At 37.1% G+C, this 125,360-nt stretch overlaps 12 protein-coding genes, 3 long non-coding RNA genes, 1 other non-coding gene and 1 pseudogene across 37 annotated transcripts in view; 9 read left to right on the top strand and 8 right to left on the bottom strand.

The window, feature by feature from the left end:
• The window catches only part of LOC137722140 (uncharacterized), an 11,016-nt pseudogene extending 9,532 nt beyond the window's left edge, over positions 1-1,484 (top strand). Inside the window, exon 7 of the transcript XR_015961187.1 lies at positions 378-1,484. The product of XR_015961187.1 is annotated as an uncharacterized LOC137722140 (transcript). The remainder of the gene's footprint in view (positions 1-377) is intronic.
• A 403-nt stretch (positions 1,485-1,887) lies between these two features.
• Positions 1,888-4,588, bottom strand: LOC137723507 (shikimate O-hydroxycinnamoyltransferase). Its single transcript, XM_088692950.1, is given in 2 exon segments — positions 1,888-3,002; positions 4,394-4,588. A coding segment is annotated over 1 exon segment (795 nt). The 5' UTR covers positions 2,901-3,002; positions 4,394-4,588; the 3' UTR covers positions 1,888-2,105.
• Positions 4,589-31,012: 26,424 nt separating this feature from the next.
• On the top strand, positions 31,013-35,441 carry LOC137722777 (uncharacterized). 2 transcript variants are annotated; one of them, XM_068461864.2, is made up of 8 exons: positions 31,013-31,270; positions 31,918-32,102; positions 32,304-32,606; positions 32,845-33,053; positions 33,135-33,183; positions 33,280-33,369; positions 33,463-33,525; positions 33,621-35,441. In XM_068461864.2, exons 2-8 carry the CDS (start codon positions 31,935-31,937, stop codon positions 35,169-35,171), a joined length of 2,433 nt encoding a protein of 810 aa, XP_068317965.2. In that variant the 5' UTR covers positions 31,013-31,270; positions 31,918-31,934; the 3' UTR covers positions 35,172-35,441. The 2 variants fall into 2 exon arrangements, with proteins under 2 accessions (XP_068317965.2, XP_088549075.1); XM_088692949.1 differs by having other exon boundaries at positions 31,070-31,270; positions 32,344-32,606.
• A 241-nt stretch (positions 35,442-35,682) lies between these two features.
• Positions 35,683-35,755, top strand: TRNAF-GAA (transfer RNA phenylalanine (anticodon GAA)). The gene has a single exon. It is a non-coding gene; the product is annotated as a tRNA-Phe (tRNA).
• Positions 35,756-37,743: 1,988 nt separating this feature from the next.
• Positions 37,744-40,040, top strand: LOC137722438 (S-adenosylmethionine synthase 5-like). Its single transcript, XM_068461443.2, has 2 exons — positions 37,744-37,898; positions 38,582-40,040. Exon 2 carries the CDS (start codon positions 38,591-38,593, stop codon positions 39,773-39,775), a length of 1,185 nt encoding a protein of 394 aa, XP_068317544.2. The 5' UTR covers positions 37,744-37,898; positions 38,582-38,590; the 3' UTR covers positions 39,776-40,040.
• A 181-nt stretch (positions 40,041-40,221) lies between these two features.
• On the bottom strand, positions 40,222-47,048 carry LOC137722437 (pleiotropic drug resistance protein 3). The gene is made up of 24 exons (XM_068461442.2): positions 46,603-47,048; positions 46,407-46,530; positions 46,224-46,309; positions 46,053-46,137; positions 45,690-45,849; positions 45,519-45,595; positions 45,332-45,385; positions 45,158-45,248; positions 44,754-45,055; positions 44,397-44,675; positions 43,999-44,312; positions 43,753-43,913; positions 43,562-43,665; positions 43,308-43,467; positions 43,089-43,217; positions 42,935-43,005; positions 42,501-42,833; positions 42,128-42,418; positions 41,957-42,040; positions 41,717-41,850; positions 41,381-41,608; positions 41,107-41,278; positions 40,747-41,001; positions 40,222-40,650 (listed from the first exon to the last, which is right to left on the bottom strand). Exons 1-24 carry the CDS (start codon positions 47,040-47,042, stop codon positions 40,384-40,386), a joined length of 4,401 nt encoding a protein of 1,466 aa, XP_068317543.2. The 5' UTR covers positions 47,043-47,048; the 3' UTR covers positions 40,222-40,383.
• A 1,286-nt stretch (positions 47,049-48,334) lies between these two features.
• Positions 48,335-52,568, bottom strand: LOC137722343 (putative receptor-like protein kinase At5g18500). 2 transcript variants are annotated; one of them, XM_068461320.2, is made up of 8 exons: positions 51,895-52,568; positions 50,914-51,660; positions 50,711-50,815; positions 50,457-50,579; positions 50,208-50,378; positions 49,931-50,060; positions 49,248-49,460; positions 48,335-48,800 (listed from the first exon to the last, which is right to left on the bottom strand). In XM_068461320.2, exons 2-8 carry the CDS (start codon positions 51,579-51,581, stop codon positions 48,675-48,677), a joined length of 1,536 nt encoding a protein of 511 aa, XP_068317421.2. In that variant the 5' UTR covers positions 51,582-51,660; positions 51,895-52,568; the 3' UTR covers positions 48,335-48,674. The 2 variants fall into 2 exon arrangements, with proteins under 2 accessions (XP_068317421.2, XP_068317422.2); XM_068461321.2 differs by having other exon boundaries at positions 50,914-51,602; positions 51,895-52,565.
• A 3,719-nt stretch (positions 52,569-56,287) lies between these two features.
• LOC148697618 (uncharacterized) lies at positions 56,288-57,325 on the top strand. Its single transcript, XR_015961261.1, has 2 exons — positions 56,288-56,527; positions 57,064-57,325. It is a non-coding gene; the product is annotated as an uncharacterized LOC148697618 (long non-coding RNA).
• On the bottom strand, positions 56,430-60,585 carry LOC148697617 (uncharacterized). The gene is made up of 3 exons (XR_015961259.1): positions 60,368-60,585; positions 59,785-60,257; positions 56,430-59,664 (listed from the first exon to the last, which is right to left on the bottom strand). It is a non-coding gene; the product is annotated as an uncharacterized LOC148697617 (long non-coding RNA).
• A 3,699-nt stretch (positions 60,586-64,284) lies between these two features.
• Positions 64,285-69,078, top strand: LOC137722139 (serine/threonine-protein kinase haspin homolog). 2 transcript variants are annotated; one of them, XM_068461115.2, is made up of 15 exons: positions 64,285-64,357; positions 64,442-64,529; positions 64,621-64,731; positions 65,556-65,658; positions 65,804-66,369; positions 66,482-66,605; positions 66,689-66,798; positions 67,067-67,178; positions 67,429-67,521; positions 67,605-67,666; positions 67,744-67,874; positions 67,969-68,039; positions 68,117-68,169; positions 68,431-68,497; positions 68,619-69,078. In XM_068461115.2, exons 1-15 carry the CDS (start codon positions 64,342-64,344, stop codon positions 68,745-68,747), a joined length of 1,836 nt encoding a protein of 611 aa, XP_068317216.2. In that variant the 5' UTR covers positions 64,285-64,341; the 3' UTR covers positions 68,748-69,078. The 2 variants fall into 2 exon arrangements, with proteins under 2 accessions (XP_068317216.2, XP_088549074.1); XM_088692948.1 differs by lacking the exons at positions 64,285-64,357; positions 64,442-64,529 and adding an exon at positions 64,932-65,157.
• Positions 69,079-72,412: 3,334 nt separating this feature from the next.
• LOC137723387 (uncharacterized) lies at positions 72,413-75,949 on the top strand. Its single transcript, XM_068462578.2, has 4 exons — positions 72,413-72,783; positions 73,072-74,502; positions 74,977-75,340; positions 75,422-75,949. Exons 1-4 carry the CDS (start codon positions 72,717-72,719, stop codon positions 75,609-75,611), a joined length of 2,052 nt encoding a protein of 683 aa, XP_068318679.2. The 5' UTR covers positions 72,413-72,716; the 3' UTR covers positions 75,612-75,949.
• A 180-nt stretch (positions 75,950-76,129) lies between these two features.
• Positions 76,130-80,476, bottom strand: LOC137723388 (nuclear envelope-associated protein 2). Of its 10 annotated transcripts, none has more exons than XM_088692943.1 (7): positions 80,335-80,476; positions 79,194-79,534; positions 78,754-78,861; positions 78,521-78,598; positions 76,828-77,289; positions 76,635-76,736; positions 76,130-76,510 (listed from the first exon to the last, which is right to left on the bottom strand). In XM_088692943.1, the coding sequence occupies exons 2-7, from the start codon at positions 79,413-79,415 to the stop codon at positions 76,346-76,348; spliced, it is 1,137 nt and encodes a 378-aa protein (XP_088549069.1). In that variant the 5' UTR covers positions 79,416-79,534; positions 80,335-80,476; the 3' UTR covers positions 76,130-76,345. The 10 variants fall into 10 exon arrangements, with proteins under 10 accessions (XP_088549069.1, XP_068318680.2, XP_088549067.1 ...); XM_068462579.2 differs by having other exon boundaries at positions 78,754-78,857; positions 79,190-79,534; positions 80,335-80,475; XM_088692941.1 differs by lacking the exon at positions 80,335-80,476 and adding an exon at positions 80,185-80,317 and having other exon boundaries at positions 78,754-78,857; positions 79,190-79,534.
• Positions 80,477-82,577: 2,101 nt separating this feature from the next.
• LOC137723480 (uncharacterized) lies at positions 82,578-86,167 on the top strand. The gene is made up of 2 exons (XM_068462675.2): positions 82,578-85,222; positions 85,348-86,167. Exon 1 carries the CDS (start codon positions 82,767-82,769, stop codon positions 84,951-84,953), a length of 2,187 nt encoding a protein of 728 aa, XP_068318776.2. The 5' UTR covers positions 82,578-82,766; the 3' UTR covers positions 84,954-85,222; positions 85,348-86,167.
• A 5,755-nt stretch (positions 86,168-91,922) lies between these two features.
• Positions 91,923-95,802, bottom strand: LOC137722859 (uncharacterized). Of its 4 annotated transcripts, none has more exons than XM_068461959.2 (4): positions 95,587-95,802; positions 94,494-94,840; positions 92,434-94,399; positions 91,923-92,133 (listed from the first exon to the last, which is right to left on the bottom strand). In XM_068461959.2, exons 2-3 carry the CDS (start codon positions 94,835-94,837, stop codon positions 92,455-92,457), a joined length of 2,289 nt encoding a protein of 762 aa, XP_068318060.2. In that variant the 5' UTR covers positions 94,838-94,840; positions 95,587-95,802; the 3' UTR covers positions 91,923-92,133; positions 92,434-92,454. The 4 variants fall into 4 exon arrangements, with proteins under 4 accessions (XP_068318060.2, XP_068318061.2, XP_088549063.1 ...); XM_068461960.2 differs by having other exon boundaries at positions 94,478-94,840; positions 95,587-95,765; XM_088692937.1 differs by having other exon boundaries at positions 94,494-95,006; positions 95,587-95,745.
• Positions 95,803-98,211: 2,409 nt separating this feature from the next.
• On the bottom strand, positions 98,212-100,518 carry LOC137722981 (putative L-cysteine desulfhydrase, chloroplastic). 2 transcript variants are annotated; one of them, XM_068462120.2, is made up of 2 exons: positions 98,913-100,518; positions 98,212-98,480 (listed from the first exon to the last, which is right to left on the bottom strand). In XM_068462120.2, exon 1 carries the CDS (start codon positions 100,255-100,257, stop codon positions 98,917-98,919), a length of 1,341 nt encoding a protein of 446 aa, XP_068318221.2. In that variant the 5' UTR covers positions 100,258-100,518; the 3' UTR covers positions 98,212-98,480; positions 98,913-98,916. The 2 variants fall into 2 exon arrangements, with proteins under 2 accessions (XP_068318221.2, XP_068318222.2); XM_068462121.2 differs by lacking the exon at positions 98,212-98,480 and adding an exon at positions 98,541-98,818 and having other exon boundaries at positions 98,913-100,408.
• An 8,040-nt stretch (positions 100,519-108,558) lies between these two features.
• Positions 108,559-113,044, top strand: LOC137722289 (aspartic proteinase). 5 transcript variants are annotated; one of them, XM_088692933.1, is made up of 15 exons: positions 108,559-108,585; positions 109,062-109,236; positions 109,950-110,286; positions 110,369-110,429; positions 110,508-110,602; positions 110,711-110,823; positions 110,924-111,092; positions 111,191-111,230; positions 111,355-111,419; positions 111,506-111,619; positions 111,711-111,775; positions 112,113-112,269; positions 112,363-112,482; positions 112,623-112,711; positions 112,797-113,044. In XM_088692933.1, exons 3-15 carry the CDS (start codon positions 109,963-109,965, stop codon positions 112,879-112,881), a joined length of 1,497 nt encoding a protein of 498 aa, XP_088549059.1. In that variant the 5' UTR covers positions 108,559-108,585; positions 109,062-109,236; positions 109,950-109,962; the 3' UTR covers positions 112,882-113,044. The 5 variants fall into 5 exon arrangements, with proteins under 5 accessions (XP_088549059.1, XP_088549058.1, XP_088549060.1 ...); XM_088692935.1 differs by lacking the exons at positions 108,559-108,585; positions 109,062-109,236 and adding exons at positions 109,455-109,610; positions 109,697-109,774 and having other exon boundaries at positions 109,954-110,286; XM_088692932.1 differs by lacking the exon at positions 108,559-108,585 and having other exon boundaries at positions 108,681-109,236.
• Positions 113,045-124,904: 11,860 nt separating this feature from the next.
• The window catches only part of LOC148697616 (uncharacterized), a 1,392-nt gene continuing 936 nt past the window's right edge, over positions 124,905-125,360 (bottom strand). The window contains exon 2 of the long non-coding RNA XR_015961806.1: positions 124,905-125,360. This exon is cut by the window's right edge and continues 137 nt beyond it. This is a non-coding gene — a long non-coding RNA (uncharacterized LOC148697616).

The following is a 125,360-nucleotide window of genomic DNA, read 5'->3' as shown; positions in this document are numbered from 1 at the left end:
TGCTTACAATTGCAAAGTTAGGTAAGGTTGTGTGGAAGACAACATAATTAGGTGCAATTAATGTGTTTTGTGTGGTAGCAAATAAACTTAGTTTAATTAAGTGTGTGGTGTAGCTTTCATTTGGTTTGCTATAAATACCCAAGTCCCCAAGCATTGTATATCATCCAAGGAAAAACAAAGCCTAGAGCTAAATGAGAAAAGCTTTGCTAATTAGTTTGTTTTGTGAGCTTTCTTTAAGAGTGTGCTCTATTTTCTTCTTCTTGGGATCATTAGAGTTATCTTGGATACTCTTCTTATTCAACAAAAACTTATGCGACAGTTATAGCGGATAGGTTTATCATTCCATCTTGCTTTCTTTGTTTTGTCCACTCAAGCAGATACCAGTGAGCTTCCAGTGTAGGAGAAGTAACGAGGCAGATCTTCATGGACATTATGTTAGAGGACGTGGTTTTCATTTTAGTTCTGCAGACAATCAACTTTCCGTGGCATTTCAAGCTAGCCATGATACAGCCACTGCAGAAAGGTGCCGTAATGCATCCTCTAGTACACAACAAGCTTCTATTCACAAAGAAACAAGTGAACTTGAAACTGTTGCTGGCCGTTTTGAGGCGTTAGCTACTGCCGAATTTGAGTCTTCTTCTAGAGAAAATCCCCGGATTGAACTACAAGAAGCATCATCCTTCCCTCCACTTCCAGTGGCTCAAAGAGACAGGCAACAGAAATTAAGAAATGGTTCAGCAGGATCGGGTGGTAGTTCAATGGCTTCTTGCATTTGTCGCCTTAACAAAGTAACTGTCCTTAATACTTCTCCAGTTTGGCCTGCAACAAATCGTCAAACTAAATCATCTGCCAGTAGTTGTCACCAGAAAAAGCCCTCTTCAGGCTCTGGGCACATATCATCATCTAGTTCTCCTGTATTTTCCCCGAGCGGTCCCCCTAAGCAAGCTGCAGCCACTGGGTTTGTTTCATCTAATTTTGCCAGTCCAAAGAATTCGACTGGAACCAGTAAGGTCGCCCAATCTGCTTCAGGTCCAAAAATTATCAATACCGGTTCTTTGGACTCCGATTTTCCTTCTGTTTCTGCTAATCAAACAAATAAAGAACCTGGTACTGCAAGTATTCAGAGAGTGCCAAAGGTTGGAGATGTTCATGCTGTCAACAATTCTCTTGTGGAAAAAATCCGCGATGCTTTGGAATGTGATGACAACAAATTCTCCGCATTTAAAGAAATATCTTCAGACTACCGCAAGGATATAATCAATACAGAGGAATATCTTGCTTATGTCTACCAGTTCGGCCTATCACATTTGCTTCTCGAGCTAGCTAGACTCTGTCCTGATGCTGAGAAACAAAGAGAACTTGTCGAGACTTACAATTTGAGCATAATGATATTCGATTCAGCTCAGCTCGTTTACAGCCTAAGAGGTGGTGTCGTTGGTGGCAATAATGACAGTAGTGTTGGGAACTGGTTCAGAAGATCTTGATTTTTGATCCAACATCATGCATGTGAAAAACAAAAGAGAAGGTTGCAAATATTTGTTATTTTCAAATTTTCAAGTTTAAATTCTATATAAATATTTGTCATTTTTAAATTTTCAAAACAACCACTCTCATAATATGACAACAACAATTGTGAAGGGCGGACCTGCTCTCATATCATAACAAGCACTCATGATAAACAAAAAGCACATCTTACATGTGTAAGAGCGCGAGTAGAAAGTCTAGTAACCAATTACCGAGTATGATGATGATATCACCAAATTATTTATAACTAATTTCCTTTGTTCAATCGAAAAACTTAAATCAAAGATTCAAAACTTCATCCAACAGCAACTTTAAGGTGCAAACGAAATATAATGAGAATACTATATATGGACAAGATCGAAGTCAACTGCAACAAACCTTACAATAAATACAGCAAAATACATAAACATAACACTGATCATGATAGCAGTCATAACAAACAAAACATTCAACAACCAATACAAAGATATAACATGGCCAACAAAAAATATTACTGCAACACACATAAAAACCACACAACAAATCTTCAGATCCAGCATCTTCAAAATCGCAAGTCCCCTGCTAAATTATCATTTTCTTGTTTATATGTCATAGAACAACTTTGAAAATGATTTCATACGCGCGGATTGCAGACAAATGGCGACTGATAAACTCCCATCATTAGTTGCACTTCCTAATACGAAAGCCTTCCCCTCAAATGGAATTCCACAAGGTCCCACAAAAATAGGTCGACCCCATCCGAAATCAGCGTCGTAAGATGGCAACCTAACCCAACTAGTTATTCCAAGATTAGGGGACCAAAGAGAATCAGCCCCGACAACAAGGGCTGAAGGATCAGGCTGAAGCTCAAGGAAGTCAATTGCTGATCTAAAATAATTGTCGTTAATCTGCGATATAGCATTGTGAATACAACTTGAAGCATTCCATGTTGGTTTTGATTGGAGATCCCCCACCGTGGAAATACTGGTAGCTGTGACAATCACATTGCCAAAGAAACCAAGTGGGAGTGGGGGTTGCAGTCGGGAACGTCCCTCAACAACAACATGTAGGTTGGTCTTTTGATCAACGGGAAGTTCACGTGCCTTGGATGCACATTTCCAAACATGACCTGCTAATATCTCATATGTGCTATAGTTGATCGTGTTCCCATCTTCCTTAGACTTGGCTTTCAAGATATTGAGTTGGTCCCTCGTCAATCTGAACATTGAGACTGTTGTGCTCTCAACATCACCGTCTTTTGTGCTTCAGAGGGGTTTTTTTAGGGTTGCAAAAGGTTGGTACTCAACGTTAGGCTGAGGCGGGTCTTGGGCACGAAGTAATGTCCTGTCTATGTGTGGTGGAATATTTGTAAGGTCATCAAGATTGCCACGAGCCATTTCCGACCATGTATTTATAAAGTGGAAACCAGAAACTCCATCAGCTACACAATGTGGTATACCAACACCAACTGCCACTCCACCGCATTTGAAGTGTGTGACCTGAACATACAGAATAAAGCCATATTTAGGATCTATAGAGACCGAGTTCTTGTGAGTTCTTACATTTGACTGTTTTCTTTTTCTCTTCATTAATGGCTCTCTCGTCTCGTGTGGTTCTGCAATTCCAGGAAAGTGCGGTTGAATCATATTTAAGATGGAGAGAGACAGATGGGTGTAGTATATTATTTTTTTGGTTGATGGTTTGCTTAGATCCTTTCAAGATATTTAGAAGGAACTAAACTTGTCCTCGACATTTTCATTAAAAAGCGAGTGTGAAAATAAAACAGTGAGAATGGCATCCTTTGGGTAATGTTAGGAAAATTAAATTTGTACATTAAATTTTGTAAACTAAATGACATATATGAAAGTTGATGGTTAAATAATGACTGAAAGTGCTTTTGGTGAAATTGATTTTGGATTCTAAAAACACTTTAAGTGCTTTTTGGAAGAAACATCAAATATGTGCTTCTTGCATGAATCACTTAAAGTGTTTTTCTATGATGCACTTGGATTTTATAAGGTATTAGCTACATTTTCACCAAAAACATTTTCAGTTATTTTAAAAAGCACTTCAAAATGAGCTATTAGTTTACAATTTTAGTCTCCCTAGCATTATCTCATCTCTTTTCTTCGACGTATGCATGTTTCTCTAACATTCAAATATGATATTCTCTCTCGCTTCAATCAAATTAGAATTTGCCAGGATTTTAATGGATTTTAAAATCAGAGTGTAGTCAATTAAGATTTTAGAAGAGGATTTTAAAAGATTTTGAAATTATGGTGTAGTCAAATTAGGATTTAAGAGGTTTTTAAAAATACATCCAAATCTAGAGGTAGTCAAATGAGATTTTAAAAGATATTTTTACAATTATACTAAATCTATGGATATTCAGAAAATAAAAATTTAGTAGGATTTCAAGAAGTTGTGGATTTCATTGGATTTAAGAGCATGAAGTATATATACCCAACACCAAATACAATCCCACCTCAACCCCTAGGATTTCTTTCAACCTATTTCCATTCTCTCTCTTCGGCTTTCACTTCTTAGTTGTAAGCGCAAAACTACTTCTCTAGTCCATGTACTGGTGAACCAACGCTCACTCACACACCTTTGGCCATTTCCACTATTTTTCTTTATATTTTTATGCTTCAATTTGGTAAAAGGTCGGTTAAACTCATTGAATTTACCATGGAAGTGGTTTGTCAACAGAGTTGCAGATTCACTTGAGCGATAGAAATATACCATTTCAAATCAAACCCTGAAGATTGATTACCAATCCAATAAGCAAAGTAAGATCAAAATTCAAAATCCACCATTTATAACGTAAGAACATATCGACCCATTGGTTAAAAATCAAATAAAATCAAAAGAAGAAGAATCTGATTTGCACCCAAAATCCAAGTGCGAATTAAGTTGACAGGCCGGCTTGAAAAGCAAACAACTGCAGAATCATGTTTTAGGGCATGGAGTGAGAATTTTTTTTCTTCTTTTGTTATTAAATAAAAATAAATAAAACAATTAAAGATAAATGAAAAGAAAAGACTATGCAAATCCATCAAAATCCACAAATAAAATCTATACAAATCCATAAAAATTTATAATATAATTAATATAAATATGTCGAAATCCATATAGAATTGTAAGTACATTAAAATCTATGAAATTTGTCACTTAAAAAAAAATATATTAAAATCCTTTGAAATCCAAATTGACTACACCTCCTTAAACTCATGTGTGTTAGCGTGCGTGTAGCTGCTTGTGCTTATTTATTTATATTTTATTCTCATACAAGTGATATTGTACATTTGGTGAAACGAACCACACATCCGCTCTTAACCAATGTAGCTACACTGTAGCTTGGCCGATGTTTACGTCTTATATATGCCTATTTATGTATTCTACATGGTTTGTATTCATAGAATTTACAAGAGTTTGTGTGCGTAGAGAATTTTTGTTTTCCTTAAGGGTTGGTTTGGAATTGTAGTGCTTAAAAAAAGTAGCTTATTAAAAAAAATCAAGAACATTAGATGTGTTTGGGAAAACAATTAAAAACTTAAAAACTGATGTCAATGAAAATAGAAAAACATAGAAAAACCATTAATGCTATTCATACCATGTTCTTGTATCATATTTTCATACCACCTTAGGTGGTATTTGATGTGGACAACCACATCATTTGAATTAATCAGATTTTTAAATTTAGTTCATTATTTAATAAACTAATAATTAAGAAAAACTAGTTAATTAAATGATGTTTGTGGTATATGAGGAGTCTTTCTCCTTCATTTCCTTGAGTTTTGCAAATTTTTCAAATGATGTGGTTGTCCACATCAGATGTCACCTAATGTAGTATAGAAATGTGGTCTAAAAATATTGTATGAATAACATTATTCTAGAAAAGCAGAAGCATGGTCTACCATGCTTGTAAAAAGTGTTTTTTTTTTCTTCAACGCATAATAATCAATGCTCATTTAATTATTATTTTTAAATGGCAAGTATATCCCCATATATTTTACAAAATTACAATATTTGCCCCTACATTATTATTTTTGATAATTATTATATCATATTAAATACTATATCATTTTTAGTCATTTAACATATTCAAAGTAATTTATATAAAAGTTTACCAAACACTTAGACATTGTTTTTATTTTATTAAAAGTACTTTTTTAAAAAAAAAATGTTTATTAAATACTTAATAATCTTATTTTACAGCTGTTTCTTAAACGCCTCCAGACTTTCTTAAAAAACCAGAAAAACACACATAAGGTGGCTGCTACTCATGAATTAGGGATAGCAATCAGTAGCATTTCCACCTAATAAAAATAGGGGTGTGATATTCATACACCATTTTTTACTTCTCACACACCTTTTTAATTTTTGGCCGTCGAATCGGATGAATTGAATAAGATCAAAGGACATAAATTAATACAAAGTGTGTGAGAAATAAAAAAAAGTGCGTGGATAGCACGCTCCTAAAAGTAATGTGCATTTCGTTCACCAAATAAACATGTGATGTCCTTGAAAAAAAAGAATTTTGTGGCTTGTATCTAGTCGTTCACTGAGATCTTCCAAATAATACTATGTACCATAAAAAACTGTCAGATAAAATTGGTACAATTATTGGAGGTAGATTGTTTGCCTTCTTGTTTGGGTGTCATTTCTATCTCCTCTTATTTGTGAGGTTACGGTTAAACCACATTAACATTTTATATTCCTATTGCTTTTTATCTTATTATCTCTATAAAAAATTAATATAAAATGTTGACGTGGTTTAACCGTGACTGCGCAAAATAGGAGGAAATGAGAAGGGCACAGAAACAGGAGGGCAGACAATTTACCTCCACAATTATTAATTGAGAGACAGACCCTTGTATGAATTATCATTTCCATTAAAAAAAATAATGACTACGTACGTACAACGAAGTTCATTTGTCGTTTAACTCCTCAGTCCAGCTTCTATCACTTATGATAATAACTAGCTTTCATGCACGCGCTTGTATTTTTTGAATCACGGCATACTATACACAACTTATACGTTTTAAATATATTTATATGCATAAATTGATAATAGGAAAGTCAAATATTTGAAATAAATAAATAATTTTATATTATGCTAGAAGAAACTACTGATAAACCAATTAAAGTAGCTGAATTCACATAAAAAAATCGGTCTCTATAGAATTTACATTAAGAATAGAAAAAATAATATTTAATAAACAATTGATTGAATCACATTAGCGCCAGCCCATTGTGACGTTAAGTCCACCCCCCATTTCCCCTTAGTGTAGATAATATCATTTGTTAAAAAGAAAAACAATCATTTGACAATTAAGGTAATCACATTATTGCCAGCCTATTGTGAGGCTAAGCCCACCCCCTTCCTCTTAGTGTAGATAATATCGTTTGTTAAAAAAAAAAAAAACAATCATTTGACAATTAATTTAATCACATTATTATCCGTGTGCGAAAGATCTTTTTTATAATCGGCATTACACGACTCTTAAGATGTTTTGAACATTTTTAAAAATAGAGAAAATAATATTTAATAAACAACTGATTGAATCACATTATTGCTAGCCCATTGTAAGGCATTGTGAGGCTAAGCCCACCACCTCCCCCTTAGTGTAGATAATATCGTTTGTCAAAAAAAAAAAAAAAACCAATCATTTGACCACCAATTTAATCACATTATTATCCACGTGCGAATGAATTTTTTTATAATCGGCATTACACGCTTCTTAAGATGTTTTGAACATGTTTAAAAATAGAGAAATTGAATCACATTATTGTTAGCCTATTATGAGGTACTAATTTAAAAAAAAAACCACAAAAAAAATTTACTTATTAAAAAATACTGTTAAAATGATGAAAATGCCCCTGCCTGATTTGATGCATTATTTTGAGATGCCTTTGAAGTTTTTGTCTTGGGGGCATTTTTGTCCAAAAAGTTTTTGTTGAAGCTTGGTGACACCAAAATTACTATTTACCTTTTCCATTGTCTTTATATATAAACTAGCCTCCATGCACGCGCTCACGGGTGTGCATAAGGCATTTTTTGAATCACAGCGTGCTATGCATGATTTATATGTTTTAAATGTATTTATTAAAGTAGATGCAAATGAATAATAAAAACATTTAATAAAAGTCATATTTTAACTAATCAAAGCAGCTGAATCCATATTAATAAAAGCGATCTTTCAATTTTCAACTACATTTTATTGAATTTACATTAAGATTAGAAAAAATAATATTTAATAAACTAATTGCTAGTCCATTTGAAGACTAAGCCTACTCCCTCCCCTTAGTGTAGATAATATCGTTTGTTAAAAAAAAAGATTATTTGACAACTAATTGAATCACATTATTATGCGCGTGCGAGAGACTTTTTTATAACTGGCACTACACACCTCTTATGTATTTAAAATTTGAGAAATAATATTTAATAAACAACCATGTGCAAAAGGCATTTGTTGAATCACAACATGTCACATCCCGACCCGGGACGGATCACTTCCCGGGCCCGCTCCACCACCCTAGCACGATATTGTCCGTTTTAGGCTTATCATTCCCTCACGGTTTTGTTTTTGGGAACTCACAAGCAACTTCCCAGTGGGTCACCCATCATGGGATTGCTCTAACCCTTTTCTCGCTTAACTTCGGAGTTCCTACGGTTAGGCTCTGATACCAAATTCTCACATCCCGGCTCGGGGCGGATCACTTCCCGGACCCGTTCCACCACCGTAACACGATATTGTCCGCTTTAGGCTTACCATTCCCTCACGGTTTTGTTTTTGGGAACTCACAAGCAACTTCCCAGTGGGTCACCCATCATGGGATTGCTCTAACTCTTTTCTTGCTTAACTTCGGAGTTCCTACGGAACCCGAAGCCAGTGAGCTCCCAAAAGGCCTCATGCTAAATAGAGATGAGAATATACATTTAAGGATCACTCTCCTGGGCGATGTGGGATGTCACACAACACGCTACGTTTATCAATGCTTAAGTAATAAATTAATCATCAAATTCGATGTCCATTAGTTTTCAAATGTTTACAAATTTAGTTTCTGTAGTATTACCCTATATTATTTATGGATAATGTTTGGGAGATTAAAATTTTAAACTAAATTTTGCAAACCAAATAATGTGTCACCAATAGAAAATAAGCACGTTAATCAACACTTAAGTAATAATCTAATCATTAACAATCACATCGTTTGGTTTGCAAATTTGGTTTAAAAAATTTGGTCTCCCTATGATGTGATGAGTGTAAAGCCCACCGAAAGGGATTTGGATCCTATCTGGATCCTCTTTGTGAGGATCCTAGGGGTCCTAATATTGTATTCATGCAAAGTCCACCAGAAAGGATTTGAATCTCATACGGATTCTCTTTGTGATGATCGTATTCGTTCATCATACAACGTACGGCTATAAATTATTTTAATTTTTTTGTTTAAAATTAAATATAAATATTAACTGAAAAATGTTAGTTATATAATGTACGATGAACAAATAAAATGTGAGAATCAAGAATCCTCATCCCACGGAAAGAAGAAAGAAGAGCAGAGCAAAACGCCTATGTGAAGAAAGGAGAAAAATGTGGAGAAATGGTGATGGCGTGATGGACAAGGCCCGCAAATTATTTGGGGCCACAACTTTACGTCCCCGGTTAATAATTCAACCGAAAAGATGGTTGCAATAATTCAACAGAAAATGTAGTTTTTGTTTGCAGTCCTATTGGAATAGAAATGTGATTGTATAAATCCTAGTAGATATGAGAATGTATCTTATATTTCTATTAGGAGTAAATTACCTATTAAATATTGTAATTCTAAAGGGTAATGAATAGATTACCTATTAAATATTGTAATCCTAAAGGGTAATGAATTAACCTTCGCTACTACTATAAATAAAGGCACAATGAGGTGAAATAAAGAAAGGAGAAAAATGTGGAGAAATGGTGATGGCATGATGGACAAGGCCTGCAAATTATTTGGGGCCACAACTTTACGTCCCCGCTTAATAATTCAACCGAAAAGGTGGTTGCAATAATTCAACAGAAAATGTAGTTTTTGTTGCATTCCTATTGGAATAGGAATGTGATTGTATAAATCCTAGTAGATATGGGAATGTATCTTATATTCCTATTTAGAGTAGATTACCTATTAAATATTGTAATCCTAAAGGGTAAGGAATTAACCTCCCCTACTACTATAAATAAAGGTACAACGGGGTGAAATAAAGAAAGGAGAAAAATGTGGAGAAATGGTGATGGCATGATGGACAAGGCCTGCAAATTATTTGGGGCCACAACTTTACGTACCTGCTTAATAATTCAACCGAAAAGGTGGTTGCAATAATTCAACAGAAAATGTAGTTTTTGTTGCAGTCCTATTGGAATAGGAATGTGATTGTATAAATCGTAGTAGATATGAGAATGTATTTTATATTCCTATTAAGAGTAGATTACCTATTAAATATTGTAATCCTAAAGGGTAAGGAATTAACCTTCCCTACTACTATAAATAAAGGCACAATGAGATGAAATAAAGAAAGAAGAAAAAAGTGGAGAAATGGTGATGGCATGATGGACAAGGCTTGCAAATTATTTGGGGCCACAATAACACATCTCTCTCCTTCTCTCTCTATGCCGCACCTTCTCTCTCTCTCTCTCTCTCTCTCTCTCTTTCTAGCCTCCATAATTTTGCAGTAAATTATGCCTACAACACGTTATCAGCACGCTCTTGACGCTGCGCTAAAGAAAGTTTTAATAAGCTTATATTTATATATATTTTATATCAAATTCACTTGTCTTTTCTTAGTTAGTTCCTTATGTTTTTGAGTTATTTACTTTGTTTTTTGTGTTTTGTATGATTTGTCAAGTAAAGAAAAGAAAAATAACACAAGTGGAAGCAATTTTCTGCCTGTGCAGATCAACTAACTTTGGAAGCAATTTTCGGACAGATCAGAATGAATTAGAGAATGAGCCTTATATTCTTGGAAAGCTACGGATGTCTATTTTCTGGATCATTTCGCGGATTGTTAATATCATTTTTCTAGAAGAAGTTATGACCGTTTTAACACTGAAAGGTTCCTAAGAGGCTGAGTAGTTTGTAACTGACAAGAAAGCATTGAAAGCAATAAATCCAATAAAACTAGCAGCCAAAACTGATGCAATCAAGAACAAACCAGCTGACACCTATTCAAATATTAGAGGAAATAGAATTAAAGATGAGGATTAAGAAGGAGTTATTGGCATAAAGGCTACCCAAGGAGTTACAATTGTTTCACCATTTCCTCTCATTTATTGTCATCACTAAATGGCTATTAGTGGGTGAGTTAAGGAGAAGAAAATGATGCAGCAATAATTGGTTTAAAAGTAGTGTTAGGGAAGGAAGGAAAGAGGGGAGGCCTCAGTCGATTTCTTTCGATTCTATTTTCTCAAACTCATGTCTATCTTTTGTTTTAACTTAAGGATTGTGTAACTAAATTTTTAGTAGTTAGGGGCTGTTTGAAGCCCCGAATATGATTGCAAGTTTGTTATGACATTTCATTTGAATTACTTTTATGATTGAATGAAAATTAGTTCACTACTTGTCTCATTGATGAATTCTTTATGTGTTTTCTACGGATGCATACTTAGTAAGCATATCTAGGATTCTAATGTTATGAATATGTGTGTGCCTACCCTTGCCAAATGAGGACCTACATATGTTCTAGGGTAGTACTTGTTAATTGCGATTAACATGTGAACCAATTTCTAGGATAAGTAAGACAATGCCAGTACTTACGATGCCTTGTGATGACTCAAACTCTTTTCGTTCTTAATGATTTCTACTTGTTAAATCTATGAACACGTCATTCTAGATTGCATGCTAGGGACTAAGTTAAGTTGAAAACGTCATTCTCTTAACATACTACATAAGAAAGGGTAATAGGTTGAGTTCTAACATTGAGCAAACTTGAGCATCTTCATCCGGGAATAAAAGGAATTTGAATTAAACATAACATGTTTGTATGATTATTTGGTGGTGGATAACAATTCCCCTAACTCGTTTTTCTTAATTTGTGAACTATTTAAAATTTTGTTTTTGTCCTGTTTTTTTCGATTTAATTTAAATAGCAAATTAACTCCAAAAATCTCAAAAATTTGTATGAGTGTAGCTTTGTGTGTCTAGTATCTGCATATAAAATTTAGTAGACTTTAGATAAGTGTAAGTCAGTCTAACAATTATTTTTCGGTGGCTGGCCAGTAGGGACAGCAGCCCAGTTTTTGTGACATTTTAAGTAGTTAGATAAAACAATCTTCTGCGGGAAAGACTCTTATTTTCATATGCTACAATTGATAAATCTTATTGTTAATAAGGAAAATTAATAGGACATTTGTGTGCTACTTTGTGGTGTGCTTTTAATCATATCAAGTTTATTCTTCAATCAGGGAAGTATTATGTTTTAATCATTCTTTTTATGATTAATTTATTATTTTGAATTGATCTACATGCTATTGATTCAATTTAATTTTTCTGTGTTGAACGTGATACAACGCATTGAAGATGCAATTTCGGCTTACAGACAAGTATCTTCTACAAATTCAAAGGCTTTTATTTGTTTTCTGCCAATCAGGTACGCTTAAAATAAAGTAAAATATTTGAAACGACCTTGAAGCATGAAAACATTTCCCATGATGCATGAACCCCCCTATGTTTGTATTTTCATTCCGATATATATATATATATATATATATATATTGTGTATGTTTATACATTTGTCAATATATATATTTGTTTCATGCATTACACATATATGTTATGTGGAATTGTGAGTCAAAGAATCAAAATAAATTAGAAGCAATTAGGGTTTTTCTAACCCTAGAAATTTCTAAAAAGAAAAAACAAGGTTACGAGAATTTTTTGGCTAAGGCCACAGCCTGGGTTTTTGATTGTTGCTGGATCCACATACTTAGGTTCCACACAATTGGGCCAGCAACGTCAATCTATAGCTCGACCCATCTCACCAAAAGCTAGACTTGCTAAGCTTCTTGGCCCAAAAACTCGAAGCCAGCGTGTTGGGCTTCATCCATGTCGAGCCGCACTAAGCCAGCTGTAAACACGAAAATTCCTGACGAAGAACGAGACAAGAACACGTGTACAAAGTCATATTTTGTATTAATGATTTTGGGGTTACAATCTCTTTGTAATTTGGTCTTCTAATTCAATCTCCGTAAGATGTTGGTTTGTTAACGTGTTGTTGATCCAAAGGCTGTCGAGGCTTGATCTTGGATGAACAGTTGGAAGTTTCTTCAAGGGCCATTGAGGCTTGATCTTGAAGAACAGGGATGAACAAATCGTCGAGGGCTTTTGGGCTTGATCTTGAAGTTACTGATCCAAAGAGCCGTTGGGGCTTGATCTTAGGATGAACAGGTGAGAGCTTCTTCAAGGGCCGTCGGGGCTTGATCTTTGAATAATGGTTGTGCGGATTTCTTCAAGGGCCGTTGGGCTTGATCTTGAAGGTTGATGGATTAACGGATCTTCAAGGGCTTTTGAGCTTGATCTTGAAGAACGGTTGGATGTGTGGATTTGTTGATGTTGTTGATCCAAAGAGCCGTTGGGGCTTGATCTTGATGGTTGATGGATGAGCGGATCTTCAAGGACTTTTGGGCTTGATCTTGAAAAACGGTTGGATGTGTGGATTTGTTGATGTTGTTGATCCAAAGGGTCATTGGGGCTTAATCTTAGGATGAACGGATAATGAACGATGAACACTTTCTTCAAGAGCCATCGGGGCTTGATCTTGAAGAATGGTTGTACGGATTTCTTCAAGGGCTTTTGGGCTTGATCTTAAAGGTTGATGGATGAGCGGATCTTCAAGGGCTTTTGGGCTTGATCTTGAAGAATGGTTGGATGTGTGGATTTGTTGATGTTGTTAATCCAAAGGGCTGTTGGGGCTTGATCTTGGGATGAACGGATGATGAACGATAAACACTATCTTCAAGGGCCGTTGGGGCTTGATCTTGAGTTGGTGGAAGTTCTTCAAGGGCCGTCGAGGCTTGATCTTGAAGGAGAATTTGACGAAGAACGAAGAGAGATTTCTTGATCCTTCGGGATTTGCTTGAGAGCTTTAGAGTTTCAAAGCTTCAAGGTTTTGGTGTGATATCAATTCCCCTCATTCATGAATGTCTTGGCTTCCTATTTATAAAATTCCAAAACTTGATTTTTGGATTTAAATAATCAGATGAAATAAATCATTTCTGCCAGGTATTGACACGTGTCATATTTGGTGACTTTTTCGTTGAGTCACACGTTACATGTAAAATTTATGTGACACGTGAGCATTGAAATTTTAATTAGTGGTCAACATTCATTTCACCGAAATTTCGATGTCTACAAATGCCCCAACTTCAAGGTGCGTCGCATACATGTGTTTGTCACGTGTAGGAGATGCGTTCGGAAGTCCCTTAATGTAGATATTGATCCAAGGGCCGTCAAAACTTGATCTTGAATTGGGCTGAAAGTTTTCTTCAAGGGTCATTGAGGCTTGTTCTTGAACTTTGTTTAAAATTTCTTCAAGGACTGTCGAGGCTTGATCTTGAATGAAATTGGACCATAAGGAGCTTCACGTGGTAGATCTTTGCGCTTGTTGACTTTCCACAACTTTGATCTTGAATGGGGTTGGAGGATTTTTTTTGTTTCCTCTAATCGTTAACTTTTCACAGGCTCATTCTTGAACTGGGTTAGGGTGTTTCTTCTGCTAGAGTTGCACCAAATGTTTGAATTTACTCCTTTTATCTGGAGCTGAACTTGATTCAAGGGTGATGGACATTTGATCTTGAACAGGACTTGTGATTTCTTCAAGGGTCGTCGAGGCTTGTTCTTGAATGGAATTGGACCACGAGCGGTCTCACAATTCGGACACATGGAAGGCAAGCGCGAGGTGGAGGTGATGACCTGTTTCTTTGTCTAATCTTTCCAATTCATATTGAAAAGGGTTAGGAGATGAATCGGCACGTGTTTTGTTGTGCTTGTCTCCACATGCTTCAATGTATCATTTTTGCTTGCCTCATTTGTTCTCCAGGCATATGTGGTATCTTTTGCTACCTTGTCTATTTTCCCAGCAGAGCGATGCTAGGTAAGCAATCAGGGAAGGGTTTGAGGCAGTCGGTTCCTGACTGGAAGTTTGACTTCAAGTTCCGAATAATTGCTCTCTTTCTCTTTATCCTGCAGGTAAGAACAAAGACAAAGAAAATGACAGGGAAAAAGTATGATATGAGATACTCTTGCTTCCGAAGAAGTGGGGGTGATTTGACAGCGTTGCACAGTGAGGCTTTGCTCTTCGGCGATGGTGCTAGCGAAAGGTTGTTGAAGCTTTTGAAGCTCTTTGATTAGAGCAACGATGTCGAGCTTGGTTTTGACTTAAACTCCTCCACTTGGATTATGCCATTATGTAGGGAAGGGCATCGTGTTATAGTGATCTGTTCCAGCTCATCATTGATCCTTATGCTTCAATCTTTTGCCGTATTTGTTCCTAATGCAGGAGTTGAATGCAACTTTGCATTTAAATGGTGCTTCAGAACATTACTTCTCAATGACGATGAGTACTCGAGAGCAATGCAAGGTAAGCAACCAGGCAAAGGTTCCAGGCAATTAGTTCCAGGTCGGAAGTTTGATTTCAGGTTCTAACTGATTACTCTTTTTCCCTTTGTCCTATAGGTAAGAGTAAGGGCAAAGGAAAAGACAAGGAAAAAGTATGATATGAGATGTTTTTGCTTTCAACCCTGATGATATGTGATACTTTTGCTTTGGTGTCATTTGTTTGCAAGGGTATTCCCGAAGATGAAGAAAACTGATCATTTCGAGAAGCTCTGCTGGAAGTGTACTCTCAAAGGTGAGGAAGGGTTGAGCATTTTTTTTTTTTTTTGCAAGTCTGCCTTGCTATGAAAGACGAATGTCGACATATATAGGAATTTCCCAACAGCGAGTTGTGGCACTATTCCTTTACTCTTGTTGGCAATCGTTGGGTAATTGAAATAATAAGATTCACGCGTTTGCAACTTTGTTAGAAATCTTTGACAAAGTTGCCTGTGATTTCTGCAAAGCTGAGGTTGTGTGTGAAAGATGATGACAAATCCGGAAAAGCCCGGCTTTTGAAATTCAGAGAATAATGACTCTTTGATCCTTAAACGAGCGGCCCGACTTTTGAGGTTTGGAGGGTGATACTTCTTTGATTTCTGAACAAACGCCTCTTTGATTTTTGAGCAAGCGTCTCTTCGATTTCTGAACAAACGCCTCTTCGATGTCTGAGCAAGCACCTATTCGATTTCTGAATAAACAGCCCTGTTGCCCCTTCTTTTTTTATAGAGGCAACAATTATGTTTCAAAAGCACGCTTGAGAGTTGCTGTCTATAGAAGCTACCCTCTTCGTATTTTTGAGATTTTGATTTACCTGACCTCTTCTTCCTTTCTTATTTCTGCAAATGGCTTGCCCATCTGATCGTCGTCATGATTTGAATGTTGGGGAAGATGTAGACATGCATTCTTAAGACAATATATGACACTCATCCTTCTTATCCTCCAATGGTCCTCTTACAGTTGGGGACTCTGTGATGAAGAACGACATAACCGCTACGGTGGTTGTTAGAAATCTTCTCACCCTCAAGGATAACATGATCATTTCCAAGTCGTCTGATGAGCTGGTTGTTCAAGACTCTTTGGCTTTCAGTGTTCAGTGTGCGAGTTCTGTATCAAACATGGACCAACGTTTTCTTACTCGAACTCGTCAAGTTGAGTCACTTGTGGTTGAGGTGACGAGTCTTAAGCAAGATATTAGAGGGCTTAAGCATGAAAACAGAGACTTGCACATGCTTGCCAATAATTACTCAATGAGCATGAAGAGAAAGCTTGACCAGCTTCAGGAATCCGAAAGTCAGATTCAGAGTGACCATCAGATGTTTGTGGCTTTACTCCAGAGGCACCTATTGCCTTCGACCTCTGGAGTTTTACCAAGTGTTGAGGCTCCAAATAATCAACCTCCGACGCCTCTTCTTCCTGGAGTTCCGCCGAGTGATGAGGCTTCACCTGATCAATGAAGGCTCTTTTCTTTTTTTTCTTTTTCTTTTTTATTATTATTATTATTTTTTTTTTTTTTAACTCATGTACATCCCTATTTCTGTAATTTTTTTCAGATATATCAGTAAATGAGCTTTTATTTGACTCAGTGTACATTTTTTTCTTTATTTATTTATTTTTATTTTCTTTTTATTTTTATTTTTGGTTATGTAAATTCTAGATTTGTTGTGAAAATGAATGGTAAATGGATGGTAAATGAATGCCCACTATGTAGTGGATGTTGTAGGTGAAGTAAGTGGATGATGTAGGCGAAATGAGTGGGGATTGTAGGTGAAGTAAGTGGATGTTGTGGGTGAAATGAGTGGAGATTGTAGGTGATGTAAGTGGATGTTGTAGAGTGGAGGTTGTAGGTGAAGTAAGTGGACGGTGTAGGTGAAATAAGTGGAGATTGTAGGTGAAGTAAGTGGATGATGTAGGTGAAATGAGTAGAGATTGTAGGTGAAGTAAGTGGATGTTGTAGGTGAAATGAGTGGAGGTTGTAGGTGAAGTAAATGGATGATGTATGTGAAATGAGTGGATATTGTAGGTGAAGTAAGTGGATGTTGTAGGTGAAATGAGTGGATGTTTTTTATTTGTCATTTTGCATCTTCATTTTCCTATATAAGAAAGACCAAGTGTAAGAGGAATTGTACATTTTCTACATATATCTCTCTCTTGTCGTGCACATTGTCCTTGTTGCTGCCGCCGTGAGTCTTGGTGCTTGGAGTTTGTTACAGTGCGTCACTTTTACCGTGTGGGGTTGTGCAAAAGACTGCAAAAAGTTTATGTTGTGTAGTGCCTTTTGGTCACAACTTTCCTCGGTGGTGACGTTGCTGTGCCTTTTACCGCTTACCTTGGGCTCTTTGCTGCTGCTGCTTGAAGCTTGTTCCAGTGCGTTACTTTTATCGTGTGGGGTTGTGCAAAAAACTGCAGCAAGTTTATGTTGTGTAGTGCCTTTTGGTCACAACTTTCCTCGGTGGTGACGTTGCCGTGCACATTGACCTTGCTGCTTGTTGTGGGCTCTTTGCCGTTGCTGCTTAGAGCTTGTTCCAGTGCGTCACTTTTACCGTGTGGGGTTGTGCAAAAGACTGCAGTGAGTTTATGCTGTGTAGTCTCTTTTGGTCATAACTTTCCTCGATGGTGACGTTGCTGTGCAAATTGACCTTGCTGCTTGGAGCTTGTTCCAGTGCGTCACTTTTACCGTGTGGGGTTGTGCAAAACACTACAACGAGTTTATTCTATGTAGTGCCTTTTGGTCACAACTTTCCTCGGTGGTGACATTGCTGTGCATATTGACCTTGCTGTTTGTCGTAGGCTCTTTGTCGTTGCTGCTTGGAGTTTGTTCCAGTGCGTCACTTTTACCATGTGGGGTTGTGCAAAAGACTACAGCGAGTTTATGCTATGTAGTGCCTTTTGGTCACAACTTTCCTCGATGGTGACATTTTCTTGCATATTGACCTTGCTGGTGCTTGCTGCACCGCCGTTGCTGTACTTGTTCGCCTTGGTTGAGGAGTGATCAAGTCATGACATAGTTCAAATGAGTGATGGTTTTGATGATGATTTTGCCGTACACAATTTATGCTCTTGTGAGCCAAGAGCGTTTGTTGTCGCCTTTTACGCTCCTGCGGACAAAGAGCTTTTGGTGTCGTTTGCAGTTTCAGTTCTTGCAGGCAAGGAGCTTTTGATGCTGTTTGCAATTTCATCTCGTGCAGGCAATGAGCGTTTGTTATTGCCTTTTAGGCTCGTGTAAACGAGGAGCTTTGTGAATTTGTCAAATGATATTGGAGAGGCATTCCTTGCAATCTTCATAGCAAAGAGTCTTGACCGAGTGATTGAAGAAGTCTTTGGGGAAGAAATCGTGCATCGTGATGGCAACGTGCTTCCCACTTGTGCTCTGACGGTATTGGCAATCATGTCCTGAAGTTGCTAGATGGAAAGAGATCCCATGAGTGCCATTGCTTGGTTTGGCTCCGACTTCTCTACATCTTTCTCCACTAGAGGCTCATCTTCTTCATCGGTTTCTCTCTTAAATGGATCAACCTTTAGGTCGCGATCAACTTTTTCGTCATGTTGCGCCTCCAATCGGTTGATGAGTGCGGTGATTTGTAAGTCTTTCTCCTCCGCGGTCCTTGTGAGCCTTGCAATTGCTTCACTCATCTGAGCCAGTTGTTCTTTAATAGAGGTAACGTCGATGGTCATGACTTGTGCAACCAATAGGCACGACTTTCCTTCAGACATCTAGGGTGCTGACGAAGAACCTCATTGGCCATTTTGGGATGTCATCTTGTGCGCCTCAGCAGCATACTTTGGTGCCCCCAGCAAGATCAGGTTGATGACAGACTCACGCCTTTGATGCTCCCCTTGATTGCTTAGCGGTACCAATTTTGAAACGACATGTTGAGTAGTGGTTGTGGCACCAATGGATGGTGCATTCGTGGCGGAAGTGCTCAGGTTTCTTCCCTTGGTGGTTACAAGAACGGCTTGTCCTTTGCTTGATGCCATTGATTTTGGAGGTGTGCTTTGGTTTTCTTGAACGGAGAAAGAGATGAGAGGTAGAGATTGTCCCACTGGGCGTGCCAAATTTGTAAACATGAAAATTCCTGACGATGAACGAGACAAGAACACGTGTCTAAAGCAATATTTTGTATTAATGATTTTAAGGTTACAATCTCTTTGTAATTTGGTCATCAGATTTAATCTCCGTAAGATGTTGGTTTGTTAACGTGTTGTTGATCCAAGGGCTGTCAATGCTTGATCTTGGATGAACAGTTAGAAGTTTCTTCAAGGGTCGTCGGGGTTTGATCTTAAAGAACATGGCTGAACAAATCGTTGAGGGCTTTTGGGCTTGATTTTGAAGTTATTGATCTAAAGGGCCATTGGGGGTTGATCTTAGGATGAAGAGGTAGGAGCTTCTTTAAGGGCCGTCGGGGCTTAATCTTTGAATAATGGTTGTGCGGATTTCTTCAAGGGCCGTTGGGCTTGATCTTGAAGGTTGATGGATGAGCGGATCTTTAAGGGCTTTTGGGCTTGATCTTGAAGAACGGTTAGATGTGTGGATTTGTTGATGTTGTTGATCCAAAGGGCTGTTGGGGCTTGATCTTGGGATGAACGAATGATGAATGATGAACACTTTCTTTAAGGGCCATCGGGGCTTGATCTTGAAGGTTGATAGATGAGCGGATCTTCAAGGACTTTTGGGCTTGATCTTGAAGAACAGTTGGATGTGTGGATTTGTTGATGTTGTTGATCCAAAGGGCCGTTGGGGCTTGATCTTGGGATGCATAGATGATGAACGATGAACACTTTCTTCAAGGATCGCTGGGGCTTGATCTTGAAGAATGGTTGTGCGGATTTCTTCAAGAGCTTTTGGACTTGATCTTGAAGGTTGATGGATGAGTGGATCTTCAAGGGCTTTTAGGCTTGATCTTGAAGAACGGTTGGATGTGTGGATTTGTTGATGTTGAACGATGAACACTTTTTTCAAGGGCCGTTGGGGCTTGATCTTGAGTTGGTGAAAGTTCTTAAAGGGCCGTCGGGGCTTGATCTTGAAAGAGGATTTGACGAAGAACGAAGAGAGCTTTCTTAATCCTTTGGGATTTGCTTGAGAGCTTTAGAGTTTCAAAGTTTCAAGATTTTGGTGTGATATTAATTCCCCTCATTCATGAATGCCTTGGTTTCCAATTTATAGAATTCCAAAACTTGATTTTTGGATTTAAATAATCAGATGAAATAAATCATTTCTGCCAGGTACTGACACGTGTCCTATTTGATGACTTTTCCGATTTATTTCGATTTTTCGTTGAGTCACACGCTAATGTAAAATTTATGTGACACGCGAGCGTTGAAATTTTAATTATTGGTCAACATTCATTTCATAGAAATTTTGATGTCTACACCAGCAGCTCGTGCCAACGTCATGGACTGGGTTTGTGAAAGTTGCTAGGCTCGCAATCCTTTAAGCAACATACCAGCACGTGATAGGCTCTTCTCATCCCCAAGGCCCAACAAGCCTGCAGCCTTGTCCCATGTACTACAACCAACCTAAATATGTTGGGTTGCATCCCTTTTTTGACCCGATGCCATATTTTGGCATCCCCCGTTTCTTAAGCATACCCAAATATTTTTGGGACGTTTTTGGTTAACGCTAATTAAGTTATAATTCACTTGTCACTTAGCCCACCATCATCTAAAGTGAATATGACCCGAAGTCATTATTTTTGCTTCTACGATCGAACTCGAATGGTCTCAATCTATTGAATTAATTAAAAGTGATATGCAATCCATTAATCTGATAATTAATCCAAAATTATTGGCCTGAAACCCACTTTTGGAAATTAACGATTCAATAATTTATTTTTATACTTTGAACCGTTGACATACTTTCGTAGTCCCGAAGCACTCACACTTGAGCCCCTGAAGCAACTCAAATCTACTACACTTAGTTGTCCATTGCATTCTGTGTTCTTGCAGGAACTTCTCTTTTATGAACTAAACGTTCATAAACTAAATTGAACATGTAGTTTCAAATTTAGTGCATTTGAAACCCGAAGTTTTAGTAAAACAATTCACCCATGAAAACCCAAATTTTTCATGAAAACCATGTCTTAGAATCCGAATGTTCTAACTTTGATGCTTATGGATGATTTATTCCCATAGCACCAATCACAATCTTGTTCCCTCTAATTCAATGGATTGTCGAACCATCACAAGTTCTATTTTCCTAATTTGGACGTTTTCTAATAGAAACCAATTTATGTGGGGTACAAGACGTGAATCTCCACTTGACTATCAAGAAGCTGAAAAACCATTGAAACCAACAATGGCATGGAAGACCTGAATAAGCATCCCCCATGATTTTCATTTGAAGACTTATGCCCGAAGCATTACCAATGGAAGTACCTCATGAACGACAATTCCATGGCTCTTTGGCTCGTTCCTACGGACTATCTAATCATGAAAGACATTGCCTGAAGCACACCATTATTACGTCCATGAATGAGTACAATTATGAAGTTTATAGATTTGATCGAATTTTGACTGGAGAATACTTTTCTCGTTCTTCCATGTTTTTAACTCGCCCCTAAAGTAGTAGTGTAGAAAGCGGAAGTTTAACAAATTCTTGGATCTAATAACTACCACAAACATAGGGTAGAATCAGGGCTTGCAAAGGTGTGGCATCATGCCCAAAGCGTGATCCTTGGTACCTAAGACCTAAAACTTCAAGAATAAGGGATGATATTCCCGAACCTCAACCCTGCAAAATCTACTTCCGTATCGATGGAATAGATCATTGGTTATGCACCTATTCGTGCTCCTACCAATGTTCTTGAGGAGTACCATTCTAGTAGTCAATATGTAAGGCTAATTTTGCTCCACCAAACATCGTTGGAAGAGCATAATTTTGACATGGATGACCTTGTTGGCCGAATCCACCCTAGTAACTTTGGTTTACTTTGTGAACATTTTTCAATGTTCTTGGATTCAAGCTTGGTGTATGTTATACTTATGGATAATCTTATTAAATCATTTTTCTTAATACATGTGACCGATTCAATTAAACACGTGATTATGTAGGAATATGGGAAAGTTAGTTGTCTAGATGAATGCGTAGTACGCACACTAACTTTCCACCTAAATCACATCTCTAACAACGACTTCAGGTCTATCCAACCTGATTAAGAGCATTGGCACGCTCCTCGTTGTAGGAATGGTACTGAATTACCATTTAAGGGACCTTAAATTCTCCCCGACGTTGAGTTTTTAAGGATATTCGAGATGACAATGATCATAAATGAAACCACTAAAGAAAATAGAGTGAAATATTTTTGCACCACCTCTAAAAATGAGCCTGAAGCTTTGATTTGGGGCCAATGGGTTGTCTTCTAACTGGGAATACACCACATGTGGCCGGCCTGGAGCTTGGTGATTAAGCAGTTTACTTGCTTTGCCACGACCTTTTAAGACACTTAGGTCGAACAATGATGCTACAATGCATCTCCTTATCTGAAGTAAGGATATTGTGCCTACAAGCACACTTTGCCAAGCATGCTCATTAAGGAAGTTGATTTTCTATATCATTCCTTGTAAAGATATGACATAACTCTCTTTTCACAGTGGATTCAAGGGAATATACGTGGACTAATCCAACCAAAATGTGGACCACATAAATACTTACGGATTTGGTTGATGAATCGACAAACTGGTCACATGTTTGTCCACACACATTGCTGCTAAACCTCATGGCCGATTAAGGGGTCACCACCCTACTTATCCTTTAAGGTCCGGGAGAGTGGATAATGTTGAAGAGTTTATATCGATGATTTTTCGATAAAGTATTGTATGTTGTTTTGGGTTTATAATTGAACATTAAATTCCTATGTTCACCCCAAATAGCCTCGCCTAGTGATCATAAAGTGCAAATTAAATGATCGCCTGAATTTTGGTAAACGTACCAAGTTTTCGATTTCTGCCTAGAGCTATGCAATCCTTATACGCAGTTATGTTGGTTCGCCTTGAGGCCCATTGCCATCCAATCTATATGACGTTACGGTTGGTTACTAGATATGAACCTGACGATTTCTGTATTTACGTATTTGGGTGAGCATTTCATGTGCCAAGTTGCGCCACTGCAATGTTCCAATATGGGTCCTTAAAGAAAGATGTGTATCTGTTGTCAATCATGATTCTCCTTCACACTAGCTCTCTTCGAGCCCTTGCATGCGATCTCTTTACCGCTCATTTGCAGATTGTCACTTTAATGAGACAGTCTTCCCACCGTTAGGGGGAGATAAGAACGTCAACATTCCTGGAGAACGGCGCGAATTTGCGTGGACGTTACCCACTATGTCTCATCTCGATCCCCATAACCGCACATGTATGATAAGTAAGTGCGATGAATTCTAGCTTTTAGAATGTTGCTCCAAACGCATTCCTCTGATCTAGCTAAAGTGAGGAGATCATATACTAGCTGCAAATATGCATACAAGGATAGACATACTTAACGATCGAGTCAACATCCCTAGAGGGTATGCCGCCCTTGTTAGATAGTTTGGACGCCCATGTTGGACGGTTCGGTACATCGGCAGATAACCAATCAATCTGTCTTGGCCTGGAGCATGACAGATCACTCGGTTTGTAAGATTCACTTCCCTAGAAGAGGAAGACACAACACAATAATGAATCTAAACTCGATCGCTATCTCAAATCATTTGCATCTCATGAGATTAATCCGGATTACTCCCTAGACTTGAAGTTCTTGGTCCAGTATACTAGTTTGAATGAGCTAAATGGAGTTGAAATGAGATTATCATTGATGATGTTTTCACTTATATGGTAGCTACCACCATAAATGAAAAGCGACGATATCGAACCGTGTTCTGTTGATTAAGTGACAATGTAGAACTGATTGGACAACCGAAATTACAATCCAGGTCAAATTCTTTACCAAAGAGTGTATTGGACCCGTCGTTCCTACACTGCGCAAGGTAAACCCGTTGTGTTACAAGTGGGAAAGAAAGCGTTATGAGATGAATGAAATAGTGCGATATGATACACGTTTTACAACATAAGGTTTCGCGCAAATGTTGTGTGATTGATAGCAGCATTATGAAATGTGGTTAGTGTTTTCTCCATGGGGATATAGATACAGAGATTTACATATAAGTTCCTGAAGAATTACATGGATTGGTTAAAATAGTTCCAAAACCACGGAACACCCTCTTAACTCGTTTTGAGGCGTTCACTTACAATCCGACGGATGTGGTATACCCGTCTAAGTGATTATTTGATCAATCAAGGATATGAATTATGCCCTTGCATGTTAAACTATGAAGTCTTATTTTGAATTACTAGAGTTACAGTTTATATCGTTAACATGAATCTCACTAAGGTTCTGGAAGAGTTTGAGAAAACTGCATCGCACATCAAGATGGAATTTGAGATGAATGATCTTGGGAAACTCGTTTATGCCTTGACCTGAAGTTGAAGCATTGTTCTGACGATATTTTGGTCTACCAGTCGAATTACACCTCGAATGTGTTACTTTTGAGTATACCTTTAATCGTCCATACGTTATATGCAAATAAGACCCTTGAAGAGGTTATGGAATTCGAAAATTCCATATCTAAGTTCAACTTTGCGCTTCGTTATACTTAGCTCATTGTATTTAGACAAGACATCTTCCTCGCTGTTGATCTTGGTAAAGATGTAGTACCACACCTACACGCAACCACTGAAATGGTATTAAAGACGTACCCTGAAGGTACTATGAGGGCAAATCCCAACGCATCTCAAGCAGATCCAACCCCCTGATCCTCGAAATGATGCTTGCCTTATTGTTATGCTGATGCAGGTTACTTATCAAACCCGCACAAGGAAAAATTCCTAAATGGTTATGTCTTGACCATTAGGGATATCGCAATATCTTAGAGGTCCATGATATGACCTTAGTAGCGAAATCTTCGAATCATTCCAAGACTCCCCTCATTTCACTACACCACAAGTGAGACATAGTTCGAAGTTCTTGTTGAGCATTACGAAGTACTTGCTATTTTCATCCATTGTTGAGTCTCAACGATGATCCATAAAGACTATGTTGCATGTATCCACCCGACCAAGACATGATATATCAACAAAGTCAACGCCAAGACATATTGCGTCTACATCTACATCAGCAGAGCATCAGGAGATTGAAGTCATGCAAGCCGATCTCAGACAACCTTGCTGACCTTTACACGACGTCACTACAGAAGTCAACCTTCCAGAAACTTGTTCGAGGAATTGGTATGCCTAATTATCATATGTAATGCTTGTAGTTCTCATTTGGAAGTTATGTCAAACTCAGGGGGAGTATCCAGAAGTATACTTAGTTGATCTCAATGTACTATTTTCCCTATAATTAGGAGCATTTTTTTCACTGGGTTTTTGCTACCTAACTAGGTTTTAACGAGACACCCATCCTGGGCTGATCATACCCTTGAGAGTTATTCTATCTGCGTCCAAAAGACGTATAGTTTTGACTTAATGAAACTTCTCACTTTTCTCCTTAGTCTTTAGGTTTTTCTCTCACCTTGGGTTTTACAATAGCAAATGTTTTGTGAGTTTTACTTTTTATGCATTCGTCCGTTGATTTAAGACTCGCATTCGCTCATTATGCCGATGACTTCATCAACTGTACTTACTTCATCACTGAAGACCTAATGCGCCATTTACTTGAGTATTTACACACTCAATGGGGAGTGTTGCGGTCTTATAGGAATATGAATGTGATTGTGTAAATAATTCAACCGAAAAGGCGGTTTTACGTCCCGGCTTGACTATTTGACAAAACACTGGTTTTGGTATTTGCAGTCCAAGCTTCCTCTTGGTTCTTTCCAGCACCAAGTTAAGTTTGAGGGAGTGGAAAAAGTGATCAAATATAAGTGTACTGTTGTTTTCTTCTCTGTATAGCTGTTATACTTGAATATGTAATTGTTAGTATTACTAAGGGTAACTGTGTAAAGTGTTAGTTATGTTAACACTATAAATACCAAGTATATAACTAATTATTTTCAATGAGAAATACAAGTATTTTAGTTAAGAGTTTTCTTCCTCTCTAAGCTTCTTATGTAAGTCTCAATATGGTATCACTTGCCATTTGCCTCCTGACGATTTCGATATGTCCAATTTCTGCTCACACTTTTTGGTTCTCGACAACAATTTCTCTATGTTTCTTTGATTTGTGATCTTGAGAAACTGTATTGTGTGTATCAATGGCTTTTCCGTCAGAATCCTTTCACGAGTTGGTGCCAAATCCAGCCCTAATTTCATCTTCCTCAAACCCTAACTTCTCAAATTCGTATACTTCTCTTACGATTTAGAATATTGGCAATATGGTTCCAATCAAGCTGAAACGCTCTAATTATCTTCCATGGCATGCGTTGTTCGCTCCGATTCTTCGCAGCTACAAACTCCTTGGCGTCATTGATGGCACATAACTATGTCCCTCTCCTCTGCTTCTAGATCGTTCAATCAATCCGGCATTTGAGATTTGGTACGAGAATGATCAAAATCTCCTTATTTGGTTAAATTATACACTTTCTGAAGAAGTTATTCGGTTTATTGTTGGGGTTTCATCATCTCGAGATACGTGGATCAATTGGAATAATGATTTGAGGGTGTTTCTGATGCACACATTCATCAATTGAGATCTCGACTTCAATCTCTTCATCAATTGAGAAGTAAAATGGGGTGTGTGGATAGCACACCCCAAATACTATTGGCCCGATGAAATTTTCATGTTCATCGGCCAAACATTTGAGCAATAGTTTTTGCGCAATGAACTTTGTCTGACATAATATTGTTGGGCAAAATCAGAGGTGACAAAATTGTGATTGCCCGGACAAAGTTATTTCGTCTGAAAAAAGGCTTTTTTGCAGTGTTCATTGTAATTGAACCTTAATCTGTGTATATATTTTTTTTAGCAATGAACGCTACCTGTTGTAAAATAAAAAAAAAACTCGGAGTGTTTATATGCCTAATTAAATGAGACAAAGACTTATCATTTGTTTTATTACGGTGATCAAGAATTTAACAGCTCGGAGTATTCAATGATGCAGTCAAAACACTGTGGATGTAGAAAAAAATGAACACTAATTTCGACTTCATGAAGGACTTGAAACCCTAATAGGCCATTTTTAGTATATATGGTTCTGCTAATGGAAAGTGAGATCGTGCCTCATGTAGAAAAAGTTGATAAATGGAATAAGATTGAACAAAGATTTCAATCCTAAATCAAACTAATAAAATCCAATGGTACGAGAAAAAAACCCAACCGGTAAAAACCTTTAGAAATCCTCTAAGGATGGACTATTATAGGTCTAAAAAAGATAAACCCTAAACAAGAATACTTTTGTCATGTCTTACGCATTCCTTGCTTGAACTCTTTCGAATCGATGATCCTCACGAACAAGCATGTCAGCACACAACTTTCAATATCGATGAAATATAAATACGAATACTAGCCTCTTGTCACACGCCTATGCGTGTGGCAACTGGCTCTTTGATATTTTTTATTTGAAAAAACAAAAACGAAAAAGAAAACAAAATAATAATCTATTAAAAAAAAATAAAGTTAGTTACGGTAGTGGTTTTTTTTTTTTTTTTTTTTTTTTTTTTTTTTGTGAATTTCTTATTTTACTTGAAAATTTAATGGGAGAAGGCAATTTTGGGCTTATGAATGTTTCACCATTTTTGCCTTCTCCCTTTTATAAATATGAATATGAAATATGAATATGGAAACTAGAAATAAAAGACTTCACAAAAATTACTTTATAATTTTATTTTATTTTTGGAAACACTTTATAATTTTAATTCATCATGAACTCACTAGTGCTTTTGTCAATGTAAATTAAAGGCTTTCAAACTTTTTCTTTTTATTACCAAAAAGAGTAAATTGTAGCAATGATCCATCAACTAAATATTCATTATTATTGGTCATTCAACTCATCAAAACGTGCAACTATGGTCATTTTCGTCAACTCTGTTAGATCTTCCTTCAAAATAAGTCACGTATCATATACGTGAGGCTGAATCAGAGGGCAAATATGAAAAATAAAATGAGAAAAATTATATCAATGGTCCCTCAACTTAACCCACTTGTAGCAATGATCCTTCAAACATAACTCATTTTGACAGAATTCTGACGAAGTTGGCGAAAAGGACCATAGCTACATGTTTTAACGAGTTGAGTAACCAATGGTAATAGATTTTTAGTTAGAAGACCATTGCTACAATTTACTTTATCAAAAAATAACGTTCCACCAAGAGTAAGAAATAAGAGAATTGATTTTAACGTGGAAAGAGGAAAACAATTTTCTAATTGATTTTTAAGAATTTCATTCCGAATAAAACTCAATTACAAAAATATATTTTTCATAATATGATATCTAGATGCAAATTACCTTGTAGACATTGTCGATCCTTGATTTGCTCAATCTGAATAATTCTTCTACCCTAAATTAATTTGCCTAAAACTAAGCCTGAATCTAAAAAAACATGGACACAATTACAAGTCTAGGAAATTAGCCAATTCCTAAGTAAATTCATGTTTACAGAAAGAGATAAAATTGAAATTATCGTTCTACCAACGCGTTTTTTGAATTGAAATAGGAAAACCCATAGTGACACTACCAACCTTTTTTTTTTCCTTCTTCTTCTTCTTCCTCTTCTTCTTCTTCTTTTTTTTTTTTTTTTTCCTTTCCTTTTCCTTCTTCTTCTTCTTTCGGGTTGGGTTGGGGTTGGTTTTTTTTTTTCCCTTCTTCTTCTTGTTTTTCTTTTGCAAGGTGGGTTGGGGTTGGTTTTTTTTTTTTTTTCCTTCTTCTTCCTCCTCCTTCTTTCTGGGTTGCGGGGGGTCAGGTTTGTGGTGGGGGGAGGGGGGGGGCGACGAATTGGGTTTGGTTTGGGGATTTTTTTTTTTCTCTCTCTCTCTTCTTCTTCTTCTTCTTCTTCTTCTTCTTCTTCTTCTTCTTCTTCTTCTTCTTCTTCTTCTTCTTCTTCTTCTTCTTCTTCTTCTTCTTCTTCTTTCTGGGTTACAGGAAGATGGGGAAGAGAGAGAGGAGGGAGGGACGAAAGAAGAGGTTTATTTTTTATGTACTTTTTTTTAATTTTTTTAATATTTAAATAAGATTAAATGATTTTTTTGTTTTTAATAATATTTTATTAATTTGTTAATAAAAAATGGGTCCCGGATCAAACTACATCAGCATTTAACTAAGAAATAAACAGCCAAACTAACGGAAGGTATAACATTGACACAATTTCTAAAGATGAGGTATGACATTGTCAATTTTAAAAGATGAGGTATGAAAATGTCGTGACACTATTAGTTGAGGTAGTTTTTTGTACTTTACCCAAATAGTTATCTATTTATTGGATAATCATTAATGATTTAGAATTTGATTGATTTTTGGAAAATTAGATCCTTAAAGTGACAAAAAATGACCGTTTGAATCATTATGCAATATTGCACCACGAAAAAGAAAAAAGAAGATAGAACGAAAATATTCAAACTAGCTAAAAAAGTTACTAAGTTTTTCTTAAGCTTAAAAAAAATAAAATAAAATAAAATGTTACTAAGTTAACTTCAAAACAATCGGCGGTTGATTACCAACCACCATCGGTGATCTATGAATGAAGCAATAAAGCAATAAAGCAATAAAGCTCGCTTGTAACAAATTCAGTGTGTACAGTATCATTTGATGGGACATGTTCAAGATTCAAAGCAAGAGTTCAAAGCTATATATATCTATATGCTCAAGTCACAACTAAGTATCTAAACTCGTTTGAAAGTGTTTTTAAAATAACTAAAAATATTTTTTGTAAAATTATTTTTCAAACCAATCGTTAATAAAAATCCAAGTGGATATTGGAAAAGCATATTGTTTTATGCAAGAAGCACGTATCTTATGCTTATTAAAAGACACTTGAATACTTTTGGAACCCAAAATTATTTTTATAGAAAACGCTTTTAGTCATTTTAAAGTACTTCCAATGAGCCCTCAATCATCCAACACGCTTATAATTTTGTTACCCCGAAAAAAAAAAAAAAAAAAAAAAAACAAGTAGTACTACTATAGGATTGTGGCATTGTGCTGTCAAAACAAGGTGGATGAAATCTGACCCTTAACAAATGGGTAGGTTGGCTTCCTATCTACATAACGCACTAATACAAAGTTTGAACCTTTGTCTCTAACAATTTGGATTTAAGAAAACATAAAAACTGCAGATGTAGGTTGGGTCAATTAGTTGATCAAAGTAGAGCGTTTACCGCCTAAATTCAAGTTCGAATTCCTAATTCTCTTTTAAAATTAAAGTAGTTTAGAGTCAGACTACCTCATTAAGAACCTATGAATTCTCAATGATGTATCCAATGACAAAGTTGAAGCACGTTAAGAACTCGCTTGAAACTATTTTTGTATAAAATACATAAGCGCTATTAATGTAAGCACGTCAAAATTTTTATGAATGGTTCAAGTGCTTCTTAAAACAAACATTTCGAAGCGCTTACGAAGAAACAACACTCTTTCACATTTTCCCCTAAACATGAGAAGGGCTTTTATGTTGGGTTGTTCATCAAATGAGATTGAGTTGGGCTTTTATAAGGAGTTTAAGGGCTGGGTCAGAGGCCAATATTTTGGGTCATTGATTGACCAACAGGCTCTCATGAACAAGAAATTTTTTATTATGATCGGAACATGAGTGATACATTACGCATTTCTATATAAACGGTGGGAAATATTATTTTTTTAAATTATTAACTTTTTAACACAGATGTTCTACAATTTATATAATAACATGTGATGTACTACCTCGTATTCCGATTATACTAAAATATCTCTCCTCATTAACAGGTCACTCTTGGGCATAGAATAATTGAAAAACGTTACTTTATTCTGCTCCAGATACGACGTCGCTTCTGTTGGTCTTCGACTCTTCGGCAATTGTTCCATCGAACCTCCGGTTAATCACATGGATCTGTTTGTTTGCTGAGAAAATCGAAGGAAAGTCGCCAAGAAAGTACTGACTGAGAAATTCTTCTGTATTTGTTTGGTAAAGTGATCAAGTAACTCTAATTTCTTTCTCCAAAACCCTTCGATCGAACCCAAAGAAACCACCAAGGGATCATCAGGTTCTCTCTCTCTAAATTGCTTAGAACTTTTGTGGTAATGTTTGTCATAGATACCACTGTATGTATGATCTGGGTATATAAAGGAGTAAATGCGTTGTAATTTTTCTGGGTTTTGCTTGAAATGAATGACGGGTTGTTTTTTTCGTTAATTTTTTTTCATTAATTTTTTTTCATATTTCTTTATGTTTGTGTTGAAGACTAATTCATTTAATTATCCTGGGGTTTTGGTTGTTATGAATGAGGGACTAATGGGTTTTGTTTTGCTTACTTTTGTATGCGAATGCATTCGTTGTTTCATGAATATCTGTGTGCAAAAAGTAATCTTGAACATGGAAGATGCGCACATTGCGAAGGACGTTTCAATGAATGTGTGTTTCAAAAATGTTGGTTTTGTGTTAATCGCATTTGCGTGTGAATGTATGGATATCAGTATGCAGACACACGAAGTGATTCAATAAGCTTTGTCTGAGCATAGACCATAGTGTAGATGTTTCCTGCTGAGTGGATTTTTGTTCAAGTACTTGAGTTGGGTTGGTTTATACTTCTTGTTTTGTGGAAGCGCGTGATGTTTTTTCGTTGTGGAAAAGTCTGCATTGGTTCAATCATCTTGGTGACTTACTTTCTTCCCGATAAATTCCATTTTGCAGAAAAGAGAAGAGATACCATGGATGATAGCTGCGCTGTTTGTGCGGAGCCGCTTCAATGGGTAGCTTATGGGCCCTGTGGCCATCGCGAGGTCTGCTCCACCTGCACTATTCGGCTCCGTTTCATATGTGAAGATTCCCGTTGCTGCATCTGCAAGAGTGAATCTAAGATCATCTTTGTCACGAAGGTTAGGCATTTCCGTTGCTTACCTAGTTTAAATTGCAAAGTGATATGTTTGCTTTGGTTAAATTACAAGGTCCAAGTCACATGTGTTTTCTAGAGTTGAAACTTTTTATATTATGAGATCCAGTTCAAGTACTTCTACCGTTCTACTTCTCCTGTTTTTTGAAAATCTATCTTGCTCCTATGCTTCTTTTCCCTTTTCCAGGCTTTAGGCGACTATACAACGATGATTAATGACTTTTCAGTTTTCCCAGCCAATCCAGTGGAGGGTCAAGTTGGAAAGTATTGGTATCATGAAGGAACACAAGCATTTTTTGATGATCTTGATCACTACAAGATGATAAAGGCCATGTGCAAGCTATCTTGTGGCGTTTGTGATAAGATAAAAGAACAAAAGAGTGAAGGGTCAAAGAGAAAACAGGAGTTTAAAAATGTCGAGCGGCTGAAAAATCATTTGTTCCATTGTCATGGATTGTTCATGTGCAGTCTGTGTTTGGGCGGTAGGAAGGTGAGCTTTACATTTAGATGACTTAGATGACACTATATACGATGACGAATAATTCATATATCTCATATCAGCATTGTTATACTTCCCATTTTTTGGTTATATATCTATTAGGAGTTTATACACTCGTACTCTGATTTAATGGCTAAATTCTTCTCTGATTTGAAGCATGAAGCATTAACCTTGATGCTGATGCTTATTATTTTCACCCTGATGTATCTGACTGTAAGTTGTAATACAGATCTTTATCTGTGAGCAAAAGTTATATACTAAAGCTCAATTGGGTCGGCATACAGAGACAGGTGATTTAGAGGTAGATGGCAATGAGACTGAAAGATGTGGATTTAATGGACATCCTATGTGTGAGTTTTGCAGCAATCCGTTTTATGGAGATAATGAGTTGTACATGCATATGTCCACTGAGCACTATACTTGCCATATATGCCAAAGGTAACCTGTTTCGAGTATTTGAAGGTAATTATTTACTTTAAAAGTTTTAGCAAACTTATATCCACTGCATCTTCAATGCAGGCAACGTCCAGGACAATATGAATACTACAATATCTATGATGACTTGGAGGTCAGTTGTTTTGCATTTCCAACTGATTATTGTCGATGCTTTGAAAGTTCATCATTGAGACTCGCTTCTTAGTTGACATGATAATCTATTTTGCAGAGTCATTTTTCTCAAGCTCATTTCTTATGCAAAGATGACGACTGCTTAACAAAGAAGTTTGTTGTTTTTGCAACTGAATCTGAACTAAAGGTGATATCTTAGTGCATATTACTTGATCTTTTTCCACCTCTTCTGCTTGCCATGTTATGTTGAGGTTTTGCTCACTTGAGTTTCTATCTGCAGAGGCATAATGCCAAGGAACACGGAGGGAACATGTCTCGCTCTAGGCGTAATATTGCTCTTAAGGTTTGTATGTGATATAATCATAAAACTTATGCGACAGTTATAGCGGATAGGTTTATCATTCCATCTTGCTTTTTTTGTTTTGTCCACTCAAGCAGATACCAGTGAACTTCCAGTGTAGAAGTAATGAGACCGATCTTCATGGACCTTATGTTAGAGGACGTGGTTTTCATTTTAATTATGCGGACAATCAACTTTCCGTGGCACTTCAAGCTAGCCATGATACAGCCACTGCAGAAAGGTGCCGTAATGCATCGTCTAGTACACAACAAGCTTCTATTCACCAAGAAACAAGCGAACTTGAAACTGTTGCTGGCCGTTTTGAGGCATTACCTACTGCCGATTTTGAGTCTTCTTCAAGAGAAAATCCCCGGATTGAACTACAAGAAGCATCATCCTTCCCTCCACTTCCAGTGGCTCAAAGAGACAGACAACAGAAATTAAGAAATGGTTCACAAGGATTGGGTGGTAGTTCAATGGCTTCTCGCATTCGTCGCCTTAACAAAGTAACTGTCCTTAATGCTTCTCCAGTTTGGCCTGCAACAAATCGTCAACCTAAATCATCTGCCAGTAGTTCTCACCAGAAAAAGCCCTCTTCAGGCTCTGGGCACATATCATCATCTAGTTCTCCTGTATTTTCCCCAAGCGGTCCCGTTAAGCAAGCTGCAGCCACTGGGTTTGTTTCATCTAATTTTACTAGTCCAAAGAATTCGACTGGAACCAGTAAGGTCACCCAATCTGCTTCAGGTCCAAAAATTATCAATACTGGTTCTTTGGACTCCGATTTTCCTTCTGTTTCTGGTAATCAAACAAATAAAGAACCTGCTACTGCAAGTATTCAGAGAGTGCCAAAGGTTGGAGATGTTCATGTTGTCAACAAGTCTGTTGTGGAAAAAATCCGTGATGCTTTGGAACGTGATGACAGCAAATTCTCCGCATTTAAAGAAATATCTTCAGACTACCGCAAGGATATAATCAATACAGAGGAATATCTTGCTTATGTCTACCAGTTCGGCCTGTCACATTTGCTTCTGGAGCTGGCTAGACTCTGTCCTGATGCTGAGAAACAAAGAGAACTTGTCGAGACTTACAATTTTAATATGAGGAGCAGCAGTACTCATGAAAACAGTTTGTGTAATGGCAGTAGCAAGTCAAGGAGCAGAAGCTCCAAGAAAGGCAAGGAAAGGTGTGAAGATAATGGAATTAAGAGTTCGAAATATGCTCTGCTAGATTTTCCTGTCATCCCTGTGAGGAATTTGCAGTCGAACCATAAACCTCCAGCGGTCTCATTGAAGGACATCGTTCAGTCAGCCAAAGGAAAGTCGAAGATTTCAGTTGATGATGAACTTCAAGAGAATCAAAGGTTGACAGGTCAAAAAGGTTCTCAGTTATCTGGTAGCACCTCAAATAACAATTTGGGGACCGCAGGAGCTGGTACTAAGCAAGGGAAAAAGACTCCAAAGTTTATCAGAAACCGCCTTGGCAACGATGCTACAAAACTCTCTGAACTTGGTGATCGTCCTGAGCCGATTCAAGAAAAAAATGATGGAAACAAGGATCCACCAGAAGGATTGCTAGTGCGTGGAGTTTGGCAAAATGGAGGTGGTCGTAAGCTCGTGAAGATGACCTCGAGGGATGGTAGAAAGTGATGAGTTGTCTGATCCGAGCGAGGATGCATCCGTTTGTAGTTGCAAGGGTTGCCACCAGATGAACTCTCTTTTGTATGAATGTGTTTCTGTGTCATATGCAGTCTGTATGTTTTCTGTAGCGCTAGAACAAAAAACTTGAAGCCGTTAAGGGTGTCGTGACGGGCGATTGTCATTTGGAAGTAGCCTCGAAACAGACGTTTTTTGGTTTGATGAGATGCAAAGGTCTTCCTTTCTCACCATAATGATAATTTAATTTTGAACGCTCCTAAATTATCTGAGTATCGATGGTCACGTGCCTTCAACCATGTGACTTTGTGGTTACCTTCGATCTCACGCATATGTCGTCTAGGCTGGGTTTGTGTGTCTGACTCCGTGCACTCAAGTTCAAATTTTTCTTGCGTAAATTAGAAACTTTCAAACACCGTCTAATCCAAACAAACGGAGGGTCCCTGGTTGGTGGCCGAAATTCAGATTTTAATAAATAAGACTTGTGTCAGCAATTGACAACCATGCGGGGATAGCTCAGTTGGGAGAGCGTCAGACTGAAGATCTGAAGGTCAGGTGTTCGATCCACCTTCACCGCATAAGATTTTTTTTAATTCTTTTTCACTCCCCCTTGTCGATGCATTGTGCATGGGACCTCATACGACAATATCTTGTGTAGTTTTCTTCAAAGCATTTTTTTTTTTTTTTTTCCCCAATTTAAAAATCCAGAAACCCATTTTCTCAGTTAAAGCAAATTCCTGAACCAACAACAACAATAAAGCTTTATATCACTAAATGAACGGTGGATTTGTGACGTCATGCATGTTAATAGTTTTGCTAAGATTTAAGAAGAATTAGGTTAGTTATTTGTTAATCATCTAAATTAGACCACCCATTATCTAGAAAAAGGATCCGATGAGGATCCTTTTCCCGGAAATTCAAGGGATTCCGTATCGTAACCGTTCATTATACATCATGCGGTTAGAAATTATTTTAAATTTAAAATTCAATATAAATAGTACTTAACAAAAACTTACCGTCCAATGTATGATGAACGATGAGGATCATAGAATCTTTCGAATCCCTAAAAAAAAAATCCGACAGGAATCCTTTTCCGTCCTGCAACACCGGGATCATGGGCTAGGTGGAGATCACTTTTGCATTGCATGACGTGTATACAACGTGGACTCCAATACTTCGACGAATAATGAAAATAAAGCTCAAATAACATAGATTCGGATATATTATTAGTGCCCTTTGTGATTGTGATTAGATGTCTTTTGTTGATTCTTACGCCACTTAGCTAAGTGGTGTGACATTTGGAGGCATTGTTGGTGTGTTTATTAATGCCTCCAAATGTCTTCAAATGTCACACAACACCAACAATGCCTCCAAATATCCACAAATCCTCAATGTCATACTCGTCAAATGTTGTCAAATAAGTGCTTAGTAAGATGTCTCACTAAATTCACTAAATTCAAAAGGGCGAACTGCGACATTTCCTTTAAACAAAAAATTAGAGGTTTTGAGTTCGAAATCCGAAGTTGGTGTGGAAGCCAGACTTGTGGCTAGGGAAAGGCTAAAATGCCTAAGTCTTCCTGGCCCCCGAAAATAGTGAATAACAATACTTTACAACCAATTGTCCCCTTTTTTAAAAAAAAAAAAAAAAAAAAAAAAAAAAAAAAAAAAAAAAAAAAAAAAAAAAAAAAGTCATACTAGAATTTCAGAAGACATGATTCTTAAAACCGCCATAATGCAACGTGAAAAATGCCTGTTGTTAATGGACAAATATAATAAAGTTAAAAACAATAACATATTATCAATCATGCGTTATAAACAATAACATTTTATCAATCATGCACCATGCAAAGGAGTGTGAACAACTTTATATAATTTTTAGTCATCCACATGTGTCTTAGTGTAATTATCTTTCATAGTATGTATGTATTAAGCGGTTCAAAAAATTAATGGTTAGATTTGGCATGTAAAAATATAATAAATATTTTCAACGTTTAGATATTATATATAACTCGTATCACTTTAGTGTTATTTAGCATTACAGCCGAACCGTGCTATGACTTAAAACCCCAAAAATATAGCAGTTGAGCTTAAATTCACATTCTAGAGTTGGTAAAAGTCCATATACTCTACCAAACCCGTAGTGACGGAAAACAGTAATGCATATGTATTTTAGTGATATTTGATTCTCCCTATTCCTCTTCCCCTAACATTGAACAATTTAACACACTGACGTCATCATCGTAAAAAAGAAAATCAATTTACCAAAATAATAATCTAGCAAAAGAAAAGAAAATGGTGATGGATTTCCATAAATTATGTGCAGACAAAAATATACTGCAAATACAAACCTCCACGAATAAAGGAACAAAACCAAATAGGACGGCCTGTCGCTTTACTCCACCGATTCCCTCCAATCCCAGCCCTTAATCCACCCACATCCAACGGCCAGGATCTTCAATCTCCCACGCCATCACCAAAAACAAATCTTAACCGTCAATTCTCATAGATCAAAGAATACGAATAAAAAAAATCAGTAAAAATTGAAAACAAGAGGAATATTATGACTGTAGTCTGTATGTTTAAGCTACCACTACCAGAACACTGTCTATAAATAAAGCCCGGAATTCTCGGATTCAGTGTGGCAAAGATTCGAGCTTTCAAGCACCGAAACACTGGGAACACGCTGAAGCTCAAGACCCAGGACTCAGATTTTCGCTTTTGGTAAGGATGCACTTTTAGAAACCTCAAAAGCTCATGCAAATGCTTTTGCTTTTCTTGTTCTTGAGTAGTATTTTTGCTTGATGATGTAATTCGCTTGCTTTTGTACTGAGTTTGAGTCGTTTGTTGCTTAGTTTGAATCCCGCTTCCCGTAGTTTAGATAAGTTTAAAGTAGAATATCCTTCTTATTTATAGATTTGGAAGTGGGGTTTTCTTTTTCTTGGAATTTGGGTTACTGGGTTTTTCTTATAATTTTCTTTTGTTGGGTACGTTCAATTTGTGTTTGTAATGAAGGTAGTGTTTGGCTAGATTCAATGTATATTGAAGCAAGAAATGAACGTCAACAAATTTACATAAAAAATTACCAAACACTCAACTAGAGTTATCGGACACTGATTTTTCTCTAAAAGCACTTTTACAACTAGAGTTACCAGACACTCAACTGCTTTATTTTACTGTTGTTTATTCTCATGCCACAACACAACAATACTAGTTTCTTCTGTTTTTGTAGCTTTTGCACCGACTTCTTTTACTTGTTACACATTACTGTTAGTATGATTGCTTGGACTGGAAGAATGGTACTTTCAAGCTCTCTGGATCCGAATTCGATCATCCTACAATATGTGGTTAACCGGACAGATTCTCCAATTGATTTAGTTTGATAGCTTTGATTCTTGTTTTTGCAGCTTGTAAGAATGGCAGAGTCAGCAGACACCTTCCTGTTTACTTCCGAGTCTGTGAACGAGGGGCACCCCGATAAGCTCTGTGATCAAATTTCTGATGCAGTGCTAGATGCGTGCCTCGAACAGGATCCCGACAGCAAAGTTGCCTGCGAGTCTTGCACCAAGACGAACATGGTCATGATCTTCGGAGAGATTACAACCAAAGCCAAAGTGGACTACGAAAAGCTTGTGCGCGACACCTGCCGTACAATTGGATTTGTTTCGGACAGTGTTGGTCTTGATGCTGACAACTGCAAGGTCTTGGTTAACATTGAGCAACAGAGCCCTGATATCGCCCAGGGTGTCCATGGCCACCTGACCAAGCGGCCTGAGGAAATTGGCGCAGGAGATCAGGGTCACATGTTTGGTTATGCCACTGATGAGACCACTGAGCTTATGCCTCTGAGCCATGTTCTTGCCACCAACCTTGGTGCCCGTCTCACTGAAGTTCGCAAGAATGGAACCTTGTCGTGGTTGAGACCTGATGGAAAAACACAAGTCACTGTTGAATACTACAATGATAATGGCGCTATGGTTCCAATCCGAGTCCACACGGTTCTCATTTCTACTCAGCATGACGAAACTGTTACCAATTATCAGATTGCTGCTGACCTCAAAGAGCATGTTATCAAGCCTGTTGTTCCTGAGAAGTACCTAGACGACAAGACTATTTTCCATCTTAACCCATCAGGTCGGTTTGTCATTGGTGGACCTCACGGTGATGCTGGCCTCACTGGCCGCAAAATCATCGTTGACACCTACGGTGGCTGGGGAGCCCATGGTGGTGGTGCCTTCTCTGGCAAGGACCCCACCAAGGTAGACAGGAGTGGTGCCTACATTGTTAGACAGGCTGCTAAGAGCATTGTGGCCAATGGTCTTGCTCGCAGGTGCATAGTGCAGGTCTCGTATGCCATTGGTGTTCCCGAGCCATTATCAGTGTTCGTTGACAGTTATGGCACTGGAATGATTCCTGACAAGGAGATTCTTAAACTAGTCAAGGAGAACTTTGATTTCAGGCCGGGAATGATTGCGATTAACCTTGATCTCAAGCGGGGCAGGTATTTGAAAACGGCTGCTTATGGACACTTTGGTAGGGATGACCCTGACTTCTCATGGGAAGTGGTGAAGCCATTGAAGTGGGAAAAGCCCCAAGGGTAGAACAAGTGCTTTTCCTCTCTGCTTGCAGTTTATCAATAATCTGTTTCTTCCAAGCAGCCGAAATCAAGAGTCTTGCTTTTGCTTTTGCTTGTAGACGTCTTTCCCTTAATCTTTCTTTCCACTTCAAATATTTCAATTTGGCATGTTTGTATCAGATTATACAAGATGTTTTGAATTTTGATTCTTGGTGTATGAAAACATGTAGCAAAAAAAGCTGGTTTCTTTTAACGGATTTGGATCATATACGGATTCCATATTTTACTAATTACATCAGATTCGAATTTTTGTTGCTCCCTGTCGCATCGTTTACTCTGTTTTTTCCTCTTTGGCTGTTCTTTTCCTCTGCGAGAATTGGTTACATGGTGTATTTCTCTATTTCTTTCAATACAAATAAGGGAATGGACACCCTAGGCTCTCAGTCGAGAAGCTATCATCGCCTGATCCTCTTTTATTACAAGAAAATTCATATTAGCTTTATAATAAAAATCCGATACATTGACAGCTCTAATTTGTACAGACTGACAGATTTATACATACAAACAGAAGGCATACTAGCTCTACCGATGTGTGACATTTTCAACTGTGGCTAGAGGAGATTCATCACACATTCACCGCCTCTGGAAGTTCAACCGTCCTATGCAGAAGGCGAAAATGGATGCAAAAGCAATCGGAAAAGCAATGAGAACTACCGCCACCAGAGCCAGCTGATCGTGGTGCAACCCGAAGTAATCCTTTAAGAAGGCAGACACAGTTTTGGTTTCGCCAAACACTATAACCTCCTTGTTTATGTCTCCATATTGTGAAGTAAGCAAACCATTCATTGACCAAGATGTAGGAGTCATGTAATACAACCAAATCCACCATTTCGGAATTTGCTGCAGGAAAAACAATTTATCCAAGTCAGCTATTTGGTCGAAAAATATTGAAAAGCAACGTTTATTTTGTATTTGGCGAAGAATGAGTAGGCTTACCGGTTCAGGAATCAGAAAACCAGCAAACAGATTGTACAATGTGTAGAAAACCGAGGAGAGAATTGCAGCTACCAAGTAGTTTGGCGTCAACGACACGAGCATCAATCCCATGTAATTGTAGTACAGGAATGAGCAAAAAATAGCATAAAAGTACCAGAAAACCTTGTATGATGACGCATAGTATCCAATCATTGGATATGTGATGATCGTAAATGTGGCTGCCTGGACAAATAGATAGGGAAATTCAACTGCAACCTGCAATTTTTGAAGACTTGTGTGAACTTGAGGAGTACTACGTTGTACAAACAGTGTTAAGAAAGGTACAAATAAAGTATGTTGTCAGATGTAAGATAAATTCACCTGTGCAAGTGAAAATGCCCACGGAGAATACATCCCTGAAAAATTTTCGCGGTACATGACAGTTCTCTCCGTTGAAACGTGTTGCAAAACGGTTGAGCAGTTATTTATGCCCAAGAATATGACACCGGCGAACATTGAACCAAGTACATTAAACAAGTTTTGCTGGTTGGTTCTAAATGCAGAAATCGAAAATCAAGTAAGAATAAGGTTGGTTAGATATGAGTGAATGAAGGTTCTATACGATTGGACAAAATAACATGATCTGAGGGCTTACAGATTCTGTCCTTGGTTCCAAAACAAGGCCCCGAAAATTAGAGATGTTGCAAGCGTATGCATGATGCGCATCAAGTTGTATGCGGGACTCCTCCAGTAAGTCAAGTTCTGCTTCCAAAGGCAAGACTTGAATTGTCTCCAGCCATTTTGAGAAAATCGGGTAGCGAAATGCAGATCTGTTGAGCCAGGAGGTGGGGTACTCAACTGTCTCACAAGCTCTATATTGTTCCTGCAAATGGGATACTAGGAAATCAGCCGCATTCGAGTTTTCAAAAACAATCACACAAAAATCCGAGTTCAAAAGCCTTGATTTGATCACTCTTTCAAGTGAACTCACTCATGTAAAGAAGATTGTCTGTATATTTGGGCAAAATCAAGTCTAAGTTCAACTTCAGCTGATGTAGAAGTGATATCTAGCATCCATGTTGCTGGATTGTAGTTATCGCGAATCTTTTGAACCCCGGGAATACTCTGCCAGAAGTAATTATATAGAAACAGTTCAGCATACCGAATCTTTGGTATAAGTATTTTGCTTATAGCAACTAGTATTTCAGAAATCAGAGTGCAATTTACGAACCTGAAAATATTCTATAACCCTACTCGAGTGTTGTCCCAACGGTCCAGAGTAGATTATAAGCCCTCCGGTTTTCAATAGAATTAGCTGTATTCAAAGAAAAGAAAACACCGCAACTTATGAAAAAGGTTAAAACCTTATCAAAGAATGATGCTTCTAATATCCAGGTTTTACCTCATCAAATGACTCAAATATATCGATATTCGGTTGGTGGATGGTGCAAACAATTGTTCTTCCTGTATTAGCAACATTCTTCACTGCCCGCATCACTATCGCAGCAGCTCTTGCATCCAAACCAGTCGTAGGTTCATCCATGAAGATTATGGCGGGGTTTGAAACAAGCTCCACAGCAATTGTAAGGCGTTTACGCTGCTCTGTTGACAGACCACTAACACCAGGTATACCAACCAAGGCATCTTTTATTCCATCAAGCTCAATTGTCTCAAGAACTTCATTCACAAACTCCTGTTAGAAATGCCAAAAAAACGTCACACTATTGAAATTAAAACCGAGGATTTGATTTGATATCTAAATGTAATGGCCTTACAGATTTTGTTTTTGAGTCAATCTGCGAAGCCAGACGCAGCCAAGCAGAAAAGATCAAAGATTCTTCTACTGTGATTTGTGGAGAATGTATATCGGTCTGTTCACAGTAACCCAATACCCTAGCAAATGTTTCTTGAACCTTGGGATATCCACCAATCTTTACGTCTCCTTCAATGTAGCCACTAGTCTTTCTGCCTGCAAGAACATCAAGAAGCGTAGTTTTCCCAGCTCCACTCACACCCATCAGTGCTGTAAGGATACCGGGCCTAAACGCTCCTGTAACATCACTCAGAAGCTGGAGCTTTTTCTGATTAAATCCCGGTTCCCTGGTTGTCTGAAACGCAAATACAAGAAAGAAAGAAATTAACGTTAGTAAAAGCTTTTTAATCCTGCAACTATCTGAACCTTGTGCAAATGAACACTTAATATTGTCACCTCAGGAATAACATAGTATTGCACATCTTGGAACACCACCGTCAAGGGAGTGAAAGGTAAGACCATCCTTCCTGTTAATCCCGAAAAAGGCTACTGTAAAAATGTTGTAGAAGTTTCTCTGTAAAATAAGGGAAACAAACACGAATCTGCTAACCGCTCTCAGTTGTTTTAGGAGGATGATTTGTGGACTTCTCCTTCAAATTGGCATCACCAAGGTTGTCATTAGTACTTCGAATTTGAGAGAGCTTTTCGTGTGAAATGATCCCACGAGATGTCCCAGGAGCTGAGTGTGTGCAAAATGGGATGAGTCGAGGTGTTTTTAAGTTCCACTTCTTGCGCTAAAATAGGATAGCGGAAAAATCAAATAACTTACACTTAAAGAAACTCAATGACAAGGTGAATCCGATATTGAAAACTATTGCGAATCCGAACAAGGCACCAAGTGATATCCAGTAGCGATATCCTTCAAAGTTCAGGCCACGGCTTTCAAGTATTTGTCTCCCAATAGTCGTAGTAGAATTTGGGGATAGCATCTGCAGAGGTAAAAAAAACAGAAAGCATCCTGAGGAGCATGAAAATGAGTTAATAGTATTTTTCTTCGATCTTCCATGAAATGAGATGCTCAACCTTTTGCCACCGCGGCGAAAGAAACTCGTTGACAGAGAGGCCTATCTCTCCATATGTCAGGGGAGAAACCCAAAAACCCCACTCTAACCAAACAGGCATGGAAGCTGCAAACAACAATATGACTAATTAAATTTGTTTGTTCAGCTGATTTTTTTCCAAATGAACTGGAGAAACAGGTAAATTAATCTCACGTTTTTGGATAACGAATCCACTAAATAGCATGAGAAACAATAATGCAAAGCTACCGCCTGTCATAGTGGCAACCATAGTCTGAAAGAACGACGCCAGGAAGCGAAACATAGACAATGATGTAAAGTGAACAGCAAAAAGCATCAAGAACTGGCAGAAGAACCTAAAACAAGATCACGTCATCTTAACAACAATCTGAAACCAAACCGAAAACATAAATCAAATAAGCCTTTTAAACTCAAGCTGACCTCTGTGGCTCGGGACTGTATCCAATGACATAATAGGTAAGAGAAGTCCAAACCAGGGATACCACAAGTGAAACAGGAACTTTTAGAAGTGTTGCAGGAACTGCGTAAGCCCAAGCCGGGTAAAAACACAGGTCTCTCTGTTTGTAAAATACTTCTAGTCGCTGAATTGTCATGGACATCTCGGGAATTCCATCAACGACAAGTATTGTGAGAGCATAGAACAAGGACCCCATGTAGTAATTACCATGAGTAACATCAAGACCCATTCTAGTCCTCAAAAACACAGTCATTGTAATAAATGCAATGACGATAAGCTGCAGCGAAAAAATAGTCTTAGCATGTTTTCATAATTCCTAAGTTGAATTGAGAAGTGTAAACGCAAAAGCACAAATGATGACCTGAATTGTTTTGAATATATAGATAAAAGAGTTCCTCCTCATGAGAAGAAGTTCTCTTGATGCGCAAGCTCGAAAGAGTTCCCGTTTTGAAAGAGAATCCACGCTGAAGGAGAGAGCATTCTCATGGTTTTGGGACTTGTCATTTGTCCCTAACAGGTCTTCATCTAGTTTCTTCCCAAAACAAGATGCCTTGAATTTTTCCGAGAACATATCAACGGATACATAGTTGTGAGGTTCGGTGCGGTTCCAATAGTATGACTGATCCTTTTCAGAGATAACCTACAACAGAACCACGATGTTAACTGTTTCTTTAACCTGTAGAAGGATTTCATCATAAGCAAGCTGCAATTCACTTACCTCTTGAATGAAATCCGCAACCCCTTTCCTCTCAGGACACTTAAACCCACAATCCTCAAAAAATTCCAAGACTTGATCGCGTGGACCGTGATAAACAACCTTCCCTTCCGACATTAAAATAAGGTCATCAAAGAGATCAAAGGCCTCCGGTGCTGGCTGAAGAAGCGAAACTAGTAAAGTAGCGTCTGTTATGTGCACCAGCTGCTGAAGACAAGAAACAATCTGGAATGCAGTGGAACTGTCTAGGCCATTTGTTATTTCGTCCATGAACAAAGCTTTTGTGGGACCAATGATCATCTCCGCTACAAAATTAAAATTCACACCCGGTGAGGTAGGTCATCCGAGGCTGGAATTTAGGACATTGCATAATTTTCTAAAACTATCAGTATTTCTATTTGCATTACCTGTTGTGACTCTCTTCTTTTGACCACCAGAGATGCCTTGTCTCATGGCATCTCCAACCAGCGTGTCAGCACATATATCAAGTCCAAGGATCTGAAAAACCACCATGAACATTGTAAGACGCTGGGAAGCATTTGTGCAGACACAAACTATAGGAAACAAGATTTTAACTCTACCTTCAAAATGTAGTCCGTCTGAAGGGTTCGTTTTAGTCCTTGAACAGAAATTGCCTGTCATAGACTCATAAATTATAAAAACGTCATGATAAACAATAGAGTACATAACCTTGACGAAGAACGAAAAGTGCGAGAAATCAATGATCTCATAAACTTGGAATGAAGAATATCAGAAAGGTTGAAGTACCTTCATGTAGGTATCTACATCTGGATCCGGAATTATTCCTGCCTCCTTCTCCTTTTTACTGACTTCCAGCATTACATCTTTGTAGGCGTAAAACCAGATCAACTATCCTTCGTCAATAGGTTGTAGACATTTAACCACATAATAATTATCTTAGGCTCAACAAAATCTTACCAGCTCGGCTTCCAATACCCTGACAGCGGGCTGAAAAATCGAGTGTTTCCCTCACAGTCATTTCAGGAATGTGCACATCGAGTTGGCTTATATAAGCTGATGTTTTCTGGGGGACAAAATCCGATAGTTTGTGTCCATTGTATGTAACTTCGCCTGAGAACTAGCAGGGAAAAAGTCGGACAAAACAAGCAAGTATGAAGTCAGCAAACAAATTTAAGCAGCTCATAACCAAACTCTGAAATTACTGGACTCCATGTTATAATGGTGTCCTGTTGAATCGAATAGTTAAAATAAGAAGATGGCGATTACGAATTCCATATTACAAATTTACAAAGATGCTCCAAGTATAAAAATAAGAGAAACCTTGAGGGATTTGTCCAGATTCCCTGATAGCGCCTTAAGAAGGGAGGTCTTCCCACACCCCGGGGGCCCAAGCAGCAAAGTAAATCTGCAACAGAACCGATTTAGTACGAAGACATGAGAACTTTTGGCTTAGTTGAATTAAATTTAGTAGATGAAAGGATACTAGCTTACCTTCCTGGCTTTATTGTACCACTGATATCTTTAATAATCCTTATCTTGGCCTCGTGTGACTTTGAACCCGGAAACCTGGCAAAGATCTGCACAGAAAAAGTGAGGAAAAAATCGAAAACAGATTCATAAAGTTGACTAGTGAATGGTTAAGTTGTTACTTTTGGACATGATTTAAGTACTTACTGAAAGCATGCTTTTGGCTGAGTTCCAAAGAGTTGGAAGGGGCTTTCCGTGAACCACCTCACACACTGCTTCCACACAAACATTCTTATATCTCACCTCCACGGTAGGCAATTTTACGCCAACCCTACAAAAACAGTTTGGCATGAAGGAAAAATAAACTTCACTTGATCGTCATGCAAAAGAAGAAAAGGCTTACTTGTCAATCCTGTTTCTAATTTTGCTCAAGAGTCGAAGGTTATCATTTTCAATGTGTTTGATGAGCTTCTCAATGAATAGATGCCGTTCCAGAGCTCGAAGCTTGGTAACATCAACAACTCGCTTTCCTTCACCATCAAACTCGTTTCCCTCATCCTTGTCAAACAAAGATGATTTTAACCGTTCGAATGTTGGCAATCTATTAATGGCTGCCCACTGTTCAGCAAATTGAGCATCCTCCGCATCATCTTTGGCAGAACTCAACGCTGAATTGGCTCGGAAACTGGAGGAATGACTCCGAAAGGATGCCCTAAAGCTTCTTCCGAACTCTTCCAGCTCGATTCTTAGTGACTCTATCTGATCTCTGCCAACCATCTGAGCCATAGTTGTTAGCTTAGAGCAAACTTGGAAGAAAAACTGAGTGGAAGTAAATATACACATAATTACACACACACACACACATATATATATATATGTATATTATTGATGTCAATCGTGCTTAAACTATGTTGGTAAGAGTAAGGTGATGCATCATTCTTTTTCTTTCTGTCCAAGGAAGTTGAAATTGCTGTTTTTGAATAAACAACATATTACTCCAGAGAGAGAGAGAAAGAGAGAGAGAGAGAGAGAGAGAGAGAAAGAGAGAGAAAGAGAGAGAGAGAGAGAGAACAAGTTGACTAAATGAGGTTTTTTACAAAAATAATCCAGCGGATTAAGAGTTAATCGATGAGCTTAATATAATGCAAAAAATTTACAGCTACATATGAATTATGTGATAACAATATTGAGCCCGCTGATTAATTGGAGTCTTAGCATGGAAGAATACTTGGGAAATCAGGAAACAGGTCATACATGGGGGCTTTGATCACTACCCGTTTCGCAAGAAATTAAAAAACCGAAAACTCTGACGAATCCGATTTACTTAACTATGTCAGCAGAAATTTGATGAAACAAAGACAAGTTAATTTATATAAAATAAAAACACTGTCTTGCTTGGCAAGAAACACAGCATACAATGTTCTTAACCTTGACGGAGAACACAAAATGTGAGAAATCGATGAGCTCACAACCTTGACGAAGAATCGAACCAGGATGTGCCGTACAAAATACGGACCTGAAATTCAATCTCAATGACTAGACCACTCCGTGATGGTTAGAGACAGTCAGAGTTGAAATACAACTTCTCGGTACCACCAAGAAGAACTCAAGTTTGATACCCATTTTTCCAATATTGATTTAATTTAATTAATGCCAAATTTGGAATTTGCATGTCTTCGAAGAGAATTAATTTTCACTCCCTATCTCTCCTCTTGCACTCCTCCTTATATTTATCTCTCAAATATTCTTTGATTTGTTCAATCCTAAAGCTACGAACAAAGTGAGAAGTGCAGAAGCCAAAAAGGAGAGTGTGAACATCACTTTCAGTCTCCGAACATTATAAACTAATTCAAAGACAATATTTCAAGAGATTACAGATTATTTAGTTATGGTTTTGAGCTTCTCATGGCTGCAATATTCATAACACATTATAAATGGACAGAGATGTTTTATTGATTGTCTGGCGACCACAGAAAGCATGGTCACTCACTGTCGAATTTCATATCAAATGTGGAGGATACATGGACGTGCTTTTAATGTTTAAATCTCACCCCTCGATATCGAATTAAACTGTAAGTGACCGTGTATCGTTAGTCACCAGGTGACCAAGAGAATGACTCAGAAGCCTTGTTGTCTAAACTAAAAGGGAGCAATTTCATCCACCAAATTTGAAGAGCAAATCTCTGTACATAACAAAGCCCCTATTGTTTTGGGTTCTTCACAAACACCACCACTTCCATACACAATACATTTCTCCATCTACAAAAAATAATAAAACCAAAGAGAAAAAAGGAGGGGGGGGAAAGGGAGGATCATCTCTCTTCCCCATCAATCCCTTCTACCACATATGTCCTAACAGCATCAGCTCAGAGTCTCAGACAGACAAACCCAAGAATTTACGTGTAGAGAAAAAAAAAATTAAGAATTACCCTCACTTTCTATATTTCCGACATCCTTAAACGAATCACTGCGTTATTACGTCCGTTGGTAGCCTTTGCTCTCTGATCTTGATCCCGGATAGTCACTCCGATCAGTGTCTGAATTTTCACGCTGGGAATCAATGTCCACACTACCTCCTTCAGTTCTTCGGTGCCTTCGATCCTGAACATTAAGAATAAAAATTGTGTTCAGAAGACAGGTGAAAATCATCTCTTTGTATAAAAGTTAACGAAGCCTGCATCCTGTGAGGACTGAAAACAAAATGGACAAGACGATGGGAGAACAGAATGTAATGCGTGGGGAGGGATTTTGATAGAATATTGAGGGATTAAAACGCACGAGAAGGTTAAATCTTTTGCAGGGGAAAATGTTTTGGTCCTTTGAATCGAAATTCAATTCGGGAGACAGCTAAAAAGCTCTACATTTACAGACGTAACAGGGACATGTAAGAGGCAATGTGGTTAGAAAATGGAATCAGATATTTCCTTCCGGGATTCAAATGCAGTCGAGCCAGACCAGAAGTTGCCGGTTCATTCTCTTTCTAACAGACATAATTTCAAGTTAATATCCAACAGAAATTGTGTTTTAGAGATGGAATGAAAATCCAACCTCTCTTGGTATAGGATATTCCTCGGACTCAAGCATACGGACAACTTGGCTCATCTTGGGTCTTTTTTCAGAATCTGGATCAACACACCTCAAAGCAGTCAAGAGGGCTCGTTTTAGGGCTCTTGTCGATGGTCTCACCTCAATGTTTGGGTCTACCACTTCTTCGGATCTTCTGGTTCCAACCATCATTTTTAGCCAATCAACCAGATTTACCTGTCAAACAAAATTCCAGAAATTCATTCAGCAAAATGAAATGGTGATCAAAGGATGGACATTGCAACATTAAAGTTCTATTGCCATTTCTGTCTGTGGAGTATCGAAGTCCAATGTAAACCCTACCAGATTACTCCTCAGGTAAGCTCAGCAGTTAGTCATATAAGTACATGAAAGCCTTGGTTTTTACAAATCCAGAACCAAGCTAAGTATATTTAGTAGGAAAAAACAGAACCAAAGCGATTCAGAAGGGTAAATTTTAGGGAGGGCCTATGTTGGACTAGACAATCTGCGCACTCCTAAGTATATTTAGACTGTATATTGTCTGTTGACTGTTGTCATTCACTGTGTAATATGTGTTTTCAAAAGACATTCACTACTTAGTACAAGCAATAAATCCAACTTGCATCAAGCACTTATGATTCTACGCTGACAAAAATGTGGTATCTTAGGATGGTTAGAGTGCATACCTCATGAGCAGGGCGACCATAGTCCACAGGGTCTCTTCCAGTAATTGCTTCTAAGAGCAAAACCCCAAAGCTATATACATCGCTCTTTTCATTCAAAAGTCCGGTATTAGCATATTCAGGAGCCACATACCTGAAATTTTTTGGTAACAGGGACAATGATTACACGAGAAATAATTAATCATCAGCATCAGTTATCAATTTATTCTGAACATCTAAAACTGAGAGGCACAACATATTTTAGGGCCAAAACAAACCATGCTCAAGAAAGAATACTAACCCGAAGGTTCCCATAACACGCGTTGTCACATGACTAGTTCCTGCACCCAGCAGCTTGGCCAGCCCAAAATCAGATACCTTGGAATTGAAGTCTTCATCAATCAATATATTGCTTGACTTAATGTCTCGGTGTATCACTTTTGGTTCAATGGCCTCATGTAAATAGGCAAGACTGCAACAAGCATATCTCATTAAGTGACACTAGGAAACCTGGAAAAAAGAAAGTAATTATGTAGGTGATTTGACTTACGCTTTTGCGGTCCCAAGGAGAACCTTTATGCGGGCTTCCCAAGTGAGATATCCATGGTGACGCATTGCTCCGTGAAGCCACTGCTCCAGGTTTCCATTGTTGACATACTCGTAGACCAAAATCCTGAAATTTTGAAATGCAAATGAGACCAGTTATTATAGTTCAGCTGCTAATTCACCCGTACTAGGCTATTATATGCTCATACACTCCTCAAATACCAAAGCCACAAAAAACAATTCAAAAGAAAATGGTACCTATGAGTCCCTTCAACGCAGTATCCCAAGAGGCGAACCAAATTCTTGTGGCGCACATGGCCAATTGCTTCAACTTCCACCCTGAATTCTTTCTCGGCTTGGCCTCTAAAGACAATATAACAGATTCAGAGAAGTTCATGGAACCAAGAAAGAGGAATGGAGAAACCAAAATAGAGTCAAGATACAGTCATATTTAAACTCACAGGTTGTTTAGGATCTTTTTAACGGCCACTGGAGTCCCATTGATGAGATGTCCCCGGTAAACAACTCCATATCCACCCTCACCAAGGACATTATCCTTTGCAAACCGGTTTGTTGCAAGCTCCAGGTCCCTTAATGTAAACCAGTGGCCCCAACCCAAATGTGAGAATTCAGGCAGGCCAACCAGAGGAGACGGTGCAGTTATTGGATACGATGAGGAAGCCTTATACACAGTAACCGTGCTGGAACTCCCTTCTTCTCCAGAATGGGACAGGACACCATCATTTTCTAGACGATTAAACGAACCTGACTGGCTGCTATTTTCTCCATTATTTGATTTTCCCATATCCAAATGGACCATGATCTTATCGGATTCTCTGTCACTAGATTTGTCGTGAATGGTGAGAAGAATTCCATCACGAGGAGCAAACTCCCTAGCAGATACTTGCTCCACCCGCACTTCCTTAATCTCTTTCGAGACAGTTGGGATTTGACTAAGGGGTATCCTGTCACGAGCTTTCCTCGATTTCTTACGCCAAGTAAGACACATTGATAGCACAGTAAGGATAACAACGATAAAAAATGCAACAGCAATTCCAATTACTTCCCAGACTTTTAGATTAAAGATGGGAGTTTCCTTGGATAACTCTGATTTGAGATCAGAGGCCATTCTATCAGCTACCAAACAAGCCTACACATACACAGCAGAATCTCACATTAAAATTTATTCTGATTCATCATTCATATCCCTGTAAAAAAAATTTCAAAATCAGTTCTTTCAATCCATTGCAGCATCCAGAGATTAATAAAATACAAAGCTACTATATTTTTTCACCAATTCCACAAATATATACACACATATGAACACATATATAAACGCAATAAAGTAGAGAACTTTGAAATGCTACCAGCTTAAATTTCACTTCAATCATTTTACCAACATAAACAACAATTCACAAGTAATTGTAAATTCACTCACTTACCACTCTGAGATGGAACTCAAAAGAGCAATCTTGAAAAGCCAGATCTTTGAAACCCCTTCAGCATTCTTTATCCAAAAACAAGGCACAATTCCAGATCTCTAACCAGAATTAAGAAAAACCCAGAAACATACACCAATAAAACCTCTCAAGAAACCCAAAAGATCCCACTTTTCAATAAAATTAATTAAAAAAAACAAATATAAGCAGTAAACTCAAATCCCTTTGTGGGTTTTCACTGTGGGGCAAATGTGTCTCTGAATCTAAGTTGGGATGGAGCTTTCAGGCACCAAAACTAATCCATCTCAAAAACCCTCACCCATAAAAAACCAAAAAACTCCTGTGCCTACCCAAAAATTACAGGGTCATGGAAAAAAAAAGTGATCTCTGTGAGTGGATGGGGATATAAGAAGAAGGGGTGGAGTTGTCAGTGGTAGGTCAGGTGGTGGGTTTTTAAGACCCACTCACTGCTGAGAGTTTCCTTACAAACAGTAAAAGGGATGCATGGAATTCTGTGATGTTTAAAGGTACTGAGATTTTCCTGATTTGTTTGTGAAACATGACTGATTGGAATTTACCAGTCATTTACTTTATTAAATTGTTTTTTTTTTTCATTATTAATGTATTTTTTTAAAATAATTTATTGCTGTATTTGTGTCTGTATTCACACTCACAGCTCTGAAAGTGCTCTGCTTTTTTGTTATATTTATTGTCATTTTGTAATAAAAAAGGTTTTTATTTTTTTTTAATTATAAACTTTATACTGTCGAATCTCAACCGTTTACTTGGTCAAGTCTGAGTTGGTAGGTTACAAACTTTTGTATGGAACTGTTAGGATATCTTACACGCAAGTCTCAGCAATTACTGAATCTTGGAATGTCAAAGCCATCTGTCAACAGTTGTCTTCATCCTTATCACATAAAACCCAGTAGTCTTCATGAACTAATTAGCAGAAAATTGCTATCAGATTAGTCCTATAAACTGTGGATCATTAGTGCAACTACTTGTTTTGTCTCTAATTTTCTATGGATTTTGATTCCCCTAAGAAAGTAATTATAATTATCTAGAACGAGGTTGTATATCTCTTTATGTTTGATTTTCTTCTCACGTGACGAGTCATATGAGGAGACAAACAAACATTAAAAGCATACCACACGTTCCATGTGTTCAATTGACATTTTGATGGTCGAAACTAAACCAAATTGTGTATTACAATTTGTAGTTTAGATAGTTCAGTCGGTTTGATGTCCACCCCTAATAAACGCAATGCAATTGATGGTCTAATATCTTTAATCATAATTTTGAGAAATTCTTGCCAAAAGATTAAGAAAAAGAAAAGGTGCTCATGAAATTTGGGTATAAATCTTGATGTTTGTTAAAAATGGTTCAATGAGCCAGATCACGGACTGAAGTACTAATGTAACACTATGAACCAAGAGAGGAAAGGGATAGGTCACGGGACAGCAAGGCATGTGGTGCCATCACCAGAAAAAATTGGTTCACCAATAAATACTGAATCAAGTGAAGTATAAGAAAGAAAAATGTAATATCCAAAAAGGGTATAATTTGAAGGGAAATGATAAATACACACATTTTTTAGCCGTTTATGCACTTCTGTTAAATCTCGGTCTTTGATTCTGTTTAAATTATTAGTTAGAAATAAAGAGAGATGTGTGAAAATCACTTCCTTTAAACCCAAAACACCAAAATACTATTCTTTTTCCACATGATATGGCAATTTTTTAATTAGAACAGTAGAATACTATTAAAACTAGTATAATATACTATTAAAACGATGGAACTGTTGTTACATCATATGGGTTTTAGTAAAGTCTTCTATATCCAACAAAAAAAGAGAGGGTAAAGTCTTTTATTTGTTTGAAGCTTTTATATATTATAAATTTTGTAGCAATCCTCTCGCCTTTAAAAAAAATTAAATAAATAAACTTTCAAATTGCTCTGAGTAGGAGAAAGGTAAGTTGCTTTGGCAGTTGATGTAGTTTGGCTGCAGTTTTTCTCCCATGTGCACTTGGGTCTTGCGCATGACTCAAATAGCGATGCTAGCAATGCAGACAACGATAGTGCAATTAAATATCAACGTTACAATAACAATGTTTATGGTTAGTACATACTATATCGTATTTGGCAAATATTGTTAACATAACGTTGATCTGTAAACTATTTATTTTTCAAATTTTCTAATTGAGTTTAGATTACCAGAAATAATTTATAAACTGATTTCAGATAAAGAAAAATGAAAATATCTGTGACATATTCAGGTGACATAACTATGAAACATAAAGTATGGGACATGCTATAGATTTAGAAACGATCATTTAGTTAAATACAAAACAAATTCAATGATTTATTGATTTATATTACACAGGTATCCTATCTGGCATAAGCTGTCCACTTATTGGTAGTTTAATTTCCTTCCAACCTGATCTCAGTTTTTATATTAAAACTATACATTAATTTGGGACAATTAGATTTTTTTTCTTTTCTTTTAACATGGCTAGCATAGATCATATTGATATATGTACACCAAATTGTTTTGTTTTTTGTTGTCTTTACACCATAAGGACCATTAGGTATTAATTCATATATGTATTGGGTGGGTTGGTTGGGTTGGATTTCAATCCATGTATAACTCAATAGACTCAGGTTGACGTTATAAAAATTCATTTTCACGTAAGAAAATGGACAAATCAACTCTCCCAAAACATTTTAAGGCGGGTTGGGTTGGGCAGGTTCAACAAGTTGAGATTATTTACTTTCATTCTTATTCCTGAAGTGAGTTTGGGTGACAAATAATCCAAAACACATAATATAAACTTAAATCTTGTGGATTTGGTGTTTTAGAGTCACTATTTGTTACTTAAGTTAAATTTCATCATTTAACTAAAGTATAAATAAACAAGTGTGTACAATAATTATTAAATTTTGTGTATGTGTGTATAGAATTGTTGATATTCGGGTGGCTCGGTTTCAATCGGGTTAATAATATTTTAACCTAACTCAACCCACCTATTGGATGGGTGAGTCGGTTTCAATCAGGTTAATAATGTTTCAACCTAACTCAACCCACCTATTGGACTGATGAATTATTTTCAATCAGGTTAATAATACTTTAACCCAACTTAATTCACCTATTGATCGGGTGGTTGGGTTTCTACTCGAAAACAGATTTTTAAAGTTTACAACCCAATCCAACCTAACTACTTTCAGTTGGATTGGTCCGTAAACCCACTGAATTAATTTAATAATTTGTAACCAAAATTTTGAATCTGTTCACCTCATCTCTCTACATCAAGTTATCAGCTCAACTTCTTTGATATCTCACTTTTGCGATGAAATCCATCACTCTTGCTGAGGCATACTACATTTACATGCATAAGGACTCCCAAATTAATTTCAAATTGATCAATCAAATTTATAAAAATATGTTAATTTCTCTAAATTATTTTTGTGATAGAGAAGCTATATTCTATATTAAATTCATCTAAAATTACGGAAAAAAAAAAAGTTGGAACTCAGGTGCAAAGAGAGAAACACTGCCCTCATCAACTTAATTACATCCTAATCTACATTTTTCTTAATTTATTTTTAAGGACAAGGATCGTCTGCCCTCCCACTTTCGTTGCCCTCCTGTACCCTCTTATTTGTGTGGTCACGGTTAAGCCACGTCAATATTTTATATTATTATTCATTTTTGTCTTATTATTTCTATAAAAAAAACAATATAAAATGTTGATGTGGTTTAACTATGACCATACAAAACAGGAGGACACGGGAGGGCAAACAATCCTTGTCCTATTTTTAATTGCAAATCCGTAGTCGAGCCCTACACGTAGCTACCAAAGTTAGGTCAACATCCACATGTCCACTAATATAAACATAGAAGTAGAATATTGGTACGTGCTTTTATTTAGGCATTATGGTTCCATCAAATTATATGAAGTCTTAATTCATCGAGCTACCATAACATTTCAGTGTCAATCGACATCTCGACCCTGTCTGAATAATTGTTTGTTCCTAACTTGGCAAAAGAAGCCATCTGAAGCGATATATTTGGATTGTGCAGTTGTATACGTATATTTTCATTTGTTAGGTGGATGCATGGTTATGTGTACTTCAGGTTTGCCCCAACTAATATAACGGTGGACAGTGGCGAAGCTACATAGGTGCGAAGGGGGGCGGCCGTCAAACAAAGGTAGGAGTGAGGCTTGAACCGCTCTAGTTCAGCCGGAATCTGGGAACCACGATGGTTCCTGGTTCGAATCTGGGAATTGTGAGCTTGCAGGTTCTTTTTTTTTTTAGTTTTTAAATCCAGGCCAAAACTAAGTCGTTTTGGGCCTGATAAAAAAAAATTAATTTTTGTTTGGTAAACGAAGTCGTTTTGCATTAATCAAATAAAAAATATATAAAGAGGGAGGGACCACTGGTCCCCATCTCAATCCTCCCACCGGTTTCAATTATTACCCCCACCCTTGCCCATAAATTACAAATCCATCCCCCCATCTTTATTCCCAGATTTCAATTTTCAAAATTGTCTCAAATCCCAGAATTGAACACAAGAAAGCCATGTTCCGTTGCCCACCAAGCTCTAGACACCACGCCAGCAACTCTAATTGAGGTAAATTAATTTTTTTTTTTTTTTTAATTTATGGTTATCGATTATAGATTATTCATATGAATACTATGATTATTGATTTTTTTTTTTTTGAAGTACATAAAAGAGGATTCATACATTATATATATTATAGGAACTTGAATCACACATGGTCTAGTAATAAAAATTGATTGCAGTAACCGCTATAAACCCTAATCAACTTACTCAATTTTTAATTGTGGTTTAGAATAAAAATTGAATTCTTGATTATTCATATGATTTTTAGTATTGATTAATTAATTCGTGATTTGATTAGATATTACCCTATAGTCTACTCTAGGATTAAGAGTCTAAGATTTTTTTTTTCTTTCGTTATACAATTACGTCATGGAACGATACTATAAGAAAAAGTGCTTAAATCCTTCTCCAATTATCGTGAAGCAATTCGTAGATACTACCTCCAAAATGATCTGTTAACCTAAATCTCACAAAATGAACCGGGAGGTGTGAAAGTTATATGTTAGTGTATAAGTTTCTTACATTGGCTTTGGTGTTATCAGTTGCAACTGCTTCGGTGAAGAGATTTTTTTCTGCTATGAAGATTGTGAAAACATTATTGTGTAACAAAATGGGAGATCAATGGTTGAGTGATAATATGGTTGTTTACATTGAGAGAGATGTATTTGCTTTTACTGATAAGCCTATTATGCGACGTTTTCATGACATGAAACCTCGCTGACAACAACTATAATTTATTTGTATTGATTAATTGTGGAAGACATTACTATATAAAAAGATTCGCTTGTTGACATTTTTCTTTAACCTTGCACACATATAAATTCGCCCCTCCCTCCGAGAATTCTTGACTTCGCCACTGACGGTGGAATTATATTTACTTACTTTTTTTTTGGCAACATATTTGATTTTATTTGGTTCATTGTCGTGTGGGCATGAATTACATGACATTAACCTAATTAATTAAAGCTAACTGTGTCTGCCGATCGAGCTTCAAATTACTAGGTTTTGTATGAATCTGATCCCTTCCTTGACATGCAAAAGTTCTTATGAGCACAATGGTCATCATGATTCATCACCATATATTATTAATCACCACATATCATTAATCACCACAACATTAGCGTAACGCTTTCGTTTTACGAGCTCGAAGTAGTGGCTTTGGGTGTGCTATACGTAATTTTATCCTACCCTATTCAAGGAAATTTCCATTTTACGTGCCCTAGCCGGCCTCATCGGAACCCTCTCCGTCGTATCTCTTTTCTAATTTTTTTTAGTTTCAAGACTCAGTCGACCCATTTTGAGCCATGACGTTGAACTACTGGCATCGTAATCGGTATTAATCTACATATGTTCTTCAAAATGGGGGTGGACTGAGTTTTGGAATTAATCTACATATGTTCTTCAAGATGTTTTTGAAGAAATAAAAATAATTAATTAACCTTAAAATAAATACTGTTAAAATTAAAAAAAAAAAGGGAAAATTTTACAAAATAAACTTTTAGCAAAGTCGTGAAATAATACACGTACGTATTTATTACGTACTAAACAAGTTCCGATTTTACTTTGTATAGGGTTTCATGATTGCAATCATTTTGACAAGGTTAACCATTTATTATGAAATAGAAAACAGAGTATACGACGTCCGTTGATTAATGAGATATGTTTTTATTATATGTGAATGTGATTGTTTCCATGCACTAGTGTAAGACTGTGAGCGACGTTGATCTCTAAATTTAGTCAGCCACACGCAACCTGTGAAAGTGATTTATTTGTTTTGGTCTGATCTGATGATTGTGAAATTGCTCAGTACTATTCTACGTGTTTACATGCATGCATTGGCTTATATGTTTACACACTCATATATTTACATCAGTATTAGGGTTTAGTTCTGAACTAATTTTTGGCATTTTGTTTCTAATTCCATGCCGTGGATCAGGGATCCAAGCATGACTTTTGAGTCCACCAAAAGGCCTTTTAGTAAATTCAAAAGTTATGATTTTGTATAACCATGCATGTTAACATATTTGTCCACTCCTACATATCATATGAATTGTTGCATATGCGCCATCACACATCAGAAGGATTGTTCTTTTTCTCTTTCCTCCAACCATTGCAAAAAAGTATGCACCTTTTGTCAACCATTTGGTTCATTGCTTGTTTATGAAAATATATGGATTAAAGTTGAATTTGGGATTTTTCTTGGCTTTGATACATTAACAAAATTGGACTTGAAATTTTCCAATTAGGGAGAAATCTTGCGGGATGGTAATATTACAGTTATAAAATGTGAGTAGCTGGTTAACTGATGGTGTATAATAGAATGAGCCGATTTACTGGCTACTCACATTTCACAACTATTTCGTAAGATTTCTTACATTTTAGAAAACCCCTTATATACTCACATTAAGCATAAAGTGGTGGCTTGTGTCCAACCAAAAGCCTTGAGCAGGAGGTGAACTTTTCTTTTGTTGTAATACAAAAGAGACATGATATCCGATGACATTACTACAAAATTACCTATAACTAGCGGTTCTAAAACCAAGAAAACATAATTTCTATCGGATATTAGGTACAAATCCGACATAAACTCATGTAATGTCGGATAACAGAACCGACACCATTGCTAGTGTCACGAAAAGATTTTTGATGTCGGTTAGTCCTCTTAATTCACCACGAAGAAGGAAAGCAATATAAAATAAAATAAAATAAAGGATAGTAGTGTCGCATAAAAATGACATTGAAACTCTCGTCGGATACCGGCCACATTAAAAAATGATAGTAGTGTCGGTCCTAACCGACACCACCTAACTATTTAATAAATAAAATAAACAACTATGCTGTCATCCATAACCGACACCATGCACCATTAATAAAAAAATAAATAAAAGTCTGTCTCAATTCCTCCTCCGTAGACGACTTCCACTACTGTTCCTGACCACCACTCAGTTCCTCCTCCTCCATTTCGTGCTGCCCGTCGATCAACATGACTTAATTAGACCCATTCAACTCACTCCCACCCCATGACTTAATTACATACCATTTCAAAATTCCTAATACATTTTCTATGGTTCGGGGTCTGAGTGCAGAAGGGTCGACATTGCTTAATCAGTTTGGTCCAAGAGTCCATTTCCATTTTTCTTTTACTGGAAACAGGCACATACATTAAGTCACTTTAGCTCAAAGTTCAAAAAAAAAAATTTCACCAGCAGATTCATAAATGTGCAGATGAGTTATTTATAGTGAAGGACAGCGAAATTTTATACCTTGCATGTAGTGGATATGAGCCTCACAACTCAGGTCCGTTTGCCCTTGATGCCTGCTGGAACTGAATATACAATGGGCTTGAAATACAGATATGGTAGATGAGATGCAAACTTCACAGATTCAATTTATTCAAGAATTGAACTGGGGTCTTTAGGGCTCTACAGATTACATATTCAAAGACAGAGACACATATCAAACTCAAGTTTTATACCTTTCAAAAATTATGGATCTACGATTTTCAGTGTCTTTGCTCTTTAGATCTAAAATGAACATGCATGAATTTTTCTATGAATTTTTGAATTGCTGATCTTACTAAACAAGAACATAAAATGGAGCTCAGTGGGTTATAACTTTAAATGACGGATCTAGAACGGAGACAACTTCGTAGTGGTTTTTCCTTGAAATGCGATTTGGGGTTGTACCAGTGGTTCCATCGTCTTTTTTTATTTTTTATTTTACAGGTCTCAGGTCCCTGCAAAAGAAACAACACAAGCATGAGGAGCTGAAGATTTTTTCTTGTATGGTATATTTCAATCTGTGAACCTGAGTGCATGAATTGGCAAGGGAGGGTGAGAAGTTTACCTCTGATTGCGTGGGCACCAAGATCAGTGCTGCTACCCTTCTGATGATGCAGTAAATCCATGGTTGCAAGGTCTTATGGGTTGATGATGAAAGATTAAGGTTTGGTTTGTATAAATGGAGGTCAGGGTTTGAGAAAATGTGGAGAGAGGAGCTGCAGTTTTAGGGTCTGCTTGGAAGAAGGGAGAGAGAAATGAGGGAGGTAAGCCTCTGGGCTTGAGGTGAAGACTTTTGAAAGAGGGAGACAACGATAGAACCGACATCTTATTTTTTGTCTAAAAAATGGCGGGAAATATCCCACCCAAAATTTTGTCACTTGAGATACATATTTAAAAAAATAAAAACACCAACCTGTCGGCTACAACTGACAGGAAGTTTTAAAATATTTAAAAATAATTTTTAGCGTCGGGTAGAAGCGACACAATTCTCTTTTTAACCAATACTAACTTTATGTTAGTTGAAAGAGACACGGTTTTCTGTTTATACGACACCACCATTTAAAAAGATAAAAAGCTATGTCGGTTATTGTAAGATCCCACATCGCTCAGGGGTGAGGATCTTGTAAGCCTTATATGTATATTCTCATCTCTACCTAGCATGAGGCTTTTTGGAAGCTCACTGGTTTCGAGTTCCGTAGGAACTCCGAAGTTAAGCGAGTTCGCGCCAAAGCAATCCCAAAATGGGTGACCCATCAAGAAGTTCTCGTGTGAGTTCCCATAAACAAAACACGTGAGGGCGTGGTCGGGGCCCAAAGCAGACAATATCGTACTACAGTGGAGTCGAGTCGGGGATGTGGTGAGGGGCCGGGGTGGGATGTGACAATCTGGTATCAGAGCCAATCCCTGGCCGAAAGTGTGCCGATGAGGACGTCGGGCCCTTAAGGGGGGTGGATTGTTAGATCCCACATCGCTCAGGGGTGAGGATCCTTTAAGCTTTATATGTATATTCCCATCTTTACCTACCATGAGGCCTTTTGGGGGCTCACTGGCTTCAGTTCTGTAAGAACTCCGAAGTTAAGCGAGTTTGCACGAGAGCAATCCTAAGATAGGTGACCCACTAGGAAATTCTCGTGTGAGTTCCCATAAACAAAATCGTGAGGGCGTGGTCGGGGGCCTAAAGCGAACAATATCGTGCTATGGTGGAGTCGAGCCCGGGATGTGGTGGGGGCTCGGACCGGAATGTGACAGTTATAAACGACATTAACAGTCTATGTCGGTTATAAGCGACATATAAAACCGATATCAACCATCGACACAATAAACCACTTTTGTAGTAGTATGAATTAAGTTATTAAAGGCGCATCAAGACACTACAAATGAGCTATTGATCACAATTAATCATTAGCAACTAAAAAGGGTGGTGATAGCCACACACCACTTTTTATCTCTCCCACATTTCTGTTAATTTATGTTTTATTATCATCTTCAATTTATTTGATCTAACGATTGAAAATTAAGAGTTGTGTGAAAACTAAAAAGAAATATGTGTATAACATCACCCTTAAAAAATTATGAAAGTTAATATAATATAGGTTAGCTAGTCTACATATCCATAAACGTCAAAAAAGAGGGAGAAGGATTATCTCCCCTCTTTTTCTCCCTTTTCTTCCTTCCCATCCTATTTGAACAGTCATGGTTAAGCCACATTAACATCTTATATTAATTTTATTTTTATAGAAAGAGAAAGACAAAATAAAGAGAATGAGAGGACGAAATGGAAAGGGATGGAAATAATATGGGAGAGAATAATAGTGCGAAAAAAAAAAAGCCCTAACAAAAAGTTAAAAACTGATTGGAAAGATATCGTTCGTATCCTGAAATTACAGGTTCATTTAATCATAACACTCATCTCAATTAGTATTTTTAAAGGAAATAATTAGACACCTTGTGCCCTACCCACGCCATATTATTCAATTTCAATAGAAGTGAGTAGGGTTTTATGATAGAGTTAGCTAGCATGGGTGGTTAGCTGGTACCACATGCTGAAATTCTAATAATATAGATATATAATGAACAGCACATATGAATCATACAATGGATGTGAACTGAAATCAAACAAGGACTAAAATTATTAGACGAGTCAAATTACTTATGTATATATAAAGGTTTGGTCTTTGAACTACTTTAAGCCTTGCTCTTTTAATTTAATCTCAAAGCGTTCAGAATCAAAGAATTAAGACTCCATAATTTAGTCATTAATTTTAAATGTAGGTTACTTTCTTTTCAATTAGAGCAATTATAAAAGATTAACTCCCCAAGACTATATTAAAATAATGACAAACATATAAAACGAATCGAACCAAATTGAATAAATATTGATAAATTAGGCGAGTCAAATTACACATAAAAACATTAATAGTGGTTCATAATACTGCATTGTTCAATACGCATACATCATATATGTGGGTTAGATGGTTGCATTGTGTCTAATTGTCCCTAGACCTGGCATTTTGGACCCGACCCGTTAATATTCGTATTTAGGTGGATGCTTAACGGGTGAACCTGTTAAATAACGGGTCATTTTGGGTCAACCTGTTAGACCTGTTAGACCTGTTAGCATCCGTTAGTTGATGATGTTTTAGTAATTTCAGTCAAGTCTTAACAACAAAAAATAAACTCTATGCAAAAAAAATAATAATAATAATTGTTAATGGATGAAACGGGTGACCTGTTAGCTTAACGGGTCGGATTGAACCTGACCCAAATCCAATAAACCCGACCCGTTTACAGGTCTAATTGTCCCTTCCAAGGGATTTGAGTTCTGAATATAAATCTTAATGACAAGTGAACACAAATAAAGATTGGAAGTTGATTAAACATTTGATACAAATAGTGGGACAGACCAATTGTAGATGTAAGTGAAGTTATTGATTGATTGCTTCATCCGATTACCCAAATGATTGAAATTTGCAGGGGCTCTAGATTTCCTCTCGTTTTCTTGATTAAATATCGATATTAATTATGTTCCAAACAACACATAAGAAAACTGCTAGGAAAAAACCCTTGACCTTTTTTACCATTCCATGTCCTCTTCATTGTTTGTTCTACTGCTGAAAATTTCATATCTCCATGAGTTATATGATTATATATATTAAGCACCATACAATCAAACTTAGAAGAAAATAACCAAACAAGAGTGAGAATGGGTAAAAAACAATATCAACGAATAAGTGAATAAGTAGTGGCGGGAGACAATGTGCTCTACAATCGGATATATATTCTCTTGTATTTATGTGACACATGATAAATGTTGTCGATACAAAAAAATTTATTATGATGACACTGTAAATTATTCTATGAAATTATTGAATTATGTTTAACAACAAACGTTGAGACGAAGGCACACAAGATGCCCCTTGAGGGTAGCTAGCACTAACGAGTAAAAATTAAGAAACAAAAAATAGAACGAAGAAATAAGTGAACAAGTAGCGTGAGAGATATATGGTGCAGAAGATATATCTTTTTGGATAGAATGTGCTCCAATACCAAAAGATATATTCTCTTATCTGCAACACTCATTACGTGACATGTGATGAGTGTTGTAGACACAAGAGGATATATTCCAGCTACATAATAGATTATCTTGTGAAATTGTTAAACAATGTTAAAACAACAAATGCCAAGACGAATGCACACATGGCGAGAGTAGCTAACATTAACGGGTGGTTAGTTTACATGACAGAATTTTTTTTTTCTAACAAAGTGAGTAATTTGTTACTAGTACCACTACTACCACAAGGAGAATCGATAAATGGTTTATTGGGCTTCACCAATATTAAAGCCCATTGAAGAGCTAAAGACAACAACAAACGAGGATATTTATGTTGGGCCTTAGAAAAATGGATCTCCTTTACGGGTCAACAATAAAGACGATAAACGCACCGTTTTATCCCTCTCTCTCTCCCCTGTCTCTCTCTGTTTCCCTCCCAAAAGACGAAGCATTTCAAATCTCTCTCTCTCTCTCTCTCTCTCTCTCTCATGGACTTCACTACAGGTACTCAGAGAAAACCCTAATTTCTTCCTTCAATTTTTCTCCATTTCCCTAGTCAATTTCCATTACTAAAGCAATACATTTCAGGTGATGCAGTCGCCGATCGAGAGAAACAAGGTGAAGCGATTTATCGGAGAAGAAAGCCCCCAAAACCACTTCCAGATTTAGAGCCCTCGTAAGTTCAAATCCAATCTCTTTTGGTTTTCGAAATTGAAAAGTTTCTAAATTTGTGCTCTTAATGTGTTTGTGATGTTGTCTGATCACAGAAAGCAGGCGTGTTCGACTCGCTATGTGGGAGGAAGGGCGAGTGTGGCATCTGATGCTGCCGTCGGAGCTCTGGTCAGGAAAACCAGTTGGTCTCGATCCCTTTCGACAAGGTTCGTTTCGAATTCCCCACCTTCTCTCTTCGATTCTCGGCTCAATTCTCTGGTTCGATTCATCCTGGATTGCAATTGAACTTCTTGTGTGTATTGTCTTTGAATTTTGAGCTATTGGGTTTGTGTGTATTATGCATTTATGGTTATCTAGTTTCGATTTGAATGTTTCTGGTATTTGAGACTCTAGCCATCTTTTACAGAATGTTGATACACCGGTTATCTGGTATTTTGGGCTCAAGACCTTTGTGACAGAAAGTGATCAATGGCTGTTAATTGGCCACATCACCCAAGGCTTGGTGGGTTGATTTTAGCCACTTGTTTTGTGGCTTCCATCACACAGTTTCTACTGTTACTCTGGTACTTGAGATTTTGTGTACGAGGGGTCATCTCTCTTCGTTGTTCGTTGCACAGCAGCTCCACTTTTCGGTTGGTTCTCCTCTTTGGTCCGTTCTGTTTGCTAGTATCGATTGCTATGTAATAGCTCTCTTTTGATCACTTTTCTGTATCTGCCTGTGAGCAAGAATCTGAGCATTGTTCTTGGGTCATCTGTGTGAGAGTGGATTTGGGACCTTAGAGGAATTTCTTCGCGGTCTTAGAACTGGTTCCTTGCTTTATTGGGTGACATACCTTTTCTTTTGCTTTTGGGTTATGTGATTTGGGGTTGCTTAGTATGTGGTTAGTGGTGATAGGATGTCTTGGCTGGCACCCATTTGCTGGATTTCTAACAAGCTTGTAACTTTTTCTTAAGTAATATAACTACTATTTCATCCCAGATTTTGATTTAGTTTTTCCATTTTTTTTTTTTTTTTTTTTGTGCATGGTAGAGGGAGGACAAGTATTGCTGTTGGTGCTTTCTTTGAATATCATCCTCCACAGAAGGAGCCCAAAAGAAGAGGAAAAAGAAAGGGAAAGGCTCCTCTTCCCAAAGTATTGACTCTTTTACTCTTAAAGAAAATTTGTGATTTAGTATTACATGCTGTTGTTGGTACTGCAATGCCTCAATTGTATCTACTCTATCAGTGCATTTTCACGTTGATTTGTTTATGCTGTTTTTAATGTTTCGAATGTCTAGGGAAAATACAAATTCGAAGAGGAGAAGGTGTACTTTCAAGAGGTTGATGCCTTTGATTTGTTGGTGGAGAGCCCCTCTCCCAAACCTACTACATGGGTTGCCGGCAACCCAGCAGATGATGCTGCATTACCCAAATTGTGCTCACCATTACATAAATGGTTATTCAAGAAGTTCAATTTCACATTTGTCCCTTCTAGAACATTGTCTAAGATACTGCAAACTTCTGCCATTCGGCCTATGCCTTTGGAAACTGTTGGTGGTAGGAATTTCACATCTTCAAGTTTGAAAACCCCACAAAACTATACTAAATTCAGTTGTCGCTTGCCCTGTACCCAAAGCATTTTGGACTTCAGTTTGGTTGAATTTAGTGTGCGAGAGAGTGGAAGCAAAGAATCAATGGCCGATGCAGGCAATGATGGTTGTGAAGATATAGAAGCTTCTGTAAAGAAACTCTCTCTAGCATCATCTTCATCCGATAGTGAACAGTTAGATCCCTTTGGTGCCCTGTTAAGATTATGTGGCCAGTTGGCTCCCTTAAAATTTGGGGACGTGTTCTCTACATACTGGTAAGTTCCTTAATTGGAATCTGTATGCATTTACAAGTTGAATTTTTGTTAATAATGTTTAATTTGATCCTGCTTTCATAAGTTGACAAAAGATGATCATTTCTTGAAACAGTGACCTAGAAAAAATTAACAAAATTGGTGAAGGAACATTTGGAGAAGCTTTCATGGCTGGTAGCTATGTTTGCAAAATAGTCCCAATTGATGGCAACTTACTTGTGAACGGGGAAGTGCAAAAGGTACTTAGTTCAATAATATGCCTTCTAGTGAAGGGATTTGTCGCTTAGTTGAATGATACTGTAATGTGGTTACTGTGCTCCAGACATCTAAAGAAATGCTAGAAGAGGTTATCCTTTCCCGCACACTTAACTGCTTAAAAGGGCATGATAGTAATGCTGCAAACGCTTGCACCACATTTATCGGAACAATAGAGTACGTATTTACTTCAAAATTCTCTCTTTCCACAACTGCTTAATACTTCATAGAATTGATATTAAGCAGTAATCTCGATTTGGTTAGTTTGCATGTCAGGGTTAGAAACTGAGAACATATACTTCTTTTGAAACGACAAACATAGGAACACGTTGAACACTACAATTTGGTTTGAAATTTTGAAATGTATGTTATTAGATTACTTCAATGATCCATCAGTTGCAAGGTTTTTATTTTGTTGTCTTTCTGAGATCTAAATCCCCTACAGTTTGAGAGTGTGCCAAGGTTCTTACGATGCTGCCTTGATCAAGGCATGGGAGGATTGGGATGAAAAGTGTGGTTCAGAAAACGATCACCCCAAGGCATTTCCAGATAACCAGGTTTTTCCTTCACTACTTTGATTTGTCTAATATCTACAATCTCTTCACTTCCAGTTCCTACATATGCCGCACACATGTCATGTAAACATGATTATCTAATCAAAAGATTCCATTTTGGTATAATCGATAAGTCGTCCGAGTAATTTTTCATAAGTTTTAGTGATCTTCTTGAGTAAAAATAATTTTTGTATTATGAGGTTAATGTTACTTACGTAGGGGTTTATATTGCAACTCACAATTTTGCGTACAGTGCTATGTTGTGTTTGTTTTAGATAATGGGGGCGAAGATCTTGAAAGCTTTGTGCTTATGAACACTGATGAAGCACGGAGTTTATTGGTCCAGGTAAATTATATGTTAAAACAGGATTCTAGAGGTGATTCCTGAAGCTTTGATTTGTTATTAAATGATTGCATTTACCGTTCCAGGTTACAGCTTCCCTTGCCGTGGCTGAAGCTGCATATGAGTTTGAACACCGTGATCTTCACTGGTATGGTTATTTTTTGTGTCTATACTCTATCATAGTGACACTGGAATTGCTGACTGCGGAATATGCATGTGCTGCAGGGGAAACATCCTTCTAAGTCGGAATGATTCTGTTACAATCCAGTTGACTCTTGAGAGAAAACAGATGTTTATTCAAACATTTGGATTGGTGGTATCGATAATAGATTTCAGTCTTTCAAGAATCAGTAATGGTAAATTATTCGATTACTATATAATGTGTTTGATACGGTAGAGGATACATTTACTGTTGGTGTAACATGCTTAACAAACATCAAATATGCGTAGGTGAAGACGTACTCTTTCTAGACCTATCTTCAGATCCTGAACTCTTTAAAGGTCCAAAGGGTGATAGACAAGTAAGGATTGAAACTAAAGTTGCATCAGTAAATATATCTTTTCTTGTATAAAATAATTGATCGTTAATCATTTGCAGTCAGAGACATACCGGAAGATGAAGGAGGTAACAAATGACTGCTGGGAGGGAAGGTATGGTTGATATAGCAGCAAGAACATGGTGCAAATTGAAAAGCGAATTATATTTTGAAATCCGCATGAATATCTTCTTGTGAAGATTGAAATTTGAAAATTCTGTTCTAAAAAGAAACAAAATCATACCATGGAAAGCGGAGAACCACATTTGATCTTCAAAATGTTCTGTAATTTTGACAGACTGATACCTGAGGTAAGAAAACTCGTTTGCTTAAGCGTTTTACTAGTGCTGAATCATTGTTAATTGGCTTTTTACAGCTTCCCCAGAACAAATGTACTGTGGTTGATATACCTCGTGGATATATTACTGCTAAAGAAATCATTTGTAAGTTTCTCTCAATCACTTTCAGGAAACTTCTTACCACTATAGTCAATTTATGTCGTTCCAAAAAACTATGTATCCTGAAAAGAAATGACTTCGGTTTGAATGATTTATCCTGTGACAGGAACGTTCATCAAAGGACGAGAGAGACCTGCGCTCGTTGAAGAAGCGTCTTGACCAGTGTCAGTCAGCCAGAGAAGCACTTCTTGATCCCTCTTTCAGTGATTTGTTTGTTGATCCTCCTGGCATTTAAGTTACAATTAGGAATGACAAGATGCTGTAGTTTAGATTAGAAACTGAATGTTTATGCTTCTAGTGAGTAGAAATGTTGTGAATATGTAGTGAAGCTGTAGGGTTCAGAAAAGAGTAATGCTATAGTTTTTGCAGATGTGGGCGTAGCCGCATTATTTAGAGCGGATGTGCTCCGTTTTGCACCTGAGTTCGAATCGCTCACTTTGTGGTTTAGATTGAATTAAATGTAGAACACCTTCCTTTCAAATTGTGATTGTATTGAGCCAACTTTATGAGCAAACAGACAAGCCCACGAAGCAAATATTCTATATAAACTCCTTTTCCCCTTGAAATCAACACAGGTGTGATTGTATGACTCTCTCTCTCTCCCTGCTTTCGGCTGATGATCGAGTCAAAGAAGCTGCTTTTTGATTCACTACTTTTGAGAATTTAAGTGCTGCCAAGAGAAGCACAATAGAGTATTCCACATGGGTGTTTGTCCCCACTCAGATTGCATATCCATCTTAAATCCGTAGAAAGATGGTGGCTTTAATGGCATATGTTGAATTCAAAACCCTAATTAGCAGCAGCAGAATCATCATGTCATAAAGGCTGTGGCCACTTTTTTACGCTGTACTACTTCGTATGTGTTCTTTAGTTAGTTTTTTTTTTTTTTTATTCAAAATAATCTTTGAGATTGACATAACTCTTTATTTTGATATTTGATAATGAAAATCGATAGACGTGATTCCTAAATTTGTCTACTGTAATACGTCACAATGATCCAAGTAATTTATCATAATGGTCACTTTAGGTATTGTGGTTTAATTATGTAACAAATTTTAGAGCAAATATTTGATTTTTCGTCATTTTTGTAAAGCTTAATGGTCCACGTCTGCCTTTTGCTATAAATGTTTCCGAGTTTTTACAAAGAGTAAATGATAGCAATTGTTTCTCAATTTTAATTAAATTGAAGCAATAATCCTTCAACTAAAAATCCATTACTATTAGTTCCTTAACTTATCAAAACGTGTAGCTATGGTCATTTTCGTCAACTCATGGATTATTGCTCCAATTGGGTTAAAGTTGAGAGAGCATTCCTCCAGTTAGATTAAAGTTGAGGAACTATTGATACAATTTTTCTTATTTGATTTTCTATATTTGCCTCTTGATTCAGCCTCATGTGCATGATACGTAACTCATTTTAACAAAAGTTCTAACAAAGTTGATGAAAATGACTATAGCTACACGTTTTGATGAGATGAGGATCATTGGTAATGGATTTTTAGTTGAAAAATCATTGCTCCAATTCCAATTAAGTGAAAATTGATGAACCATTGCTATAATTACTCTTTTACGAAAGCAGTCTAATTGTCATTAGGGCAAGCTGTTTGACAAGAGTTATGTGAAATGATTGATTAAGGTGCGTGCTTGGACTACATTTTGCCACCGATTGGAAAATTACCTACTTACCTAGACCCACCAGGCGCAAGGTAAATATAACGACCAGGGCTTTTTTTTTGTGACTTTTAATCTAATTCTATGCAGTGCAGTGCATGACCAATAAAAATAAAATCTTTGCAGTGCGTTCTTGTGTCTCTATCGTGCATTTGAGAGTATGGTACTCTGCTTCTTCTTGGTAACTTTCACTTACCATGAACATGCTGTTACAGGCACAACTAGAATTGTGGTCCTGTTGCACCAAACCATACACATTTCTTGACGTCTTGATGTGGAACCGTTAAGTTCTCTGCTAAGAGAAATTCTATTATGTAACCAGTGGTGGATCCAGAAATTAATATTAGGAGGGTCACAAATTTTTTTTTACCAAAAATAACAAGCATATCGTCATTTCATCGAGTCTTGGTAGGCCTGAAGTCATTTGGAAATGCATATTGCACACCTGTTAATGTATGCAAGGGGCAGCACCCAAGGTATCTATGGACATTCATCAAGTCTTGGTAGGCCTGAAGTCAGTTAGAGGGCATGTATGAAGCCAACTCTAATCTTTAAAGGGGTAGCACCTAAGGTATCTATGGACATTCACTAAAGTTCAGAGGGTCAGCACTCAAGATATCAATGGACGTTAACCAAAGCTCGGAAGGTCAGCTGATCCCCCTGCCCCTCGATGCATCCGCCGCTGCATGTAACCGGTGATTTATCACATATTTTTATGATGCGAGAGATAAACAGAGACTTGTGAACTACGACTCCACCCAAGATTTTGGTCTACGGCATGCTCTCTAAACAAATACAATATCACATACAAGAAAGCCACAAACGCTTATCCGAGAAGAAAATGCCAACACCTAAAAGTGGATTTCTATGCCTAATCTCCGGAAGACTTTATTTATGCATTAATTTTTTGTTGTTTAATTTAATTTATGGGTTTCACTTATCAAAGCACAAAAGCTACTTTAACATGATCCAATCAAAACAAATCTAAATTCTTTTACATTCCTTTAGTATAGGCCAGATGTTCATGCTGATCTAGTATGAGTGTTTCCTTTAATTCATAAAATCACATCTTTCAAATTTAGGGACAAATTCCAGACCTGAATTTCACACAGCAAATCCTGAGTTCGATTTATGGTGCTAATGAATTACATGATGGCAATCAAGGGGAGGCTCTAATGCCTTCTATGAGTCTTCACAGGCCCTGAAAAAGTAGATTGTCACGACAAAACCACTCTAGTCTCCTTTTTGAAAGGAAAAAAAAAAAAAAAAGACAATATCAACATGTTGATACTTTTATTCAGGTCATACCAAGACAATTTGGGATTATTTGTTGTTAACATAATGAGACAATAACGAGATAAAATCAATAGAGTGAGACCACTTACTAACACTAATAAAATGTTATTTGATAAGAAAAAGGGTAAACTGCTATTTGACCCCTTGAACTATTATTCCAGTTGAAATTAACCTCTTGAACTATTTTTTTGGTAAATTAACCCCTAAACTATTTGAAATTAGCCAATTAACCCCTTGTTGGTAGATTTCATCCACTATTTCATCAAATTCAAGGGCAAATTAGTCTTTCCATCTTCAATTCTTACTTGTCAACTATAACCACCAATAAATTTATGACATATGAACACAAAATAATGTCTAATGACAATGTGAAATAGTCCTTTATGTAAACGTTCGGGTTTTTTATGTTTTCTTATTATGATATATGTTTTACACATTATTTTGTGTTCATGTGTCATAATTTTAATGGTAGTTATCATTGACAAGTAAGAATTGATAATAAAATGACTAATTTACCCTTGAATTTGACGGAATGGTGGACGGAATCTAACGGCAAGGGGTTAATTAATTGATTTAAATAATTCAAAAGGTTAATTTACCAAAAAAATAATTTAGGGAGTCAATTTCAACTGGAGAAATAGTTAAAGGGTTAAACCGCATTTTACCCTAAGAAAAATGATTTTTACACATCTATTCTCTTCCCCCGTAAACCTCTTTATTCTTATGTCCCTTTTTTTTTCTTTGATTTTATTCAATTTAAAGATCATAAATAAACGGGGAAGTGCATGAAGAGAAAACACTTTGCGGAAATCATTTCTTTATTAGTAACACTGCCGACAGCCTTAATCATCATGGTGATCTTAATTAATCTTATTACTTTTTAGCGCCAACTTTAAATCTTCATCGGCTCCTCATCTCTCTCTTTAGGAAAGATAAAGAAGCACAAAAGCATCATGGTTTGATTCTTTCCAATGTTTCTCATGAACCTTAGTCACAAAGCAAACTTATTTTCTTCATCATTCGACTCATTTTTGTCACTTTTTCTTTTTTGCCACCTTTGTGTTCATACACTTTGCGCTCTCCACTGGTTTAAATTCACTCCATTTCTACGTGCAATGTTATTAAAAGCATCCCCATTCCCCGTTGCTCGTTAGCGCTTTCAGTAAGGACGCTTATGAATCGCATTTAAAATCCGGCTTAGTCTTTCCTTGGAATCCCAGAAACACCTCACAAAATCATGGCCAATGCAGCTTCCAAGTGCCTATTCTTGTTCTTCCTCTCTCTCCTCTTTTTCTGTTCATCAGGTAAGTAATAAGTTTTTACTTTTTGACACGTTAGTTATTTTGTTGAATCATTTCTTCGGACTGGGGAACATTGTGTACACACTTACTCGAAACGTCACCTATGTCAGATTCCATTTCGATGAACACACTGATCAATTTGAAGTTGGATATGCATTTTTCATTTTCTGATCGGTTCTTGTTTATATAAATTTGGGTTATAACTGGTTACAGCTAGAACTATCAGTTAAAGTAATTTAAAGTTTCTGTCATTTTTTTCCTTTTTTTTTTTTTTTTTTTCACATCCAACAGGAACCCTGGTGGGTTTCTCATATCATGCAAGTGGAAACACTGCAGTTTCATCACCTGGAAGGACATTATCATTCCTGAAGCAAAACAAGATCAACCCGTCTCAGATTCGAGTCTCTGTCGAAGATCCTAGGGTTTTAAGTACTCTGTCCAAAAACGGTGTAGCTGTTGATCTCTACTTGAATGAGAGGCAGGTCGAAAACATAATCAGCTCCGAATCTTCCTCAAAATCATGGTTGAAAACGCACATAATGCCTTTTATCTCGCAAGTAGACATCAAAAGCATCGTAGCAATTAGTGGCAATGATGATACAAGAAAATCTAGTCTGCCTAGGGTTTTATCCAGCCTTAAAACCCTACACTCTATCCTCACTAGTCTTCCTTTCGACCGAAGAATTAAGGTGTCAGTAGCATTTTCTTTGTCATTTCTTGAGAATTTGAGAAGAGGAAATGAAAGAGACCTGCATAGTATCTGTAGTTTTATCAATGAAGTGAGATCCGTCGTTATAGAAGCAAACATCGACAAAGAATTGAGCATGGGCGACAAATTTGTTCGGTCATTGATCGAAAAAGCCGGCCTTGCTCATTCCGTTCTGACTTGTAGTGATGTCCCAATGGTTTTGACAATCAAAAGTCCAGCAGTTCCCAATACAACTGAAGTGGCTCAATTCACCGACAAGGTTTCAAAAGCTTTAGAAAACGAAACTCAGATTGCAAGTAGGTTAGTAGGGTTATATGCAGAAGTAGATTGCATGGATCCGGAAGATTTTGCACAGAAAGAGCTCAAAAGAGAAGAGGAACAGATATTTCCTTCTTCCAGCAGAAAAATCCTAAGCGATCTCCACCCGAAAACAACTTCACATGATGCATATGGCTCACCAACAATCTTCCCTACAAATTCAACACCACCACTACCCACAAATTCTCCATACAACTCCCCAAACAATGTCACTGTCCCAGCTACAAACCCGGTAACAATAACTCCAGCTAACCCTGCCACCCCCGTGGAAGTTTCCTCCTCCACACCTCCTCCCTCAAACCCTGTGAGTCCACCATTGCCAGTTACCACAACTCCACCAACTACTAACCCTGCGACAACTTACCCACCGCCACCTGGAGGTGTTCCCTCAACAACACCACCCGTCACGAATCCGGTCACACCTCCCGCAACTTCTAATGCTCCTGCAGTTCCAGGGCAGAGCTGGTGTGTGGCAAAGAGTGGAGCACCACAAGCAGCACTTCAGGCAGCTTTGGATTATGCGTGTGGAATGGGAGGCATAGATTGCTCACAGATCCAGCAGGGTGGGAGCTGTTACGATCCAAATTCTCTACAGAATCATGCCTCTTATGCATTCAACAGCTACTATCAGAAGCATCCTGTGTCAACTAGCTGTGACTTTGGTGGGGTTGCCACAATAGTTTCTGCTAATCCAAGTAAGAAAAATATTTCATTCATCAGTACTTTTTGTTTCTTCCATATGATTTATACTATACATCAACTGAAGGCTGGTTGGAGATTTTGTTTAGGAGAGGGTTTTCCAATGCCGGGCATCCAAGCGGTACTCCGCATGTCATATTACAAGTGGAGGAATGATATATTTTCTCGTGTCCATCCACTTGAATTATGACATGTGAGGTACCTGTTTGAATACCGGCACTTAGAATTTTTTTTCTCCTTGTTTATAATGTGGTTCCACGATTGAGAATCGCTTTTAAGTTTTTTGTGCCAAACATAGTAAGATTCGGTTTTGGTTATCAAAAGCAAGCTCAAAGAGGACTTAGACTTTGGGTTAGGCTAATTGGTCTAGGCACTGTGTCCGATCTCTTGCACCCTAGTTCGAATTTCCCTCCTGCAGCTTAGTGTAGTTTAGAATATGTACATCTGAGACTAATGTAATTTTTGAACAGGCACTGGTTCCTGCATTTATGCATCATCATCATCATCATCATCATCCTCAACCCCAACAACACCAACTTCGAATCAGACAACAACGAATCCACCACCACCATCAACAATTCCACCACCACCATCGACAATTTCACCACCAACATCACCAACTCCGAATCAGACAACTACGAATCCACCACCACCATCAAAAATTCCACCACCAACATCGAAAATTCCACCACCAACGTCAACAACTCCACCACCAACACCAACTCGTAATCAGACAACAACCAATCCACCGCCAACGTCAACAACTCCACCACCAACGTCAACTCCACCGCCAGCAATCACATCATTTCCACCACCAGGGGAAGGTGTATTAGGGTATGTATAGTGTCGTATCTCATGACTTTCATACTCCAACTACATTTCCAAGTCTATCACTAATATCACCTCTACTTGCAGCTTTGGTACTCCGCCTTCGGGTTTGAACTCAAGCAACCCGGCTCCTTCAGGAACCATGCCAGAATTTGAGCCCGACAGCCGTCCCGGTTTCAACACATCAATATCCACTTCAGCAAGCTTGCAACCGTCTTTTGGTTGCATCCTTTTCGGAACAGCCTTGGTTACAAGAAATATTTTTCTCAACATGTGAAAATGGAATTTCTCCATGTAACTCAATGAGTGATCAGATTCGTCATAAACTCGTTTTCTCATCATAATCGCGGTTGTACGTAACTACATATGCATGAAACGACGGTAGAGGACGCATGGTAGGTACTGTCTTGCATTAGGTTGGGGATGCAGAGATGGTTCTGGGTGAAGTGGAGGTAAGCTTTTCGATGTCTAAACCCGGTCTGCTATAGAAACAACAATTTTACTCTTGAGGTGGAGAGTTGCAATAGAGATTTGTGATCTTGTATATCTTTTAGTTGGGTATTCTAGTTCTGTGTACTGAGTTGTTACTAATAGAATTGAAGTTAGATTGCTTCATATATTTAGTAAACTAGCGCGGGAAATTCTGCTATTCATCGAAGTAAATTTCACTCATTTACCTGAATCTTGATCGTAACATCACAGAAAGCTCTGAAGTTTTCGCCTCAAAGATGAATTAAGTGAGAGGGCAGCAACCAAACTGCTACGAACTTCAGAGCACCTGTTGGACTTAGAAGATGAGGAAAACTTGAGGTATTAAAATTCACAGAACCTACCTGCAAATTCGATATTCATACGCTAATGTGGTTTTAACGAGAACAACAACATTGCATTATCTGCTAATGCTACGTAACGAGAACCTCTACAACTGTGGCCTGTGCAGCTACTCCTAATTCTTTGACTAAAACTAAAGTTTCATGCTGTTTATACACAACACTCGACAGTACAATGATTTCATCGCTTTGAGAACACCACCAAGATCAACATGGACATAGACATCATGATTTTAAAACCGGAGGTTTCCCAAAAGTTTTGTCTTTCAGCAGCTGCAGCTCCACAGCCACCCTGCTGTAACTGATCTCTGAGCTCTTTCAGAGCCTTGTCTCTCCGCTCACCCATCTGTCGCAATGAATATGTTTCCAAGGTCATGTTAGTCCCAAATATAATGGCAAGAACAATTTAGCTAGGACTGAGAATTTTATTTTAAGTTGACAAAAACAGTGAAAAGAAAACTAACGATTACCCTTTGCAGCTTTCGTGTTTGAGCACGAGCTTCCTGTAGACAAAACTCTAATTTCAAGACCCTCTTTTTCAGTTCCTGATCAACTCGTCGTTGTTTCTCCAACTGTCCAGAAAATTGTTGAACTTCATTACAGATCTATTAACGAGGACCTTATAAAAAAACTGGAGGAAAAGAAAGCACGTGATGGATGTACCTGTGATTCAAACTCCTTAGTTTTGAGCTTCCAATGAGCAGACATTACCCTGATTTCATCTTTCAGTTTTGCTATTTCTTCATCCTTCACAACTAAAAGCTTATTGATCTTCTCAATATTCTTTGGAGATACCTCATCCAATATTTTCCGCAGCTCACAGTCCTTGTTCAACCCCGCTTTTGCGACAGCTTGCATAATGTCATTCTCCATTCTCAAAACTTCATCTTTCAGTTGCTTCTGGGAACACTCTCTAGCCTTAAGATCCTTCTGCAGATTATCTAATTGCTCTCCTAGCCTAATTACACGATCATCTTGCTCTTTTAACGAGCAGTTCTTTTCATCTAATTCCTTCAAAAGTGCTAAACACTGAAGCTGCGCCGATTGAGCTGATGCAGCACTAATATCCGCAGTTGCTTGAGTGGCTGAAAGTTGTGATCTCAGACCATCCAATTCGGTGAGGTACTGCATTCCATTAATAACATTATAGTCAGGGAAATGTGTGCACCAATAAAGTTCACAACCTTAACTACTGAAAACTATGATATGAAAGTAGTTATCTTGGTAGCTTATAAATTGATGCACTGTTCGGAGACAATAGCCAAGGGATGTTCCAAAATACAAATATGTCGGCTATCGGTTACACAATCATCAAGGTAAACTCATAAATTTACAAAATCCAACTATTTTCCAAATCTGTTTGACAAAGCTCTTTATAGCTAATAAATATGGGAGGTTTAACAAGACACTCCCGGTACTGTTCACTTTTAATGAAAAACCACATTTATACCTTTCCCTGGTACTATTCACTATACCTTTAAAAAGGGCTTTTCATTAAAAGGGAAGTTTTTTTGGACTTTTTGTTAGTTTTCCTAATAAATAATGGTGACAAGCCGACTCAAAACTTCACAATACGAAGACATGCAAAACAAGCTTCAAACTAACAGTTATTTACTTGAGTTATTTAACTTCCACACGTCTTAGGTTGGTACTCTCTACTTCTTAATGTCTAGTTATACATAAAAAGTATGTTATACCTCAGTCAGAAATTAACTAAATAAAGTTGAATTTGGATTTCTGCTTTCAGGACAACAGTTACATGTTATGTCGATGTGTTCTGTTTATAAATGCAAGTACTATGCGCCAGCCTACATGTATATATGCAGAGACTACAAAAATAAATTAGCCAATTTACTAATTAGTTACTAAACGCAATTGTAATGATTTTACGCAGGCTGAATTATTTAACGTGTTGATATGGAAACTGAAACTAATTTGGCTTCTTTGAATTTGAACTTATTAAGACTTCGTCCATTTACAAGGCAAAAATAAAAGACGCTGTGTGTGCGTGAGTGTTATGGGAAGTAGATGCTTATGAGCACAATTTTAATCCCATTGGTTTCTCATTTGTAATGTATCACCGAAGGGAAAACAAATGCAGGCTTATACTGGAAAACAGTAAGCAAGCCAGCTAGAGAAAACTAAAATCTAAAAACGAAATGGCCACCATACATGCTATAAACAAACCATAAGTTTGTACAGTTCAGAAAAGTAAATTATTAGGAGGGCGAACAACCGTTAGTCCTATATTCTAACACTCCCTCACTTTCCTAGCATACTAAGAAAACCTACTTGAATTGTTAAAGCTACCAAGAAAGGGGAAGCAAATTATACAAAAACATAAAGCCAAGGTCACCTTTTCTCCAATGGGCTCCGCCAAAAACAAAGAGGCAAAGCCAAAAGGCATCCTCAACAAGTCCGGCTTATTTGACAACTTCAAAACAATAAGATGCAATGCAAACAAAAATAATCAACTCGGGATAGAAAATCTAACCACCTTAATTAGTCAATCATGTCATTAATTAGCCAAGCAATTAAAAAACTAAATGCAAAGTTATACATAATCAAGAAGCAGGAAGCGAGTGGAACCTTCTCGGCCGCAGATGCTGAGACCTCAAGCTGCTGATTTCTCTGTTCCAATCTCTTCTGCATTATGCTAATGTCCTCTTCCAAGTGTTTGGCTTTTGTCTCTGCTTCCTGTAATTAGTACAAACAAACCCAAATGACCCCACAATTAAAAAACTCCTAAAGAAAAAGAGAAATGATTTCCGCGCTTAAAGTGCTTTCTGAAAACGCTTTTAGAGAAAACACTTTCTGCAAGAAGCACCAGTTATGTGCTTCTTCCAGGAAGCATTTAAGTGTTTTTCATAATTTATTTGCATTTTTCGTAATGATTGATTCCAAAAACATTTTCATCAAAAACGCTTTCATTTTAAAAGAACATCCAAACAAACTCTAAATGATTTCAAGGCTAAAACCATGTCATATAAAACACAAAAAGAATATTGAAATTAACAACCACCACATGCCTGTCTTGTGAGGGTTTCTTTAACAAATGATTGCTCCTGAGACGCTAACCGGCTCCGAACATCTTTCAACTCCGATGCCAACGACACCACATTCCGGCGAAAACTCTGCTTCCTCTCATTCAAATCTTTCAGCAACGGATCAAAATCGTGGACTGACATCGGTGACAGTGATGAGGAAGATGAGGAAGGTGAGCACGGCCTTGATTTCTCCGAAATTGACATCGTAAATTCGAAATCTCTTCAGCTCACGTCAGATTAACGGTGAAGATCCGTGTTGCTTGAAGGACAGAAGATCAGAGGTTTAAAGTCTTTGCAGTGAAAGAAGCTTATCCTCTTCATAGCTGCACGTGAAGAAGTCGTTGTGCATTAAATTTTTATGGCCTCCATGAAATTTAAATTTAAAAAAAAAAATTGAATAAAATAAAAGAAGTTGTAGCTTTGAAAGAATGGTTTCACGGATTTAACCTCAAAAAAACTGAAAATATAATTAAAATTAATAATTCAGAAAGTTCTACAAGCATCGTTTACTTGAGAAAATCCAGTCCAAGAAAACTGCACATATTTTTCTAAAAAAACAAATAATCATGCAAATAAAACACCTCCTCTCACTATCAACCAAATTAATCATGCAAAAGATGTGTCAACTTCAACTAATAAATATCATTGAATTTAAGAGAGAGAAAGAGAGGGGGGGAGAAGGAGGGAGAGAGACAGAGAGAGAGAGAGAAGGAGGCATCAACTGGGTATACTGAATTTAGAGAAATCTGACCTCAAAGTCTCCAATTTGAATACCTTCATCTCTAAATTTCTTCAGAAAAAAAAATTAAATTTATTTATTAAAAAATGAACCCAACACTCAAAAGGTAGAAGCAAATTTAAATTTATGGCTGACCCACAAATTCAATTTCCCCAAAAAAATCAACTTTAAATAAAAACAGTGAAAAAGTTCTAATCTTTTTATAATTAACTAATAATTTGACTACTTCCTAACCTCTGCATGCAAATGGATCCCCAAAAACATCCTAAAAATCCCAAAAAACAGATCCAACAATCTCAGCAAAATATCAACAACACCAACATAAGACCACAAAGAACATGTTTTTCTAGAGCGAGACACAGAGAGACACAGAGAGAGAGATACCAGGTGGTGAGCCAGACCAATTTCGAGTGAAGAGAGCTGCTGAGTCAAAAACCCACTTGGAAATCTCTGTTTTTTATCCAAACAAATGACAGAAAGACAGAGAGACAAGACCTGAGTGCTCTGTTACATCCGATGAACAGAGAAGGTAGATGTAGATCCAACGGATGGTCACGATTCAGTTCTCTTATACCATCCGACGGTTGTAATGGAAGCCTAATTAGGCACCAATAATCCCGCAATATTAGGGTTGCTTAATTACACTTTTTTTTGTCTTTATCCAGCGGGAGTTGCTGCGTTTTGAGCGAAAGGACAGAGGCTGATTTGGTTAAGAGTGTCCGAACCTCGGGTTCGTAAATATGACGATTCCCGAAGCCATCGCTTGGTCCTCGTAGGTTTTGAGTTTTGACGCACTGCGCGGCAAATCCAAATTTTCGCCACGGCGAATGGGTTCTCGCCACGTGGGGGAATCTAGGAACCCTTTCGGATCTTGCTGTTTGTTTTAAATAATGATGGGCTCGGTTCGGATTGCGGCCCATGCTATTGTGGGCTCTATGTCGACTTGTAGGTTGAACAGTCGAAAATTAAAAAGTGTGTGAAAAATAAAAAAATATGCATAGATAGTACTATATTTTATTTAATTTTTAATCAATACAGTTCACTAACATTTGCCTGATAGCTAGGGTGTTACCGTGTTATGTCCGAGGTTCAGAATCGCTTTCTTTCTTTAGTGTGATTTAGAGTAGGATATCGCTTGTATTTTAAAACATGAAGCCAATCTTATATTTATGGTAGTCAATTCGTTTTTGCAATTTAATTTAATTTTTATTTTTATAGTATAAGATTAGATATCTGATAATAAAAAATAAAATAAAAAAGATTAGATAAGTCTTTTTAATATAAAAAAAAATTGCTTTTGAAAAATCTAATTTGATTAGATAAATTGATCCTCATAACACGTATACTATGGATAGAATTATAGCTCTAGTAAATTAAATTATCTTGGTTAGGGAGGAGAACCAAGTTGATGGCAACTAATAAAGTTAGATGTTGATATAAATAAAGGAATCCTAATTCTCGTCGGATCCTCTTTGTGAGTATTTTGGGAATTTGTGAATCATATTCGTTCATCGTACATTATGTGGTCAGAAATCATTTTAAATATTTTTAAAACTGACAATAAAATGTATGATAATTTAACTTTTAAATGTTATTTTAATCTATAAAAATTTTTACCTTTGTTATTAGGACCTTCCGAGTTTAAAATTCTGGATTCGTCACTGACTGTGGTTAGAATTATAGTTGTAGTAAATTAAATTATCTTGGTTAGGGACGAGAACCAAGTTGATGGCAACTAATAAAGTTAGATGTTGATATAAATAAAAGCAAGGTCAACATTTAACATGGAATGATAGGGATCATGAACATGAAGCATGTTTGTGTTAGGTTAACTAGATTTTGATTTCGTTGCACTCAAGTTAGATATTTTTATTAAATTATATTTTTATTTGAAAGTGTTTTTAAAATAATTAAAAATATTTTTAGATTAATAAAGTATTTTTTATTGTGTTTGACCAAAAAATGTGTTTGTGTGTTCAAAAAAGTTCACGAAGTGCAATATCGCTTCTTTCAATAAGCACTTTAAGTGCTTATAAAAGTGCTTCAAGTTTTTGTGCTCAAATTTTTTACTTCTAATAGGAATTCTAGCAAAAACGACTTCTAACAGAAGTACTTTTTATTTTTTTATTTTTATTTTTTTTATGAACAAATGATATTCTCTATGCTAAGGAGGTGGGGAAGGCTAAACCTCACACTAGGTTAACAATAATAATGTGGTTCAAATTCACTTTTGATGAGAATCGAACCTAAATCCTCTTACTTACAAATGAAAAAGAATAATATTAGACTGTAGTACAAAGTCGCGCTAAAGGTGCTTTCTAAAGAAGTATGTTCAACCGACACCAAACTAGTGACTTCTTGAAAAAGAAATTCATAAAATAAAGTTGGGCCTATTCTTTCGGCCGATGTAGGCCCAAGTCAAGTTGTAATTCATCTGCCGGAGGAAGAAGAGCAGAGCTTGACCTGATCCGGGTCCATCTTTTTGAAAAACGGGTTTTCTTTTCCACCCGTTTCTTCGGAGGACTCTTTATTTTTTGTCTCAATCTAATCTTGACCGTCCAATCGAATCCAACGGTCAAAAAGTGAACTCAGAGAGAGAACAAAACTTTCTGCATTTCTTCACGGCAGAACACATTCACATTGGATACAATCTCTGCTTCCAAGTCTTCTCCGAAATCCTAAGGTGTTAATCTACTTCATGTCGCTCTTTCCCCTCAGGTCAGTGATCAATCTTTCCTGAATTGTCGTTTACCATTCGAACAATTTTTACTTTTTTACCGGAGTAAATAGTAAAAACTGTTTCATGAACTCTTGCAATGTTCATAAAGCTCCATCCTTTAACAATTTCCAAGAGAATCCCCACCTGGGTCTGCTCGAATGCATATTTTTCTGCATCTTCCTGCGCAAAAACAATCGAAATTTTCTCGGGAAACAATCAGGACCCAGAATATTCATCCGACTCTGAACAAAATATCCAGTCTTTGAGGAATAAGCTTGTCCCGGATAACTTAATCCGGGTTCTGGATAAGACTGATGATTTGAGCTCAGCAGTGAAGGTGTTCAAGTGGGCTTCCCTGCAAAAACGGTTTAATCACACCGCCGATACGTATTTTCGGATTGTTTTGAAACTGGGTTTGGCTGGAAATGTTGAGGAGATGGAGGGGTTTTGTCAAAATATGGTGAAAGATCGGTGTCCGGGTGCTGAAGAGGCGCTTTTGGCCCTGATTGATATGTTTGTCAGTCATTGCAGGTTAAGTGAGGCAATTAGGGTGCTTGTGAATTTGAAAGCAGGTGGCTTTAGGCCTTCAATACAGATATTTAATGGTCTGTTGGGTGCTCTTGTGAAAGATAAGAGAGATTTTCGAGATGTCTTATTTTTGTATAAGGAGATTGTGACGGCGGGAATCGTGCCAACGGTTGATACTTTGAATTATTTGTTAGAGGCATTGGTGGAGGCCAACCGCATTGAGTCTGCTCTGGATCAGTATAGAAGAATGAAGAAGAAAAGGTGTAGTCCTAATAGTAGGAGTTTTGAGATTCTTATAAAAGGCCTTATTGCGAAAGACCGAGTGGATGAGGCTGTTATTGTTTTGAATGAAATGGTTGATCTTGGTTGTCAGCCTGATTTGAGTTTTTATTCCTTCATTATACCTTTGTTTTGTCAGGAAAATAAACCGGATGAGGGAATTAGATTGTTCGAAATGATGAGAGCTTCAAATTTTACACCGGATTCATTGGTTTATGAGGTTCTGTTGCAGTCTTTATGCAAGAACCTTAGATTAGATGATGCGATAAAGGTTTTAGAAGAAATGATGGAAACTGGATTGACACCACCAACTAATGTCTTTGTGGATGTAGTAAATGTGTTTTGTAAATTAGGGAAGGTAGACAACGCGATGAAATTCTTGGAGGATAAGAAAATCATGGAAACTTCTGCCTGCAATGTCCTGCTTGAAGGTTTCTGCAGTGTTGGTAAATTTCTTGTGGCGGAAGATCTACTAGTGGAAATGTCCGAAAGGAATGTGACTAATTGTAATTCTTGGAATATTGTTATCAGATGGCTCAGCGAGAACAGAAGGATTAGGGAAGTGATGGAACTTCTAGGTAAAATGGTGGCTTCTTCTTCTCTTCCGGACTCTGACACATACTCCGCTCTGGTTGTTTGCCACTGCAAAATGAGCAACTATAGAAATGCTCTGGATATATTTCATCAGACTCGTGCCAAAAGTTGGGTTTTGGATCGTACATCTTACTCTGAGCTTGTCAAAGGCCTTTGCCTAGAAGAAATGACTCATGAGGCTACTGAAGTGTTCTGTTACATGTCTAGTAATAGATGTTTCATCGAGCCTTCCTCATTCAATATGTTGATCAAGGGTTTGTGTGAGACGGGAAAGGTTGAAGAAGCAATAAGGATGCAACAATTGGCCTATTATGCCGGTACTTCTTCTACCAGTTCAACTTACTCAACTATTATGCTTGGATTGTCAAAATTAGACAAGGTAAAAGATCTGTTGGTAGTTTTCTCAAAAATGCTGGTGGAAGGTTGCAATCTTGATTTGGATGCCTTCTGCGTGCTCATACAAACCATGAGCTTGCAGAATCGAGTAAAAGAATGCGTATTGCTTTTTGATATGATGGTCGATGGGGGTCTTATACCTGATTCAGAGAGACTATTAAATCTACTCTCCTGCATAGCCAACCATTCTCAGTTGCACATGATTTCAGGTTCAATAAATAAACTTATTTCTGATAGTGAAGTTCTAAATTCAGCAATTTACAATGTACTGATTAACGGCTTCTGGAAAGAGGGTTATAAATGCGAGGCCTGTCAATTTTTGGATATAATGTTGGAAAGGGGTTGGGTCCCAGATGCTAGGACTCATGGATTGCTGATGGGGTCTGTTGTTGGCAAAGTAGATAGGAACAGGTTGGACTATGATAATTGCACTGTCCAAGATAGTGTTAGCAACATCCTTGCAGAGGGATTAGATGATGTAACATGATAGAAACTTCCATCACAATAATCGTTTTATGACCCGTTGGCCACTCAACTACTTTGGTGAACTGATCTTTTTGCCTCCGATGATCTATGTTGAAAGTTTTTTCTCCATAATCATTCACACTGGGCCCTTTGTAGCTGTGGTGCTTGCATATATTGTGCAATGGATCAGGGGATATGATTGTTGCCTGCCATGTTCAATAGTTTTGTTCACCTTCACCGAGGTTCATGGATCTCTTCTATATATTCAAACCCTTAACCACGCCAAGAAAGGTACTTTCTTACACCATTATGTTTCTATAGATTCAAACGAAATTGTTTCTTATGAAAATTCTGTGGCGGTTATATTCTGAACAGTTAGTATGTTCAGAATTAACTTTAAAAGTGACATGTTTCAGCCAAATTTTTCGAGCAAGAGGAAAGACAGAAGGTAGAGCAGTGATATCCTATTTGAACTAACTCCTGGGGAAGCTCTGTGTAATCAGAAGTTGAAGCCAAATCCCAAGTCAGAACCAGACACCAGTACTGAAGTTTTTCCCTGCGACATCTTCGGACCTGACTTCTGCAGTACTTTTCTTGCGGGAAAACGGTTCAAGGATGTAATGAGAGGCAGAGGGGTGAAGGCTTGGATCGAAGTGGTTGTAGGTACTTTTCCTCCTGTTTTCCTTCCTGTACTACAAATTCAAACTGATGATTTAGCCGGCGGTGTGGAAACTTCAAGCGGCAGGGACATGTTTAAAGAGCCTCTGCTCGGTATAGAGTGCCCCGAAATCTCAGGGAAAGCTTAGCTTTTCCGGGACAAGAACTTGTAGTGTGCGGATACGGTGTTAATGGAACAACCCTATGCTTTTTTGAATGGGGATGCTATGTTGACCGATGGATCTGTTTCTTATATTGATGGCGCAAAGAGTCCAAAATGTATTGTTTCTGCTACTGATGTTGATACATATCTTGGTGTTGAAGTCCAGCCTATGGATGATAGGGATTGCCGGGAAAAGGTTGTTACGGCGGCCTTAGCTAATGACTACAAGGTCACTTATGAAAAGAAGGGTAAACAAGATTATCCTTCTCTCTTTTTTTCTTTTAAAGTAGAATATCGCTTGTTTCAAAGAGAAAAAAGTCAGCTCAATGATTTAAGGGTCAAATATATGTGTTTCATCCTTGCTCGGTTTTCGGTTTGTTGGTTTAGTTAGATGAATTTTGATTAGTTGTTCCCAATAATACCAGTCTTACCAGAGTTTGCTTAGAAATAGCTGACAGGGGAAAGAAGGTTAACACCAAACTAAATGCAGTGAAGTTCACTTATTTTTCTCTTCTTTGTTGTTGAATTGAAAAGAAGAAGAAACCCTAAACAAGACTAAGAAACAAGTTCTAATGTCTAATGGATTCCAATGACGAGAGGGATGAAGTCCTCCGCAACATGATAGTGATCGGAGTCTCCTTCGTGGTTATTGCTGCGGTTGTGGTGATTGTCGTGGGTGGTGTAAAGAACCCCGATGAGGCCACAGCGCTTGATCCAAAGCCAAGGAACAACTCTGGCATTGATCTTAGTTTTGCCACCGTCTGGAAAAACTGATCACGGCCGGGACTTTGCCTGTCTACTCTCGGTCCCATTGGCAACGATTCAGACTCGGGTGCTGTAAACCATTTTACGGCCTCCATCGATGCAACCCTAACGGTAATGAAAAATGTACAAAAGGGTGCAGTTGAAGAGTGCATGGGATTGATAGACTTGGGGATCAATCAACTTGAGTTTTTGCTAGCCGTTCGATCAGAAAACTACTTGTTGGGAAGCAAGTCAGGTGATGTTAGGAATGGTCTGGGTGATCTCGTACCAACAAAAATGCCTTAAGCAGTTGCCTTCTAAAAAATTCAGACGATAGGTTGTTAAGCAAGCTTTGGAGAAGGCCATTGAGGTTGGAAGAAATGCTTGGGGCATAATCTATGAGTACTCTGCAAGGCATAATAGGGCTTCCATCTAACCTTTAGGTTAGACTACGTACGCACCTGAAGACGGGATCCCCCCACCAAGGCACCAACCACTCCACCACCACCGCCACCACCAATTAGGCCTGGCAATTTCTGACACGACCTGATAACCCGACACGACACGACACGAAATTAACAGGTGTTTGGGTCGACACGATAACGAATCGGGTCGTTATCGGGTAACCCGATAAGCGCCTGTTAAGATAACGGGTTGGTTCGGGTATACACGTGAGTAACACGATACACGATAAGCAGAAATTTTTATAATTTTATAACCCTAAAAAAATACTGTAATAATTATACACATTAATTTTACAATTTTATACCCCTAAAAATTATAATAAATATATATATATATATATATATATTAAATTAACTATAAAATTTATAATAATTATAATAATTATATATACTATAATAATTATACCCCCAAAATATTAAGTCTATCTATAATAATTATATATATATATATATATTAAATTTTATAAAAACTATAATAATTATTAATTAATAATTTAATACGCATGATGCATTGCATGATTTTGCATCCATTGAAATTTGATGTGATTTCTTTCCATTCAAATTTCAATAATCAATTTCTTGCCGTTGCCAACTTGCCGCCCTTTTTGAAAAAAAAAATGGAGGGAAAATGAAAATGTTAAGAAAAGTTGAAAATAAAACAAAAAAGTGAGGGAATTAGAAAAAGATATTGAAGGGAAAAGTGAAAATGATAAGAAAAAGTTGAAAAGGAAACAAAAAAGAGAGGGAAAAATGAAAATTAATAGAAGTGGTGAGAAATATTTTTTTTTTTTTTAAGTTATTAAGTTTTTATCACACACATGACTGTCATGATATATCTCACTATTTTTATAATGACACACGTGACAAGTGATGTATGTACTATTCCGTGAACCAGTCAATTATAATTTATACATACAAAATAAATAGATTTAAATCTACTTAATAAATATATATATATACACACACACACACGGAATTTGATTGATGGCATACGAATTCTCCAAAACTAATTTCAACGATCCCAACCGTCAAACTTGTTTGTATATGCTTTGAGATCACATCAACAAAAAATCATAAAAAATAAACATTCAGAGATCAAGTAACGGGACAAAGCTTTTCAACGGTTATAAACGAAAAATCACGATTTAACGGTTATTTTAACTCCGATTTTGATGATTTTTTATAACTACACTCCTTGACCCTATATGAATACAATGAATGAATTCAATCTTCAATTTAAAATATTTACACAAGTGGATACCACAAAATCTTATGTTATACTTAATGAAAGTATAAATAAACTCTAAGTGTTAGTCAATCTATCGTTTTACGAATTCTCCAAAACTAATTTCAACGATCCAAACCGTCAAAATTGTTTGTATATGCTTGGAGATCACATCAGCAAAAAATCACAAAAAAAAAACATTCAGAGATCAAGTAACGGGACAAAACTTTTCAATGGTTATAAACGAAAAATCATGATTTAACGGTTATTTTAACTCCGATTTTGATGATTTTTTATAACTACACTCATTGACCCTATATGAATACAATGAATGAATTCGATCTTCAATTTAAAATATCTACACAAGTGGATACCTCAAAATCTTATATTATACTTAATGAAAGTATAAATAAACTCTAAGTGTTAGTCAATCTATCGTTTTACGAATTCTCCAAAACTAATTTCAACGATCCAAACCATCAAAATTGTTTGTATATGCTTGGAGATCACATCAGCAAAAAATCACAAAAAAAAAAAAACATTCAGAGATCAAATAACGGGACAAAGCTTTTCAACGGTTATAAACGAAAAATCACGATTTAACGGTTATTTTAACTCCGATTTTGATGATTTTTTATAACTACACTCATTGACCCTATATGAATACAATGAATATATTCGATCTTTAATTTAAAATATTTACACAAGTGGATACCACAAAATCTTATGTTATACTTAATGAAAGTATAAATAAACTCTAAGTGTTAGTCAATCTATCGTTTTACGAATTCTCCAAAACTAATTTCAACGATCCAAACCGTCAAAATTGTTTGTATATGCTTGGAGATCACATCAGCAAAAAATCACAAAAAAAAAAAAATTCAAAGATCAAGTAACGGGACAAAGCTTTTCAACAGTTATAAACGAAAAATCACGATTTAACGGTTATTTTAACTCCGATTTTGATGATTTTTTATAACTACACTCATTGACCCTATATGAATACAATGAATGAATTCGATCTTCAATTTAAAATATTTACACAAGTGGATACCACAAAATCTTATGTTATACTTAATGAAAGTATAAATAAACTCTAAGTGTTAGTCAATCTATCGTTTTACAAATTCTCCAAAACTAATTTCAACGATCCAAACCGTCAAAATTGTTTGTATATGCTTGGAGATTACATCAGCAAAAAATCACAAAAAAAAAACATTCAAAGATCAAGTAACGGGACAAAGCTTTTCAACGGTTATAAACGAAAAATCACGATTTAACGGTTATTTTAACTCCGATTTTGATGATTTTTTATAACTACACTCCTTGACCCTATATGAATACAATGAATGAATTCGATCTTCAATTTAAAATATTTACACAAGTGGATACCACAAAATCTTATGTTATACTTAATAAAAGTATAAATAAACTCTAAGTGTTAGTCAATCTATCGTTTTACGAATTCTCCAAAACTAATTTCAACGATCCAAACCGTCAAAATTGTTTGTATATGCTTGGAGATCACATCAGCAAAAAATCACAAAAAAAAAAAAACATTCAGAGATCAAGTAACGGGACAAAGCTTTTCAACGGTTATAAACGAAAAATCACGATTTAACGGTTATTTTAACTCCGATTTTGATGATTTTTTATAACTACACTCATTGACCCTATATGAATACAATGAATGAATTCGATCTTCAATTTAAAATATTTACACAAGTGGATACCACAAAATCTTATATTATACTTAATGAAAGTATAAATAAATTCTAAGTGTTAGTCAATCTATTGTTGTACGAATTCTCCAAAACTAATTTCAACGATCCAAACCATCAAAATTGTTTGTATATGCTTGGAGATCACATCAGCAAAAAATCACAAAAAAAAAAATTCAAAGATCAAGTAACGGGACATAGCTTTTCAACGGTTATAAACGAAAAATCATGATTTAACGGTTATTTTAACTCCGATTTTGATGATTTTTTATAACTACACTCCTTGACCCTATATGAATACAATGAATGAATTCGATCTTCAATTTAAAATATTTACACAAGTGGATACCACAAAATCTTATGTTATACTTAATGAAAGTATAAATAAACTCTAAGTGTTAGTCAATCTATCCTTTTACGAATTCTCCAAAACTAATTTCAACGATCCAAACCGTCAAAATTGTTTGTATATACTTGGAGATCACATCAGCAAAAAATCACAAAAAAAAAAACATTCAGAGATCAAGTAACGGGACAAAGCTTTTCAACGGTTATAAACGAAAAATCACGATTTAACGGTTATTTTAACTCCGAATTTGATGATTTTTTATAACTACACTCCTTGACCCTATATGAATACAATGAATGAATTCGATTTTCAATTTAAAATATTTACACAAGTGGATACCACAAAATCTTATGTTATACTTAATGAAAATATAAATAAACTCTAAGTGTTAGTCAATCTATCGTTTTACGAATTCTCCAAAACTAATTTCAACGATCCAAACCGTCAAAATTGTTTGTATATGCTTGGATTTTCGAGTGTAGATATAGTACTTGAACGAGAAATGTTTTAATGTTTTGAAGTAATATTTATGTGGGAATGTGTGGTATGTGCAAATTTTAAAAAAATATATTTTTTTCTTAACGGGTCATAACGGGTCGGGTCACTTTACCCGTTGGGTAAAGTGACACGACCTGTTAAGGACCCGTTAAGATAACGGGTGTGACACGACACGACCCGTTAAGATAACAGGTGTTACACGAAAACGACACGAACACGATAGACACGACCCGTTTGCCAGGCCTACCACCAATGCCGCTCATCCCAAGGGTTGGCATGTTTACAAGCCGAAGGCGGTCTCTGGGATCGACGCTCAGCTTCGACCCATGTTCCTGTAATGGCTTTGTACATGGAGGGAGGAGGCGATCTTGGCCGTGCAAAGGCAAGTAAAAGGGAATATCTTCAAACTAAACGCTTAGCATCTTCGTATAAATGAATTAAACATTGGCCAGCTGACCGAAAGGATAATTTGCAAGGCAAAAAGACCAAACCTACAAAATGATTGGATGCCAAATTCCAATTCCAACTTCCATGGTACCTTCAACTTCAAGTAACTCTAACAACATCCGCCTCCTAATACCTTAATAAATTAACGTAAATCACACTCAGTTACCAAAGTTAAACTACCAAATATCCCGGTTAGCAATTTTTTTTTTTGAGAAGAAACTATAACAGTTAATTAAAAAAGAAAAGTGAAATACACAGAAGTGGATAAGAAATCCACCAAGAACAGAACAAGAAAATCTCTCAAGAGGATCTGATTAGAAGTAGGAAAACCTCAACCAAAATCACTTTACAACTACTAACATATCCCACAGTATGTGAGAAAGAGAGTAATTCTTAAAATCATTCGAAAGTGAAGTCCAGAGGGCTGCCCAATATCTTACTCTTCCCCATAGATCTGCTACCCCCACACCAGTATAATGCCCAAAAATTCTTTTGTTACGCTCCAACAAAATGTTCCAAAAAACTGCCAACACCAGATAACCCCACAAATAGCTTTCCTCCCAATTCCTGGAGCCTCAAAATTGGTGCTTAGAAGCTCGAAACAACCCTTTGGAATGACCCAACTAACTCTAACCTCCTGAAACAATTTCCACCACAGTTGAATCGTGTAAGAACAATGAAGAAAAATGTGGTTAACACTCTCCTCCTTAGCTTTACACAAACTGCACCAATGGGGAGAGAAGCAAATAAAAGGACTTCTCCTTTGAATTTGATCACAAGTGTTGAGCTTCCCAATAGCCACTAGCCACACAATAATTTACATAAGCATGTCTACTAAGTTACTAACACATACATTCAGGAATACATCCCACTATCTATTTGAGCTGCTTCTAGTACAGATGATGCCCTTGCCGTCGCCCTATCGGATGCAATCCTATTCACAGAACCAACATAAAAAGTCCATCAATTATTAAGGTATGCTCGAAAAAATAACGCAAACACATTTGCCAAAAATACATTGACGAAACAAATAAAAAGATGCAAAATCTCATAGGCATCCCGGGAACTCTACTTTATAGAATCCAAACGTGCTGCTCGTGCAAGTTCATACAGATGACAAGACTATACAATGAAGCCACACCTAACTTACAATGCACTTGAACTTGAATACCAATCCACAGGTATACTCATCAATAAACCAGTGAAAACATGGACGAAAAAGGTTGATGCTTACCCGACATCTAATACTCTACAATCACTCTTTGCAAGTGGACTTGTTGTGCCCAAGACCCTTGCATCTGCTGCACTGGAGTTGACGCTTAGCCATATCTTGTGATCCATATTTCTTAGTAGTAGGCCTGCCTGGTGGACGCCGGGTGGGCGGAGGGGTTACGGTCACTAGTACTTGAGAAGAAGCCTTCGTCACAGGCATGTCTACATTTGGAACAGGATATATTGGTTCTGAGTATGTCAATCTATAGCTCTCAGTGGTAAAGTATCTTGAACAATAATCATATGGGCTCCTGCCCATGCAACGAATGACAGCAATTGCATGACAGCATGGTAAACCAGTTATCTGCCACCCTCTACAACTACAGTCCCAGCGATCAACATCTACAACTTCAGTGGTGTCACCATGAACCTCAAATCTGCTACTAGTCGACAATAGCACTTGGAGGTTTCCGATGTTCTGAGTTTCCTTTTCTAGCTTTTCCTCCATGGTTGGAGTAAGCCTCGTCAACCATTCATTAGATCCTTCCCTTCTTGTGTAGATCAACTCCATAATCTTACCCCTGATCACATCAACCATCTGTGTTATTGGCAACTCGTGTGCATCCGATGCCCAACTATAGAACAGCTCACCAAAGTTGGATGTCATATGGTTATATCGAGCACCTTGAAAGAATGAATTCGCCCACTTCTGGGGCTCACTTTGTATGATCCAATTGTAAGCCTCCAGTGAGATGCTTTTTATGCTTTCAAGACAACTTTGAAAGTTTTCAGGCCTATGCGCATAAGCAGCACCGTAAAAATCCTCAATCATTAGCCGCTTGACCTCATGAGAAAACTGCCCTTTCAAGTCCCTGATAAGTTGCTCGGTCAAATATCGCAGGCAATAGCCATGATATGAGTCTTTAAATATTTCCGCAATTGATTCCTTCAATCCCTTCTGTCTGTCTGCCACAAATGTCACAGGACAAGATATTGACAATGCAGATTTCAACTGTAGTAAAAACCAATGCCAATTATCATCAGTTTCTGCATCCACCACAGTGAAAGCAACAGGGAATACCCCATCATCCCCGTCAGCAGCTGTTGCAGCCAACAAGGTGCCTTGATATTTCGATTTTAAGGGAATGCTATCCAGGAAAAGGAGAGGCCTGCAACCTTGCTGGAAACCATACAATGAGGCATGGAATGCGACAAAGAGGCGATGGAAACTGGAGTCTTCCTTGGTGGTAAAAGTAGCAAGACTACCAGGGTTTGTCTCCATTATCCTGTCACAGAAAAATGGTAATTGATTATATGCCTCTTTGTACGAACCCTGAAGCTGCTCCTTTGCTATTTCTTTCCCACGCCAGGCCTGGAAGTAGTTTAGCTGTATACCATATTCCTGCTTGATATCGTTCACAATATCCTTGGGCTTATAGTTGGGCATATATTTTAACTTCTCCTTGATAATACTGGCCACCCAACTCCTCGTCGCCTGATGCCCTGTAGTTGCAACAGCACCTTCACAGGAATGTGTTGGATTCATTTTCTTGATACATATTAACTGAGTTGTCGACAACCTTGATGCATGAATTCTCCAAGGGCAGCCTTCAGCCTTGCACTTCACAGTCACACGATGACTATCATTCTTCTTATACCTAAAGGCGAACTGATGCGCAATGGCATATTTGCGCAATGATTCACGAAATTCATGAACGCTGCTGAATCTTTGGCCCACACCCGTAATAGCATTCTGCCACTGGTGTGCACCTTTAGCATGCTTCTCACCGCTAGGGCCAACAAGAGGAAAAATGGGTGATATTTCAGTGGGTATATCAATATGTGCATCAATAGGGCTGGCACCGTCCACAACATCAAGAGAAGCATCAAGTGGGATATCAGGCTGAGTGGTATCACCCACAAAGTCCACGACATCAAGAGATGCATCAACAGGAACCACAGTTTCTGACAGAGTTGTTCTGCTTGACCTGAAAAATCCATGAAATTCATTAGTCTCATAAAAAAAGAAATTTTTTTTTGAAGTGGTATCGAAACTACTAGCTTACATATCAAGAGAACTACCTACTGGGAGGCATGTTCGAGACATCAGGAGGAGCTACTTCCTCCATGACATAAATATCAATGGTTGCAAAATCACCATGAAATTTGATCATGCGCTGGAGATCCTTGTCATTGGAAACAGTAATCAGGGTCTTCTTGTTGCCAGGGAGGAAGTACTTGATAACCATGTTATTGTAGCCGCAACCAAACATTTCTGTAACCTCCAATTTAAACTCATCAAACTTCATCTGGTCATCAATGTCAATAGCATGAGCATCTTTGCCCCTATATGACAATGTACCATCTTTCTGTGTAAAGAATTCACCCCCCGACTGACAAATTGCTATGACTCTCTTCACCTCCATGATCTGCCCCAGTCATAGCAAATCGGTAAGCAACATGTTATTACAGTACATTTTATCAGTTAACTGTACACAAATTTCATAAACAGCATAGATCCTCTCTCACCAGACCTCATTTCACTTCACATTACAGCAATCCGTGGGAATTTACCAGCGTAAACTCAAGATTTCACTGCGACGCAATTTCGTTGAGCTTAAAATCAATACGCACTAAACATAAGCTCTCGGACTTTAACTTCTAGTTAGATTTTTCAAACTGATTATGTCATATTTATTTCTCAAGAAAACCACAGAGTAAAACCCCCAAAGGGCTTGTGGCTAAGTTGGTTAAAGGCATTCACTGCTGCACCAAAGCTCCCAAGTTCGATTTCCCCCTCCCCCAATCACTCATATCAAAACTAGTCGAACCCAATTGCTCCAAATGCAAGCAATATTTTCAATACAAATACATTATTTACTCTAGTCTCTGAGGTCCCAAGCAGCAAAGGATTAAGCTTAGGCTTTGTTGCAAGTGCAAACTCAGAAAGTCAGCAACTTTCAGACACCCTCAAAGGGGTTCAACAATAAACGAAAAAAAAAAAAAAAAGCAAATGGGTACCAAAATTTCGATCAAAACAAACGGAAATAACACCAAAAATTCAGACTTTAAGTAAAAAAATTCAATCCTGCAAAAGGGTACTCTGAAAACCCTAATTTCCCCAATACCAACACATCAAATCGCGGAAAAACAAGCGGAAATTTGAGATGATTACCTTTCGGAACTGAGATTGTCGTCTGAGTCTCCAATGCCCAATTCGAAGTTGGGATTTTGACCGTGGAATTTGGCTCGCAGCTCTGAAATTTGGAGATGTTCACGCATACGTAACCTACACAATTCAACCCCAAGAGAGAGAAGAGAGCGGTATGCGGCTATTTGGTTTCCCACCAGTTCACCATACTTAATTTCCTTCACAATCACAACCCATCCCAGTTTTTTTTATTTTTTATTTTTATTTTTTTTAAAGAAAAAAAAATTCATTATTATTTATTTTATTTCCATCAACGGCTCAGGTCAAGACACATGTTGAAGCCATTGGGATTTGATTTCAATTTTTTTACCGCTGAAAATCCAATAAACCAAAAAATATAATCGTTGGAAATTCAACGACTCAAAATGTCCCTCGTGAAGTGTTGTTATCAATCTATAGAGAGTCAATTTTGAGAGAGTCTCTTTTGAATTTCTTATTACAAATTTTCATTAGTGTTGAGGATTATTTTTGGGAGTTTAAGTTGTATGATAAGCTTTGTGCATGCATACCATAAACAAAAAGCAAGAGAAATAGTTTTTGTGTCAAAAGTTAATTTCATGTAACTCGTAATTTTTTTTTTTAATGAAATGATACTTTGTAATAAATTATTCAAATATACAGAAAAAAAAAATTTCAAGATCAAGGTTACAAAGGCAAACAAATTACTTTGATCAACTGATCTAACTAACATTTTCAAGTTAACCTATGTTTTCAAATTAACTGGTTTTTTTTTTCTTTTTCTTTTTTTCTTTCACAATTGATGCCATATTTGCACATATAAAGTTTGTAAAGTCATGTGCCATTTATGCCTATCAACGGTCACACACAACCTAACCTTTTCAAATCACTAACGTCTTCGTGCACAAGCAAACAATACAATCACATCATTACACAGTATTATAACTAAATGTTAATATTGATGGACGATATGATTGATAAAAACGAGTGGAATACTAAAAGCACTTCAAACACAAACGTTTGTGAGCATAAGTACTTCCCACGCCGCCCCATTCTGATCTTGATGAATTGGGCTATTTGCGTGGTTGTGTTGTACTGAAGTAAATAGTTCGTACTCAGCCACTTCTTATTCTCAACAGGGTTATACAAAATCTTAAATGCTCCGATGTACTTAGTACTACGGATGTTTTAACCGCTAAATCTTAGTTTTTATATTTTTAAATAAAGCACTCTATATATTTTATCCGGTACTCCGGAGCACCCTATTGTGTAGAATCCCGCGGCTGAGCTCATGATGCCTCAATGGTTGTCAAGATTCTCATGACAGAGAACAACGACCAAACTCGCTTATTTTACCACTAAACTTGTGTGTTTTGTTTCAAAATTTTGGACCTTGGTAGGTTTTAAAAAATACAAAACTAACATATTCTTACATTGACTTTTGACAAGCAATGTTCTAAAATGCTTTTAGTACAAAGAGGAAGATTCAGATCTCGATACAGAAAGATACGCTATTCTAATCAACCCGTCTAACCCACAACAATATTCCACTAAGTTGTAAATAAACTCAGTGAGTCAAACAAAACTACCAACCGTGGACGTAGCCCAACTCGGTTTTAACACTAGACGGAAAATTGACATCGACTGGTGACGGTGTCAATAGTCTATTTAAAATTTGAGAACATGTGTGCGGAATATGCCACAAGAATGTCAATCACAAACACGTACTACTTCACCAATTAAAAGTGACTAATACAACACGTTAGATCATGATCAAAGAATAAATATAAATTAGTAATACATGATCAAAGAACAAATATACATTAGCAATATCACAAGCGAAAGGAATCCTAAAATAATTACAATAAAGAATTACATTCCTATAATTACGGAGAAGGTTTCAGATTAACTAAATCTATTAAGATCACCTGTAAGTCTTCGTGATTGTGATCATACATAACAATGATCCTATATTTCAAATGACGCATCAAAATAAGTAAATAATTTTAACCACTTAAGTTATACATCAAAGAGCCCACAACTCTACTAATCTAAACTACGCATAAGGGAATTCAAACTTTTGTGCAAAGAAGAAAGTACACAGCTCTAGCCAACTTGATTATGCTCGAGCTTGGGTCAAAAGTTGTTTCTATAAAGTATTTGTACTTCAAATTCAAGAACAGAGTGCAAATTTTTGGAAAAACATAGGCATATCCGCGCCAGCCGCCAATTGGTGTAGGAGAAAATGAAATGTGGGAGAACAAAAATAAAATTTCAAGCTCAAACCCCCTTTCAGAGAATAAGAATATGTAGAAGAATCCAGAGGAATATGAATATGATCAGAATAAAATCAGCATAATCCAAAAACAGAAAGTAAAATAGTGGAGAATTTGGAGACACAATCTTTTCTTTGCCTTGCCTTCTAATATTTCTAGATTCTAAGACAAGTTACCTTCCAGATCCATAGCAGTGGGGCCCACAAGGAAACCCTCATCCAAGACTTCTTTAGTTCTTTCTCAAGGTGCAAAAATTTCACTACATACAGCATACCCTAACTAAGTCACGGTCAGGCTCAATCGTTTCTAAAGTCTTATTTCGATTTAAGTTTTCTGTTTAGATTTTATGAGATAATTAAGCATGCAAATGTCGAAACATTCATTAAACATTTACAACAACAACAATTCCGACAACGCTCAACAGACAGTTATTAACACGTCCAGGAAACCAAAAACCATGAAGAAATTTGTTTCTGCTTTGATACATGCACTTAGCAGTTTGTTTCTCTACTAGTTTTAGGGATTAATGGTACCGAAACCATTTGCAACTGCTGAGGGATGCAGGCGATGCAGATATAGCCATGGATGTTATTCATAGAAGAGCTTCTTCGGTGCTTCATTGGACTACAATATGCAGACAGTTACATGTCAAAAAACAACTTACTAATAATTAAATCATGGTAATAACTAAAAGAAACATGGCCCCTCCTTGCTTATCATAAACTGCAGATACATCAGGCAAGAAGTTTATACACAACAGAACTATTAATCTATAAGATTCATACTACATTGAGCTTTTCCATGGACGTTTCTAAACCGGACAGGTGGGAGGAGTAACCTTCTTCCATGGCCACTACAAGTTGAAACAAACATCTTGACCACCCAATGAAGAAACACCAGCTAACCATAACTAAACTTCTGGAAATGGTTGTAAGAGCACTTGGATTCATCACAAAATTTAACTAGCATTTCAATCACAGTATGAGAAGAAAGAAAATCGGATTACCACACATTTCTAACCTAAAAACCATAAGAATGGATGGAAGCAGAGCATACCTCATCAGTTAGAAAGTTGAGCACAAGTAAACCCCTCAGAAACAAGCTGATTAATTGCGTCTCTGAACTTGTAATAGTCGTCGACTTTGTTGTACACTTGATGAGAAATTCGACAATACCCATTTATTGACTCAACCTCCCCATTCTTGGGTGGTCGGAAATATATCGGAACTTCAACACCAAACTTCTCCCTCAAATGTGTCCTTAACTTCAGAGTATCCGTCTCATTCAAGATCCCCAAGCAAGCAGGCAACCCAATCATGATCATACTGGCGCACATCTCCGGAGGGCACCCGAGATGTGTTCCCCATGCCTTGGCCAACATCTGCCCCATCTCAACAACAGCCTCATGATTCCTCTTCTTGATCCCCTCAATACCTCCTTCAAACCTATTGATGAATTCCAAAACTGAAGGCACTACCAATTGCGGGCTATAATCCCTATTCCCAACCGAAGCACTTTCTATAGCCAACCCGTTACCATACTCATGGGAAACAACAGGATGGTGCAACTCTGGGCACTTGGGAGACTTCCTACAGTACAAAAACGCAATAGACGGGGGGCAAAAGAACCACTTATGCAAATTACTAGTATAATAATCCGCCCCAATTCGCTTCATATCGACATCAGTACACCCGATACTATGAGCAGCATCTACAAAAATCTGGTCAACATCCTCTTCCCTACAAATCTTAACTAATTCTTCAACAGGTATAACAACACAGGGCATTGAAGTAATATGATCAATCACAGCTAACCTAACCCTCCTACCATTAGCCTTCCCTCTCACCAAAGCTTTCTTAAATTCAGAGATAATTTCATCATTTGATTTCAAAGGAAAAGGCAAAGGGACTTCAATCACATACCCACCGGCACGCGTCACATATGCCTCAATCGACTTCTTCACGGCGCCATAAGCGTAATGAAGCATCACCACAGCATCACCTTTTTCGAATTTGCTCTCCGAAAACCCCCAGGCCGTCTGCTGAAGCACGATGGCGGCGGCGGTGGTGGCGTTGTCGACGAGTGAGACCTCGTCGACATGGTCGGCATTGATGAGCTCCTTGATAATGGTTCTGGAATGGTGGATTCCCTTCTTAAGCTCGTTGAAGTAGAAATGGTCGGGCTGGGCGAGGTTTTTGATCTGCCACCGCCGCTGGGCTTCGATCAAGGAGGCGGGGCAGGAGCCGAAGCTTCCGTTGTTGATCCGGGCGACGTTCGGGTCGTGGTGGGAGAATTCGGCGGCGATTTCGGCGGCGGTGATGAAATTTGGGGAAAATTTAAGTTTTTTGGAGATGTGGGTTTTGGTGTCGCCGTTGATGTGGTGGTCCGGCCAGGAGGCCATTTGAGAATTTAGGGTTTGAAGGGTTAGGGTTTGCGGAGGTTGATGATGAAGCTGAGGAAGAGCATGAAACGTTCAGAGTGAGAGAGAGAGAGAGAGAGTGAAGGGAGGGAATGGTTTCAGCCTTTGGGAGAGCGAAAGGGAAAAGAGAGAAATTAATAAAAACTTTGGTGGTTAAAGTATAAATTAATTTTGGGGTGAAATTAGAAAATGGGAAAAGTGTTTTTGTGCCCCCGTCCGGAAGGGAGGATCGGGATTCCGCGATCGTAACTGTTCATCGTATATCATGCAAACAGTTTTCGTTAGGTATTATTTATATTTAAATTTTAAATTTTAAAATGATTTTTAACCACATGATATATAATGAACGATCACGATTGCAGAATACCTAGAATCCCCAGAAAAAAGGTGTGGCGTTGGAGGTGCCATTAACTGAATAAACTAATCAGGTGGCACCAAATAAGACGCACTCGCTCGAAGACTGGACGGACCATTTCCATTTTGTTTGTGTTCGGTCACGTGACACGCACGTGATTTCCAACCTCCTATTTGAGATAATTTTCATTGTGATGGAAATACCGATGGTACATCACGTGTTTTAATGTAGGTGATGAAAAATTTTATTTTTTAAGTTATTAACATTTTAATACACATATCCTATCATTTGTATAGTAACACGTGGTGTACGACCTCGTGTGCTGGTCACATTGAAAAATTTCTCCTCCTATTTAGTATGTCCTTTCATTTACGTTACACAGTTACTTCTTTCTTGATTTTCTTGTGATTAGACTAATTGCTTTTCCCTTTTAGTCTAAATCAAGAGAAATGCTCACGAGATTCTTTCAAAGCGGAACTCTTAATGAATTCTTTGACACCTCACAGTCTAAAGTTAATTGTAGTGTCAATATTATAAAATATTGTGTAAAAACTATGAGATGACAGACAGTCTATAAAGAGTCCTAGAGTCACACTTATGAGAGTATCTCCTTAACGTTTCTCTTAAATCAATTAGGCATTGCTACTTACTTTTTCAACTTTATGGAAAGTATAGTTGTGGCCCTGTGGATTAGTGAGTTGTGTTTGCGTTAGTTGCACGCATGAATCGATAATATGTATCAATGATTGAAAGTTATTAATTTCGCCTCTCATAATGCAAAACTGAAAAAAGTATAATAATCATGACTCTTGAGTAAAGGAGAGGACACATACTATCATACTATGAATCTATGAACATGGCTATGAGGATTGGCTTTATGGGTCTACATATAACTTATAATATATGATGAACTGTTAATTTAGTTTCTGAATTATCACCTAAGTGAAAATTAGGTACCTAAACTATTTTTTTTTTAGAAAAATCAGTCTTTGAATTATAAAATTATGACAATTACATCTCTAATATTAGATTCGAAGCTACTATATTCAATTTTTCGTCCATTTAAGTCACGTTACTTGCATGTGATACACATTAGAGGGTAGATTAGTAATTTTTCATAAAGAAATAGTGTATGAAGTTAACTTTGGAGAGCAAATTAAATGTTAGATTCGCAACCTATATAAAATGTTAATGACTTATAGGTGATAAAATGATGGTATTACATTCTAAAATGTCTCAAGTGACTTAAGTTGACGAAAAATTGGGTAAAATAACTTTGAATAAAATAGTAAGTATGAAATTAGCAAATTTTAATGAATTTAGGGACATATTTTACTAAAAAAAAATTAATTCAGTGACCTAATTTTCACTGAGGTAATAGTTCAAGGACTAAATCGGCACTTCACCCTATAATATATGTTCTAAATGCCATATATTTAGGACTAAAACTTACATTATATGTTTCAACAAATAAAAAAAAAAACAACTTGGGTTACGTTATATCTTCAATTAATTAGGATAGCTTCTCATATTGAGCGTTACTACGTAAGGTCAGATACGACCAGAATACATAAAATTTTATATTTTTATAGATGAGACCGAATTACTTTAAAAAAAATAATAATATATATATATATATATATGTATATGTATGCATATGTTGAATTCTCTTACCTAAGTTTTTCTCATGTCTTCGAATGTATCTCCTATATATATATATATATATATATATATATATATATATGCATTGTATGCGATTAGAGAGACAATTGAACCGATCTTGTTTGCTTCCTATTTGTTGTTGATCCCACGACATTCAATTGCCAGTGTTCATGTCAGTATAAAGTTCAATTAAATTGTTATTTTTTTGGAGAGATTTTTCAGTATGTCACGAACATGGTCATGCCATATATCATTATACAAGTGGAGAGACACTTAAAAAAAAAAAAACTTCTTTTCATTTATATAATAACATATATCGTACTGCACCGCTCTAAACCCGGAATCGAAGTGGGAGACCCCTCTACTGCCTGTGTCAGGGCCTATCTGAAAGAGAATCCAATACTTCTTGGTCGTGAATATCTGAACAGAACGAACCGTCTCGTGGATATCTTTTCTAAGACCATACCGAAGGAGCATGGGGTTTCAGGCAGGGGGAAGGGAGGGACTTACGCTTTTATTAAGCTTAAATATTCCTTGTCTTAGGCTTTCGTAGAAGCTAACATTAGGCTATTGGCGTTTTATCCGCATCTTCCCGACCAAGACCCGAAAGAGGTTCGCTTTGCTTTGTTTGGGATGAACTCGCAAAGACTCAACCCTCGTATTTGTCTCCCATAGAGATACTGATAACCCCCTTAAAGTGCATTGATGCAAACTCAATTAGTTGTCGTTCTAACTGCACATTCTTCCTACTGGGCACATTAAAAATCTCTCCATTTTTGGTCATGAGGTTCTAAATCAACAACTATTTAGCTTAGTCAGCATAAAGAGAGAGAGATAGAGAGAGAGAGAGAGAGAGAGAGAGAGAGAGAGAGAGATAAAGACATCTATTACAAGAAACAACATAATCGGTACATTAACATATTTTTGTTTGATTACTACCATCAATAGCTAATAATGTTGTCATGTCAAATAATTTGACATGTTATGTTTTCTTAATTTTCATTACATATATTCAGTTTTAATCAATGACTTAGACCAACACGTCAAATCATAATTAATTATACAAATATGAATTTCAAGCGTATTTCGTGTTTTCTCACTTCAACTCATCTGCACATCTAAAACCACGTTTAAATGATGTAATCCACACAAAGCAACTAATTAGTACATGATTAGTACTAATTTTAGGACAATTGGGATTAACATTTCTATGGAGTTCGTCGTATTATTTTTGCCATATTGTTTTTGCAGCTGAAATTCCGATGTCAATTGCCAAAACATGAAAGGAAACCATGTCCTTATTCGTCTTTACACTTTAGTGGGGATTTGCAATTCTGCATCGCAAGTGGGACATGTAAATTGGGTTGCATAATGCAATTTGGTTTGGGTTGGGTCCCAAATCTCTTTTAAAATTGGAGAAATTTTTTATTATGACGGAAACACGGGGTACATCACGTGTCTTTATGCAAGTAGTGAAAATTTTTATTTTTTAAACTATTAAATTTTTAATACACATATCACACCATTTATATAGTAACACGTGGTGTACCATCCAGTGTTCCAATCATACTGAAAAATCTCTCTCAAAACTGACAGTTTATTTATAGGATGGTGGAACAACGGCAGCTATGTGTACCACATGTCATATCCTTACTATCTCCAATAATATGGGCTACTGACCCAAAATTAAAATTTATGGGTTGTATGCAATCCATACAAGTGTCGAGGTCTTTTCTTTCTCCTTGAATTGAGTTTTTTTGGGCTCTTTTTCTTCACGTGGAGACCGAGACATGCATTGTAATTCTTTTGGGCTCGTTTTTTGGTCATGAGTATAACTTCTTTATTAGTATAACTATCACGGTAAGATACCGTTTGGAGATAAAGTATCATTTGGCACGTCAATTTCATTGTACATTTATGAAGAGCAACTTAGATATGTCGGGTACATCGTTATTCTATGCTGTTTTGGTCTAATAATACAATATTACGTGTTAATTTCACTTCACATGACGTTGTGTTTAGACACCATCATGATGGTGTACCCTATCCATCTACGCCCTTCTTCCATTTTTGTGTCAATTCCCCACATCAGACCTAAAAGTTAAGCAATTTACTACTGTAATAAATCAAACTAAGTTGAAATTAGAAAATGGGAAAAGGGGTGGGGAAAGGGGGGGGGGAGGGGGGAAGGATCCTCGTTATATTCTTTTCCTATGGATCTTAGGGATCCCGCGATCGTAACCGTTTACATCATGCGATCAGTTTTCGTTAGGTATTATTTATATTTAAAATTTAAAATTTAAAATGATTTCTAATCATACGATATACGATGAACGATCACGATCGCAGAATACCTAGAATCTCCAGAAAAAGGGTGAGGATCCTTTTCCGGGCGCCCCGGGGGACGAGGGCGGCATTGGAGGTGCCATTAATTGAATTAACAAATCAGGTGGCGCCAAATAAGATGCACTCACTCGAAGACTCGATGGACCATTTCCATTTTGTTTGTGTTCGGTCACGTCACACTAAAAAATATCTCCTCCTATTTAGTATTTCCTTTCATTTACATCACACAGTTACTTCTTTCTTGATTTTCTTGTGATTAGACTAATTGCTTTTCCCTTTTAGTCTAAATCAAGATAAATGCTCACGAGATTTTTTCAAAGCCAAACTCTTGATGAAATTTTTGACACCTCATAGTCTAAAGTTAATTGTAGTGCCAATATTATAAAATATTGTGTAAAAACTATGAGGTGGCAGACAATCTATGAAGAGTCCTAGAGTCACACTTATGAGAGAATCTCCTTAACGTTTCTCCTAAATCAATTAGGCATTGCTACTTACTTTTTCAACTTTATGGAAAGTATGGTTGTGGCCCTGTGGATTAGTGAGTTGTGTTTGCATTAGTTGCACGCACGAATCGATAATATGTATCAACGGTTGAAAGTTGTTAATTTTGCCTCTCATAATGCAAAACTGAAAAAAGTATAATAATCATGACTCTTGAGTAAAGGAGAGGACACATGCTATCATACTATGAATCTATGAACATGGCTATGAGGATTGGCTTTATGGGTTTGCATATAACTTATAATATAGGATGAACTGTTAATTTAGTCTCTGAATTATCATCTAAGTGAAAATTAGGTACCTAAACTATTTTTTTTAGAAAAATCAGTCTTTGAATTATAAAATTATGGCAATTACATCTCTAATATTAGATTCGAAGCTACTATATTCAATTTTTCGTTCATTTAAGTCACGTTACTTGCATGTGATACACATTAGATGGTATATTGGTATTTTTTCATAAAGAAATAGTGTATGAAATTAACTTTGGAGGGTAAATTAAATGTCAGATTCGCAACCTATATAAAATGTTAATGACTTATAGGTGATAAAATGATGGTATTACATTCTAAAATGTCTCAAGTGACTTAAGTTGACGAAAAATTGGATAAAATAGCTTTGAATAAAATAGTATGGATGAAATTAGCAATTTTTTATGAATTTAGGGACTTATTTTACCGAAAAAACAATTCAATGACCTAATTTTCACTGAGGTGATAGTTCAAGGACTAAATCGGCACTTCACCCTATAATATATGTTCTAAATGCCATATATTTAGGACTAAAACTTACATTATATGTTTCAACAAATAAAAAAAAAAACAACTTGGGTTACGTTCTATCTTCAATTAATTAGGATAGCTTCTCATATTGAGCGTTACTGCGTAAGGTCAGATACGACCAAAATACATAAAATTTTATATTTTTATAGATGAGACTGAATTACTTTAATATATATATATATATATATATATGTATGTATATGTATGCATATGTCGAATTCTCTTACCTAAGTTTTTCTCATGTCTTCGAATGTATCTCCTATATATATATATATATATATATATATATGCATTTTACGTGATTAGAGAGACAATTGAACCGATCTTGTTTGCTTCCTATTTGTTGTTGATCCCACATCATTCAATTGCTAGTGTTCAAGTCGCTATAAAGTTCAATTAAATTGTTATTTTTTTGGAGAGATTTTTCAGTATGTCACGAACACGATCATGCCACATGTCATTATACAAGTGGAGAGACACTTAAAAAAAAAAAACTCCTTTTCATTTATATAATAACATATAACGTACTGCACCGCCCTAAACCCTAAACCCGGAATCGAAGTGGGAGACCCCTCTGTTGCCTGTGTTAGGGCCTATTCGAACGAGAATCCAGTATTTCTAGGCCGTGAATATCTGAACAAAACGAACCATCCTGTGGATATCTTTGCTAGGACCGTACTGAAGGAGCATCGGGTTTCGGGGAGGGGGAAGGGAGGGACTTACGCTTTTATTAAGCTTTAATACTCCTTGTCTTAGGCTTCAGTAGAAGCTAACAATAGGCTATTGGCGTTTTATCCGCATCTTCCTGACCAAGACCTGGAAGAGGTTTGCTTTGCTTTGTTTGGGATAAACTCGCAAAGACTCGACCCTCATTTTTGTCTCCCATAGAGATACTTATAACCCCCTTAAAGTCCATTGATGCAGACTCAATTAGTTGTCCTTCTAACTGCGCATTCTTCCTATTGGGCACATTAAAAATCTCTCCATTTTTATGGGTCATGAGGTTATAAATCAACAACTATTTAGCTTAGTCAGCATAGAGAGAGAGAGAGAGAGAGAGAGAGAGAGAGAGAGACATCTATTACAAGAAACAAAATATTCGTTACATTAACATATTTTTGTTTGATTACTACCATCAATAGCTAATAACGTTGTCATGTCAAATAATTTGACATGTTATGTTATCTTAATTTTCATTACATATATTCAGTTTTAATCAATGACTTAGACCAACACGTCAAATCATAATTAATTATACAGATACGAGTTTCAAGCGTATTTCGTATTTGCTCACTTCAACTCATCCGCACATCTAAAACCACATTTAAATGACATAATCCACACAAAGCAACTAATTAGTACTAATTTTAGGACAATTGGGATTAGCATTTCTGTGGAGTTCGTCGTATTATTTTTGCCATATTGTTTTTGCAGCTGAAATTCCGATGTCAATTTGTCAAAACATGAAAGGAAACAATGTCCTTATTCGTCTTTACACTTTAGTGGGGATTTGCAATTCTGCATCACAAGTGGGACATGTAAATTGGGTTGCATAATGCAATTTGGTTCGGGTTGGGTCCCAAATCTCTTTCAAAATTGGAGAAATTTTTTATTATAACGGGAACACGAGGGTACATCACATGTTTTTATGCAAGTGGTGATAAAATTTATTTTTTAAGTTATTAACTTTTTAATACACATATCACGCCATTTATATAGTAACACGTGATGTATCACCCTGTGTTCCAGTCACATTGAAAAATCTCTTCCAAAACTGACAGTTTATTTATAGGATGATGGAACATCGGCAACTAGTACCACGTGTCACACTCTTACTATCTCCAAAAATATGGGCTAATGACCCAAAATTAAAATTTATGGGCTGCATGCAATCCATACAAGTGTCGAGGTCTCTTCTTTCTCCTTGAATTGAGTTCTTTTGGGTTCTTTTTCTTCATGTGAAGACTGAGACATGTATTATAATTCTTTTGGGCTCGTTTTTTTGGTCATGAGTATAACTTCTTTATTAGTATAACTATCACTATAAGATACCACTTGGAGATAAAGTATTATTTGGCACGTCAATTTCATTGTACATTTATGAAGAGAAATTTAGATATGTCAGGTACACCATTATCCTATGTTGTTTCTGTCTAATAATACAATATTACTTGTTAATTTCGCTTCACATGAGGTTGTGTTCGAACACCACCACGATGGTGTACCCTATCCATCTACGCCCCTCTCCCATTTCAGTGTCAATTCCCCAGATGAGACCTAAAAGTTAAGCTATTTACTATTATAATAAGTCGAACAAAGTCGAACTATAAAACTAATCGACAATATGAGGAGTAACTCAATTACTCATAAACACATGTAAAATTCCTCTTTTCTTCGATCTGTCATTCATACTCTCGACAGTGTGCAATTTGACTCTTAATCTTTTAATTTGTTTATTGTATTTCTCACCAAATTTGTTAGTTGTAGTTTGGAAATTGAAGATTGCCAGATTGGTTGTTGAGTATTATCTGCAAAAGGACAAGGGTTTCAATTTTGATTCCCACACCCCCACCACCCTCCTTCGTGTCCGCGTCTCGTTATCTATGAAACTTCTCGGTAGCTTCTCATCAGAAACAAGTGCATGGCCATGCCCGTGGAAACGTACGTACTACCTTTCCTTCCACCCAAACTCTTTACTCTTCCCTTGAAATCCAGTTTTTTCACTTAATTTTTCTGTCTCTTTTTGTTTCAATCAGGTTATTATTAAAGAATTGCTAACAACTTTCTTACTTTAACTTTCCTTTTCAATAGTCCCATTCTTTTTTTTCTTCTTGCAATGTTGGATGAGCACGTTTATCAGTATCTAATAAATAAACCAATTATGTATTTTTTTCGTTAAATATTGAAATTATGACATCGGTAGTTGAACGATCTTGAAATTGCTTTTAGTCCATGTAAGGGAGAAAACCTTGTGTGTAGAGCTAACCTGACCACATAATTGGTTGTTTGGATCCCTCACAAAATCATAAAATCCCTTATATTTTGGTCCTATTCAACGCCCGCAAACTTATCTAGTGCGAGAGTTGCCATAATCCCGTAGCCCTCCCAATTTATTTCTCCAAATTACAAATTAGCAGGGTACTGTTGATTTTCACGAGCGTGGAAAGGCGCGTGGCCTTGTGAGTAACCAATGGTGTTGTCTCTGTATGGACCACTATAAGATGGAAAGTGATCTCCGACCTTTGTGGATTACATTTTCATCTTCTGGATGCTTCTTCTTCTTCTTGGCTCATCATCTAATTGCTGATCAAGGTTTGAGCACTAATCACTCTTCATGATCATCGTGACCATCTGCTTTAATTTGTGGTTTCTCAAGAAATAACCAAAAGAATTAATCAAGTTATTTCATCAGTCACACGAGTAGTTCACGATTTCTTATGCATATATAGCAGTAGCATCTTGTGTAATGTTTTGCTCAGTTTCTCGAGATGGGGTTTTTCCTTTCGTTGATAAGGTGATATTCTATTCAGGTGCAATATTATTTTATACCGTCTGACCAACTGGTCTAACTCGTGTCTATAAAGATGGGTTCGTTTTGTATGTGTGTAATATTATCTTACAACAGAAGTGAAGTGATATGATTATAATTTCAGCTTCGAATTTTTACAAGTGATCTTTCTTACTTGGTCAGTAACCCTAGCTTGTTCTGCTTCTAAGTTCCTATTCTACTTACTTTTTAGCTTACCCAAAAGCAATTTACTTCTTGTTCTAGTTAAACTCATTGAAATTGGAAATTATTTTCGTACAAGCGATATTGGAGAGGGGATTTGAACACAAAATTTGGTGCAGGGTAAACACTTTTTAACCATTTAGTTGAAAGCCCTTTGAAATTGGAAATCCTAAAAACTCATCAACTCCCAACATGTTCTTTAACGACTTGAGTTACAAGCCTCTTGATGATCCTAACTGTGTTGATAGATATGGTGGCTGTAAACATCTTACTAATTGTAACTTTTTTTCTACAGGTAGTCTGTAAACATGCGGCACAAACATCTCTTGGTGGCTGTCTACTTATGGGCCTTAATCTCTTCACTTCTTCCTGCTTCCTCCAATGGGCTAGTCAGAATTGGTCTGAAGAAGCGACCGTTGGATCTTCAAATCATCAAAGCTGCAAGGACAGCAAGGGAGGGAAAGCCTCAGGATTTGGGTAGTTCAGACGAAGGTATCGTACCTCTGAAGAATTACTTGGATGCTCAGTACTATGGGGTGATTGGAATCGGCTCACCTCCTCAGAACTTCACTGTCATATTTGACACTGGAAGCTCCAATCTTTGGGTTCCTTCTTCAAAATGTTACTTCTCTGTAAGCTGTGCTTACTCTTGGCTTGTCATTTTCCATAATTTGGTTTGCAGAAAATCACGTATTGTTTCATAATTTCATGCAGCTTGCGTGCTATTTCCACACTCGGTACAAGTCAAGCAAGTCCAGCACATATACCGCAATTGGTAAGCGTGGTATCAGTTTAAAGTTGTTTCCTTTTGTGAAATGCAAGATCAGATTGTAATGGTTTCCTTGTGGTTCAGGGACGTCTGCTTCAATAACATATGGAAGCGGATCAATTTCCGGTTTCTTCAGTCAAGACAATGTTGAAGTTGGAGACCTTGTCGTCAAAAATCAAGTGGGGTTTTGCTTTTGTTTTGTTCTTGGTTTTCACTTTCAGATTCGGTTTCTATCGTGCCTAAGCTGCAATGATTGTAACCATTATTTACTGACTTTGTAAATGCAGGAGTTCATTGAGGCCACAAAAGAAGCAAGTCTCACATTCGTTATAGCAAAGTTTGATGGACTTCTTGGCCTTGGATTCCAAGAAATTTCTGTTGGGAATGCTACACCAGTGTGGTACTTTAATGTTTTCCCTCTGAATAAATCTTAATTTAGATGTTTTCTCTCGAAAATCTACAGTTGCACAGATTATAGTAGATTAATCTTAATATTACAGGCAAACCATGTCAGAACAAGATCTTTTAAGCGATGATGTCTTCTCGTTCTGGCTTAATCGAGACACAAATTCAGATGTAGGAGGTGAACTTGTTTTCGGTGGAGTGGACCCAAATCATTACAAAGGGAAGCACACCTATGTTCCAGTTACTAAAAAGGGTTACTGGCAGGTGACTAAAATTATGTTTTTAAACTCTGTATATCTTATTTTGTTATGTATTCTTGTAGTTAGAAATCTGATAAGTAAACACATTTTCTTTGTTTTCAGTTCGAAATGGGTGATCTTATAATCGGTAACCAGTCAACGGGTGAGTCAGTAGCACCGTGTTTTGTTACCTTGTTTGATCATAAAAAATTCCCATCTATTAGTTTTGGAGGAGAAACTTAGCAGTATTTTTCTTGTCATTGATTGTTCTTGTTGTCCGATTTTAGGTGTATGTGAGGGCGGTTGTGCTGCTATTGTGGATTCAGGAACGTCCTTGCTCATCGGTCCAACAGTACGTGCTTCCATCTTTGTCTACTATAGCTTAATTTTCGAAAATACTCAAGGCTTGGTTTTACATTTGCTCTTTTTGTTTTGCAGACTACTGTGACAGTGCTTAACCATGCTATCGGAGCTGAAGGAGTAGTGAGTGCAGAATGTAAGACAGTCGTGGCTCAGTACGGAGACCTGATATGGGATCTTCTGATATCAGGGGTAAGTTGCTTTTTATCCTTAACTTTGATTTAAGGTTTAAGGATTACCGAAGGTCGGATTTAAGGATCATATCATTGTCTGCAATCTGCAGGCACAACCTGGCCAAGTTTGTAAGCAGCTTGGTTTATGTATTTTCAATGGGTCTAAGTATGTGAGGTTAGTATACTCTTCATAGTTTAAATTATCTCCCTTGTTTTCCATGTTTTGGCGATAATCTTCTGATCCCGTCAGCCATACACGCATTTTAAACTATGTTATGCAATTTTTACAGCAAATTCTTAGGGAAAAAAGCTTTTCTTGTTTAAGTACACCAGAAAAGCTGGAACTTGTTATATCAACTGGGTTTGGATGAAGGGTTTTGACAGGAAACCCTTCATCTGGATCTGCATAGACATATAACGCACGTGTCAAAACCCTTCATCTGGATCTGCATAGACATATAACGCACTTTGACACAATACATCTTTTAATGGTGAAACCGAATTTTGGGCAGCACGGGGATTGAAACAGTGGTTGAGAAGGAAAGCAAGGAGGGATCATCTGTCAGCAATGGTGCTTTGTGCACAGCTTGTGAGATGGCTGTTGTTTGGGCTCAGAATCAGCTGAAACAAAAAGGAACAAAAGAGAAAGTGCTTAGCTACCTTAGTGAGGTGAGCATGAATTGCTAAGAAGCCAAAATTTGGAATAAATTTGCGAGTTGTATAACTTGTATTGAGTTTTGGTTTCGGTGTCAATTGTAACAGCTTTGCGAGAGCCTCCCAAGTCCAGCAGGAGAATCAATAGTCGAGTGCAGTAGCCTTTCGAGCATGCCAAACGTTACCTTCACCATCGGAGATAAACCTTTCGTTCTCACTCCCGACCAGGTTAGATTTCGACAGTCCTACAGATTTTACTCCCGTAATTGATGCTTTCTTGCGCTAGTAACATTATCACGGACTTGGAGCTGTTATCGGAGAACTAATTATTGGTTAAACTCTGCAACCATTTCCCATGTTTTCTGCAGTATGTTCTGAAAACTGGTGAAGGCGTCGCTGAAGTCTGTATCAGCGGGTTTACAGCTTATGATATCCCTCCTCCAACCGGTCCTCTGTGGTATGTTAGCATAAACCTTTACCAATTATCCAGCTTAACTGCATTTTCAGTAGGGTTTATGTCTTAGCTGACTATATGCCTGCAGGATTCTCGGAGATGTATTCATGGGGCCGTACCACACGGTTTTCGACTTTGGTGACCTTCAAGTTGGATTTGCCGAAGCTGCCTAACGCTGTACCGTTCTGGTTCTGTGTATCTTGTTAGCTTCAGAAACTTATAAGTTGGAGATTTGTATTAGATCAAAATATTGTCATGTAATCCGACTCCGATGCTTTAGTAACTTAATAATGTACAGACGGATTTTATCTAATCTCGTTTTCTATTTTTTGTAAATCCATTTTTCGCTTCGATTCAATATATTTGATTTTGAAAAGTACAAGAATAAACAATCGTTACAAACCAATCGTTGTTCATAGGCATCGATGTTTTTAACTCCGATTGGTAAACCTATAAAAATGATCTTACATCTCATGCAACACAATTGCGTATAACTGGTGTCGTAGGCCACATAATTTAACTGGATAAATGGTCCCTCAACTTCAACCCAATTGGAGCATTGGTCCCTCAAACTTTAACCCAATTTTAGCAATGGTCCTTCTAACATAACTCATTTTGACAAAATTCTGACGAAGTTGACGAAAAAGACCATAACTACACATTTTGATGGGTTGAGGGACCAATGGTATTGAAAGAAGTATGTCAACTAGGGCTAGGTTGTATGTTCAATGTACAAAGTTGTTAACCTAGTTTTAGGATTATAGTGTGATGTACCGTGTAGAGTGGCTGGTTTCTGCCACCTTGAGCATAGGTATCACCAATTGTCCCTTGTTGTCAATTCCCTTAATTCAAGGGATGTGTATCTTACTTGTTTTGTTAGCTTTTAGGCGTAAATCAAGGAAGGGTAGGAGGTCTTGTTTCTTCCCTCTAGCACATATATATTGGTTGTCTCTTGTCCTTTGTTCTTTTCATGATGAATATACAATTCACAAAATTCAGTATGGTATCAGAGCAGTGACCCTAATCGGACTGTCTCTGTGGTTTTTCTTGAGAGATTTGTGAGCTTCTTCTTGTCCTCCAAACATGACTGAAGAGAGCTCAGTGAATTTGGAAAGAGACGGCTCCCATGTTGCTCCATCATCACCACATTCAGATGTTGATATCAACCCAAATCAACGTCTTAGTTCTGTCTTGCTAAATGTATTTAACTACCTTCCATGGGAGAGAGTAGTTTCTCTTGCTCTGGGAGGACGATCAAAGCTTGGTTATGTCAATGGTGTTATCCCAACGCCTGAGATTACCTCACCGGATTATGATGCTTGGCTATGCAAAGACCAGTTGGTCATGTCGTGGTTACTCAATTCCATGGATAGTAAGATTGCATAAATTTTCAGCTATGCTGAATCCTCCATGACTCTTTGGAAAAATCTCAAGGAAATGTATGGAAATAAGAACAATGCGGCTTGTGTGTTTCAGTAGAAGAAGGATATTGCTGGCTTGCAATAGGAAGGGAAGCCATTTGTGCAACATCTTGGAAAGCTGACCACTATGTGGAACAAGTTGAATGTGTATCGACCACACACCATCGATGTTGCTGTGCTAACTAAGAGAGTCGACGAGGACAAAATATTCCAACTCCAAGCAAGCCTGAGCCCTGAATTTGAAGATCTTTGAAGCCAGATCCTCATGAATCCCAACTTGCCTTCTTTTTCAAGTGTGTGTGCCACAATTCAAAGAGAAGAGGTTTGAAGGAAAGTCATGACCGTGGAAGTAAAGGCAAATATACCAGAAGCTAGGGCTTACTTCTCTAACCACAAACTTGGTGAAGAGGTGGGCTATAAAGGAAAGAAAATTGGCTTAAAATGTAGCCATTGTGATGCTGGTGGGCACTCAAGAGACCAATGCTGGATTCTTCATCCAAAGCTAAAATCAAAGTTTCCTAGGGATAACAATGGTGTATCTAAAGGCTCGTACAACCCTTCTTACAAGGCAAATCATGCTGCCACAACTTCTTCCGAATGAGCACTGAAGTTCACCACTAATCCAGCTGCACTGATTAACGAGTTTGCTGCATTTCTTCATAAGAAACAAGGCCTTGGAGATAGTGAAGGACCACCAAATTAGTGTGACAATAATCAAACTGCACTACTATGACAATTTGCTGGCTTCCTGGTTAGAAATGAAGGCGTGGTACAGTTGGACATCCCAGGTATCTTACACTCCTTCTCAACTGCTCTTAACATTGGTAATGTGCATGATTATTGGATTATAGATTCTGGAGCCACTGATCATATGACTAACAAGTTTACCAACTTTCATAATTTTGAAAAACTTTCAATTCCATCTCAAGTGTCAGTTGCCAATGACAAAGATGCTATGGTTGTAGGAAAAGGAAAAACGCATTTGATCTCAAGTGATGTCGAGTCTGAGGCTCTTTATGTTCCTTCATTCCCTTTTCAACTTTTATCTGTTGGCAAGATCACAAACTCATTAAATTGTCTTGCTATTTTCTCTAAAAAAAAAAATGTGATTTTTCAGGATTTAGTCACCAAGAAGACGATTGCTGAAAGATTTTTCTTAAATGGTCTCTACTATCTTTCCAAGCATATTCAAGTTCCCAAGTTTTTTCAAGTCACTTCAAGCTTAGCTCAAGAACAACAACTTTGGCACCAATGACTAGCACATCCTTTTGAAAAGTCATATCCACCTTGTTCCTAAACCTCTGCAAAGTTACAAGTCCTTGTGATGTTTGTCACTTCTCTAAGTTTACTAAATTACCATATACTCCCTCTTTGTCTAGGGCTAGTAATCCTTTTGAAATCGTGTATTCCGATGTTTGGGGACCAATCCTAGAGTCTTTTGATGGATACAAATATTTTGTAACTTTTGTGGATGATTTCATAAGGATCACTTGGTTATACCTTTTGAAATTTAAAAGTGACGTGATGGAAGTTTTTCAAGATTTTCATAGACTTGTAACCACACAATTTGCTTCAAAAATTCATGTTTTACGATCAAATAATGGCACCGAATATATGTCCCATAACATGTCACACTACTTGAGCACACATGGTATATTACACTATACAAGTTGTGTTGGAACACCCCAAGAAAATGGGGTGGCCGAGAGGAAGAATAAAGATCTACTTGAGAAGCTAGAGCTCTTATGTTTCACATGAATGTGCCCAAGAAATTTTGGTCCCTAGGAGTCCTTACTGTGGCATATCTCATCAATAGATTGCCTAGTAAAGTGTTGAATTTTAAATCACCTTATGAGGTCTTGAAAATTAGAAAGATCAACTTATCCCATTTGAGAGTCTTTAGATGTACATGCTTTGTTCACATTCAAGCACAAAATCATGACAAGCTAGACCATTGGTTGCCAAATGTGTCTTTCTAGGTTATTCATCTACCCAAAAAGGTTACAAGTGCTATAATCCAACAACTAGAAAAATGGTTGTTTCAAGGGACGTTAAATTTGAAGAACATGTTCCTTACTTCTCACAATCACTGAATTACTCTAGATAGGGGGAGCATTTGCTGGATTTATTTCCAATTCCATATCCAAATGGAGAAGGTCCAACATGCATTCCTAGTGATCATGTGCCAGATGATGTTAATCTTCTCTTGGTGGAACATCTTAAAGATGAAACCTCTTTTTCATCAGAGACTCAACCTCCACCCTCCAGTGATCCTTCAAACCATGATATTGTTCAATTACCTGCAGCTCAACCTTCTCCAGATCGTCACAATCCTGCACGTGAGAGGAAACTTCCATCCAAGTTGCATGATTACGTGACCTACACTACCAGGTATCCCGTGACTGATGTTATTGATTATAGCAAAGTCTCATCTTCTTTTGCTACATTCCTAAGTGCCATTAATGAGAAAGTTTTCAAGAAGCCAATCTTCATAGTGACTGGAGAATTGTTATGGCAGAAGAGCTTCAAGCTCTCCATGAAAACAACACATGGACCATAGTGAAACTTTCAAAAGGAAAAAAGGCAATAGGGAGCCGTTGTGTGTACAAAACTAAGTTTCATCCAGATGGCACGATCAAAAGGAATAAGTCTCACTTGGTTGCTCGAGTTTTACATAAACCTATGGGGTTGATTATAAGGACACATTTGCTCCCATGGCAAAAATGAACATTGTTAGGGTGTTGTTGTTAGTTGCAATTAACAATGCATGGCCTCTTTTTCAAATGGATATTAAAAATGCTTTTTTGCACGGTGAACTTGTAGAAGAGGTTTACATGAAGCTTCCCCCAAGTCATCCTCAATCAAACAACCCAGAAATGGTGTGCAAACTTCATAAATCCATTTATGGTCTCAAGCAAAGTCCACATGCATAATGTTGTAGAAAGGGTTGGTTTTTGTCGACGTATTGTGGATTCCTCCCTATTTGTTTGCTCTAGCTCAGTAGGTAAACTCATTGTGCTCATTTAAGTTGACGATCTAATTATGACGTGTGATAATATGTCAGAGATTAATGCTCTTAAATAGTATCTCAACAACAAGTTTGCTATCAAGGATCTTGGCACTCTTAAATACTTTTTGGGCATCGAGATGGCACACTCTCACAGAGGTTTCTTCCTCAACCAACGTAAGTATGTTATGGATCTTCTTCACGAAGCAAAAATGACAGATTGCAAGCCTGCTTGCACCCCCTTGGATAACAACTTGAAGCTGAAAACTCACAGTGATCATATTCCCAATTTAAGCTACTATCAAAGAATGGTTGGCAAACTCATTTATTTGACTATCACACCTCCTGATATATCATATGCCGTCAGCCTTGTTAGCTAGTTTATGCACTCTTTAAGCATGGATCATTTGAAGATTGTTCATCGTGTGCTTTGTTATCTCAAGGGTTCCATTGGTAGAGGAATTATTATGCGCAACAATAGTCACACTCACATCTCAGGCTATACCGATGCTGATTGGGCAGGAAATTCTCTCAATCGCAAGTTTACTACTGGATTTTGTACGTTTGTGGGAGGCAGCCTAGTTACCTGGAAAAGCAAGAAACAAAGTGTTGTTGCACGCTCTAGCACAGAGGCAGAGTATCGTGCTATGGCGTCGACTGCTTATGAACTTATTTGGCTCAAAAGCCTTCTGTTGAACTTAGGTTTTTCTCATCAGCAACCCTTGTCCCTACACTGTGATAATCAGGTTGTGATGCACATTGCATCGAATCCGGTATTCCATGAGCAAACTAAACATATTGAAGTTGATTGTCATTACATTCGAAATCAAGTTCAGTCCAAGGTGATCAATACTCACTACACACGCAGTCATGATCAACTTGCAGATATTTTCACAAAAGGATTGACATCTGCTAATTTTCAGCGTCTTTAGTTCAAGCTTGGATCAATTAATCCTTTTGATCTAGCTTGAGGGGGAGTATTGGAAGAAGTATGTCAACTAGGGCTAGGTTGTATGTTCACTGTACAAAGTTGTTAACCTAGTTTTAGGGTAATAGTGTGATGTACCGTGTAGAGTGGCTGATTTCTGCCACCTTGAGCATGGGTATCACCAATTGTCCCTTGTTGTCAATTCCCTTAATTCAAGGGATGTGTATCTTACTTGTTTTGTTAGCTTTTAGGCGTAAATCAAGGAGGGGTAGAGGTTTGATTGATGTTTTCCTTCTTCATGCTAGAATATGTTTAGTATAATGGCACAAGTAAGGGTGTCGAATCCACAGGGACTAATTGGACCTATATAATCACTTGTTTTGCAAGAACTCTTTACTAGAGAAATAAAACTAATCAATGTAGGCAGATTTGTTGTTGTACCTTGAAAGCATAAAGAAATGAAGTAAACACAAAATGAATGAATCAACAGCTAATAAAATGAGATAGTACCAATGGAGATGAAGCTAGGGATTCGATTTTACCATTGCTAACCCAAGGCCATGCTTGTTGAATCAGATTATACTCATCCATCTACCTATTTCTTGAGTTTGTTTCACTTAGATATGATCAACCATATGATGTGTGGATTTGATCAAATGTCTCTAATCATGAGCCTAATTGTGATGTGCAACTTTGGTTCCTAATCAAGAATATGTAGTGCACAAGAAACTTTCACAAAACCAAAGGGAACACTCGACAGGATGTTTGCAAAACATTCCCTTCATTCATTCACATATCCACCAAGATTATGCATGATGTGTGCTTTAATCTTGGCTAAACAACCTGTGGTTAATTCAAATGATGATCAAGCATTAAAATCAACACACTAAGTCACAATTAAATCGGAGAATGAAACAAGAAATAGATAGATTAAATGAGAATTCTGAATTAACTACATGACAATCTTGCAAGGCTACATCGAATCCCTAGAGAGAGATTAGTTACACTTCATGTTTACAAAAGGTTTGACATAAAAATATATAACATGAGTGAACATAGGATTAAGAAGAAAGAACCCTTGAAGCAAAACTGATGTCGAAATCCCTTAAGAGTTGCCTTCGGTGTTGGTGCTCCAAGTGTGTTGTAAATGAAGGTGGAGCGGCTAAGGTTGAATGGTTTCTGCGAATGGGAGAGTGTATGGAATGGAATGAAGCCGAGAAGAGATTGTGTAGAAATGGAAGGGGATTTGCGGCAAAAGGGAAAGATTGGATGTGTTTGTGGTGTCTTGTGTATGAAAATGAGATGTGTTTTTTGTGTATGAATGCATGGGTTTTTATAGGGGGAATGGGAGAATAAGTGGGTGATTGTTTAAGAGTGAATGTGGTTGTTATGATTGAGAGTGCATGTGGATGAAATAATGATGGAAAAAGAGCTAGGTTGTTGGTGTGTGAATGCATGTGTTGAATGATTAGAGTGCATGTGGGTGAATATGTGGTTGAAATGATGAAGTAGGAAAGTGGAAATGCATGTGTTGAATTGGTGGTGCAATGATGAAAGAGTAAGTGCATGTGTGTGTGAATGCATGTGGCTAAGGGTTGTTGATTGGGCTAGAGGTTTTGCATGGCTCAAAGGATTGTTTGATTGGGCTAGGCCCTTTGTTTTATGTCCAAAGTGCATACAAGGCTTTCAAATTCGTCCAACACTTTGGCTCCAAGCATATGCTATCCATTCCAAGCCCAATTTTGCTCCAAAATGCTCCAAAATGCATCTTTTTGCTTCCTTAGCCATATGAACCTAAAAACACACGAAAATGGCTTAAACTACTAAAACAACTATGAATTAACAACATAGATGCACGAAAACAAGCTAAGTAAGTCGCCTAAATATGCTCCTATCAAGGTCTTGTTTCTTCCCTCTAGCACATATATATTGGCTGTCTCTTGTACTTCGTTCTTTTCATGATGAATATACAATTCACAAAATTCAATAAATGGTAATAGCTTAATGAGAGATCATTGCTCCAATTTGATTAAAGTTAAGGGATCCTTGTTACAATTTATTCTAATTATTTTGTCAAAGTTCAGAGTGCGATATGCAGAGTTCCCGGTCTAATAGATAGAAAAGTGTTGACGGTGGCAGTAATAGTTTAAGTCTTATAGCCAAGCAATGAAAGCAAACAAAAGACATCTCAAATAACCACCATAAATCAACTTCCTCTTAAATCAAACTCATCTTCAACATGAACAGTTACGATCAATACGCGTCCCTTAGACTTAGAGGTGCCACCTTTAGAAGAAAACCCAAATTTCAAAGCCTTCCGTTGATCCTGATCTGCAAGTGTAGTAGCACTGTTCAGTTCAGTGGAAACTGGGGCAGGCCCAGATTCTTCTTGTTGCTGTTGTAGCTGCTGCTGCTGCTGCTTACGATCATCCGCACATATACATATACATATATATATATATATATATATATATTTATCCTGCCTAACTTCTGTGTGGCACTCATATATTTGCCAAATCCACTATTTTGTTTGCTTAATCAAGAATTAACGTGTGAACAATTACTTAACAATTTGGCACTTTGAAAATGAAGCATCATTCTCTGCACATAAAGAACTAAGGTTTTTATCAACTTCAACTAATCAATGGGATAACAACTTGTGAAGAAACCATCAATATTTTAAGGAAGTTTTAACGAAACACTTCTGGTACTGTTCATTTTTAACAAAAAACCACATTTTTACCTTTTCCTGGTACTATTCACTACACCTTTATTTGTCATTTTTTATTAAAACTAAATTTTTTTTTAGATTTTTCATTAGTTTTCCTTCTTGGGAAATGACTTAAAAAGCATGGTAGAGAGAAGCTGCAGGGAATAAATTGGTAGAGAGAAGCTGCAGGGAATAAATTGGTGGAGCATGCCAAACCCTGGCTTTTATTAGTAAGAGTTTTCAGATGCCTTAAAGCTAGACAGCTTGCGTGCTATGAGACAAAACTAGAAACTTTTACTGTCGCCATTTATACTTAACTGCAAATCGCAACAAATCACAAGTTGACACAAATATTGAAACGGTTATAAAACCAGCAAAAGAAAAAGTTTTTATACATGTGTCGGACTATGATTTGTTTGTACGAATGAAAAAAGGAAAGGAGGGGATGCCGACCTTTAATTATTAACCAATGCATGAACCAAAGCTATTTTTCAAAGGAAGATTATATTCACACACCCGAAATTACTTCTCCCACACCCTTTTAATTTTTTAATATTTTTCTATCAAGTGTTAGTGGTGTGTAGAAAATATTAAAAAAATTAAAAATGTATAGGAGAAGTAATTTGGGATGTGTGAATATAATCTGTCTTTTCAAAACCTATTGGGAAACTTTTTACAATTGTATTTACCTAATGCATTCTTGAGTATCTTATGAAGTTTCCAGTATTTCTCATTCCTTAAAGTTGATGAAGGCCAAATAATATTTTTTTTGGTAAACAAAACCCCATTAAATACTGATCAGCACACGCTTAATCTTAATCTAAACAAGTTTTAGATCACGAGGGATTACTCGTTCTGGTGACAAGATCATATGCATGGTATCTGTTAATTAAATGCGTCGTAAAATGTGTGCTAATCCGAAGCTAATCAAATAAAACTACAGAAAATAGAGGACCATAGAAAATGTACCTTCGGTTGAGAAAGATAATAATGGTATGAGCGTGTCTTGGTCAAGCGAGAAAGCAGAGGACCATCGTAAATGTACTTTCAACCTTTTTTTTTCTCTGGTCTCATTGGTGATCTCAACCATCCAAAATTAAATTACTTCCTTAGCTGCAGTTTGAGTCCTCCAAGATTCCTCACTAGGATCACCTCCTACTATAAATACACAACACCTACTTAATAGTCACAACAAACCAAAGTGAGTACTAAGAACTTTCTTCATCTCACTTAAACCTTTGTGTTTAATTATGTTTACGTGCCGAAAAAGAGTTACGGCAGGCAACAGGCAGAAGAAGTCCTCCATCTCATGCTTCAGCATGTTCAAATGGGGGAGGCCACGCGATCGCAGAGGAGACGACGTGATGGAGGATTCCTACATGAGTGAAGGAAGGGTTTGGGCGGGCGATGAGGACAGAGGCGAGTGCGTGGCTGAGCCCGGGATTAACAACAAAGCTGCGGCTTTCATAGACAGAATCCGCAAGAAATTTGAAGAAGAAACTGTGAAGCCAGATGGAAAGGCCTAATAAGAAAGGAAAACCATGGATGCCTGCATCACTTAATGTACTATATGGTCTTACTTTACTCAATAAAGTTTGTATTTATTTGTAAATCACTATAATAAATGTAGTATCTGTTTCGGTTATGCATTCTTCTGTCTTGGTTTTCAAAATCAATTTAGGCAGAAAACTAATGGTTCTCAATATACCATATGCTCACAAACCATTAGCAACTACAAATGGGTCAACCCAATGGACCGAACCGTCTGTTGATTTGGTGGGTTTTAGTGAGAGACCACGCAGCCCAATTGACTTTGGTGACATTGCTCGTTTGGTGTCTATCATTGATTTGGAACGAGTGTCTAATTTTAATTTCGAAGGTGAAACTTATCTTTTTGAATGATTAATCCATCTTGGATAATAGTTGAATTTCGTCTTGGGGTATGAGCTCATTTCTCAATTTCGAATAACGTATTTTGACTGCATAAATTTTATAATGGGAACTATTTAATTTCTTAATTTTTATTTGAAGATTATTCCTACAAAAATTCATTTCAATTGGAGATGATTTAGTTATTCAAATCTATAAAACAAATTAACAGTTCATGTACCAAGTAACATATTCATGATTAAAGAATTTCTAATTTGGATGATTTTTTTGTAGGAGTGAAGTGATATTTGAATAAAGATTAATAAATTGAACGGTTCGATTGTGATCGTATTCGGTCAAGATACGTTATTCGCAAATGGAGATATGTGCATCCCCCACATAGGGTGGATGCAAATGGGGATAAGTGCATCCCTCACAAATAAATTGAACGGTGCCAATCCTACATGCCAAACGATGACCCATGCTTTTATAATAGAACTGAAATGGATAACCTATTAAATTTAGGTATATTAAAAGGTTGAGGTGAACGCTTTTTCATTTTTTTTTTCGGAATTAGAGTAGGATTAGAATGGATATATTTCCTTTATAAGTAACTCATCTTCTACCTTCAAGTTGAATATAAGTTTTTCATTTCTTCCTTCAACATACGACTCGTTCCCATCCAAATTTAGAGACCAAACGGCGCAAAATTAAAAGTATTCCCAAACTGAAGGACCGATAAACAAAGGTTGAGTGCTTTCATAATTTTGTGAAATTGAACCAAAAACCATATCTCAGAATCTTGTGAAGATAATCAAATAATAAGAAACCCCAAACTAATACATCAAAAAAGGGGAGAAAAGTTGTCACTTAACCAACAAACCAAAACATTAGCACATTAGAAATAGAAAGCATACAATTAGGCTTTAAAAGTAGTCGACTAAACCGTAAGTTGCTCGAGAAAACTTAAATACCTGCTCTATTTCTGACTTTTTTGGAGTAGTCTACCAAGCAAGCAGTAAGAAGTTTCTAGAGTACATACATACATACATACATACATACATATATATATATATGTATATGTGTATATATATATATATATATATATATATATATCCTGCCTAACTTCTGTGTGGCACTCATATATTTGCCAAATCCACTATTTTGTTTGCTTAATCAAGAATTAACGTGTGAAAAATTACTTAACAATTTGGCACTTTGAAAATGAAGTATCATTCTCTGCACATAAAGAACTAAGATTTTTATCAACTTTAACTAATCAATTAGATTACAACTTGCAAATAAACCGTCAATATTTTAATGACATGAAAAGCATGCTTGGGGTTGTGGTGCCTACAATTTATTTGGAATCCAAGTCAGTTCCATAAATAGGGGTTGTGGTTTCTTCCACACAAATTGTTGTACATGGTACATGCCTTAATTTTGTCCTCAAATCGCATTTTACTTTAGATAGTTTTTTTTTTCAAAGGAAAGCTAATGAAAAGGACTTGAAAACTTTGAGTTTTAACGATAATAACAAAATAAAAGGTAAGATGAATAGTACCAAGATTGATTTTTTAACGTAAAAATATGATTTTTCGCTAAAATGAACAGTACCGAAAGTTTTTTTTGTTAAAGTTCTATTTTTTCAAAAGCTGCTGCAACTTGTAAATGTAGCTAGGCATAGGGTTTTTTCTGTACGCTAATCCGAAGCTAATCAAATAAAACTACACATCTATGACAAAAAAGTAGGTTACATCCCTTAAACAGGTCAGATTTGGCTGATCATCATTGCTAATTAAATGATTTGGAAGATGAAAAGAGTGGAATGGTTATCAATGAACTTGAGGAGGAATATCACTATTTAAAAGATTTATCTGTAAATTTTAATGCAATCTTCATAGTAGTACTTTTTTTTTAAATTCTTGTGGGAAAGATAATTTAAACTCGAGTGAATAAGGAAGCTAGCACATCCCGCTCCAGGAGAAATTTTTCCAAGTGCCGGGTACACATGACACTTGGTGTTCCCTCACCTATTAGCATTTAGTTTTATTTATTTATTGAAAAATAAGATTGAAGGATATCCAAGATGTCAAATGCTAATAGGTGGGGAACACCAAGTGTCATGTGTACCCGGCACTTGGAAAAATATCTCCCGCTCCAGCAACATCTGCAGTTTCCATGACAGTTTGTTCTACCTTTGTGTAGTCTCGGTCCACAGTGGAAGGCTCCGCACCTGAGCCTCGTTTCGAAAAATAAAGTGACAATAATCGTATGAGTCTGCTTTGGTCAATTGAGAAAGACAATGATTCTATGAGTCTGTTTTGGTCAGTTGAGAAAGTAGAGGACCATAGAAAATGTACTTTTCAACCTCCTTTTTTCTCTGGTCTTATTTGTGATCTCAACCATCCAAAGTCACTTCCTTAGCTGCAGTTTGAATCCTCCAAGATTCTCCACTAGGATCACCTCCTACTATAAATACACACCACCTTCTTAATAGTCACAACAAACCAAAGTGAGTACTAAGAACTTTCTTCATCTCACTTAAACCTTTGTGTTTAATTATCTTTTCGTGTCGAAAAAGAGTTATGGCAGGCAACAGGGAGAAGAAATCCTCCTTCTCATTCTTCAGCATGTTCAAATCGAGGAGGCCACGCAATCACAGAGGGGACGACATGGCGGAGGATTCCTACATGAGTGCAAGGAGGGTTTGGCCG

Source organism: Pyrus communis, chromosome 4 (assembly GCF_041283825.1).
Source record: "Pyrus communis isolate YQ-2024b chromosome 4, ASM4128382v1, whole genome shotgun sequence".
Classification (NCBI taxonomy): domain Eukaryota; kingdom Viridiplantae; phylum Streptophyta; class Magnoliopsida; order Rosales; family Rosaceae; genus Pyrus; species Pyrus communis.
Note: the sequence above shows the minus strand (reverse complement) of the source record. Positions and strands in the feature narration are given on the sequence as shown.

Bases quoted from the DNA above. Each gene is read 5' to 3' on its own strand.
- LOC137722777 (XM_068461864.2), top strand. From the start codon at position 31,935: ATGGATGATAGCTGCGCTGTTTGTGCGGAGCCGCTTCAATGGGTAGCT. The intron at 32,103-32,303 runs GTTAGGCATTTC...TCCCTTTTCCAG, and splicing joins AGATCATCTTTGTCACGAAG to GCTTTAGGCGACTATACAAC. The intron at 32,607-32,844 runs GTGAGCTTTACA...GTTGTAATACAG, and splicing joins TGTGTTTGGGCGGTAGGAAG to ATCTTTATCTGTGAGCAAAA.
- LOC137722438 (XM_068461443.2), top strand. From the start codon at position 38,591: ATGGCAGAGTCAGCAGACACCTTCCTGTTTACTTCCGAGTCTGTGAAC.
- LOC137722437 (XM_068461442.2), bottom strand. From the start codon at position 47,042: ATGTGTATATTTACTTCCACTCAGTTTTTCTTCCAAGTTTGCTCTAAG. The intron at 45,596-45,689 runs GTAAGATTTTGT...ACGCCTACAAAG, and splicing joins GGGTATTGGAAGCCGAGCTG to ATGTAATGCTGGAAGTCAGT. The intron at 40,651-40,746 runs GTAAGCCTACTC...TTTTTCCTGCAG, and splicing joins GTTTTCTGATTCCTGAACCG to CAAATTCCGAAATGGTGGAT.
- LOC137722343 (XM_068461320.2), bottom strand. From the start codon at position 51,581: ATGGCCTCTGATCTCAAATCAGAGTTATCCAAGGAAACTCCCATCTTT. The intron at 50,816-50,913 runs GTGAGTTTAAAT...TATTGTCTTTAG, and splicing joins AAAAAGATCCTAAACAACCT to AGGCCAAGCCGAGAAAGAAT. The intron at 50,379-50,456 runs GTAAGTCAAATC...TGCTTGTTGCAG, and splicing joins CTCCTTGGGACCGCAAAAGC to TCTTGCCTATTTACATGAGG.
- LOC137722139 (XM_068461115.2), top strand. The intron at 65,659-65,803 runs GTATTGACTCTT...TCGAATGTCTAG, and splicing joins GAAAGGCTCCTCTTCCCAAA to GGAAAATACAAATTCGAAGA. The intron at 68,040-68,116 runs GTAAGGATTGAA...AATCATTTGCAG, and splicing joins GTCCAAAGGGTGATAGACAA to TCAGAGACATACCGGAAGAT.
- LOC137723387 (XM_068462578.2), top strand. From the start codon at position 72,717: ATGGCCAATGCAGCTTCCAAGTGCCTATTCTTGTTCTTCCTCTCTCTC. The intron at 72,784-73,071 runs GTAAGTAATAAG...CACATCCAACAG, and splicing joins CCTCTTTTTCTGTTCATCAG to GAACCCTGGTGGGTTTCTCA. The intron at 74,503-74,976 runs GTAAGAAAAATA...ATTTTTGAACAG, and splicing joins AATAGTTTCTGCTAATCCAA to GCACTGGTTCCTGCATTTAT.
- LOC137723388 (XM_088692943.1), bottom strand. From the start codon at position 79,415: ATGTCAATTTCGGAGAAATCAAGGCCGTGCTCACCTTCCTCATCTTCC. The intron at 76,737-76,827 runs GTACATCCATCA...TTTTCTGGACAG, and splicing joins CTAAGGAGTTTGAATCACAG to TTGGAGAAACAACGACGAGT. The intron at 76,511-76,634 runs GTAATCGTTAGT...TCATTGCGACAG, and splicing joins AAACACGAAAGCTGCAAAGG to ATGGGTGAGCGGAGAGACAA.
- LOC137723480 (XM_068462675.2), top strand. From the start codon at position 82,767: ATGTTCATAAAGCTCCATCCTTTAACAATTTCCAAGAGAATCCCCACC.
- LOC137722859 (XM_068461959.2), bottom strand. From the start codon at position 94,837: ATGGAGGTGAAGAGAGTCATAGCAATTTGTCAGTCGGGGGGTGAATTC. The intron at 94,400-94,493 runs GTAGTTCTCTTG...TGGATTTTTCAG, and splicing joins TCGAACATGCCTCCCAGTAG to GTCAAGCAGAACAACTCTGT.
- LOC137722981 (XM_068462120.2), bottom strand. From the start codon at position 100,257: ATGGCCTCCTGGCCGGACCACCACATCAACGGCGACACCAAAACCCAC.
- LOC137722289 (XM_088692933.1), top strand. From the start codon at position 109,963: ATGCGGCACAAACATCTCTTGGTGGCTGTCTACTTATGGGCCTTAATC. The intron at 110,430-110,507 runs GTAAGCGTGGTA...CTTGTGGTTCAG, and splicing joins CAGCACATATACCGCAATTG to GGACGTCTGCTTCAATAACA. The intron at 111,620-111,710 runs GTAAGTTGCTTT...TGCAATCTGCAG, and splicing joins GGGATCTTCTGATATCAGGG to GCACAACCTGGCCAAGTTTG.